The 138,195-nt window shown below is 52.4% G+C and overlaps 6 protein-coding genes across 7 annotated transcripts; 2 read left to right on the top strand and 4 right to left on the bottom strand.

The window, feature by feature from the left end:
* The first annotated feature begins 17,555 nt into the window (after nucleotides 1–17,555).
* On the top strand, nucleotides 17,556–61,026 carry ITPR3 (inositol 1,4,5-trisphosphate receptor type 3). Its single transcript, XM_052815362.1, has 58 exons — nucleotides 17,556–17,989; nucleotides 26,138–26,208; nucleotides 30,186–30,307; nucleotides 33,485–33,571; nucleotides 33,757–33,915; nucleotides 34,048–34,146; nucleotides 34,279–34,362; nucleotides 35,335–35,481; nucleotides 35,851–35,946; nucleotides 37,194–37,244; nucleotides 37,829–37,971; nucleotides 38,153–38,252; nucleotides 38,546–38,706; nucleotides 39,413–39,554; nucleotides 39,801–39,962; nucleotides 40,111–40,283; nucleotides 40,412–40,531; nucleotides 40,694–40,876; nucleotides 40,961–41,212; nucleotides 41,498–41,642; nucleotides 41,809–41,956; nucleotides 42,266–42,462; nucleotides 42,603–42,732; nucleotides 43,018–43,075; nucleotides 43,285–43,450; nucleotides 43,616–43,780; nucleotides 43,989–44,057; nucleotides 44,509–44,634; nucleotides 44,809–44,931; nucleotides 45,118–45,318; nucleotides 45,681–45,932; nucleotides 46,029–46,154; nucleotides 46,469–46,594; nucleotides 46,715–46,835; nucleotides 47,599–47,783; nucleotides 47,921–48,069; nucleotides 48,250–48,358; nucleotides 48,530–48,620; nucleotides 48,856–49,025; nucleotides 49,692–49,866; nucleotides 49,949–50,133; nucleotides 50,486–50,686; nucleotides 51,116–51,226; nucleotides 51,538–51,633; nucleotides 51,895–51,996; nucleotides 52,286–52,372; nucleotides 53,047–53,157; nucleotides 53,673–53,865; nucleotides 54,868–54,993; nucleotides 55,520–55,692; nucleotides 55,806–55,970; nucleotides 56,458–56,650; nucleotides 57,152–57,247; nucleotides 57,692–57,816; nucleotides 58,091–58,256; nucleotides 58,962–59,122; nucleotides 59,647–59,808; nucleotides 60,145–61,026. Exons 1-58 carry the CDS (start codon nucleotides 17,901–17,903, stop codon nucleotides 60,211–60,213), a joined length of 7,995 nt encoding a protein of 2,664 aa, XP_052671322.1. The 5' UTR covers nucleotides 17,556–17,900; the 3' UTR covers nucleotides 60,214–61,026.
* A 1,112-nt stretch (nucleotides 61,027–62,138) lies between these two features.
* LOC128154571 (ubiquinol-cytochrome-c reductase complex assembly factor 2) lies at nucleotides 62,139–65,983 on the bottom strand. The gene is made up of 4 exons (XM_052815404.1): nucleotides 65,769–65,983; nucleotides 63,467–63,541; nucleotides 63,039–63,108; nucleotides 62,139–62,317 (listed from the first exon to the last, which is right to left on the bottom strand). Exons 1-4 carry the CDS (start codon nucleotides 65,904–65,906, stop codon nucleotides 62,223–62,225), a joined length of 378 nt encoding a protein of 125 aa, XP_052671364.1. The 5' UTR covers nucleotides 65,907–65,983; the 3' UTR covers nucleotides 62,139–62,222.
* A 1,287-nt stretch (nucleotides 65,984–67,270) lies between these two features.
* IP6K3 (inositol hexakisphosphate kinase 3) lies at nucleotides 67,271–82,888 on the bottom strand. The gene is made up of 6 exons (XM_052815369.1): nucleotides 82,248–82,888; nucleotides 77,298–77,625; nucleotides 72,121–72,343; nucleotides 70,906–71,078; nucleotides 70,094–70,269; nucleotides 67,271–68,839 (listed from the first exon to the last, which is right to left on the bottom strand). The coding sequence occupies exons 2-6, from the start codon at nucleotides 77,494–77,496 to the stop codon at nucleotides 68,369–68,371; spliced, it is 1,242 nt and encodes a 413-aa protein (XP_052671329.1). The 5' UTR covers nucleotides 77,497–77,625; nucleotides 82,248–82,888; the 3' UTR covers nucleotides 67,271–68,368.
* A 5,932-nt stretch (nucleotides 82,889–88,820) lies between these two features.
* On the bottom strand, nucleotides 88,821–102,040 carry LEMD2 (LEM domain nuclear envelope protein 2). Of its 2 annotated transcripts, none has more exons than XM_052815358.1 (9): nucleotides 100,351–102,040; nucleotides 98,963–99,003; nucleotides 98,175–98,250; nucleotides 96,847–96,923; nucleotides 96,117–96,196; nucleotides 93,605–93,750; nucleotides 92,449–92,550; nucleotides 92,255–92,357; nucleotides 88,821–91,058 (listed from the first exon to the last, which is right to left on the bottom strand). In XM_052815358.1, the coding sequence occupies exons 1-9, from the start codon at nucleotides 101,969–101,971 to the stop codon at nucleotides 90,908–90,910; spliced, it is 2,397 nt and encodes a 798-aa protein (XP_052671318.1). In that variant the 5' UTR covers nucleotides 101,972–102,040; the 3' UTR covers nucleotides 88,821–90,907. The 2 variants fall into 2 exon arrangements, with proteins under 2 accessions (XP_052671318.1, XP_052671319.1); XM_052815359.1 differs by lacking the exon at nucleotides 100,351–102,040 and adding an exon at nucleotides 99,559–100,163.
* A 4,801-nt stretch (nucleotides 102,041–106,841) lies between these two features.
* Nucleotides 106,842–111,019, bottom strand: MLN (motilin). Its single transcript, XM_052815361.1, is given in 4 exon segments — nucleotides 106,842–106,942; nucleotides 107,754–107,862; nucleotides 109,255–109,371; nucleotides 110,903–111,019. Coding segments are annotated over 4 exon segments (351 nt in total). The 3' UTR covers nucleotides 106,842–106,934.
* Nucleotides 111,020–127,502: 16,483 nt separating this feature from the next.
* LOC128154557 (green-sensitive opsin) lies at nucleotides 127,503–133,357 on the top strand. The gene is made up of 5 exons (XM_052815360.1): nucleotides 127,503–128,111; nucleotides 129,981–130,149; nucleotides 131,704–131,869; nucleotides 131,983–132,222; nucleotides 132,435–133,357. Exons 1-5 carry the CDS (start codon nucleotides 127,751–127,753, stop codon nucleotides 132,564–132,566), a joined length of 1,068 nt encoding a protein of 355 aa, XP_052671320.1. The 5' UTR covers nucleotides 127,503–127,750; the 3' UTR covers nucleotides 132,567–133,357.
* Nucleotides 133,358–138,195: the final 4,838 nt, after the last annotated feature.

Here is a 138,195-nt window from a genome sequence, read left to right as displayed (position 1 = left end):
GGGGATTGCCCAGGGAGTCAGACCACTGGGGAGAGTACCCAAGGGCCAGGGTAGAGAGCACTGAAAATTGCCCAGGAGATGCGAGGGGCTGGAGCACTTCAGCCAGCTGCCCGCTGAACTCATTGCCCAGTGTGCCTGGCAATAAGTCCATTTGCTTTGGTGGTACTAGAGGATCTGGACCTGGCATGGTATCCTCTTTCAGACACTCCACTGGGGGCATGTTTGATTGCTGTGCCAAGGACCATATGCAGGAAGGGAGAAGACAGCTCTGGGGAGTCACTGTTTTCTTTGGGCTTGTTTTAAACAGCAGGTGAGGGTGCAGGATCCCCAAAAGCAGAGCTGTCCCAGTGGAACAGGCTCTTCAGTATGAACAGACATCGACGGACTTCACGTAAGGTTGGTGAAAGGACATGGGGCATGGGGCTAAGGCGGTGATCACTCCCGAGAAGGATCTACGTGCAGGCAGATCTAAGTGCCCTCAGGCCTTAGGAAAGGCACAAGGATAGATCAGCATGGGGGATTCTAAAACTGATCCCTGGCACTGCCAAGGCACTGCTGCGTCAGAGGCTGTGGGCTTTCAGGGGTGTCTTTGAAGTTCTTCTCTACCTCAGTGGTCCTTTCCAGCTGAGCAGGGAATGGTCTCAGGGTGCTGCTGGTCAGTGATGGGCAACACATGGTCTAGGGATGTTTGCTGAGACAGGATGGATGGGAGGGAAATAGGGATAGTGGGAAGAGCCAGGCCTTTGGGATTCCCTTCCTGGTCTTCTTACAGACCCCACTGTAACCGTGGTTGTTTAACTGGGGTAACCGGTTACCCACCAGCCCTGGAACAAGCTGTATGCGCAGAATTAATCTTGCTGTCTCTGACAAACCTGTTCTAATAGCTCCTAGACCTCCCTAACACATTGATCTGAAGTAGAATAAGAGTTGCCCCTGCAGACTAGGTCTTCATCCGAGATGAGAGTCAGGTCAGGGATGCTGGTGATTTCCCCAAGTATCTGCAAGACAGCATGAGCAAGCCAGAAGAGGCCATGGATGGAGCAGGATGGGCGTCTCCAATCCAGACAACATAAACAGGGCAGGTTTGCAGCAGAGAAACAAATCTGCAGCAGAGCAGAGACTCCAGCTGCTCGGTCGGGGCTCTGAGAGGCGCTGAGAAAGATGCAGGAGCTGGTAAAGCTGCAGGAAGTAGCTGGGGTGGCGGACGGGTTGGTGGTTTAATAAAGCCGTTCTGCCGGTGCGTGGGTGTGGGGTGTGAATGGTGCAGCACATAGATACAAGACAAATTAGGCCCCCTCTCTGCTGGATGGTGCAGCGCATTAAATCAGCTCTTTGAGAAATGGTCAATATTTTGTTCCAGACAGCGAAGAGGGACTCCAGGGTGCTGTTTTAACAGTAACCTTGGGGAGCTGCCTGAAGCTGTTAAAAACTTGGGTTTTTAATAGATTTCCTTTCTATACGGCATAACCATGCTACAGATCCTGCCGCTGCCTGGCAAAACATGGGAGACAAGAGCCAAATTAACAGTTAGGGCGTGGGAGCCTGGAGACCAGATGTCTGCTGGGTTTTGTCACTCGCACTCCCTATGTGACCCCGGGCCCAGCCTTTTCCCCTGCTTGCCTCAGTTTCCCATCTGTGCCAGGAGACATCTACTCAATTGCATGAAGCGCTCTGAGATCTCTGCATGATAAATTGGCGTGGTGGGGGGAGCGGGGGGAAGAAGAGGTAGAGGTTTTTTTCAAGATCAGCTACTGGAATTAGCGTTACATCAGAATCAAGCTGTTGTACAGAGGCATTTTGTCTTCTCTGACATCATCTTTTTCTTTTTTTTCCGGCTGCAGCCTCACGCTCCGGGAAGCGTGCTGGAGCTGGAAAGCAAAGAGGAGCCTCTTTTGAATGCAGCTGCGAATACACCTGCAACACCGGTTCTCCCTCTCCCGCCTGCAAACCCCTCTGATGTGGTCCTGGTCGAGAGGTGAGCTGCTCCTCTCTCTCCTGCCAAGGATGGGAGCAGAATTCCCCCCCCACCGGCTCCCCCCAGCCCTTCAGCAGAGCTGCGGGAACCTGCTGGAGAGAGAAATTTCCTCGGAGCACCAGATGGCACTCTCCGACTTCCAACCGAGCTGAGCCGAGCCGGGCTAACCCAGTCGGGTGACACAGACACCCGTGGGGGTGTGTGGGGCCACCCTGGCTCCCTGCCCCACGCCTGGGTCCGGGCTGGGGACAGCGGGGGACAGGAGGATGGGGTGCATCGAGGGACCATCTCTGCACGGGCCAAAGAGGTTTTCTATCAGCCTACCGGTTTGGTCACCCCACGCGGCGTGAGTGTCAGGGGTGGGCAGGCTCGTCTCCTGCAAACCCTTGGCAAATCCAGGATTCCAACCCCTGCCCCGGAGCTGCTGGAGCCTGGGTGGCCGTGGGCGGCCGTGGGTGGCACAGTCCGGCTGTGAACCCTGGCCACGATGCCAGCAGCGCGTTACACGCCACCCACGGCTCAGTCCGGCTCACCGCAGCGTTGCTTAACTATCCGGAGGATGTGACTAAGGGAAAGTTGCTCTCTGCTCCCCTTGCTGCTCCAGAGCTGGGCTGCCCACTGCTCCCCAGCGGGAAGGAGCTGGTCCAGCTCGCCTGGCTCCACAGCACCCAACTCAGTGGGATGCGACGGCTCTCCGGGGATGCTGTGCTCCGGAGAGCGTTTGCAACTGTGAAAAGCAATAGCAACCCCCTTGTTGTTCATCAGGTTTTATCCACAGAGTTTCTTCCCGGTTCCCTCCGGGGTTGCTGGGGATGGCAAGGCGCCTTTCGCACTTGGGCAGGGTGGGAGGGTGCAGGCGGTGGCAGTGCCAAGCGCCCGGGGGCCGAGGTCGGAGCATCGATGTCTCAGCTCCCCGCGGAGCACGGCCACTGTGCCAAGACCACGTGTGTCTCCACGCCGAGTTTATCACGGCCGTGCTGTCTCTGGGCTCTGGATGAAGAGAGAATATGAGGCTTCAGGCAAAGCGCTTCTCACATGCACCAGATTTATCAAATTGATTAAAAAAACCCCAACAGATCCAGGGCTTGTTCCTATAATAGCTATTGGAGCATGTTGGACGTTAATCAAACCGTCTGTTTGCCGTGTCCAGAGAAGCCAGCATAAGCCAGCTTGTGTTTTTCAGGCATTGGAAGAGCTGTCAAGCTGTAATCTGTTTAGGACTAAATAATTTATAAATACACCTTCTGATAATGTGGTGTATAAATATGGGAAGAGGGGGGAGGTTCTGTGACTGCCTGTATCTATCAGAGGGCTGATAAATCTGTGTGGGGCTGAGTGTCATCGTACGGGCTCCCGGTAAGAGGAGAGGGAAGGGACTCCCAGACCTTCCTTCTTTTCACCTTTGTCCCCAGCACAGAATTGTTCTGTCCAGACTATTCTCTCCAACTTTGCCCACTGGATTTGCAGTATTTCAAATAACAGAGCTCCCATGTCTTCCCTCTGGGAGGCACACCGTGGTCTCCTGAGTTTTTTTCCTAATCAGGTAAGAAAGCTAACCCATCGTGTCCTGGGTGTGAGTCCTGAAGCACAGGGCTCCTGCGAGCACCCCGAGAAGACTCTCATATCCTTGACACGTCAGCACAGAGAGTGCTCAAGCGTGGCAGCAGACCTCTCTGCTGCTTCTAAGGTCCTGCAGGTCTGTGATGATGTGGCCAAGCAGTCAGTGTCTGGGGTCGATTCCTGGCTGCGAGGACACGATGAGAGTGTTATTCCAATTTGCTGTAGTACTCAGGGTGTCTGTCTCTCTGACATATTTCTTTCTCTAACCGAGGTTTTCTGAGGACAGAGCAGCAGAAACCATTGGCTGCTTTGGGAGAAGCTGGGTACAGCTGGGAGCAAGTGGAGCGGGAACCCCTGGAAAAGGCTGAGGTCAGTTGAGAAGAGAAAAATGCCATCGGTGCACTGACATGGGACATCTCTCTTGGCACCATGTGCCACCACGGTGCACTGTGGCCACAGCTGTATTTCTGCCTCCTCCACCGAGCCATTGTGGGACCACGGGCAAGGCACTTTGGCCAATATGCTTAAAATTGCATAGTGTCAGGTCCATAAATCCATTTTAGAAAAGCTGATGGCTTCTGTAGAAAAAAACCACCACGTTTCGGTTGAGATTATTTATTAAACGAGCCTAGTTTTAAGTCTCCCCTTTGAGAAGACTGGCTCTGCGCTCCCTGCCTCAGTTTCCCCTTTCATACAAGGGGTTGCGTACCAGCTCCTCCCCTCCAAAGCACCTTATGGATCAGTGCCATATTTCTAAATGCCTCTGAAATCCGGGCTGACAAGGGCTCCGGGCAGTACCAGACAACTGGCTACAGAAACGCTCCATCATCGCACGGAGGAAACCTGGGGAGTTTCCAAGCCTGGCTCTGCGAAAGGCAGATCCGTGTGCTGGTTATCGCTCCTCGCTGGTGTGAGACGAGGGCAGCTGAACGCCAGGACGCTCCTCCCGAAAGCAGGGACAGCCCGGGAGAGAGGAAAAAGTGACTTCCTTCGCTCCATGCACAGGAAGAGCATGTCTGGGAGGTGGAGAGAGGGGTGCTGGGGGGGCTGCCTGCCCTCGCTGCCCACCGGGCACGTGTGCGTGGGGGTCACTTCACAGCATCCCATCTTCTCCCTCGTGCAAAGACCAGACGTCTCATCTTGTCTTCAGTACCTGCAGCAGGGAGATGGGAAACTCCCAAATAGTATTGGAAAACGGAGCGTGGAGGCGGTTTCTTTGTCTCATGCCGTGCGGGCCAGGAGTTTTACCAGGTTGTTTGGTTGGTTAATTTTTTTTTCCTCCTTGCTCGGCTTTCTCCGCAGCCGCCTCGCTCTGCAGTGCGTGGGCAGGCGCAGACTTTGAGCATTTAGGAAGGCACCCAGAGTTTAACAGGGATGCTTCTCTGTCTGAACCCATCTGCCATGAGCTCCAGGGTGCGGGTCTGATCCCGAGAGCCCACACAGTAGCTCCTTTCAGCCTCTGAGGGGGTGTCTGCAAACAGATGCCGATTCATAAGCACGGTCTTCACAGGCAGATAAAGGCAGGGGCATGCCTGGCATGGCTCCCGGAGCCGCAGTCGGTAGGGAAATGTTGGTGTCCAGCTTCTCTGAGGCAGTAAATGGGGCTGGAGGCTGGAGGGGTGCAAGCAGCTGGGCGTCAGTGGGGTGTCGGGTCAAGCTTGCTTCATGCTAATGGTTGCAACGTGGCAGCATGGGTCCAGCTCTCGTAGCGAGAGATTCTGGAGGTGTCCAGAGCCCCGTGCCCCAGGGCCCCATGCTGCCCAGTGGCTGCAGGTAATAGAAGAGCCCATTTTGGGGCACGGGGCAGCACCGGGAGCCCCGTCAGGTGATGGGAGCGGGCAGCAGGGCTGGTGGGAGGCAGAGCCGCTCTGCGTCAGCCGCTTCGGTCCCTGAGGTGCATTTTTTTACCTCTCTAGATCCAGCTCCCGGGAGAGGTGGGGAGCAGCCCCCGACAGACCACCCCACGTCGGCAACCCTCCCAGAGAGGTCAACGCTTTGTCTTTGCTTCTCATCCCGGTACTGGGCGGGCTTAGGCTTGTCCCAAAGAGCTCCTCAGCTCCGGCTTTTTCCTCTTCTTTCCCCTATGTTTCTCTTTAATGAACGTACCATGTTTCCCTTTTTGCTTTCCCCTTTCCTGTTCCTTGGGAAGGACCCGTGAGTCTCACCCCCTGGCTGGCACAGCCTGGCTTTAGTTTGAATTTTTTTTTTTTTCAGATTAAGCATTTAGTGTGAGTAAATTGTTCTCACTTCTCCCTCTGATCATTCACTTTCCCTTATTAAACAGTTCTGTGTTGAATTACTTTTTCTCCTTTCCCAACCCTTCTATCCTCCAGCTTTTTCATGTTCTCCACATTAGTTACTCTCTGTGGCTTTTAAGGTTTTTATTTATTAATTTCAGGGTATGAAGAGACAGGTCCCTGCCTCTGTTCCCCACCCACCGCAAAAGGAGCGGTGAGATCGGTTTGGCCAGTGGCGATCTCCATCCCCTGGGGCTAAAGCCAACCTCTTACAGAGGTACCAGAGAGGGGTCGGGGTTGGAGAAGTGCCCCCCTGCCCCTTCCTTTTCCCTTGGGTGCATGGGAGGAGATGCCCCATCCCCACCTCCTCACCTCGTCCCATCCCCTCCGCCCCAAGCCGCTCGGTGCTTGAACCACTGACCTCGGCAGCGGTTCCCAGCCCCGAGCAGCTCATTCACGGCCAGAGCTGCTGGCAGCCCGACTCCTGCTAATCTGGGAATTGTATGCCAGGAAACACACACCCAGCCGACCTGCCGGAGACAAAGCCCGCAGTGTACGCACCAGCTCTCCCCAGGCGTTCCTCTGCACGGCTTGGGGCTATTTCTGAGCGGTCTCCAGCGCGTGAGGCCTCGCTGGTTCCCTCCCCGGACTTGCCCGAGGGTCGGGCACCTGCTTTGGCTGCAGTGTCAGAGCTCGGTCCTCCCACGAGCGGACAGGGCTCCCGGCCTGGCGTGGCATGGGATGGTCTCACAGCCATCTCGTGCTCCTGCCAGTCTCTGGGGCACATCACAAAATGGGGCTGTAGCATCTAAACTCTGCTGGCTAACCCGAAACCATGGCCGTGAAAGAGATGAACTCCCTGATCATCTCTGGGCTGTTTACTCTGGACCCTAACAATGGCAAATTAACCACGGCCATCATTACTTTCTTGCTAGATTGGTTTAGCAGATCTGTCCTGGCAATAGACCCTTCCCATGATGCTTTCCTGGGTACCAAAACTCTCTGTCCTTGACACATCCTTAGAAGCCTTGAGCTCCAAATAGACTTGACTTCTGTGTAAAACGGTCTGAGATTTCCCGAAGAAAAGTGCTATATAAAATGTAGGTATTATTAGCAGTCTCCCTCTGCCAGGTCATATGTCAAACACCAGCACAAGGAGTTGTTAGGAGGAAGGGTTTGCCTTGGCTGAGTAATTTCATAGCAGCTTGTTTCAGGGTTATGTGCACCTCTTTGGGAAGCAGCTGGTGTCGTCTGCTAAATCAGGTCTGGCAGAAGCAGCAGGTCATTTCCACAGCATCCGAGCATCCCTGGTCAGCGTGGTCCTTGTCCCTGTGCTGTTCTCACTGCGTAGGTGGGAAGTGGAGATGCCTACGCTGAGCTGTCCTTGGCGATGTTTGGGGCAGGCCGGTGGAAACGAGCTCGGTGAGTTGTTCTGCTCTACCCTTTGAGGGCAGAGTCGGGCCCGTTGCCTCGACAAGAAGCTGCACGTTCACGTGATGCTCCCACATCCTGCTCGATGTATTTTGAGAAGGTTGTTTACAAACACCGATGTGGTGCTAGGGCGAGCGAGGCTGCTCACAAATCATGTGAGATGATAGAAAAGCCTCTGCAAACCTCATTGTCTTCCCATGCCCTGATAGAAGATGACAATCCAGCGCTGGAGTGCTCTAACTGCTGCGGCTGTTCCGGCTGCGGAGATGGATGGGCCGGTGGGACCGCTTTGGCACTGGGACGCTCAATCCAATTTCCTGCATCGTCCCGTGCTTCGGTGCAACCTTGTTCTGAGATGCATGGTCTTGCTGTGCTTATTCTGCATCTTCAGCAGCACCACGAAGCCCCAGTCGTGGACTCTTTTGTGCAAGATGCTGCACCAACACGGAGTAAAATAAATGGCTGGTGCCTGAAATAACTTCCAGTCTGAGATTTCCAGGTCTCACAAAGCTGTTGTAAAGTTGCATTACAAATGTGAGATACTCAGATATTACAATGATACGAGCCAACATAATAGAATATTTAAAATTAAATATTCATCTGGATCCTCAGCCTGTGGAAGGGATAGAGCTCTCCTGGCTTCTGTGGACTCACACTAATTTATTTTTTATTATGACCCATTTGTATTATGATGGTGGCTGGGAGGTTCTAGGAGATCGCCTCCAGCTTAAGATCCCATTATTTCAGGTGCTCTAAAATCACAGAACAGCTCGACAGTCTGTGCCCCAAATTTGAAACCGCTAAGGATGTAGCCTGGTATTTTTCAAAAAACAAACCTGTTCTCTAACACACACAGCACTTCCTCCGCGCAGGGTGTCTGCACAGGCACGGACCCTTCCCTGGCAGTTCAGACGGGCCTCAAAAGTCCTCTCCTTCTGCTGACGGTATCACGCTGGCCAAGAATGAGATTGTCATTTAATCAACAAAAAGCGCTTACAGCCCCGGTCCAGACGGGAGAAATATTTGCCAAACAAAGACTCTATTTTCAAGGAAATCCTCCGACTTCTGCATTGAATGAGAGAAATGATTCAAGCTCTGGAGGCAAGCGGCCCGAGACAGCGTGGGTAGGAAATTCTCATGTCACGGGCTGAGCGGTTCTGCCTCATCCACAATGGGAGCAAGGGCTACTTTTTCAAGCAGATGTAATTCCTGCTTTACATTCAGGAATGATTTGAATCCCTTTGTGGATGTAGGCTACAGATACACCTATTTTCTGTTTGCACCCATCCATAGCCCTGCCAGAAGGATGCCTTGGGCTTGTGCAATGGGGCAAAGCAGCAGAGAGCCGGGGAAACCCCGGCACGCTGCCGGCAGAGCCCCAGAGCTGCTCCCAGCCGGGACGAGGAGCAACAACTGATGGTTCGACCTCACCACAGAAATCCAATGCGGCATTTCCAGCAAGCGTGTCCTGCACAGGGCCGGGGCCAGCCACTGCAAAGCGGCTGCGTGCTGCTCACACCTCCCTCCCAGCAGCGTTGGGGCATTTTGCTCGCCAGAGCCATGATTTTGATCAAAGGAAACATTAGTCATTGGAGACTTGAGCCTCTGGTGTTAAAATTAAATGCTAGATGTTAAGCTGGCATCCATGATAAAGAAAACTCCGCTCTACCAGCACGAACATGCTTTGTGTCCCAGTTTAAAAGTCCAACGAGGCAATTGCATCTTGCCTCTCTGCGGGCTGTTCGTTAGCTGCACTGAACCAGCATTGCTCCTGGGACAGCCCGGATGGGTTTTCAAGCCATCAGCTGCCCAGTTACAGCTGCCTTTCCTCGGCCCCAGCCGAGATGCTGATGCCTTCAGAAATCGTGGCCCAGCTGCTGCTCTGAATCAGGCAGGAAGGAGCTGCGTCTGCCGCAGCATATAAAAGAGCCTTTGGGTCTGTTGGTGGTATATAAAATGCAATATAATGTTACCTATAATTTTTAAAGCCAGCTCCAGTCCTGCAAATAAAATTCCTCTATGGTTCCTTTTTTCTTTTCTTTAACAGCTATAAACTCTGCCCAACTATTCCTCTTCCCTCTCAGCTGGTGACTGTCTTGGTTTATGGCATCATCAAAACCTCCTGATTGATTTACATGTAAAGTCAGTAAACAGTCGCTCCCACCCTCTCCAGTCCCTTATCCCAGGACTCCGTGGCTGCTGGGTGACTCAGCAGTGTGGAGCACAAGCATGACTAACTCTTCCCTCTACAACAAACAGGGATTTTGGGTCTTTGTTCAATGCATTCCTCTGTGCTGGTGGAAGCTGCCTAACGAACCGCCCTGGCACAGCAGCGTGACTCATCCCAAGGAGGTGCACGCCAATCTCCAGGACGCGAGGATGTCCGGGTTCTCCAGCACCGCTTCTGCACGTATCCTGCTCCGGGAGCTCTGGCCTGACCGATGCACGTGGCCGTGCCGGGCTAGAAGCAGGTAGAGCTGCCAGCTTTCTCCTGCCCTTGCCGTGGCCGGCGCTCCCTTGGTCCCACCCAGCAAGTGTTATTCTCAGAACTGGATGTGGCCGGTGCCTTGAAATCAGATCTTAGGCCGGCTGTTATCAGTCCTTCTGGTGCTGTTTGGGCTGTTTCCTCCCCAGTAGGTTTTGGACCCGCTGCAGGGGTTTGTCGATCGCAAAGTTGATTGCTGCTGGGGTTTGCATCCAGCCTCTCTTCATCCCCCCAGCATGATGAGACAGGCTTGGGAGCGAGGATGTCCCTCACCTGGGACATCCATCACCGTGAGGGTGGAAATGTGTCCGATGAGGCACTGTTACCGTACACCCCATCTTTCCTTTCTCTCTTTGCTGAGCAAATCTCAAGCGGGAAAAAGCCAAGAACCTGATTCTTTGGTCCAGCAACACCCAAGTGTGTGTGGGGAGGTGAGCCCACCCCAGCCCTTTAATTGCAGTGGTGGGTGGGGAGCCTTTAAAGAGGAGGCAGCTGGGGTGGGGGGGGAGATTTCCTTCTGGAAGCTTGGGCTGATGCAGCTCTGGGGGCCGATGGAGTCTGTGGTGCCTGACCACGGCAGGTCCTGCACTGTGAGTACTTATGCTGGTGGGTCTTTGGTAGGCAGCTGGTGCATTTGGGATTTGCTGTACTGGGGCCCATGCAAGAGGGATGTCAGCCTGGAAAGCTGCTCTCCCTGTGCTGGGCTTGTCTGAGAGCAAAGGGAGAGAGGGAGCAGGGAGCTTGCCTGGGGTGAAAGCAAAAATGTGATTTGTAGCCTGGGCTGGTAACTTGTGGGGGTGTCCCTCTATGCCCAGCCCTGGCAGCCGGTCCTGCTCTGTGCTCCTGCTGTGGGTTTTCTGCTGCCCTGGGCTGGGTTTAGCTTTGGCCGTATGCAGCCCCCCTGGTCGGGGCAAGAGCAGAGCCCCCCGCTCCCTGCGCTCGCCTCCCCGCACAGTGCCGATGGCTGGGATCCCCACGCTGAAGGGTACTGAGCCCTGCGTGGGACCTCGCTGTATCGAGCACCTGTGTCCCCCCGTGATGGGGATGCTGTGACCCCAGCAGGGACCCCACCAGCAGCACGGCGAGACCCCGCTTGCAGAGCCAGCCCTTGCCGTGCTGCATGCCCAGAAAGTCTCCCAGCGCCCTGCACTGCAGCCAGTCCCCAATTTGAGGTGACAGCAGGCTGTGCTGGGTGCCCGGGGCACTCCTCACTTGCAGTGCTGGGATGGGGGTACAGCGTGGCGTGGGATCCCCCTGCCATGGGGTGCACAGCTGCCTGCACCGCAGCATCACCCAGCTCGCCCCGAGCATCTCCTTTGATCTCAGAGGCATAACACCCGTGCAGCAGCCTGGCCGCACTCGCAGCGTGTTTCCTTTCATTGTCACATTAAGGGAGCCCATAAAACCGACTGCAAGCGCGGGCTGCGGCGGTCGGGCTCCTGCAGGCAGGGCTGCCTGCATGCTCCTGTTCTCTGCACGCCCTTGCTGGAGGGGAGCAGAGCCTGCTTGTCCCCCCCATCCCTTGGGGACATGACCGGTGTGACGGAGGCGGTGGCCTGGCCCAGACAGGGAGGCAGCTGGTCCTGGCCCTGAGCCACATGGTAACCCAGCCTGTCATTCAGCAGGAAAGCATGTGGTTATCTCAGCGAAGACTGTAATTAGGCTGATTGGCACTAACTTGTCTCAAAAAGCTGGGGAGGAGGGAAGAACCTCAGATCAGCCATTTTATATGAAACTTTGCAGGGAGAAATGGAGGCTGGGGCAGGACAGGTCTGTAGTGGGAAGCCAGCTCCTCTGCGCTCTGTCCCTTCTCCTCTCCGTGACATTCCCACAGGTCCCTGCGCCCTTCAGACCAGACCCACCCCAAGAGGAGCTGGACAGGGTGCAGTACTGCACCCTGTTTAAAGCCAATTCGGCAGAGCATCCCCGTCCCCAGCTTGGAGGCAGCGGGATGGAGCTGGAGCCCGTCCCGTGTCCCAGCAGCGCGTGGAGGTGGGCACCGTGCCCGTCCCGGGCTGTAGCTGGAGAGCATTTTCCGTCCGCTCTCCGATAAGATGTGTTGTTCATTCATCGCTGCGTGTTGACCGCAAGCCAGGCAAGAGGGCCTGCGTGGTCCACTTGGAGGCAGAGGAAATGCTGCTTGGCGTGGTAATCCATCTCCAAAAGAGCTATTGAAAGAAGAGGCTGTGCCGCTGGCTCCTCTGTGCTGGAGCGTGGTTTGCAGTGGATCCCTCCAGATTTCTTCAGGGGCTGAGACACGCTGGTGTGATCTGATTCCAGCAGTGCTCAGGGTCATTCTGGAGCTGCTGGCTGCTCTTGGAAATCTTCCCCTCGATAGGGACTGTGCGAGGAAGTCTAGTCTGGGTCCCTGCCCTGATGCACAGGAGCGAGGAGGGCTTGGGGAAATAACAGGAGGCTTTGCCCAGGATGTAAATTAGTGTGTGCCCTCAGAGATGAGCCAGCAAAGCTCTTAGTGATGCTCTCACATGGGCATGACTGTAGTGGGCAATAAATCAGCTGATTTGGAGCAAAATGGTTGTGCAACTGTGGAGGAGTTTGCATGGTAGCTGCACGCAGGCGATGAGCAAGGTGTGGGGCAGCGGATGGCCAGCAGAGCCAGGGAGGGTTGTGCAATGCAAAATCTCTTGGGAAATGCACCAGAAGGGATGGGAAATGGGGAATGGGGCTCTTCCCTCACCCGTTCTGTCCCTGCTGCTGGCTGCCATCCTGGCCCACGGCGAGGGTACGGCTGGCAGCCCCAGCCCCTGCTCCACCCCACAATTAACCAGTGTTTGCTTATTAGGGAAGCTACAAGCCTGTGCAAACACTTCCATTTGCTTTTCATAAAGTGAACATGGAAAAAAATCATGCCCATGAGGTGTGGCCAGTCCCGGCAGGCCGCTCGTGTGGGTCTGGGTCGTGCTGGGTCTGGGCTCCCAAGGGCCACTTGCCAAGGACCGGGAGTCCCTCCCTGCCCCAAGCACCCGGCCGATTCCCGTGTCACCCGGCCACACTGGTGGCTGTCCCCAGCCCCGCTGTTCTCCAGACATCCACAGCATTTGTCCCAAACTTGGCCCGGTGTCGCTAACAGCAACTGCTAATTGTTCTCTTGTTCTGTACTATATTTAATTCCCCACTATTTTTTTTTCCCCTTTTAATCATAAAAAACCTAAATTTCCCTCGGGGAAGGTTATTGGCTCAAGTGTGGAAATATACCTGCAACTTGCACGGAGCTGAGCCACCGGGGCATTGGCTGTATTTTTAAATCCAAGTACAAAGTGTCTTCGATGCGAGCGTCGCTTAACCCTTCTCGGGGAGGGAGGGTGGGTGGGAGCGGGGGGTCCTTCCCCTCTTCTCAGAGCCTGCTGCTCGCCCTGCCCATCCTCAGGGTGGGATGCACCCATCCTCAGGGTGGGATGCACCCACCCTCGGGCTTGGACACCTGGACAGGAGGGTGGGCAAGGAGCAAGTGTGGGACTGTGGGAATTGCTCTATTTTGCCCTATTTTTCTACAGCGTCTGCCTCTCTGTCTTGCCGGGGTGACACCAGCGTGTGGGCATCCTCCTGTGCACGGTGGAGGTCAGTCCCAGCAGGACCGCGTGTGCACCGGCATCTTCTCCTTCCCAGGCCGTCTCCTGCCACCCCTGCGGGGACGGAGGCTCAGGTTCTCCGAGGTAACCCAGAGCCTCAATACCTTTGAGGATGTGGGCCAAAGTCATCCAGTCTGAGAGCTATTTTGGGGGAGCGCGGCTGCTCCCGGGAGACCGTTCGCACAGCCACAGTCGGAGACGGCCGGGTGTGAGCGGAGGCACAGATGGGACAGGCAGGAGGGAACTGTCCCTCGTCTCTGCTGGTTAATGAAGTCACCCGAGGGGGTTTCAGCTCAGCCCCAGCGGACCTTGGGTCGCCTTTCAAACGGCTGCTGGGGGGAAGGTTTAGGGTTTGGGTTTGCAGCTCAAGCAAAGCAGATTTGGGGTCTAAGATGCACGTAGCATCTTCTGCATCAAAGGAGCAATTTTTTTTCAGTGGTAGTTACTCTGGGCTCTGAAATCCTCACCTAGAAGGAGAAACAAGGTTGAAACAACGCTGGGTTTTTTGATAGCTGTAGCCTGGAGTCAGTCCTGGCTCAACTCTTCTGTTCTCCGTGGGGTGGCTGGGGTGGGAGGATGGCGCAGCAGTGTGAAAGGCACCATACAGAGCCTGGACAGCCTTTGTGTTGCATCCGTAGGCAGCAGCAGGGTCAGGGTGCACCCAGAGCCAGCAAGACGAGGGGGCAAACTTGCTGCCTGGCCTAAGAATCCCCCTCTTATGTGCATCTGTCAGCAAAGCCTTCCTGCTCCCCACTCTGCTCGCGCACAAGGGACCGAGTGTCTCCCTTCCTCCTCCTCGAACAAAGGAGGCTACAGTTTGGTTTTGTGCTTTCTTCTTCCAAGTGGCTTCACCCTTGAGTTCCCGGCCTTGATTTGGGATGCCTGAGGAGACCCATGCAAAAGCCAGATAGGGACCTGACAGGGCACTGGGATGCTGCTTGGGTACCACTAACCCATCTGCTTCCCCAGTCAGCATCCCTGCTTGCCATCCTCTCCATCAGTGATATATTTGCTCCCAAAGCATCTGGACAAACTTAAGCTCCAGTTTGGGTCCTGTCCAGCCCTGGGGGGCTACAATCCCAGCTGACCTGTCAGAGGGTTGTGGCACGGTTGGGAAGCCAACACCATCCCACGTCGAGGAGTGCTCGCTGCTGAGGGCCATAGTGGGAAGGGCATGCAGGTAGGGGGGAGCTTCTGCCAAAGGAGCATCCTGTGGACAGGGCTGAGGGGCCTGGGGGAGGGAGGTGGCCCCACAGTTTGAGCAGTTGCCTGCAAAGGAGCAATTTCAGCATGTGAAAGGAATGTGGCTCTGACCCTGCCAGAGATGGAGGCTGTGACTTAGGGATGGGGATGACTGCTGCTGGACTGACTCACCGGCTGTCTCTCCGCAGCCGCTTCCTCTCCGGGAGGCAGAAACTCCCAGTTTTTATTTATCACGTGGCTTAAAGTAGGGGGTAAGGAAGGAAACACTTATTTTTAACTCCTCTATCTCCCCGGGGCCTGGGGGAGCGAGCACTGGCACAGTGAGGTGGCCGCCCTGCTGCATGTGCCCATGAGCATCCCCATAGCCAGGGTTGCTCACTCACCTGAGGGCTGCAGACTGTTTGCAGCTCCCCATGGTATTTTTGGGTCTGAGCCCATGCACAAAATGTCCCTGCGGGTTGGGAGCAGCCCAGAGACCCTGTGCAGAGTGGGGACATGCAGGGTGGGCAGCGTGGTGGCTCACAGTGGTCGTAGCTGCGTTGAGGGCAGCTGAGAACGACTGAGCCACAGGAGAAATGCATTTTTTTCTTTTTTTTCTCCTAGAAGCCACCTGTCCGTGCTGCTACCTGTGTGTTGGCAAAACTTGGGTGGCAGATGCTGGGGGTCCCTATTTGTGCCCACCACAGGGACAGAGCTGTCGTGACCCAGCTGCTTGACCAGGGAGCTGGAGCTGCTCGTTGCCCTCCCAGGGCTGGAGGATGGGGAGGGTTTCATCCATCCCAGCTCCATCCAGCGAGGATTTGGAGATGTAGCGTCACCATCTGCTGGGTGCAGCATAGGCAGGGGTGCACCCCTGAAACACTTTGGGTTCCCCGTCCTCGACTGAACTGAGCTGGGACATTCAGCCCCGAGTACGGACTGGATGCGGTGTCCACCACCCCGGTGTGGGGAGGGGGCTGCCTTCTGTCGTGGGGTGGGAAGGAGGCTTCAAGAGGCTTTGTCTTGCTGTTCCACATTCTTCTGGGTGGGAGAAACCAGGCCAGATGCCTGTTTGTTTAGTGCAATAGGGTTTTTTTGTACTTCCAGATGATTTTTGTTTAGTGCAATAGGGTTTTTTGCACTTCCAGATGATTTTTATTGCTCAGTGCTCTGCAAACACAAGCCATCCCTGGGGTGGAGGGAGGACGGGTGCATGGCGGGCCCGGTTTGGGCCAGGCTGGGAGAGGTGGTGTCCGGCCCAGCTGTGCCCAGTGAGGCTGGTGGGACCTGTGTGGGCACTGGCATGGGCATGCCATGGTGCCCCTTGGGTGAGATGCCGCTTGTGCCTTTGATCAAAGGGGCTGATCTGTGTGTGAAGTTTTGGTCTTTGATTCCTTGGGGGCTTGGTTTGAGCTCCTGTTGTGAAACCTTCATTTGCTTTTAACAGCAGCAAGTTTTTTTTTCTTATGATCTTCTCTTTTCCCCCTCTGTTGCCCTGAGATAAAGGCTTCTAAATTTGTCCTGTGCTGAAAACGCAGCTAATCCTGATGGACCTGAATTCGCATCTGCCCCGGAGGAATTGCACTAATTTTTTTCCCTTTGTTCTGCCAGGGGACCTGTCCGTTTCCTAGTGGAAAAAAAAAAAATCACTATTTAGGGCAAGGTTTATATTCCTGAAACCCGTGTGTTTGTTTGCGAGAAAAGAGGACAGGAGGGAAATAAATGAGAAAAGCATCATGCTTTTTTTTTTTTTTTTCCCCTTCCAATATTGTTTTTACAGCAGGCAAGTTTTAATTAAAGTGAGGAACTAGGACACTTGCGCTGTCCAGAAGATGCTCTGAGGATGTGGTCCTTTTCCACCAGTGTTATATTGGGAGCCTGGAGCTGCTCGCCCAGCCCTGCAGCGTTGGGTTGACTGTAGAAGGGCTTCTTATGGGCTGCAGGGACCGGGTGGGCTTTGGAGGGATGGGGGGGGGGACTCCTCCTCGCTCACAGCTCCTGGTGGTGATGGGTGGGTTGGGTGCGGCGGTGCTGGGTGAACCCTGTGGCAGTGTCAGGTCGGACAGGGCTGGGGACAGTGGCCGGAGTGTCACCCTGGCTGAGGGGTGCAGGGGGAAAGCTCCTGCGTTGGACAGGGGGAAGGTTTGTGCAGATGCGGCGAGAGGATGGCGAAGCGGGTATCAACTGTGCCGGCTTGGGAGCGGCAAGCTGGCAGGAGCCAGCCGGGCTTCAGGAAGCCGCAAGTGCTCGCCTGGGGTGGAAAAAATCCAGCGAGAGCTGCCTTGTCCTCACCTGGGGCTTTCCCTGCTCCGGGTGGTGCAGGATCTCCGCGTCTGCCCCGCGCTGGCCCAAGGGCAGCTCTTGGGGTGCGGGAGCGGGGATGGGGATGGAGAACTGCGGCTCCTCGTGTCTGGTCCTGCCGCAAAGCGAGGAGGAGGATGGAGCGAAGGGTGAGAGCAGGTCCTGGGGTGGCAGGAGGGGGGGCTGTGTGGGACAGGGGCTGGTTGGAGGAGCTGGGAGCCTCAGTTTCCCTCTGCCACGGGTGGGAGGGTGCAGGGGGCCGGGGGGGAGCAGGTACATCCCAACTGCACGGGTTCCTCGCTTTCGGTGATGGATCCCGAGTGGGGCCGTGCTTGCCTTTGGCTCGCTGTGCCCACCCTTCTGTGTCGGTGCGGGGCGGGGGGGGGGACACACACACACACGACACAAACACCCCGCGACCCCCATCGCTCCCGACAAAGCCGCGGGTGCCTTTTCCCAAGCGGTGGAGCCCCGGCCGAGGAGAACAAGTTGTAAAGACCCCGACGGGGCCGGCTTGGGGGGGGGGGGGGGTGTCCGTCCTGGGGCGCAGGGACCGAGCACCCCGGGGGGGGGGGGGGGAGGCGAGATCCCACCCGTGGGACCCGGGGGCAGTGGGGTGCCCCCCCCCCAAGGCGGGAGGCGGGTAGAGGAGGGTGGGGCCTCTTTTTGGGCATTCCCCCCCCCCCCCGGGGCGGCTCCGGTTCTCCTCCCAGGCCAAAAAATATTTGCATGCTTTTTCGAGCAGGACTTCCTGCTCGCCCTCCATTGGCTGCAGGTAGAAAGCTGGGCAGAGACGGAGACACGGACAGCCGGACAGATCTCATGCAAACCTCTAACTGAGCTTCATCCCCCCCCCATTCCTCCTCCTCCTCCTCCTCCTCCTCCTCCTCCTCCTCCTCCTCCCCACGCCCGCGGCCGCCCGGCTCCCCTGGCTCCCTTCCTGCCCAGCACATGTAAAAGTTGTGCGTGGGGCTCTCGCTGCCGTCCCGCTCCACATTTGCTGCTCGTAGGGAGCCAGGGAAAGCCGGGTTGGGATAAACCCCCACCCCGGAGCAGGGTTTCCCTCGCCCCATGCTGGATTTTGGGGACGGGAAGGTGACTTCGAGAAGAAGCGACGCTGCACCGGTTCGAGGGCAACCATGAATGAGATGTCAAGTTTCCTGCACATCGGGGACATCGTCTCCCTGTACGCCGAGGGCTCCGTCAATGGCTTCATCAGCACTTTGGGGTGAGTGAGATGTTCCCGTGTCTGCCCGCCAGCCAACCCGGTCCTGGGGACGGCCGGCCACCACGGTGGGATGGGATGGGACAGGACAGGACGGGAAGGTGGTGCTGAGCCTCAGCCCGGTGGGAAAAGGGGCCGGAAAGCTCTGGGTGCTGCTGCAAGGATGGGTGCAGGTGCTGGGCAGGGGGAGGCTGCGTGCCTCCGGGCTCTCCTCTGGGTCCAGTCGCTGCCGGGGGTGGGAGGTGGCCCTGGAGGGACCCTGAAGCCCACCCTCTCCAGCAGCCGTGGCCAGAAACTGTTTTTCCTCCTATTAGCATCATAGAATCGTTTAGGTTGGAAAAGACCTTTAAGATCATCGAGTCCAACCGTCAAGAGGCTGGGGGAGATGAAATGGGCTTAAGCAGCGTGAGGGGTTGGTGGCATTAGGAAAGGGTTGTGCGTGTGGCTGAGTGGGATGGTTTGGGCAGCCGGGATCCTTCCTGGGGCACAGCGTGATTAAGTGCTTCCAGCCCTGTCCGGTGTGGCTGGAAGCTGCCATCCCCTGGGAGAGGCAGCGATGGCTCTTGCTGTCCCCAGTCAGGGTCCCACACACCTGGTGGTCAGCGGGAATCGCCGCAGGGTCACCAACACGTGGGTGCCCATGGCCACCGAGTGCTGCTCAGGACTGGGGGGACCAGGGTGCTGCCAGGTCCTGGCTGAGCCAACTCCTTGCAGCCTCCTGGACATGTCAGCATGGGTGAGGGGATATCGCAGCCTGACCTGGGGAGACGAGCGGAGAGCTCGGGGACCCGTCCCTTGTCCCTCCTGTTTCCATGCAAGCCAACGGTGCTGCGAAAGCAGCATCCGGGCAAATCCAGACCAAGACCTTCAGCGATGCCCTTCTCCATCCACTGGCTGCTTGCTCCCGCTGGGAGTGTTTGCCGGGCAGCATGGAGATGCTGTGTCCCCGTGGTGGTGAGGGCTCTAGCAGGGCTGCTGGATGCCCCTGGGCATGGGTAGGTTTTTTCCTTACCCCGAAGCAGGGACCCAAACCTTGCCCACAGCCCCAAGCGGGTGGACGTGGGTCTGTGCCAGCGTGCCTGCCCCATGCTGCGTGTAGGAGAGGCTGAGCTCAGCCAGGAATGCTGACTTGGATGGGATTCCTGGGGCAGGAGCTGCCCGGCTCTATAATCTGTGATGAATGCACTTGCTCCCACATGCCTATGTATAACCGGAGATGTACATACCTTCGCCTACACGTGTTTGCGCACCCAGCGCTGGGCACACGCAGCCTCTGGGTTAATGCCCACCGAAGCCTTCCTCCCAAGTGGCCGCGGGATGCTGCCCAGAAATGGGCTGCTGGGTGCAACTGGGTGCAGACCAGGGCACAAAATCCGTCTGTATGCAACTATACAGTGTTGGGCAGAAGGTCCCTCACGTGCAGGATGCAGGCTGTCTGTGCCCAGCCCTTCCTGGATGGGTGAGAGGACATCCCCATGGTCCTTTTTGGAGAGGTCTCCTTGTAGCTGGCCTGCTCTCCCAGTGCCAGAACCATCCCAAGGCAGGGACTGCAGCCTTGGCAGCTCAGTGCTGAGCACCACTCCAGCCCGTCTGTGAAATCAGGTCTGGAGGAGGCTCCGCTGGGACCCAGCACTGGTTATTAGCCCACACAGCACATCCCAGGGGCTCACCAGGAGCTGAATTAAGAGGTGTTTAGACTCTTTGGAGCTCTGATCCCTTTGCATCTGTGGCCCCCAGCTCCCCCTTTTTGTCGGGTGCTTCTCTAGACTTACTTACAAGCATCTGAAAAGCAGGGCTTGCTTCGAGAGCCTCTTCTCCCAGGCCCCAGCACAGCGTTTGCTGGGCAGCCCCACTTTCCCGGGGTTTTGCTTTTTCCGGGTTTTTTCCTGCCCTCTGAAATTGTTTTCCCTTGTGCCCCATGACCTGGAAGACCCAACCACACCTTAAATCACTCCTGCGATAAGGGACTGGGTTACTCACTGAGAGTGCTTCTCCCTAGCCCTCCTGCCACGGCTTGGGACCTTATTTAGCTTATTTGCAAGGCAAATAGCTCTGCCGGCCCCACGCCGGGTGCTGTGTGCCCAGCTGAGCACCCTGCCAGAAGCGCTCCCTCCATTGTTCTTTGCAGAGAGACTGGTTTTGGCTGTGGGATCGTTGGTCTGCAGTGGGATCCTCTGTTTATACGGGATGATACGGAGTGTCTCCAGGTGCTGGTCAATGTACCCCAATGTGCTGGTGCGGTGACATCCCTGTGCCAGTGTCCCGGCAGGGCAGTGAGCTCTTCCCAGGAGCACTGCTGGGCTCCCCGGAGTATCCTGGCTGATATGGGTGTGAATGTCAACTAAATACCAAGCCGGTGGTGCTTACAGGCGGTGCTGCTGGGATCACGGGCCTCTGTCCACCTGTGCTCGGGATGCACCGCTGGTGGGAGGCACAGCGGCGTTTGGAGTCGCTTACACCAAGCTCCTCCGCAGCCGTGTTTGCAAAACGCCCGGAGAGGCTGAGGAAGGGGAAGGGGGTCTGGTGAGCACGGGGCAGGAGTAGGGTGTGTGCTGGGGATGCTTCCTCCTGCCTGGCTCTGCTGCAGCTCGTGCTTCGCCTTAAACCCATTAACCCCAGTGCTTTGTCACTGGTGTGTCTGGCCCAAAAGCAGTGGGTCTGGGAGCCCTGCTGCTCCCGTGACAGCGTGAAGCCCTGCCCTGGTCTGTGGGGAAATGGGCCAGGAAGGGTCTCGTCCTTCAGAGGGACTGGGTGCCATCGTTTGCAGGAGCTTGCCAGGCTCTTAGCAGCTCTGCCACAAAAGTGGCAGCTTTCCTTTGAGCGCCCGGGTACCTGGCGGTACCTGGGGCTGGACCAGTCACTTGCACGGCACCAGACTTCCCTCATGAGACAGGTGTCCCACGGTCAGGGATGCCTTGAAAAGCAACAAGGAAGCAGCATCAGGTCCCTTATTAACACTAAGTCTTATTTTATTTATTTTATTTTACTTTATTTTACTTTATTTTATTTTACTTTATTTTACTTTATTTTATTTTACTTTATTTTATTTTACTTTATTTTATTTTACTTTATTTTATTTTACTTTATTTTATTTTACTTTACTTTATTTTACTTTATTTTTTGAAGTGCTTTCCTCCTTTTGTACGGGGAACTTGCTGAGGATGGAGGGGTTGGTGGCAGAGGTGGGGGGAGCCCTGCAGCCCCCCAGCTGAGCCTCCTCTGCTCCCAGTCCCCTGAATCCCACTGTCGAAGGCCCCCGGGGCACAAACCCTTCCTCCTGCACACCCTCTCTGCAGTGGGCGTTTGCTTTTAAGGAGGAAAAACATCCCGCTGAAGGGTGGGGAGTACTCCTGGGCGCTCAAGTGCTGGGTTAGGTGGGGGAACACTGAGCCAAAATACCCAAACTAGCTAAAATGCTGAAGACAGCCCAAAAGGAGAAGGTTACTTACAAAGTCCCACGGGAAGGCAGGGTGAGAGCTGGCTGCTGTAAAGCAGCAGCACCCCGAGGTGCTGGGGGAACTGGGGTGAGGGCAGCCACGCTGCGGGTCGCATCCCTTGGCCGTGCTGCTCAGCGCCCTGGGAGCGACGCGGTCCCTTGGGGGAGATGGGGGGACGGGATGGGTGAACTGGAGATGCCAGAAGTGGTTTTGGGGACATGGGAAGGTGCCCGGGAGGACTTTGTGAGATGCAGGGACCCAAGGGTGGTTTGGTCTTGCCTCTTGGCTCGATTCGAGGCTACTCCCGGCTTGGAGTTGGGGAAAGGCTCTGCGAGGCTGCCCAACTTCACCGCTGTGGCTTCGCTGCTGCAAATTAAATGTGTCTGAGGAAATGGCAGCCTGAAACAATTTGGGACAAAAGCAGCCGCCTGGGTCAGGGATGTGGGGTTGGCGCTGAGCAGCAGCTTTGCCTGGGCATGGTACCCCACCACGGGGAGCTTGTATGTGCAGCTGCTTTGCTGCTTAGGGACTATCTCTGGTAACTCCGGGGAGATCTGTGCTTGGGGAGAGGGAACTTTTGGGACTGGGTCTGGGATGGGGGGAACAGCCGCTGACGTGGAGTGCCCTGTGGGGATCATCCAGGCAAAGCAAACCAGCGGCCAAGCAGGGAAAGGAGCTCAGAGACCTTGATTTGGTTCCTGCTCCAGCGTGATGGATGGGGTGATGCTGTGAGCCCTGGGAGACGCCGCTGTCATGAGTGTCCCCATCTTATCTTGTGTCCCTGATAAGCCAGCACTAAATGGCCGGAGCCAGAGAGGAGTAGAAATGCAGTGCAGGTGCCTGTGCTTGCCAGGGGGATGTGCTGCCCCATCACGGCCATCCCGGGGGGGCTCCCAGGACCCACCGGGGTCTCGGGGACCGGCACTGTGGGCTTGCAGAGGGGAAGGGCCGGTGGCAAATGTGCCTGAATGGCAGTTGGCTCTTTAAGGTGAAATAACACCTTTGATAGCTGTAATTTTGATTGCAGGTGGATTTTCAGGGTGGAGCAGTTCAGGGAAACACAGCTGGTTAAAGGGTAACTCCAGCTCTGCCGGGTCAGGACGAACTCGTCTCTGCGGGGAGAAGCATGCGAGGCCAAGAGCAGCTTCCTTCTCCTGGCACCGGGAAAGCAGGAAAAAAGCTGCATTTTTGTGGCTGCCCTGCATTCACTCACTTCATTTTTATTCCTCCCCATGGGCTCAGTGCCCATCCTGCACCCCAAGCTGGAGGGGCTGACCTGGCCCCATGCCCAACGGTGAGCTGTCCTCCTCCTCCTCTTCCTCATCTCCAGGGCTTGGTGGGCTTTGTAATGGGGTGCTCCTGCCTGGGCTGGGGCTCCCCTTCTCCCAGAGCATTCCTTCCCCGTGCACCCCTGGACCATGGCGTGCCGGAGCTCCCTTCGGCATCGGGTGCACCGTGGCCGGGGAAGACTCCCTCCTCTTCCTCAGCCCAGGTTCAGCGTTGCAGGAGCCGTGCCTCCACGTCAGCCCCAGCTGGCCACTGTCCCCAGGGAGGCTCAGGGTGTCCGACCGCCACGGATTGCAGTGCCGGACGAGTTGCTTTTCCCCTGACCTCCAGCGAAGGCTCTGCCTCGCACGAGGCCAAGCGTGCTGGCCCCTGGCCAGGGAATCACTTTGTGCTCCATATTTTAAAGCATGCAGAAAGCCCCGCTGGAACCACGGCGATGACTTGCACGGCTTAAAGCTAAACAGATGCTCACCCGTGCTTTGCTGGGCTGCGGGCAGCAGGCTCATCGATGCGCAGGATCCAGCCCCTCGTGCTCCTTGGGGTTAGTTTGAAAAGGCAAAGCGTGAAGTTTTCATTGGTACATCCAGCCTGCTGCTTCACTCAAGATCTTCCTCCAGGTGCTCGGACACCAACAGCCCGTTTTCTCATTAACACCTGAGAAATGAAAGCCGTGCTCCGCGTGCCCGGCGTCCTCCCCGCAGCTCGGCGCGGCAGCGAGTGCCCGCGCATCCCTGCTGCTCTAATAGCAGAGGGAGCTTCGCTCTGCCCCATCCCGCTGCGGTGATGCCGGTTATTAGTGGAAGCGTGTCTTGGCCGCAGCAGTCACCCAGGTGACTCATGTCCACCCTGTCAGAATCCTTTTATTTCCAGCAATTTTTAACTGAAGAATGTTAGTCCAGAGTATCAGTTTAACAAAAATAACACTTTGCATTCCTGCAGAGCGTGTAATCCTAGGATTAAAGATGCTGAAGCGGCCTTGAGATCATTAACTAATTAAGACTTCCAGCCTAGCAGGTCACTATCCCTAATCCTGCCTGGTGAAGTGGTAACGCGGGGCAGGGGGGAGCGGCAGGTGAATGCTGCAGGCAGAGCTGGTGTGGGTGGGAGGCTCCTGTGCTGTTTACTTTGTCACTGAAAATGGGCCACCCAAGTCAGGTGTTTCCTCGGGGACCCCTAGCCATGACGGTGGAGGATTTTTATTTTTTTAAAGTGCACAGATGAATTAGGCCCTCTGCTTTTGTAGGCACTGGTGAGAGCTGGGCATGTGCCGAGGGTCAGTGCTTTACTCCATGAGCCTGACCCGTGGGTTGGTCAGGGCTCGGCCCTCGGTGGTCTTCACTCCCAGGAGCATCAAAAGTGTTTTCCTCCCTGTCCCCCATCAAAATAATAGTAATAGAAACCAAAACCGCCTACAAGTGGCACCAGGGCTAGGCTGAGGCTTTGCATATCTCCTGTGGCCTGGGACGTGGTACAGTCCCTGTCCGCAGCTGCCTCTGCTCCGCTCTGGTTTTTCCTCTTTTTCCCTGCCCTCCGGAGGCTCCGTGCCCCGCGGGAGTTTGGGAACGTGCCTGACTGCTTCCCTGCTGTCATGGCCCATGGAAAAGGCATTGTGTTTGGGCAGCCCCTGGTCAGGAGCCCAAAACCCCCTGTGCTGCTGACCACGAGTGTTTGCAAAGCCAAGGCAACCCTGTCTGGCGAACAGCTCACCATGTCTTTACTGAAACCTCATGGGGTTTAGTTTTCTTTTTACAATCTGCTGGGTCCTTGCTAATTGTTTTTAAGCTAATGTTGCCACCAAAAGCGTTGGAGAAATTGCTTTTCTCTCTTTATTTGAAATCTAAGGTTAATCTCCCCCAACCCTGGAGCTTTAAAGAGAGCAGGGTGCTGGTGGTGGGGGCAGTGGCAGTGCTGGGTGTTCAGAGCACCCTGCACCTCTGCTGCCAAGGATGCAGCAGCACTGGGGGTCCCCGGGGTCCCAATCCATCAATGTGGAGGCCAAATTCCTCTCTGCCGAGCTATTGAAAGGAATTTTCCCCTCCTCCGCAGTGGCTGGGCTGGGGAAGGAGGCTGGATCTGCGAACGGGAAATCTGTCTCTTTTTGCCAACCCTTTGCAGCACAGCGTGTTCATCTCCAGCAATGTTTTGGCTGTTTGGTTTGCTGGGGGGGTTGAGAGTCCTTTGGGGAGCGGAGGGAGCAGCACAGGCTCCGCCGTGCCCTTTGCTGCCGTGCCACGTGCACGCACCTCATTTCTCCAGGCTGCGTCTTCCCTCCTGTCCCAGGGACAGAGCTGCCCCCATGATGGATGCTCCCTCCCGGGATTCCTGCATCCACTCGTGCACTCACCGGCTGCCTGAATTCAGCCTTCGCAGGTGGGGACACGCTTCTCACTTCCTCACCCGGGGCAGGAGCGTAGGTTCTCTCCCTGCATTGCTTCCCAGGGGCTGGGAGAAAGCGGGCGAGCGGGTACAGCCTGTCTTGCTGGAGCGCCGAGTTCCCTTGAAAGCCTCGTGGGACCGTGCAGACGAGCTCTGGGTGGCCCCGGTGCCACAAGCCCCTCGGGCGATGCTTGTCCCTCTGTGCTTTGGGCGCCGAGCAGAACCCTGTGCCGGGTTATGCTTTGCTGTTCTTGGTAACTTTGAAAAGCAACGTCCCATCCATCCCGAAATCGGCCTTCGCCACCAAAGGCCAAGCCTGCAGGATTTTGCTCAATGCTGGGAAAACAAAGAGGTGGGCAGGGACGAGACACACAGCCCTTTGCATCTGATGGGCAGAGCCAGCACCTCTGATCAGATAATAATTAATAACTGGTTTTCGGGGGCCCCTGCCACCTCCATCTGTAGCGCTTACACTCTCCATGTCCCGGTTTGGGGGAGCTCCCAGCCAGAGAAGGAAAACCATTGAATGAAAGTTGAACTCATCACATTTTTGCCAGATTAACAGTGAAATAACATTGCAGCCAGTGCACCATGCTGGGGTGTGGATCCAGCTCAGCCAGGAGATGGACAAGGCAGGATTCGCTCCAGCGGGACGCGGGCATTGGAGCCTCCCGCATGGGTCACTGAGCAAAGGCCCCGGGAGCGTGGCTGACGCGAAGCATCGTGTTTCTTCACTGCCGATTTGTATCTGCCGCTGTTTGCCCCGAGGGATTGGGATGAAAAACGCACCTGAAAGAAATGGCAGGTGGTGGCGAACAAGGGGCAACGTGTTCGGAGAGTGGCTGCTTGCTCCAGGAGCTGAGCGTTGTCATGCTAAATATTTATAGAGTGCAAATGGGTGGGAAACAGGAGACGCAGCTTTTGATGTTGCTTTGGGCCAGGTGACGGTGGTGCAGTGCTGTGGTTTGTGGCGAAGCCACTCCGCTCGCTGGGGCCCCGCTGTCATCTCGTTGTTGCTGACACCTTGTTCCTGCTTTTTGTCCCCTTGCAGGCTGGTGGATGATCGGTGCGTGGTGGAGCCGGCCGCCGGTGACCTGGACAACCCGCCCAAGAAATTTCGAGGTGAGACTGGGGCCGGGCTGGGGCAGCTCCGTCGCTGCCGTGAGCAGCCTCGGGGACGATGCTGGCCCTGAGCATCCCTGCCAGGGATGGGGACCGAGGTCCCAGCTATCCCAGCTATCCCGGGGCTGGGAGGTACTGCTTGTCTTTTGCAGAGGAGCCCAGAGCATTCATGGACAGCCTCCATCGGCTTGTTTCTGTGGCTTGGCCAAACCACCTACCCTCCTCTGTTTGCCTCTGGGGGCATTTATGCATTTATTGGAACCACCTCCATGGTGGGATGGTCCTTGGGACCCCTTAGTCCAGCCCTAAGCAGCAGGGGTGGCTGGGAACCATCGTCTGCAAAGGTGGGCCTGATCATCCCAAAATGCATCCCTAGGGATGCTGGCAGCTGGGTGTCTACCCACCAGGAGCCAGGGACAGGAGGGGACAGACAGAGGGGCAGTTGCAACAGGCAAACTATTTCAAGGCAAGCCTGTTAGCACGCAGCACTAATTACATCTGCTGTGCTTGGCTGCACCTCAGAGAGAGCTGAGGGATTAAGCCACCCATTTATGAGGCAGGCAGGGCTCAGGGAGAGACGGTAAATCCCGATCTATCCTGGGCCGTCACGTTTTGTGCCGCGTTGTCTCCTCCGGTGCTAGGGGCTGCGCTCCTTATTTCCCACTTGGGCAAGGGGCAGCCCCGGGCAGGAATGGGCAGGAGCAGGCAGCCACGGCCAGGTCCAGGCGGAAAAGGGATGAGTCAGTGGAAGCCGGGGCAGCTCCTGGCCTGTGGAAACAGTCTGGAGAAGCCAGGACGGGCTGCTGGGAAAAGCAGATCGTGCCTCCCGCTTCCCCGATTTGCGAGCCCTGGGGCCGGCCGGTGAGGGGGCCTCAACCTTCGGGGTCCCCAAGGAGCAAACGGCTGCGCCGAGCCCATGGGCTCACATCTCTGCCCTATGCTGCACCTACCTGGGAAATGCTATTTTTGTGCCTGGCTGCCCCATGTGCTCCACACGCTGCCAAATGCAGGGGAAGAGCCGTGTCCCAAAGAGCGTCCCGGTTGGATTTGAGTGCCCGGTGCATGGAGCATATAGCTGGGGAGTGTGCATAGAGCTGTGCTGTACAGTGAGAAATTTCCCCAAACCAGTGATAGCATTGTTGGATTTGGGGATTGGTCTAGGGCAGCCATTCCTTTCATCCCAGCTACTGTAATTTCAGGCCCCTTTTAAAAAAAATCTTTTTAAATATTGGCTCTCCACTCTGCTTTGTGCCTCCACCTTTTTCTCAGGGTGGCTTTAACATCCCACAGCAGGGTGCCCTGCAGGCACCCTTCCCCACGGGGGTCCCACCCCACGTAGCGACCTTCTCTGTGGGAGCCGTTGCCACTAATTTGTACATGGGGCTGATTAACGAGCCATCCGACAGCTCCCCAGAGTCCCACAGCCCTGCACAGCCCGGGGAGCCGTCCCGTTCCCAGACATTGGTGGACTTTCACCTGGGGCTGGATGGGAAGAACTGGAAGCGGCTGCGGGGCGGCCGGTGCAAACCTCATCCCAGCAGCCACACCGTCTCCCTGCCTGGACATGGGCGGGTGTTGAATCTCTTTTGCAGGCAAAGGTCTGGTCTAGACTCAGCCCCGCTCCATGCAAACCCTATCAGGATATCCAGCTGCTTGTTTTAATGGCCGGAAAAGTAGCGGTTTGCCTTCTCGATAGCTATCACCGCGAGGGAGGTAAAAACAACGGGCTGCTGCTGTTTCCCTGCAGCAGCAGCAAGAGGCTTAAGAGGATTTTCATGTGCTGTTGCCGTCCCCATATCCTGTGGCCGGACCCTGCCCTATCCTGCGTTGCGGTGAGCCGCATGCGGGTCGCGCCGGGGCCCGGCTCAGCTTCCCGGTGGGAAAACAGGACCCTTCTCCCAGAGTCAGGTCCAAATGGTTTTCTGGAAATGCCAAAAGGCGAGGGATGCCTGGCTCGCATCGGGGCTCGGCCCTCCGAGAGACGCCTGGCACCTCTCAGTTATTTGCTTTTTTTTGCGATTTCTTTCCCCCCCAAGGTTCTTCCCAGCCCTGCGTTCAGGCACGTCAGGAAAAAAGCAAATAAAGCACTTCAATCCTGCGCTGCACGAGCGCTGCGATGGCTGCGAGGCGAGCAGGCAGCGAGACCCCCGGCCGTGCTGCTGCCCGAAATGCCCCGCTCCCCCCGCTGCGGGTTTGCAGGAGGTTTTCCCTCCGTGGCCGTGCTGGGTCATGGCAGGTCGGCCGAGCATCGCTTTGCTGAATTGCTCTCGCCGGGCAGTGCTGACGTGGGAGATTTCCTCGGCTTCCCTCTTTGCTGCCCGCCATCCGTCTTGCAAAAAATTGTCGGTGCTTAGGCCTGGGTGCCAAAATCTCCGGCTTCCAACACAGACTTTGCTGGAGCCTTTCTGTGTGCAAACGACTTCGTGCCTCAGTTTCCCTCCTTGCAAAACAAGGCTTAGTATTGAGACGAGGATACGAGGCAGCCCCTCCAGGCAGGGCGTGCTTGAAGCCAGGGGTTTGATTCGTACCTATCTCTTAATAGCTATGTTGTTTTTTTTTTTAACTCCCCCCAGTTTCTAGTTGCTACCAGGTCCTTTTGCAACCTAATTAGCAATTTAATGAAAACAATTTAAGGTGCTGCAGGTGGCCCAAGTTGTTTCTGTAGCCCTGCTCAGAGGCAGTGGGAGAAGGCAGCCAGGCATTGCAGCAGCTACGCTCAGTCCCCGATTAAAAGCCCAGCGTCATGGCCTGCTTGGCACGGGATATGCCATTAGCAAATAGACCTGTAAAATGAAATGTGAAACTTGGCCTCTTCCCAGCAGCCCGAGCCGGTGAGAACTGTGCTCTGCGCTTGTTTGTTCGTCACTCCCAGGTAAATAAATACGTGCTTGCCAGCGACTCGGGACCGGGGCCAGAGATGGAAGTGATTTTTTTCTTTTTGTGTCTGAAGTTTCTGGGCTGCTATTTCAGGCGTAATTAGGGCGATCCAGGCTGCAGAGCCCTTCCTGCCCTCACCCCGTGCAGCTTCCAGCCCCAAACGAGGGTTTGGGAGACGTAAGTGCCTCCTTGCCTCCAGACATCTGCTCTTGTGCTTCAATTCCCGAAGCCTGGAACTGGGTGTCCGCACTTTCCGCCCTCCATCCCAGCCACAGCAGCCTGGGGAAAAACAGGGAAATCAGGGCGATCTGCAGAGCATAGATACAGTGCAAGTGTTTGGAGGAGCCGGGATGCAAACCTCTGCCCTTCAGGTCCCCAAAGTGTTTCTTTTAGGACTTGAAATGCAGCTGTTGACATACAGATTTTAGGAGCGGTTGCTTGTAGCTTCCAGCACTGGTAACTGAGGCTCCCCGTGAGCTGTCACGGGAGAACAGCAGTGTGTTTGGAAAACCGGTGTATCCTGATGGCCCGGTCACCGCAGGGCAGCAAATCGTGGTCCTGCTGGCTCCTCGTGTCCGATGGGTAGGGTAACAAGGGAGACATGGAGATGTCTGCTCATGTCCCGGTCTCACGGTTGCCTGTGTCCTGCCGGCTTCCCTCCCTCCCTCCCTCTCTCCCTCCCGGCGAGATCCTCTCCTCCTTTGGTACAGCTGGGCTTCATCAGTACTTTTTCTCCCCCTGAAGTTTTCCTTCCCAAATTGCATGGCCATTTCCGATGGGAACACTTCTAATTGCGAGTCCAAGAAGTGGAGTCACTCCTGGACTCATTATTTACCCTGATTTGAAACTAATCCACTGGCTAATACAAGGTGACATGACCGTCCACCACTCACGGCCGTGTCTCCCTTGGACCCCCAGCAGCAGACGGGGTTGTTGTGGGTTAGGAGGACCATCTCCCAGCGATGCTGCTGGGACAGGAGCAGTGTCCCAGAGGAGCACTCGCTCCTGCCCCTCGGTGACGTTGGCCCAACTGGGGACACACTGGTGGCTGGTGACCACGTGGCTGCTGCAGCCTCACGCTTGCCTTCCTCTCCTCCCAGATTGCCTCTTCAAAGTATGTCCCATGAACCGCTACTCTGCCCAGAAGCAGTACTGGAAAGCCAAGCAAACCAAGCAGGACAAGGAGAAGATCGCGGATGTGGTGCTGCTGCAGAAACTCCAGGTGAGCAGAGTGGACGGTCCCTGTGGGTTGGTGGGATGATGACATCCAAACCTCTCGCTGTGCCAAACCTGGTATGTTTTGCTTCCCAGAAAACAGCCTGCACGGAGGCCAGGACCTGCCCTGGGTTTCGCTGTCCTCAGGGCGTCCCTCTGCTCAGCTCTGTTGTCTCCTGTCCCACCGCCCTCCCTTCACTGTGGACCATTAGCCACAGCCACATTTTCTAGATGAATGGCTCCTGTGGCTGTCAGCTCTTAATTAATCATGGCATACAGTGTCTAATAAGGGGTTGAGATAGGAGCTCTGTAAGGTGCTTTGCGCTGGCATCTGCAGGACTGAGGGTTGTGGTCCCAGATAGATTGGCCCCCAGGGATGCATGCTGCACCCTGGGTTGCCCTTCTTATGCAATGCTCTTATCCGGCCTCCGATGTGAGAGGCAATTCAACTTTGGATCCCGGCACAGGCTCCCGACAGCTCTTTTGCTTTCGTGCCATGCCTGCTCACGTGCTCTTAGTGCAGGGGCGAGCCCTGGGCAGCGTGGCATGGCCACGCTCAGTCCACGCTGTGACAGTGTGGGTGAATATAGCAGCGACCCAGGAGCCACAGATGATTTTATTGCTCCCAGTGCAAGGGTGATGTCCGAGGGAAGACCTGCAGAGAAGGATCCAGGGGACTGAGCAGGCGGAGAGAGGAAGGGAGGGCAGCAATGCTGCTTTTGGGATGAGAGGTGATGTCCACCTGCCTTTCCACCCTTGCCGCTGTGCGCAGCCTTTGCTGTCTCAGTCCTTCCGACGCTCCTTCTGCAGAGGAGCCCATGGCAGAGCGGGCAGAGGTGCTCTGTGAGCGCAGCCCCGCACCCCCCGCAGCACCCAGGGGTGCCTGGCACGGAGGAGGGAGCTGCTGCGGCCAGAACTTGCTCCAAAGGGCTGTGGAAGAGTAAGGCTCCTGTTTACTTCCACGAGGTTTGGAAAAGGCCCATGTTAAACATTGCATAATCGCCTCAGACAGCTGGCGAGGTCCCGAGGATGATTCATAAAACCAAAGCTCAGGAGAGATTCATTAAATCATCTCGTCAGGCTTCAAGTCCAGCCCCACTGGTCCCCCAGTTTTGCCTTTGGGGAGCAAGGTCTGATGCAGTGTCCGGACAGGGCGTCCCGGCTTGGTTTGGAGATGCCGGGACAGGGTCAGTGCCTCCTGCCATGTGCAGCTGTACATGGTCACTGCCGCGTGGAAACACTATTTTCCTGCTCCAGTTAGACTGTAACTTGTAATGTCGACAGCTGTACTGGCCACGACTGGACAGAGAGGCTCATTTCTGAGCCTGATTGATTGCACCTTGGTTAAGATTTGTCTTAAAGAGATTCTGAAATTTCCTTGCTCCTTTCCGCTGCTCCCGGTGTTGCCCTTTTGGCAAATGCTCCTTCGCATCCGGAGCCGAGCACTCGGGAGCCCGGACAGGGAGGAAGCTCTCTGCAAAGCGCTGCCCGTGCTGCCGCAAAGCCCCTGGACATCCTGGCAGGACACTGGACTCCAGGCTGCGATTTATCAGCATCGGCCGCAGGCTGAAAACATCTTCCAACCCACGGAGATAATTTCCTGAAGCAGAAGCAGCCCGGGTCTCAAGCAGACAAACTCTGCCTGGCTGTCCGCAATGCCCACGGTCGCCCTTCTGAGCTTGTGCTCTTGCGCCGTTGTTTTTAAGTGGGTTTAAGGCTCGGTGTTTTCTCTGCTGACTAATTGTAGGTACAGCCAGATGCAGTGCACACATGCCGTGGAGGCTTTCCTCCCGCTCTGCTGACGTCTCCCCATCCTCCCTGCACCATCCCGGGCTGCCCACCCCAGTGTGTGTCCCTGACACCCCATCCTGCCATGGCTTGGGGACAGACCCCGTCCCATCCAAGGGACAGGTTGGGAACATCAGCCCCTGTGGGCTTGCGTGCTTGGGACAGCCAGTTCCCACTCCCGGCCCCACTGGCTTTCAGCAAGGAAGGAGCTCAGATCTGGATGTGGATTTAGGGCAAGCCATGCTGCTGGATCTCTCACTGGAGCCGAGTTGCTCCATAGGGTTGTTAAACTCGCAGCTCCACATCAGTTTGGGATTTCTTGGCAGCAGGTTTGTTTTCCTGATGGCAGCATCCACCACCACGGGGCTCACATCCCCGGGTGGCACCCAGAGCCGCGTGGGGACGGAGGGTTAACTAAAGTGGTGGCAACATTCAAAAGAGCAAAGGGTTTGTACTGCCACACCGTGTGCCAGATGCATTCAAAGCCCCAGCATCACCTGCTGCCCCATCTTCCCAGTGCGGAGTCACGATTCCAGCTGTGTTTCCCAATTCCTCTGCCCTCAAGCGAAAGGGGACGAAAGCAGGATGGGAAAAGGTAGATGCTCTCCCAGCTCCATCCCTCGCCACCGTTTCCCATCCCAGCTGCGGGGGAATACTGGGCTGGTGCTGCCCAGGCTGTGCCTGGGCTGGTGCCGGGGCTGTCGGCGCACCCTCACCATTGCCAGACAGATCTGCTGTGGGAGCAAGTTCCTGCCTTGCTCCACATACGTCGACATCGCTCCTCCGACTGTCAGAGCAACCGCATGGAAAATGTCTGCGGTTTTGGAGAAAGGGGCTGCAAGCAGTGCTGAGTAATCCACTCTTAGGGCATCTTGGCCAGTGGGGACCCATCCTGCTGCATCTGCTGCAGCAGGTCTGGACCTGCAGCCATCTCCGGGCATGGCACCGTGCCTTTTGCTCTTTGGTCTTGGTGCTGCTGGGAGCCCCCGGTCCCCACGGCCCTGCTGCAGTGGGGCTGAGACGGGTGCATTGCCCCAGTCCCTGGCCTGTGCATAGAGTCCCCTTTTGGCACTGCCCTGTAAGACCTGCTGGGGTTTTGGGGGAATTTCAGTGCCATCTTGTCCCTGTCCTAATTTTTAAGTCCTCTGTTTAAAGCTTGAATGGACTTCATATGGCTGCTCAGGGCCACACCGTGGTCCTAGGCTGAGCTCTCGGATGCTGAGGACCATATTGTAGCTCTGGCCCGTGTTGTCTGGGGGACAGAGGGATGCTGATGCTGCATCCCAGCCCGTCTTATCCTCCCCATAGCTGAGGGTGCAGGTGGCCCCTCTGGGGCTTGCTCCTGAGGAGTGAGGAGGGTGCTCCTACACTCAGCTCTTCTCCTTTTGGCATTCAGCATGCAGCCCAGATGGAGCAGAAGCAGAACGAGACGGAGAACAAGAAAGTGCATGGCGACGTGGTGAAATACGGCAGCGTCATACAGGTACGGGCTCGCTCTCCCCTCCTCTGCGCTCAGCCGATGAGTTTTGGGGGAGGATGCACAGATCCAGCACATGCAAGTCAGGCAGCTGCTGGGAAAGGGCTCAGAGGATCACTCCTGGGTATGACCAGCCCTGGGGACCTCGGGGGCTGTACTGTCACAGCTCACGCCGGCGTTTGCCTTTCCAGCTCCTCCACATGAAGAGCAACAAGTACCTGACGGTGAACAAGCGGCTGCCGGCCCTGCTTGAGAAAAACGCCATGCGGGTGACGCTGGATGCCACCGGCAACGAGGGATCCTGGCTTTTCATCCAGCCCTTCTGGAAGCTGAGGAGCAACGGAGACAACGTGAGCGTGGGGCTGAAATGACCCTAAATGAAGATGTGCAGAAAGCGCCGTGCATGCCACCAGCCAGGGCTCGCCTCCCTGCAGGGTGCCCGGTCTCATACTTGCTCCCCGCTTTCTCATTTTGCTTCTCAGGTAGTTGTGGGAGACAAAGTCATCCTGAACCCCGTCAATGCCGGGCAGCCGCTGCACGCCAGCAACTACGAGCTTGCTGACAACGCCGGCTGCAAGGAGGTACGGGGAGGCTGGGCTGGGGCCAGGCTGCCTGTATGGAGTCTGGCTTTTGGGGCTTTCTTGGTTTTTTTCCCTTTTTCTTCCTTTTTTTCCTTGTCCCAGGGATCACGACCTCACTCTCTTGCTCTTCAGGTGAACTCGGTCAATTGTAACACCAGCTGGAAAATCAACCTTTTTATGCAGTTCTGTGACCACATGGAGGAAGTGCTGAAAGGGGTAAGGAAGGAGGTTCAGCCGCCGCCGGCCGCCCGGGACGTGGTGGGCTCTGGGCACCCAGCCCCGGTCCCCTGCAGGGGCAGGACGTGTGAACAGCCATTTGGCTGTGTGACAAGGGTAGAGGAAAGAGATCCTGCCTTGAGGACCTTAATTTCTAGGAGAATTCATCACTTGGAGAACTTAACAGCAAGCTAGAGTTGGATATTTTAGTATCTCCTGGCAGCAGGTACCCAGGGGGGCATGAAATTACCCTCCGCCTTATTGTATTAAATTGGCTCTCAAGGACAATATGAGGCACACGTAGTGCCAGCAGCAGCTTCTAGCTGCGAGGACAATTTTCAGCTGTTTAGCTGTGCAGCAGGGCTGGCTGTTGCCTGGGAAAGGAACTTTCCCTGCAGAGCTATTGTTTGGGGCTGAGGTCCTCCAGGAAGCAGCTGGATGGATATTGATTGTTATGATCTTACAGACCCTCGTCCCCAGGGGCCTCACTTATCCCTGGCTTCCCGCATCCACTGTGTCCTCCTCCCCGGGGCGTTAATGCCTTAAACACACTGGTGAGCAGAGCCTCTGCCCGCTCCAGGAGTGTAAAATGGTGGGTTTGCACCTATTTTACAACCTGGGGAGGGGAAGCAGAGAGAAGTGACTTGCATGAGTAAACAGAATGATGGCATTGCAGAGTGCAGGGTGCCCCGTGCCCATGCAAGGTGCCCTTCCCTGGGCTTAGAGGAGCATTTATGCTGCTAGAGGCAGGTTTTAGCCCAGCTCAGGTAGGTAGGACTGGAAAAGCTGATGGTGTCCTGTGATGCCCAGGCTCCCGTGGTCCTGCCGTGCCGTGGCTGGGAGCTGTGCTCTGCTCTGGACCACGTACACGGGGGATCCCATCACCATGCAGGGTGGGGGGTTGCAGGAGGAGCTACGTCGGTCTGTAGGAGAGCCCCATCCCTGGGTCTCACCGCTGTGTCCCGGTGCCAGGGGGACGTGGTGAGGCTCTTCCACGCTGAGCAGGAGAAGTTTCTCACCTGCGACGAGTACAAAGGCAAGCTGCACGTCTTCCTCCGCACCACCCTGAGACAGTCGGCTACCTCGGCCACCAGCTCCAACGCCCTGTGGGAGGTGGAGGTGAGCGGGGAGGGGATGAAGCGCGTGTCCGTGGGCTTTCGGGGTACCTCCGTGGGTTGCTGCACTTTCATTGGGGGGGTGTTGCTTAGAAGCAGTGGTTATTTCTATACATTTCCACTTCTGGTAGCCCGACTGCCCTGGTGAAAGCCAGTGCAAGGCTTGAGCTCCATGAGAGCGCTGGGAACCGGAGCTGCTGGTGGTTGGGCACCACTGTCTATCTGAGCTCTGCGCACTGAGTATATTTACAGGACGGAGCTCTTATCGCCAGCATGTTTGCCCGGGGTCAGGGGAGGCTGGGAGACGGGAACGGTGTCCCGGTTCCCCACAGCCCCACGTGCCACCGGCTGAGCTCTCCTCTGCTTCTCCCAGGTGGTCCACCACGACCCGTGCCGAGGGGGAGCCGGACACTGGAACGGCTTGTACCGATTCAAGCACCTCGCCACGGGCAACTACCTGGCAGCGGAGGTAAGGGGGCAAGAAAAGGGTCACAGAGACCTGCCCTGCCCTCGAGAGGCTGGTACCATCCCTTATCCCTTGCAAAGGCAGTGCCCACACACCCTTAGACAGAGCAGCGATGCCCAGGATTGCCTCTGGCCCCACTCCAGTTTGCTTTCGGAGCCGTCCTGCCCTGGGCCTTCGTGGCTCCTTCTTGCTTGCAGCAGGCATTGGCACTGGGGCTGGGAGCATCATCATCATTTGCCCATTTGCAGGGCTAGGCTTTCCCCCTGAAATCTCCCACTCTGCAGTGCAGGGATTTGCTTGCCAAAATTGCTGTTCCTAGCTCCCTCCTCTTCTGGCCCAGGGAGGGCAGGATGGGGTGGCCAGGGCTTTCCTCTGTTTGCCTGCTCTGGGCCAAGGGACTGCACCGGCACAACCTCCTGGTAAGATGGAAGCGGGAGAGAATTCATCCTGCTGCATTTAACTCTTCCTGATCAGGTTTTGCCCATCCTCATCCTCTGGTCCACAGCAGCATCCAGGGCTGTCCTTGCCTGGGAAGGGTGTGGGCAAAATCTGGGCCTGGAAACATCATTTGCCAAATTTTTTTGCTCCTGTTTAAGGCCAGCTCAAGGCCTCCTGATAGAGGCACAAAGAGGTTTCCGCACTTAGATAATGTGGTTTGTACGACACAAATGAGCTGCCAGGACCAAGGGAAAGACTGTTACACCCTGCTGCCAGGGGAGCAGGGATGTACCGCGGGGGATCTTGATGCACCGTGTACAAAAGGTGCTCCTTAAGCTGGACAATACAACCCAGGGCAGCCCCCAGGGCCCTTTCCACCACTGGCAGGATGAAAAATAGCAAATACTGGGGCTCTGAAATGGCTGCTTTAAACCAAAAGACACTTGGGTGACATCTTCTGCAGAGGAAAGAAGAACACAGAATGATCCCCATCCCAGGCTGGTGCTGCCCGGCTTGTGTTGCTCACTGAGACCTCAGCCTGGGGCTTCGAGGGATTTACAGCAAGAGCTCGTCTTGCTGCAACGCAGAGCCCTGGGTCTGCTCACCAGGGCTCACCCCGTCCCGCTCCTGGGGGATGGAGCGCTGTGCACCGGCTGTGGGTCACGTCCTCCAGCCCCATCTGGGCAGGTTTCCTCTCTCTGCGATGTGATCGAGGAAGGCAGGAGTAGAGATAACACCCCGTCCTCAGGGTTTTGGAGGGACCGAGTGGGAGGACTGATAGCTGTCTTTCATCTCCCTCTTTAACTTTTCAGGAAAACCCAAGTTATAAAGGAGACGTGGCTGAGCCCAAAGCAGCGCCCACGGTGAGCTGTGTGCAGCATCGCTAGCAGAAATGCTGCTGCCGCTGCCTGAAATCACGCCGTCTCTTAGACTCTGCCTGAAAGCAGGGAAATGCCCCGAAACAGAGCCTGCCGCAGGGACAGTGCCCGTGCCGTGCCGCCGGGTCCCGCTTGGTGCCGAGGCTGTGGCCGGAGGCTGTGCCGCTGCCCAGCAGAGCACCCCTGCGCTGTAGAGTAGCATCCCTATGTCCCGCTTGCGAGAGGACCCTGCCGAAATCTCTTGGAGGGGTCCCAGTGCATGTTGGATCCCCAGGCCACGGGGAAGTGCTGGTAGAAGAGAGATTTGGACTTTCAGGGGGTTTTTCTGTTTGCTGTTGGTGAGATACGGAGAAGGGGTGGCCTCGTAGCTCAGGTGCATCATGCCGCGCTTGTGCTCTTGCAGCCCCTCGTGCGTCTCCGCGCTGCGAGGCTCAGCCCGGCATCCGAGCGAAAGCTTCTGCTCTGAGCGTAGCCGCTGCGTGTCTCCTCCGATGCCGTGTGCGCAGGGAGGCTGGGCTCGGCGGGGCGGCCGCCCCGCGCCGGGCTTAAAGCCGCTTTCCCTGGTGCAGGGGGGCAGCGGCCGTGCCAGCCGCAGGAACACGGGGGAGAAGATCAAATACCGGCTGGTGGCTGTGCCCCACGGCAATGACATCGCCTCCCTCTTTGAGCTGGACCCTACCACGCTGCAGAAGACGGACTCCTTTGTCCCGCGGTACGTAAGCGCGTGCCGCCACAGAGGGATTGAAATAAAGAAGGGAGGCTTAATTGCGTGGTGTGAAACTTTGGCAAGTCTGTTCTTGGGGCGGGGGGAGCTTTGCTGGGCGTCGGGGGGAATGGTAGGTGCTGGCGTGTCCACGTGGGGATCGCTCACCAGGACACCGTGCCATTTGCAGGAACTCCTACGTGAGGCTGCGCCACCTCTGCACCAACACCTGGATCCAGAGCACCAACGTGCCCATTGACATCGATGAGGAGAGGCCCATTCGCCTCATGGTACGGCCCCGCTCCCTCTTCCCATGCGTGGATTTATCCCCTGCACCCCAATAGCTCTTAGCATGCTCCTTCCCACCCAGCAGCCGGGCTTTACCCAGGGACTGAAATACCCTGATGATCCAAAGGAGTGGCTGGACACCAGCCTAGAGCCCATCCCAGTAACCTAGAGCCCACCCCAGTCCTTCCGATGGGGATGAACTGGGTCACTGACTTCACCCGGGTTGGTGGCAGATGGTGGGGACATGCTTGGCATTGCCCTGTCTGTGTGACGCTGCTTCCCCCTTGCTTCCCAGCTGGGCACGTGTCCCACCAAAGAAGACAAAGAAGCTTTCGCCATCGTCTCCGTGCCCGTGTCTGAGATCCGGGACCTGGACTTTGCTAACGACGCCAGCTCGATGCTGGCCAACGTGGTGGAGAAGATGAACGAAGGTTTTCTCAGCCAGAATGACCGGAGGTAAAAAGTCATTTCCCCTGGGAGATGGGGCCCTGCTGGGCTCCTCCAAGGACTCTCCAGCATCGCTGCAGGATGGGGCTCCTGCCTGGGTCTTGGTGCCAGCGCTGTCTTGCTTTCCTGCCCACAACCCAAATCCACGCCTGCTTCTCCCAGGAGTCTGGCGAGGAAACCAGATAACGCCGCAGCCCCGCTCCGGCCCCTCCTTTGCCGCTAGAAAAATATCCGAGGGGCTGAGAGATGGCCCCATGATAGGGGCAGCCGGGTTAGTCACGGTATTATTTTTAGGTGGGTGGGTTCTTGGTGCTTCCTGAGCAAACACAGATTCCCCGTGGGACTGAGCGAGCCGCTTCCGCCCTGCCAGCCCGCCCTGTGCGGGTCCCGCAAAGGTGACTAAGGGGGCAGAGGCGTTAAATGCAAAATACCCAGCATGAATCATAAGCAAGAGCCCCTGGCATTTACCCCGGCACATATAGTTTCCTTAGGAACCATAGCGGCTGTAAAACCTCTTGCTTCAGGGCAGCTATTAACCTCGAGCAGGGAGGGCAGGATCGGCCAGCAGCTTCCCTGGCAGTCTTTTGAGTCCTTGAACGTGGGCTCTTTGGTCTTCCAAAATGTGCCGGCATCATTGCAAGGACCCGAGCCTGAGTGGGCTGCGTGGGGTGGGTGAGCAGCCCCCCCAGCCCACTTGCACCATGCCCCTTTGCAGGTTCGTGATCCAGCTGCTGGAGGACTTGGTGTTTTTTGTCAGCGACGTCCCCAACAATGGCCAGAACGTGCTGGACATCGTGGTGACCAAGCCCAACCGGGAACGGCAGAAGCTGATGCGGGAGCAGAACATCTTGAAGCAGGTGAGTGGCCTTGGGGCCCTGGATCTGAGCAAGGCTGAGGTTCTGCGGAGGTGTCCTGTTCTGCCCAGGACCACGCTGGAGGCCAGGGATCTGGAAAACCCCACGGAGGAGGTGTAGCTGGTCTCCAGCTCATGCCCCAGTGGTGCACCAAGCCCTCCGGGCAAGCACGGCTGCTGTCTAGCCATGCATCATGGGGGTGGTGGTGTGGAGGGGGACACAGCACTTATCATCTCTGCTTTTGGGCAGATCTTTGGGATCCTGAAAGCCCCCTTCAAGGACAAAGGCGGGGAAGGGCCCCTGGTGCGGCTGGAAGAGCTGTCGGACCAGAAAAATGCTCCCTACCAGTACATGTTTCGGCTGTGCTACCGCGTGCTCCGGCACTCCCAGGAGGACTATCGCAAGAACCAGGTGCATGGAGCGGGGGTGACGGGGGGAGCCCCCATCCCGCCACGTGTTGCAAAGCCCTGGGGGGTGCCGAGGTCTCGGCGGGGCAGGGGGGCATTGCCAGACTCCAACACCCAGCCCTGTGCACTCACCACCTCTCTGCCTGCTCCAGGAGCACATTGCCAAGCAGTTTGGCATGATGCAGTCCCAGATCGGCTACGACATCCTCGCTGAGGACACCATCACGGCCCTGCTGCACAACAACCGCAAGCTGCTGGAGAAGCACATCACGAAGACGGAGGTGGAGACCTTCGTCAGCCTGGTGCGCAAGAACCGCGAGCCACGGTGCGTGTCCAGAAAGGCCCCGTCCCAAAGGGCTTTGTGCTGCGTGATGGGTGGGATGTGCCTCGACTAGAGGTGGAGAGAGCTCCCGTGGACCCCCCCTTTCACAGCAAGTTGTCTCTGTTCTGTAGGTTTTTGGACTACCTCTCGGACCTGTGCGTGTCCAACCACATTGCCATCCCTGTCACCCAGGAGCTGATCTGCAAGTGCGTGCTGGACCCAAAGAACAGCGACATCCTCATCAAAACGGAGTGAGTAGCCAAGGGGAGAGGTTGTCCACGTTCAGGGTTTGGTGCCTGGCCTTGCCTTCCACCAGCTCCCGCGGTGCCCTGGTAAAACCCTCGTCACCCCTTGAGGTGCAGCCACTCTCTGCCCACGGGAGCATCTCCAGTTTTACCGCTTTTCTGTCCTAGGCTGAGGCCAGTGAAGGAGATGTCCCAGACCCACGAGTACCTGAGCATTGAGTACTCGGAGGAGGAGGTCTGGCTCACCTGGACGGACAAGAACAACGACCACCATGAGAAAAGCATCCGGCAGCTGGCGCAGGAGGCCCGGGCTGGCAATGCCCATGACGAGAACGTCCTCAGCTACTACAGGTGATGATCCCGCGGCATCTTCTCTCCAGGAGAGGGTGTAAGGGTTGCATGGCCTCACTCCCTCTCCCCCTCATCCCTGGGCAGGTACCAGCTGAAGCTCTTTGCCCGCATGTGCCTGGATCGCCAGTACTTGGCCATCAAGGAGATCTCCCAGCAGCTGGGTGTGGACCTGATCTTCCTCTGCATGGCAGATGAGATGCTGCCCTTCGATCTCCGGGCATCCTTCTGCCACCTCATGTTGCACGTGCATGTGGACAGGGACCCCCAGGAGCTGGTGATGCCCGTGAAGTTTGCACGGCTCTGGACCGAGATCCCCACGGCCATCACGATCAAAGAGTGAGACACATTGGGGCTCGCAGCGGCTTTGAGGGACAGGGCAGGGGGTGGGATGGCAGATGCCATCTAGTGTAGGGACTGGCTTGGCTTTAGCAGGGACTGGGAGGGGGGTATTTGTGGAGTGACTTCAGTAGGTCTCAGCCTTCAGAAGGAAGCGGGCTCCATCAGTCGTGAGCATCGCTTCTGGCCGTGATGGCTCAGCAGCTGCCCGGACAGTGCTCCTTCCAGGCTTGGTGCGAGGATACTCGCTCCCATTCAGCGCACCCCCACCATCTCCCCTCGCAGCTACGACTCCAACCTCAACGTCTCACGTGATGACAAGAAGAACAAGTTTGCCAGCACCATGGAGTTTGTGGAGGACTACCTCAACAACGTGGTGAGCGAGGCGGTGCCCTTCGCCAACGAGGAGAAGAACAAGCTCACCTTTGAGGTGCGAGTCCTGCCGGTGTCACTGGCACGTTGCAGGACGCAACATGGTTTGGCTGCGGCTGCCTCTGCAACGAGGGTGGCTGTGCCGGCATCCCTCTGCTCCACGTTTGTTTCTCCTGCTCAGCCCCAAGCACGGCGAGGTCTGGAGTTGCCTTGTCCTTCCCCAGGTTGTCAGCCTTGCCCACAACCTCATCTACTTCGGCTTCTACAGCTTCAGCGAGCTGCTGCGCCTGACACGGACACTGCTGGGCATCATCGACTGTGTCCAAAACCCCCAGCTGATGATGCAGGCCGTCTACAATGACGAGGTGACGGGTGAGTCCCTGCTCCATAACCAGGCATGGTCCTGCACGAAGGTGTTTTCCATGGTCTGCCCAGTGCTTTCCAGTTTTGGCTGCGAGAAAACAAGCCGCTGATTTGCTGACATGGAAGCTTTGGCTGGATCTGTACTGAGAGACCGGACGTGTTGAGCATTTGGCCATGCCAGAGAACTGGCCGGTCCCTCCTACTTGTTCTCTGATTAATATCTACAGCGTTTTCCAGTCTAAGTGGGTCCTTCCATTGCCCCTCTGCCACCTCCCTTTCCATCTGCATTAACTCTGCCCACTGTGGCTGCCTCTGTAGGGAAGAACGTGCGGAGGTCAATCCAGGGCGTTGGGCAGATGATGTCCACCATGGTGCTGAGCAGAAAACAGTCTATCTTCAGCCCCCCGAGCCTCAGTGCCGGGTCTGCCCCGGAGCAAGTGGACAGAGGGAGGAGCATTGAGAACGAGAACATTGTCGTGATGGAGACCAAGCTGAAGATCCTGGAGATCTTGCAGGTTGGAGCCGGTGGGGATGGAGGAGCACTGTGGAGCCGTGGGTGGGACCCGTGGGATGGGGTGGTGTGGGGAAGACATGGTTTTCTGACGGCTGGCATGAAGAAGGCACTCATTTTTGCTTTCTTCTTCACTGCTGGCAGTTCATCCTGAACGTGCGGCTGGACTACAGGATTTCCTACCTGCTTTCTGTCTTCAAGAAGGAGTTTGTGGAAGTCTACCCCATGCAGGACAGTGCAGCTGATGGGACGGCTCCAGCCTTTGACTCCACAAGTAACTCTTCCACTTTGCTCCTGGTACACCTTCAACTCAGCAAACCCCACAGGCTGGGGACACACAGGCAGTGGAGGTGACAGCTCCAGAAGCTCTCCACCCGCCGCTGCTGCTGGCAGGGAGCGTGGGGGGGATCGGAGTTTGTGCAGATGGGGTGAGGTGTCCTGTGTCCATCATGGATGCTCGGAGCAGAGGCCAGGGAGCTGGGCTGGTTCCTGCGGGTTTCTGCCAACGCACGGGGATCACGCTGGCCGCCCCTTTCATCTCCCTGTCCTCTCCCTTCAGCTGCAGCCATGAACCTGGACCGGATCGGCGAGCACGCAGAAGCCATGTTCGGTGTGGGGTGAGTCCTTGCCCCCTCCGGTGCGTAGTTAGCCTGGCCATAGGGCTCTTCCTCTCCTGTCCATACTCCTGAGGCTGAAAGCTGCAGGTGATGAGGAAGATGAGGCTCTAAAGGCTAATGCAGCTGTCCCCATCAGCCCCGAGGGGTGACTGAGTGCACGCAAGCTCCCATGTGGCTGCTAACACCAAGTGCTTTCATCCCGGCTTCAGGAAGACGAGCAGCATGTTAGAGGTGGATGACGAGGGAGGGAGGATGTTTCTGCGGGTGCTGATCCACCTGACAATGCACGACTACCCGCCGCTCATCTCCGGCTCCCTGCAACTCCTCTTCAAGCACTTCAGCCAGAGGCAGGAGGTCTTGCACACCTTCAAACAGGTAACCCTGGTGGGATGCTGCTCTGGAGCACCTCTAAGCCCACGCTTGGCTGTGGGTGCAGGACATGGGATGAGTCCTGGCCCCTTTGCTTGGGAGGGAGGTCTGGGAGAGGAGAGGAATGGGGTTCGTGCCCCAAACTGGAGACCCCTGGAAATGTTGCGGCAGGTTCAGCTCCTGATCTCAGCCCAGGATGTCGAGAACTACAAGGTGATCAAGTCGGAGCTGGACAAACTCCGCACCATGGTGGAGAAATCGGAGCTCTGGGTGGACAAGAAGGGCAGCAGCAAAGGGGACAGCACGGTGGATGGGAACAAGAAGGAGAAGAAAGAGGTGAGAGCTCTGAGCAAGACCCTGGGAACCGGGCTGGGAGAAGAGTGGGAGGCAGAGGTGCAGCTCGCTTCAATCTAACGCCTCTCAATGGGCCGTGCACCCCTCTCCCTGGAAGAGGAGGGTCAGGGAGGGTCCTGCGGGGTGTAGTTATGCCCGAGGCTCTGGAGAAGTGCAGTGGGACCCTGGTGCTGTTTCTGTCCCCTTGCAGCATGCTGCCGACGAAGAGGTCATTGCTCCGGGAGAGAAGAGCAGCGAGAACTATCAGATAGTCAAGGGGGTAAGTGAGACCGAATTCTGTCCCCAGGGCTGTTCCTGGAGGCACGGACAGCGATGTCTGCCTGGCCTGGGCTCGTACGGGTGCACCAGCAAGAAGGAAAGGGTGAAATCATGGGGGGGGATTTCCAAGCACTCCTGTGGCTCAGTAGAAACAAGTCCAAGCCAGAGCTTGTTCCTGCCAGCTCGGCGCAAAGAGGAGCCCTGTTACATCCCCAGGGTTCGCGAGTGAGCCTGGCACTGAGGGGACTGGAGGGGAGGGAGTTGGTGACGGGTACGAGAGCTCTCTGCATGGCACTGCAAGGAGGGATTCTGAGGGGGCTGCCAAGATTTGCGAGTGATGCAGGGAGCACCGGGGTTTATGGAGAGCACATCTGGATTGCAGGCAAGCCCCCAGTGCTGGTGGCCATCCTGATGGGCTTAAATCCCCTCTGCCATGGTCCTTCTCTCCCCAGATCCTGGAGCGGCTGAATAAGATGTGCGGGGTCGGAGAGCAAGTGCGCAAGAAGCAGCAGCGCCTTCTGAAGAACATGGATGCTCACAAAGTGATGCTGGATCTGCTGCAGATCCCTTATGAGAAGGTAGGTGGGCAGAAGCTGGCAGGTCCTGAAGTGCCTAGGGCAAGGGGTGGGGGATGCAGGGACCCCCCTGCATGGCTGGGTCCTGCAGCTGAGCAGGGCAGGAGGGGCAGCAGCCCGCTGCTGCTCTCCATCCCTTGCCAACTCCGGGTATTTCTCTTCTCTGCCCTTCATCAGGGTGATGCCAAGATGATGGAGATCCTGAAATTCACCCACCAGTTCCTGCAGAAGTTTTGTGCCGGCAATCAGGAAAACCAGGCCCTGCTGCACAAACACCTCAACCTGTTCCTGACCCCAGGGGTAAGGAGAGGGGACCGAAGGGTGGTCGCAGGCAGCAGCACTGGGAGAGACTTCAGTACCGCCCCTGGGGCTGAGAGCAAGAGTTACAAAAGCCAGGAGAGGACCCCAGGAGAGGAAGGCTCAGGGCAGGAGGGGAGGCTGTTCCTCACAGTCTGCTGGCCTCACTCTGCTCCCCTGGTCCCACAGCTTCTGGAGGCTGAGACGATGCAGCACATCTTCCTCAACAACTACCAGCTCTGCTCAGAGATCAACGAGACGGTGCCACAGCACTTCATCCACTGCGTGGCCACCCACGGCCGCCACGTGCAGTACCTCGACTTCCTGCACACCATCATCAAGGCCGAGGGCAAGTACGTCAAGAAGTGCCAGGACATGATCATGACCGAGGTGAGCACCTCTTCCCCCAGCCCATGGGGCATGAGCGTGGGGTGTAGCAGGGCATGGCTCCTGGGAGGTGTACGGTTGGCTTCTTCCTTGAGGAAGAGCCTTCCCGACCATGCTGGCTTCTCCCTGGAGTAGGAAAGATCTCCAGGAACTCAGTGCAAGTTCCAAGAGCCAAGAACTGTTTTGGAGTCCCACAAGCTGTGATTTTTTGATTGCACGGCAAATGCCTGGTTTTCCCTGTAAACGCACAAGCCCTTCACCGGCTGCCGCCTCTCATCGCTCAGCTGCAGAGGACACCATTTTCTGCCTTGTGAGGTTTCTGACTCTCCTCCTCGGGAGCAGTGACCACTTACCCTTCCCTGCAGCTCACCAATGCCGGGGATGATGTGGTGGTTTTCTACAACGACAAGGCTTCACTGGCCACCCTTCTGGAGATGATGACAGCGGCCAGGGATGGGGTGGAGGAGAACAGCCCGCTGATGTACCACATCTCACTGGTGGACCTGCTGGCTGCCTGCGCAGAGGGCAAGAACGTCTACACAGAGATCAAGTGCACGTCCCTGCTGCCCTTGGAGGACGTGGTGCGGGTGGTGACACATGAGGATTGCATCACGGAGGTACGGGGTGCCCAGCGAGGAGGGTACCAGTGGTTTTTGCACTGATTGCCTTCTCCTGACGGTGCCTGTGCCCTCCATCCCCGCCTTCCCTGGCAGGTGAAGATGGCCTACGTGAACTTTGTCAACCACTGCTATGTGGACACGGAGGTGGAGATGAAGGAGATCTACACCAGCAACCACATTTGGACTCTCTTTGAGAACTTTACCCTGGACATGGCCTGGGTGCGTGGGGAGGGTTGGGTGGGAGGGACACAGCAGCAATAGCTGCTGCATCGGCTGGGGACAGGCTGGTGTCACAGGCTCCCTTGAAGCCTGGGGAGCCGGTCGTGGGGCATGGGCACCATGGGGACTTGCGTAGCAGCCACACCGCAGGCTGGGGAGCAGTCAGGGCTCTCTGGTGTAGACCCAGGAGCTGTGTCACCAGCCACGTCCCTTGGCTCAGCAAGGTCCTAGCAGCGCTGCATGCCAGCAGCGTCCGGCCAAGACGCATGCTCGCCTCATCCTGGTACCATCAGCATCCTCCCTTCTCCTCACAGATGTGCAAGAAGCGAGAGAAACGCCTGCCAGACCCTACACTGGAGAAGTACGTGCTGACGGTGGTGCTGGACACCATCAATGCGTTCTTCAGCTCCCCCTTCTCAGAGAACAGCACCTCGCTGCAGGTAATGAGGTGCTGCATGGCCAAGCTTTGGCCAGGGAAGGAAAGGGGCTCACTGAGGCACCCCAAAGCAAGGTCTGGACACACCTTGCACTGATACATACCTGCCTGCTTTCTCCTGCAGACCCACCAGACCATCGTGGTGCAGCTTCTCCAGTCCACCATGAGGCTGCTGGAGTGCCCCTGGCTGCAGCAGCAGCACAAGAGCTCGGTGGAAGCCTGCATCCGCACGCTGGCCATGGTCGGTAAGGAGCCGCGCCAGAGCGATGCTCCGTTCCCCACCGACCAGGAGGATGCAGCCACCCTTGGCTGCCTCTGCTCCGGCAGCAAGCAAGAGCCATTGTCCCTACTGCGGGTCTTGGCAGGGTGCCCTGACGAGAGGCTGCCAGCCAGGAACGGGGAGGTTTGGCTCCGGGCTGTGCTTTTTCTGAGCTACATCTCCGGATGCAACCAGGGTGGCATGGGGATAACTGAAGCCTGGGCTTGGCTGGGAGATCCCTGGTGTGTCCCTGCTGGTGAAGGGCCTGGAAACAAAGCCAGCATTTATGGTGGTTTTCCCTCGCCAGGACTTTGCCCTCAGCCTGCTTGTGGCTGCCTGGCTCAGGACAAGCGTTGATAGCACTGAGTCACTGTGTGGAAAGGATTGCTCGGTGGTTAGACACTGGGTGGGGATTTCCCTTTGTAATTCGAGGCAGGGTGCTTCTTACAACATCTCCATGCCGGGCTTTCCCAACCAAAAACTGGATGTGGTGCCTCTTTCCATCCTGTGTTGGGCTGGGGGGGGCTGTGGGCAATGTTGTGCTGCAATGGGGAGGGATGGATGGAAATACTCCACCACTCCACCCCTCTCTAGCCTGGAGGAGTTTACTCTCGTATTTAACCCAAATCTTCTCTGCTGCAAATGATGAGCTGGTGAAGGGGTGCCCAGCCCAAGGCAGTGTGGTAGGACCTAGCCGATGGGGTGAGCTGGGTCGTGGCTGTCCCCAACCCTGGCTCCATCTCCTGCAGCCAAGAGCCGCTCCATCGCGCTGCCCATGGACCTGGATGCCCACGTCAGCTCCCTGCTCAACAGCAGCTCCACCAGCACTGTGCAGAGGAACACGTCCAGCTACAAGACGGCCACACGGACCTTCCCCCGCGTCTCCACCACCCCCAACCAGTGGGACTACAAGAACATCATAGAGAAGCTGCAGGTACGGGGCAAGGGGGGAGGTGGTGGCATGGATCAGTGCATGATAGCAAGAAGGTGTTGGTGTTGCAGGGGTCCCTCTCCCGTGCTCGTGTCTCCTAGGCATGCACTGACCCTAAAGGTGTGTGCTGTGACTTGTAGGACATCATCAACGCCCTGGAGGATCGCTTGAAACCACTGGTGGAGGCTGAGCTGTCTGTCCTAGTGGATGTCCTCCACCGGCCAGAGCTGCTTTTCATGGAGGGGACGGAGGCATTTCAGCGATGCGAGAGCGGAGGTTTCCTGTCCAAGTGAGGATGCTTTGCAATTACCCAGGGATTGCTGGGAGTTCTGGGAAGGGCTGGTGACCTTCATCCTTTGTGGGTTGTGCATCTCGGTGCGTGCCTGCAGCCTGGAGGGATGTTGGGGACGGTTCCCTCAGGGACCCCCTTGTCCCTCTCGGTTGTGTGACGGTGGCTTTGCTGTGCCAGGCTGGTGCAGCACACCAAGGACCTCATGGAAACGGAGGAGAAGCTTTGCATCAAGGTGCTGAGGACGCTGCAGCAGATGCTGGTGAAGAGGAACAAATATGGCGAGAGGGTGAGCACCATGGTCCCATAGCATGTCCTCAGCCCTGCTCCTTGTCTGTGCAGCCCCCGCTTCCCAGGCTGGCAGTGCCCTCCCCGCTGCAGCCCAAAGGTGCTCAGCCTCGTTCCGCTCTAGCGCTGACCCTGGCTTTGGGAGATTCGTGACGTTTATTTGTCTTGGCAGGGCAACCTGCTGCGGAAAATGCTCCTGAACAATTACCTGCAGAACAAGAAGTCCAGCTCCAAAGGGGAAATCGTGGATGCTGCTGGGGGAGGTGAGTGCCCCTCTCCTGTGCCTTCCCTGTCTCTCTGCGCTGCTCTCACACACCTCGAATTCCCGGCTCCCGAGCCGTGATGGGATCAGGTCTGTAGCTGGTTGCCATGCCCCCACCTCCGTGGGAGTAAAGGATTTGGGGTGTTGAAGGGATGGGACTGAGATGCTCCTGGCAGTGATTTATTTATTCTCCTGCACTACCACAGCATCACATCCATCCGTGTCCTCCCACGCAGGCCAAGACCAGGACTGGTCCGCTATCGCTGCTGTCCAGTGCCGGCTGGACCGAGAAGGGGCCACCAAGTTGGTGGCTGACCTCATCATGAACACCAAGAACGAGAAGATCTTCCAAGAGAGCATCCTGCTTGCCATCCGGCTGCTGGACGGAGGCAACACCGAGATCCAGGTGCTGAGCCCCGGCTGTACGTTGGGCACCAGTCCCAGGGGGACTGGGCAGCCACGATTTCATGTGTGCAGTGTAACCGTCCCAGCACTTAGAAGATGTGGGTTGGCCCCTGGGCAGCAGGCTTTGCCAAAATACTGTTTGGTTGCATGCGTTTGCTGGCTGTCCAGAGGAGGAACTGCAGAAATCTGTCTGGTTTTGAGTTTTCCAGCTCCATGACTGGGTCAAGCTCGAGGGCTGGATGCTGCAAAAGGGGCAGGTTGTTGCAGGTTGTTTCTGGAGTAATGCTGATGCCCTCTGCCGGGTATTGCTAAAATGGCTCAGGGCTGCAGCTCTTGGGTGATAACTCGTTGAAACCTTTATCCCAGGGAAGCCAAAAACTTGTACATGCAAAAACCAGTAGGGTTCCAGGCCTGGAGCTGCTGTAATCACTGCTTGCTCTGTTCCTAACCCTGCTTAGGGTAAGGGAGAGCACAGCAGTAGGGGATGATCCATCCCCGTAAATCCAAGAGGACTGTGATGTCCAGGGCTGTTGCATGGAAATAACCTGGTGAGCAGGTTTATCTCGGACAAGGTCTTGAGTGCTGGAGGCTACCAAATCAGAGGGGCAGGCAGGGACAGTTTGGACCCCGTGGTGGAGACTTGAAGGGCTGTCCTCCCTCCTCCCAGAAATCCTTTTACAACCTTATGACGAGCGACAAGAAGTCTGAGAAGTTCTTCAAAGTTTTGCACGACCGGATGAAGAAGGCGCAGCAGGAGACCAAGTCTACAGTGTCTGTGAACATGAGTGACATCGGGAACAAGCCTCGTGAGGACAAAGACGAGCCTGACCCTGGCACCAAAGGTATGGGGCCGTGTCCCCTTGGTAGGGCCAATGTCTGACTTGTTGGATAGCCTGATGCTAACGAGGTTGGATTGCCCTCTAGGACGAGGAGACACCTTCCTGATGCCTGGCACCCCCTCCCGATTCCCGATGGCCATAGGGTTTCGGAAGGGCCATGACACTGGGGAGCAGGGACAGAACAACGAAATGGGGGTGACGGTCCTGATCATGGAGCCCATCCTGCGGTTCCTGCAACTGCTCTGTGAGAACCACAACCGAGACCTGCAGGTTGGTTATGGGTGGGGGTCAGGACAGAGGCCATGGGACTGAGGTGTGGGAAAAGCTGGGCTCTGCCCCAATTTGATCCAGAAAGCCATTGCACCAGCCACTCTGTGCCTCAGTTTCCCCATCTGTAAATGCACCATCCCTTATGGATAACTTTTGGTGGTGTGGAAGGAGCCGTTCACAGCACGACTGTGTCCGTGGGACTGAGTGCTGCTCTCAGAGGTCTGTACGTTACACGCCCCAGCCCAATTCTCCATCGACCTGTAGCTGGAGGGGATGTCAGGAGGGGGATCAGGACTGCCCCCCCAACAAAGTGATGCCGCTCAGCCCCGTAACTGCAGATTTTGCTCGACAGAACTTCCTCCGGTGCCAGAACAACAAGACCAACTACAACCTGGTGTGCGAGACACTGCAGTTCCTCGACATCATGTGCGGCAGCACCACGGGGGGGCTGGGGCTGCTGGGTCTCTACATCAACGAGTACAATGTGGCCCTCATCACCCAGACCCTGGAAACCCTGACCGAGTACTGCCAAGGGCCCTGCCACGAGAACCAGGTCTGGGGGTATCCCTGCAGGTCTGGGTCATTCCCGACATGCCTGGGGCATTCCACCGCTGGTCAGGGATGCCAAAGGGAGGATTTGGGGGAGATGCGTGGGAAAGCAGCAGGGACAGGGCCAGCTTTTGGTTTCAGGGTGTGAACAGGAGTAGAACATGGGCAGCAGAGGATGTAGGGTGCACAGGGATGCTGCACAAGTTAGGAGCTACTGCTTGGCTAGATAATATGGTGATGTAAATGGGGGTTAAATAATATAGTGGTGCAAACGGTGCCCTTTCCAGGGAGGCAGGGGGGTTGGGGCTCCCAAGGTAATCAGGCAGAGTCGGCGCTGCAGGCAGGGCACCGTTCTGGACCTGGGCTGCGTTGGAGGGTGAAGCTGGGAGGACCGGCAGCATCCGTGGGATAACACATCGCGTTGCTCCCCCAGAGCTGCATCGTGACCCACGAATCCAATGGGATCGACATCATCACAGCCCTCATCCTTAATGACATCAGCCCCCTCTGCAAGTACCGGATGGACCTGGTCCTGCAGCTGAAGGTGGGCAGAGCCTCGGGTTAGGACGGTGGCATGCGTGCGTGCATCACTGCGGGGGCTTGCTGGCATGGCCGTGGGCTGTGCTGTGGGGTGAGGTGGCTGCTGTAGTGGGGACTGTGCACGTGTCGGGTCCTCGAGTGTGAGAGCGTGTGGGCTTGGTGGGACAGGGCTGGTGCATCTCCACCGTGTGAGGCTCAGCTATCTTTAGCACGGGGGAGTTACAGCTGACCAGGGCAAGGGGGGTTTCCATCCTCTCCAAAGCCCTGGGCAGCGGCAGGGCACAGCTCCCCTCAGCAAGGGCTTCTCCTCCCCAGGACAATGCCTCCAAGCTCCTCTTGGCCCTCATGGAGAGCAGACACGACAGCGAAAACGCCGAGCGGATCCTCATCAGCCTCCGCCCGCAGGAACTGGTAAGGGCTGACAGTGAAACACTCCCAGCCTTGCCCCACTGGGCCCCCAGCCTTCCCCCTGTCCCATTGCTAGACCTCTTCTGCCTGCAGGTCCTGATGCAGTTTCTGGTTTGCAATCCAATAACCATCTTGTCTGCCCTGCTGCTGGTCACCGCCTTCTGCACAAGCATCCTCTGGTTCTCCCAGAGCCATTCGTGGCCAGAGGAGGAAAATGGGGCAAAGAGATGGGGAGAAGCTCACTATCCCTCTGCTGCCTTCCAGGTCGACGTGATTAAGAAGGCCTATCTGCAGGAGGAGGAGTGTGAAAATGCCGAGGTTTCTCCCCGCGAAGTCGGCCACAACATTTATATACTGGCGCTGCAGGTACTGAGCTGTGACAGCAGGGACCCTGCCAGGCTGGGCTCCCCATGCTGTGCTGGGCTCCCACTCACTGATTTGCACATTTTTCTCTATATTTATTTACATTTCCTCCAGCCAGGCTGGCCTCCTTAGGGAGGCATGGCTGGGAAACGTGCTTTCGGCTCCTGTGAAAAGCCAGCCCCCAGGCTTGCCAGCCGTCCCGCTCCCCTGTGCACCCTGTGTCCCGCTCCCGTGTTCACCGGTGGCTGCTTGCCAGTCTGTGCTCACCCGGCTATTGCTGTCCCTCTTCCAGCTGTCCCGACACAACAAGTCTCTGCAGCAGCTCCTGAAGCCGGTGAAACGAATCCAGGAGGAGGAAGAGGAGGGCATCTCGTCCATGGTACGGAGGGGCCTCGGGAATGGAGGCAGTGTGCCCCGACCCTGACCGGAGACTGCAAAGAGCTGCTTCTCCCACCCTTGCTGAGTCACCCTGGGTTTTGTCGTTTAAGATTTGAAGGGTTTTGGTATTCCCCAGGGGGACTAGAGAAAGAAAGACATATCAGTGCGCTTGTAGCCCAAACTACAAGCCCAATGGTATGTGCACCTTTTATGACCAAGCAGCGGAGAGCTGTATTTGCGGGGCTCCCCAAGGAAGGCTCAGCCATAGGGTGATGTCCACCTTGTCACAGGGACAGGCTGGTGGCCCTGATGGGGTCCTGCTGGTACTCGCTTCCCTTCAGAAAAGGAAGGGCTGAGTCCTTTGCTGTCATTTCTTGCCTATGTACCTTAGATGCCAAATGAGATTCAGCAGTAATATGATTTCCCCGGGGTTTTATGGGCATTGATTTGTAATTTGTGGATTAGCAGCATTTGGATGTAATTATTGCAGGGAATTGAATGTCTGTCACCTCAGGGAGGACTCGTACCCCTTTAGGAAGCTTTAATTCATTTGCTTTTCCCTGAAACCTCATCAGCTTTGGTAGCTTTTGAGGAAAGCTGTTGTCAGTGCAGAGTTAGACCTGACTCTCCCGGCTGAGGCCACTCTCATCCTCTCTCCCTCTCCTTGCATCCCAGCTCAGCCTAAATAACAAGCAGCTGACGCAGATGCTGAAGTCGACGGCCCCGGTCCAAGAAGAAGAGGAGGACCCGCTGGCGTATTACGAGAAACACACGTCCCAAATTGAGGCAAGACCTGGTAGCTGTTGGGTTGCCATTATGCACATGGTCGGTGAATCCCACGTGTGCTCCAGCTACCTCGTGCCTGGTTATTTTGCACTAGGAGCCTTCCCATCCCTGTGCCGGCAAGGAGCAGACGGGCCTTTTGCTTTGCAGAGAGCTGGAGGCGTTAGCAGAGCCCATGAGGAGCGAGCTGAGGGAACGAGCTGCCCGCCGTACCTTTCCTTTTTCTCCCAGCAGTGGCGGGGATGCAGCCGATTCAGCAGCCCCATCCTTGCTTGTCGGCATGGATCTCCTTGCAGATGGGCCAGCAAGTGTTCACGCGCTCTCAGCTTTCCTCCAGCACAGCCAGGGCTGCCTTTTCTGGGTCGATTTGCAGTGTTATAGACAAGTGGCCGGTGATATTTGGATCCCGGTGGAGTGGGAGGGAGGAGGGGAAGGCACAGCTGGGTCTAGGAAAGGAAACCGAAGCCTGGCAGGGGCAGGATCTGACGGCACCCTCCCCTTCACCCTGCTTCCTGCAGATTGTGCGCCTGGACCGAAGCATGGAGCAGATAATCTTCCCAGTGCCTGGCATCTGCGAGTTCCTCACCAAAGAGACCAAGTACCGGCTCTTCACCACCACGGAGCAGGACGAGCAGGGCAGCAAAGTCAGTGATTTCTTCGACCAGTCGTCCTTCCTCCACAACGAGATGGAATGGCAGAAGAAACTGCGCAGTAAGAGCAAACCAGAACTTCCCTTCGGGCTCCCCCCGGCCAGCACGGGCACTTCCAATACCCCCTGTCGTGAAACTGGGAAGCAGCCCTGCTTTGAAAAAGGGCTGCAAACCCTGGCAGCAGCTTGGCAATCACATCTCTGAGCTCCTTGTGCCCCTTGCTCTTTAGCGCACAACACACTTGGCAGTTTGCAGGGAGTGGAGGTTAATCAAGATCCCAGGGATGTACTTCCTCCATGCCTGTTAGTGCAGTTCCTCGGTAGTCTGAAATGCATTTTACAGCACATTCCCTGGGATTACACCCACAGGTGTTTTCCCCTGGAACGGCCTCTCTTCATTTGTTTTCAGGTGCCTTCTCCAAAGCCAGGATCTAGCAGCTACATATGGGAAATAAAACTTGTTTCTCTGCACCCTGCAGAGCTGCTTAGGTGCTTTCAGGGCTGCATCGGGACAGAAATCCTGGCTTAAAATAACAGGAGCTCAATAAGGAGTCACACTATAAATACTGCGAGGCAGCTAAGGAGTAGTGTAGCAGCTCTGAAAACACTTGCAGATCCAGTCAAAACTATCTTAGGAATTCGTCAGGAAACAAGTTTCCAGTATGGATGGGAAATTGCTGGCTGGGTCTCCTCTGGGACCGAGCACCAGCGCTGAAAACACAAAGACACTGTTGTTTTGAAGGATGTGAGCGGTGAGGCTGTAGGAGATGGGAGATGAGGAGGGTGAGGAGGAGAATGGAGCTGATCTGATTCCAAGGTGCCAGAGCAGGTCAAAGGGCAGAGAAGCCAAGAAATGTGAGCAGTAACATTTTGAACGTGCACGCCTGTTTCAGCAGAGGATGAGGGTGCTTTTATTACCATTTTGAAGAAAGTGGGAGACAAGGGCCCCCTCTGGGCCCGCTAACTGTACTGAGCTGAGCCCTTTGGATGTCTGGGAGGACAAAGCCTTCCCCAGTTGGCACAAGGTTGGCTGAGATTTGTGTGTCTGCCTCCTCTCCCTCCAGGCATGCCGCTGATGTACTGGTTCTCCCGCAGAATGACACTCTGGGGAAGCATTTCCTTCAACCTGGCTGTCTTCATCAACATAATCATTGCTTTCTTCTACCCCTATGTTGAAGCCACTTCCATGGGTAAGTGCCCCAGCACCTGCTGTTCCTCGAGGTGGAAGAAAAAAAGGGACCTTCATATGCAGGAAAACCGGTCCCCTTACCTGTACTCCCCCCACCCTCAGTCACCTTGTGACTTCTAAATCCCCAAGTCCTTTCTGCTGGTCAAAGGAAGGGATTGAGTCAAGATTTCAGTTGCCAGCCCTCCCGCTCCTTCCTTCTTAGGGAGAAGTCTCTTCTCCCTGGGCTGCGCGTTCCGTGTTCATAAAATGGGGGAAGCAATGACAGAATACGTACCCAGCTGTCAGGCAAAGCCTCCACCATTTACAGTGGTTTTGAGATCTTGGCTAAAAGGTGTTAGAAAAACGTATCAGTAAGAACCATCTTAGTCAATACTAGTCTTTGCAGTCAAGCATAATTTCTCTCTTTCTACCCTCTGATAATCAGCACATTAGTTTTTCTGGACAGTCAGGACAGCAGCGCAGTGTCCGACTGGCAGCAAGCATTTAATCTCATGCCATTTAATTGCTGTGGGGTCTTCTCTTCCCAGGAGTGCTGGATTCCCCACTGATCTCACTGCTCTTCTGGATTCTGATCTGCTTCTCCATCATGGCCCTGTTCACTAAGCGCTACGGTGTCAGACCGCTCCTCGTGGCACTGATCTTGCGATCGATTTATTACTTGGGGATTGGACTCACTCTGAACATACTGGGAGCTCTCAATGTAAGTTCTCCATGTGCTGGAAAAATAGTGTAGCAGCCCATGACACAGGCGGCTGTTCTGCATTCATAAAGTGCAGCAAACCCCACTCCCTCCCATTTCTGGTTGTTCCCCAGTTGACCAACAAGATTGTGTTTGTGGTGAGCTTCGTGGGCAATCGTGGGACCTTTATCCGAGGCTACAGGGCCATGATCATGGATGTGGAATTTCTTTACCATGTTGGCTACATCCTGACGAGCGTCCTGGGACTCTTTGTGCACGAACTCTTCTACAGCATCCTGGTACTATAAATGCAAATGTTTGGGGCACGGAGGTAGCCTGTCTGCCCTGTTAGAAGCTAGAAGGTTCCTGTGACACCTTCCAGGGGCTGATTGATAACAGCAGCGAGAACAATTCACTGTGCTCTAATCTTTGTGTAGGCTGATCTTTCTGCCTTCTGACAGTATCTGTTACTGTCTCTCTCCTGGTCTTCTGCTATCTCTCTCTTTCTAATCTCTACTGTGTACTTTATCTGGGTCAGCTGGGAGACAACGTGAGCTAGTGAGGGCAGAGGCAGGGTGCATGTGTCCTATTCTTGGCTCTCCTGCATAAGTCACTTCATTCTTCTCTGCTTCCCTACAGTAAGCTGGGAAACTTAAATGCTTTATGTGAAAGTTAGTCAAGGTCTGCTGAGTGATCCAAGATCTCAGGATAAAAGGGGATGTAGGTAGGCCAGGCATTATCAAGAAAAACACCCCGCAGCATTTCTTTGCTCCTGGGTCCTTTCAGCTGTTTGACTTGATCTACCGTGAGGAGACCTTGTTTAATGTCATCAAAAGCGTGACGCGGAATGGGCGCTCCATCCTGCTGACAGCCCTCCTGGCTCTCATCCTCGTCTACCTCTTCTCCATTGTGGGCTTCCTGTTCCTGAAGGATGACTTCATCCTGGAGGTGGACCGGCTGCCGGACAGCAAAGCCAAAGGTTGTTCAGCTCTTGCCCTCGTTGGCTGCGGTGCTTGGGCTAGAGAGGGGCCAGACGGAACGTGGGTCCCCTTCTGCAGCTGGACCATTGCATGAGACCCTGCTCCCTCCCCGCTGCAAAAGCATGCACGTGTCTCCGTGTGTGTGCACGCGTCATGGGTTGTATACCCTTGGCGCAAACTCCTGGTAGCACTGGTTTTGGGGTTAGCAAAGACAGCTGCCTGTGCCGACTTAGGGACCTTGTGCTGCAGAGAGCAGGGTTTTGGGGCTAGGAGTGATTGCAGAGAAGGGGTTGGACAGCTACAAATGAAGTTTTAGCACTGTAGAGGTCTCACTGAAACTTGAGCAAAAGAAAAGGCTAGGAGAATGTAAAGCAACTTTTGTTTTCAAGAAGCTTGACAGCTACAAAAAGAGGCAGTTGAAAAGCACCCGTGACAGCAGTGAAGAGCTTTACTAAAGCAAGCTGATGCTCTGACAAGGCTGCGGTCTCTTTTACTTGCAGATGACCCCTTGGGGATGCAAAGGAACATGGAGACCTTCATGGAATCATGCAGCGGTGACAAAATTAGCTGCTCTGCTGTGCCCACTGCCTTGGAAGGTAAGTGTGCTCATTAGAAAGGTTGACTCTGTTAGTGGCAGAGTAGGTTGGCTGCCTGGTTTGTCAGCGAGCTCAGAAAAATCCTAGCTTTTCAAAGATGGAAAGAAGCAACCCACTTTCTGGCACATATTAGGCAAGAGGCCTGCAAATTTTGCACTGACCCTGGCATAAAAAATGAAGTAGATTCAATTTAGTCATAAAGAAAGTGGGAGCTTCAGGAGCACTCAGCCAAACACCTCCACGGCAAGAAGCAAGCTGGAGGAGCGGCTGGGAAGTTGCTGGCTGGGAGATCCACAACAAGCACCTGCTCCCGGGAGATTTGCCACTGCATCACTGCAGCAAGAATCATCCCCGCAGCTCTGGCTTCTTTGTAATGGTCTGGTACTTAATCCCTGTCTATGCTCTGCGGTTTTTTTGCTTTTATTTCCCCCTCTGGTACTCTAGAAACAGACGCTGACCAGTGGGAACGCGCCTGTGACACGCTGCTCATGTGCATCGTCACTGTCCTGAACCATGGCCTGAGGAACGGAGGGGGCGTGGGTGACATTCTGCGGAAGCCATCGAAGGACGTGAGTTTGGGCAGCACGCAGGGACCCCTTTCTTCTGCTAAGTCCTGCTGTGTTTACTGCTGTGCAGCTGCCCTCCCTCCCTGGGAACTGTGACACCTCCAGCTCTATCCCCCACACTGTCCTCCAGTGCTTTCCTCCTCTCTTCCCTTATCACACCCTTTATTCCTCCTCACCCGGTACCCTCAGCCCATGGCCCGTTTAACGAGGCAGCATGGTTGGAGTGGCTAGAGGAGAGGTGTGCAAGACGCACATTTATCCCCTTCATCCATTACAGGAGTCCTTGTTCCCTGCTCGGGTTGTCTACGACCTCCTCTTCTTTTTTATTGTCATTATTATCGTCCTTAACCTCATCTTTGGGGTCATCATCGACACTTTTGCTGATCTGAGGAGCGAGAAGCAAAAGAAGGAAGAGATACTGAAGACCACCTGTTTCATATGTGGTGAGTTCTGGGACCTCAGTGTACAGGAATTGCCTCAGAGCTCTTCCTCTCTTCTGAGGTTGAGGGAAGGAAAGAAGTTTCAGCTGGTTTCTGGTTTTCGTTTGGTTCACAGCAAAACTTAAAATCTGTTCACTGATGGGTCACTGCAGCGTGAGGAGGCTTAAATAAGGATACAAACTGAGAGGGGAAATTATCTGTATTGTTCCTCACCTTCTGTTAATGAGGTGTTAAACTAAAATGCCACATTGTGGGGTTCTTGTCGCTGTGCATCTATCACTCAGCCAGTGGAAAAAAAGCACCACGTTATTAAGGAAACAAAATACAGAAAACGTTCTGGAATGCTTTCAGTCATCGGAAGGCATCCAAAAAAAGGGGGAAAAACCCACTAAGTCTAACTGCTGTTTTCTTAAAAGATCCACTGGGTGCATTTTATGCTTTTAGATACAGAGGCAGGAAGCATAGCTAGTAGTACTTTAAATACAAGCCATCTGAATATACAACTGCGTTATTATTTCCCCCATTTTGGATGCTTGTTGTGTGCTAAATGCCAACTAATTATTAAAAGCACTTCTTGAAAGTCACACCTGGGAGAGGATGCAATTATCTGTACTTCCTTTCACATTCATTTGCTTGCTCACTTCTTACCTTCTCCTCCCCTCCCCATCTCCTCCCTCCACCTTCTCTGTTCTTGACTGCCTTTCCCAGGACTTGAAAGGGACAAGTTTGACAACAAGACAGTGTCCTTTGAGGAACATATTAAATATGAGCACAACATGTGGAACTACTTGTATTTCATCGTGCTGGTGCGAGTGAAGAACAAGACGGACTACACGGGGCCAGAGAGTTACGTGGCACAGATGATAAAGGTACGTGTCTTCTCAGGGTAGCTCTTTCACTACTGCAACCTGCCTACCCCGGGGAAATATTTGAGAACAATGGGCTTGCCAAAGAAAAACAGTTTTGAGAAGGAGCTTTTGGAAAATATTTAATAATATTGTTGTGCCTTGGTTCATTCTTAGCTGGTTATTTCCACTTAGCAATCTCAGCCAACAACACATTGTCTATTTGATGTTTTGTACTGTGTATTTAAGGATTGAACCAAGGGCAGAACCAAGCAGTAGAGAGTGTGACTTCAAGGTGATTTCAAGGCAAGAAGGGAGGGAGGGGAGATTTAGAAAAGAGAAACTTCTGAACTCAAGCCCAGAAGGCTGTAAGAAAAAAACTAGAACCGTTCGTTCGTGGAAAACTCGCAAAGATACAGACAAGACAAGCCTTTGAGAGTTTCTTTAATCTCTAAGCATAGGCAGGCTTCCTGTGAAATCCTACCAGGTCCGTTCCCTCCTCTTCACCCCCCTCTCCCTCTTCCCATTCTCCATGGTCACCTTTCCAGAACAAGAACCTTGACTGGTTCCCCCGGATGCGAGCCATGTCACTGGTCAGCAATGAAGGGGAAGGGGAACAGAATGAGATCCGAAACCTTCAAGACAAACTCAATACCACGATGAAGCTGGTGTCCCATCTCACCTCCCAGCTGAATGAGCTGAAGGAACAGGTACTAAACACTTTTAAAAATAGGAACACTTGAGGAACACCTGACTGTAGAAACCCGCTGTCCTTGCCAAAATAGACACCGATTGCAAGGAACAGGAGGCAGAACCAGCTCAAGCCAGTACAACTTCAGATACAAAGCAAAGGGCTCCTGCAGCTCTTTCTGGGGAGGGTGGGGACACTTGGGACATGTGCTTTCTGATACAGCTAGAGTCCAACTCCCAGGGTTTTCTGGCAGATGCTTAAAGCAGCCTAGTCAGTCACACACTTGAAGCGCATGTTAGTGAATAGAAAGAAGGCCTGATTTCCTACCTCACTTGTGTCCTTGTTTGAACTCTAGATGACAGAGCAACGGAAGCGCAGACAAAGGATGGGGTTTGTGGACGTCCAGAATACCATGAACCACTAAGACACAGAAGAAGCATCGGCTTCGCCTGCTGAGGGACTACACATATGTATCAGCTAACGAGGCTGCTTATTTCTGGGTTCCACGCATGGATGTCACTGTCAGAGAAAGACGGACCATGCGGAAGGGCTTCACAGCCAACATTTTCCTTAGAGTGCTTGTAAGCAATTCAGGAACCAGGGACTGGCCAGGATTCCTCACAATACCTGGACCCACACTGTACTCTAATGCCCTTGTAGGAAGATAAATTATACAGGACTTTTATTCCTCATTGCAATAACTCTTTATTTTGCAAATGCGGAGGGAGGGTTGTATCTTTATCTCCATGCGCTACATTCTGATGGCCTCTCCCTCAGGTGTAGTGTAACTAGCTATAGGGCTGCAATATTTAACTTATTCCAAGAGTGGCACTAGTACATGTGGATCTTTGCAAACCAGCCATCGTATTTGCTGTGCCTGCTCCATGCTGATCCCTCTCCATTTAAAGAATTCTGTTCATCACTGTGGTGCAGTAAAGAGGAGCTAAACTCAAGGAGACGGATTTGTTAATTTAACTCACCAGATGAGGATGAGTATCCAAGCTCGTACTAGTGTGAACTAGTCTTTTGCCTTCTGTGGACCAAGAATATGTGGGCAGGAGTAGTAGGAAACTGCAGGTTTACAGGAGTTCACTGTGAAGGGGTGTCCTGTGTTTTAGTTTCATCTCTGGTGTAATGTTTTACTTTTTTTTTGTTATTGTTGTTACTTAAGAACTGAAGTGTAAATTGCCTTAACTAAATTAAATACAAAATCATGTTATAATAAAAACTTAAATGGTAAAGAAAGGTCCCTTCCTGTGCACTCTGGTATGTAATGGGGCCATTATAAATGAAAATACAGAACAACCCAAGGACCTGAAGCCAAACCACAGCTGTATTACCCAAGGTACTCCACAACTCAATACTCTCGGCTCCAGATGTTAAATGTTAAAATGTAGTACGATGCTCCAGTCAGAAAATGAAGAAGAATGCTACCATGAAGAACTACCTTGAACACCAGCCTTGTTTTCTGAAGCTTTGGATGAGAGCCTGCTGCAAAGTTTCAAATTCTTTCACTACTTGCCAGGAAAACACTGTTCAAATACATAAAAAGGAGCAGCTGTTGGTGCTGCCCGGAGCCAAGCAGAGTCCTGGCATAGCTGTGTTCTAGACACTCATCCTTCCGAAGCCAAGCAGTGCTGCAGCCACCCCAACTGCAGTCCTGTGCCTGTGCCTCCCAAGAATAGACACTGATGCAAGCATTAAAGCTTTAAAAAGGAATAAAAATAGGCCATATAGCAATGGACTAATTACACCTGAAATTTGTTTATGGCCCTATATACCAACCTGTCATTAAAACCTATCTTTATCCCTCAAAATGCAGTAACCCATACAGAACCTTCTCTCACACAGAGGGAAATCTGCATATAGCTACCTCGACCAGCAACACACCACTGCAACATTTGATTGAATTCTCAAACTCTTACACTGCTCCGCTGTCACCATGGTAAACAGTCACCCTCGGTCCTCTCCTGTGTCTTCTCAAAAGGAAAATAAATGTGACGACTAAAGTTATCCCTCCCTCAATTTCACTGTTACCAGTGCTAACACAGAGAAACACAAGCGTACCTACATTTTCACATCATCACTACTGTTATCTTCAGAAGCAAATTTAAAGCTAACATGGTTGCACCTACTTGCTCTGTGCATCTCCTGGTTGTTCCATTTCTCGCAATAGAAAGGATCAGGTCCTAACATCACAAAAGTTCTTTCCTCTGCACTACATTGCTCCAATATGGTTTCAGCACAGATGTGTTAAGCTATCTATCTCCTAGATTTTCAGGAAAAAAACCAGAGGGGGCACTAAATATGAAGGGTGTAAGGTGCGGGTCTGAAGAAAAATGCTGTTGCTAAGAGGAATAAATGGTTTTATTCATCATGGCAACATACAGTGCTTTAGGAATATATACAGCGGAGAATCTGGGAGTTAGCCTATCACTTCGAGTCCTCCTCAGGTTTCTTGGCATAAAACTTCTCTCGCAGTTTTCTCCATGTCCCTTTTTTCATGTCTTCCATCTGTTTCAGAACGTCTGCAAAAGGAGGGGAGAGAGAGATGGGGAAAGAGGAAGAAAAGCAGAAGAGCAAAGGAATGAAAGCCCTCTTATAACAGCTTTGCTTTATATATATTTTCCTTTTTTGACTTTTCATCTTAACGAATTTCTATGTCAGGGCCTGAGGCAAGTTTGTTTTCCCTTCCAATCAATTGTGCGGGGAGTCCCTTACCACTAACAACTAATATTCACTTTCCATGCACTGCAATCAAAGTTAGGAACTGGAGCAGAACAAAACTGTGCTAGCTTCCTACACTGCACTTCATAAAGGATCTGGCTGAGAGTACTTCTGCATCGTGGTGCCCTGTCTTCTCTCAAAGTCTAATACAAAAGAAGAAATACTGAAGGGAATTTGAACATGGTGAAACAGAAGCTGAGATACATTTCAGAATGACGTAGCAAATGTGCATTTCTTCCACATAGCTCCTGCTATCTGATCTCAAAGAGCCCTTGCAAACCCTTTGCTGTTCCCACCCAGTGCAAAATACAATCAACTTTTTGCCCTGATAGATTACTGAAGATCTCCTCAATTATTCCTGAACTTACTCCTCATTAAACATCCAATATACTTGCACAGCAGTCCCGTTCTGTCCTTTAGTCACAGGTGTTTAGTAGAAGGGATGCAGTGAACACCACAAAGACTAGAACGTACTTTATCTCCTGCACTGACTTATTCTTAAATCAAGCACAGTAATAGTACCTGTTGCTAGTATCATCTTGCAATCTTCTACTGTCACTCCAGTGAAGCTTGTGTCTTTCAGGCGTGGATACTTCACAAGCGAGCAAGTAGGTGAGAGAAGGAGAGAGGAAAAAAAGATGTTACTTGTAGTGCATTAAAAAAAGGTAAAAACATCACCATATGGTAGAGTCTGAGCTCATTTTCAGTCAGGCTCTAAGAATTCTCTTCATCCATACCAAGAACTATCATCTGCATTGTTCACATGTGTCACAGAGGCCAAGATGACTGCAGCTTTCCTGGAGTGACCAAAAGCGCCAGGTAGTGCTGCATCCACCTGACCACTCACTTGTCTGTTCAACATTCCCAGAAACCCTGCTGGACGAGGCAGCAAACTGCAGTAGGTGGTGACACCCCCTAAAAGAGGGATGATGGCTAATGCCAAAGCTCACCTTGTTTTTGTAGTAGTTGGTGTGGATTCTGACTAAGCTCTCATACATTTGGTCACAGGTCTCAGGGTCAGCAATCTGGAAAGAGATAAAAGTATTACACAAGTCCTACTTTAAACCTGATAGCAAAACCCACCTCGTTTCAAGGCTTGTGAGAAGGACAGTCAAGGAGCAGCTTAGGTGACTTCTCAGCGCAATGCAGGATGCTGGTGACCCCTGCTATGCTGCTCCAGAATGCAGACCATTTTCTTTCCCCTCCACTTCTCACCAGCTTGGCCTACAAGACTGAGGCATGTGACTTCCAGAACGGACCTTAAACTCTGCTCTAAAAGATCTGACAGATCAACTGTGAATATACAGTTAATGAGAATACTGCTGGACATTTTTCTTTGCACCTTTATTGGCCAGTGCTATGAAATCTGTGAGACTTCTTGCTCACAGGCCAGTTTTGCCACCTGTTTCATTCTAAAGCATCAAATAAGACAACATACTAGGATGGAAGTTAGAAAATCCCGGTGCAGGCTAAAAATAGTTTATAATTGATTGGGGAAAAGCAGCATGAAAGACACTGAACAGCTTGTGAAGGGTAAGTGGATTTCTATTTCGGTCTAGTAAGTTGCAAAGACCTTGCTAATACCTAAACCTCTGTTAGGTGCCTTGGACAGGTGCATCTGCCTTGCAGAGCCATCTATTTAGCAGCATGGATGGCACATCATCTTGGTTTTCTATTTTACAATGGGGGCCAACTCAACCAGAACGCTGCATTGCTGCTCGATGACATCAAACATAAAAGATTAAAATGGATACACGAATAAGAATAGTATCAACAGAAACATGTCAGCATAAAATGACACAGCTCATCTGTCCTTGGGACACTTGGCACAAGTTCAGTGCAACGCGGGTAATGCCTCCTCTGTGCAAACTAGGAAAACTAAGGAAAGGCTCTCCTTATTCAGTAGGTAATGGCTGCTGCAGGAGAGAGGATATAGGGACAGACAGTCAAGAGTAAGCACCAACACACTGCAGGAGATCTTCAGCTTAACATATCTTGCAGCCACATTTCAAATGACCCCGTTAATGTTTTAAATGTTTTAGTAATGATAGCAGAAATAGCTATTAAGTGGGTAGCAGAAACAGTATTTCCCCCCACCCCCCACCCCCTGTAAAATCAGCATATGTTATTCCATGTGAATAAAACAGACATTAGACTCATAAAGTATCCTTTATGGTTCTAGTTCTTTTCTCAGACATTCCTCCTGCTGTCTGCCAGTACATTTCCCTTTGCTGTATTAAGCCTTTATACATACAAATTGACATCAGCGCTGCAGGCATCAATTTAGATTTTCAAGATGAGTGGCAGCTTTGGGATGTTGTAGCCAATTGGTGCAGCATATTCAGCTGTCTCGAGCATATGAAAAAGCAATAAGCACTTTCTGAAATGTCTGCTGCAGACTGTTCTGGTGACCAATATAGAATTAGGTGCTTATAATGGCCCCTTGAAGTAGAAAATGCATATGTGGAACACAGTTTTTATGCTAAGAAAGGGCACATTCACATTCCACAGCACCACCTCCAAGCCTGTAAAGGTCTGCAGCCCAAGTCAAACATTAGCTTCTCTAATTTATAGCAGCACCAAAGCCTAAACTCCAACACAATTACAACTGTAGCCAGAATACAGTTTTATAACTGCTGCATCCTAACAGCGCCAGGCAATGTTGCATTCCACTATGTACTCCACAGTGCATCGCGCTATCATCCTATCATTATGGTGAGAAAAACACACTTAATTAACTCGATTCCAGCACGGTGCTGACAAATTCACAATGCTTTGTATCCTGCTCCCATAACCATGGGAATGGGGTTCTCCAAAGCACACAGTGCAAACGGTGCAAGAACTGGCTATAAACCACAGCTCGTTCTATGTGAGGAACAAGCAACGCGGCTGACTGGGGCTTGTGTTTCACAGACGAGCAGACGGTTGAGACACCGGCCTGTCCTGGGCCCTGAGGGAGGCTCGGCGGGGTCCCGAGCAGACCCGAGGGCAACTCGTTTCACAGCGGAGCCCCGCAGGCAGAACCTTCTCCTCAACCGCAACCGAGCGAGCTCGGAGGCGAGGGGCGCTACGGGAGGAACCCCGTATCAGCACCGAACTCCTGAGGGTTGAGCCCAAAAACCGTTAAACCGTATCCCACCCCCCGCAGCCGGAGGCCGGGAGAGAAGAGGCGCCTGCGCGGCCCAGGCCCCGCCTCGCCGCCCCCACCCCGAACAGGCCGCCGCCGCCGGGGAGCCCCCTCCCCGCCCTCACCTGCGTGTTCTCTCCCTCACGGAAGGCCTGCGCCACCCGCTGCCTCAGGAAGACGCCCAGATCCCGCTGCCGCTTCGTCTCCTCCACCGGCCACTCCTCACAGAGCTTCAGGAACCGCCGGTACCTCGTAGCCGCCATCGCTACCGGCGGGGCCGGCCATGAAGGGAATCACGTGACCTACGGCAAGCGAGAAGGGGGTGTCAGGCGGCGTTGCGCATGCGCGGGGCCGTCCCCGGCGGGCGGGAGCGGTGGGTGCCCCTCAGCGCTGTCCCCCGGGGGGCAGCACCCAAAAGAAGGGCTGGGGGGGTCCCAGAAGGCTGCCCCATCCACCTCCTCGCCCCGCTCCCGGGGTTAGTCTCGGTGAGGACTGGGAGAACTACCAGGCCAGGCCCTCCCCAGGCCCAGGCCGCTAAAGGGGCGGGGGTCGAGGCCTAGGGAGCAAGGCCGCTCTTCCTGAGCGCTCCGAGGACCACCCCCGGTGGGCTCACAGGCTGCCCTCTTGTTTGTGAGAGGCAGCTCATGAGTTAGCCTGGCTTTGCCGCGTTTATTTGCTAGGTTGCTGCCTACGCTGCCAAGCGTCCCGCTTTGCGCCGCTGGCAAAGGGATCTTGCTCCTGCGGTGTGGCAGATGCCCGGGCCAGGCAGCCAGTGGTGTGTAACAGCTACCTTCATGCTTGGTGTCTGACTGTTTTAAAACCTAGAAAGTCTGCTTATTTTTCCCCTTCTCTACGTGGAGCGCATAAAGTTGTACGCTGGCTCAGAGCTCCTCCTCTCGGCAGGCAAATGGTTAAATAATTGATAATCACATGCTCATATATAAGGGGTGAAAAGGAAGGGAGCGAGCTGCTTTCTGTCACTATTCAAGCAACAGGTTGCCATTTTCTTTCCAGGAGCAACAGCATGCAGCCAAGGGGGGTGTTTGGCTCTGCTGAGGAGGGGGTCTGGCTGCTGGTGTCATGCTTTGAGCCTTCTTCATCCTTCCCCACTTTCAGACCTGACATCCCGGCGCATGCAATCCCGCAAGAGGCTCAGCAGTGATGCAGGTGCTGAGGTGGGTCTGGATAAACCCCATCAGCAGAGCAGGTAACAGCCACAATTAGCACTGATCACAGGACCACGGTGCAGGCGTGTGAGCCAGGACAAGTGATGACTCAATCCTTTCACTATTGAAGCGGAGTGTTTGTGGCTTTTTTTATAGTCCTCTGAGTTTGTGGGCAAGAAATAATGCAACCCTGTGAACAATATCCAGTGAATAATGAGGTCTTCCCAGATGGACTTTAGGCCAAGTAAAATAATGCAGCTGGGCCAGATGACTTAAATTTTCCGGCTATAAATTGTAGCAATTCACCAGCTGTATGCAATAAAATACAAGTGAAGAAGTCTCCCTTGAGATCTGGTGTTTAAACCTGTGGAAATAACAACTCTCTTCAAAACATACAGCCCTAAACAAAAGATAATGTAAGTTAAGGATGCTGTGGAAGTGAAAAAGAGATAGACAACAGGTGAGAGTTACTTAGACAATTTTATTTATATCCCCACTCCCCAGTAATGGGGTTCTGTAGCTCTGTTCCTTGTGTAAGGACTTCTCTTTCAGGTTTCCCACACCATGCAGGAAGGAATTATGTTTGTTCCATAATAATAAAATCTGTCCGCAAAAGCTGTAAACATTATTTTGAGTCTTTTGTTATTATCTCCTTCAAACACACACACAATATTTGTATCAAAGAATTTCTAGGTGACCTTTAATGTTTAGTCCCTGACTCAATCTCAGACTTTTTTTTTTCTTTTTTTTTTTCTTTTTTTAAGCAAAAATACCTCGACGTGAACGTTATTTGTGACTGGTATCTGACAGAATCATCGCTTTCCCATACTTCCAGCCCCTACGGAGCCCCTTGCTTAGAAGGTTTCTGAAACATGCCCTGTTATAATCCCACAGGGATATTAAACCTTTGCGAGGTCCAGTTCTTGGTCTGAGGTCCCCCTGCTTTTATACCTTAAGCAGCACAGAACCTCTGGAGCATCTCATACGCCTGTGTTTCAACACCCGCGCTGTACGGAGAACACCTGACCATCTTGCAGCGCTGGGTGTGTGGAGTGTGAATGTCAGGGTGTGCATTTTTCTCTCCCGCTGTGTCTTTTTTTTCAGCTCGTAGCGTTGAGCATGAGTTGAAAGTAACGCTGCAATCTGTTGAGACCTGCCAGCTCATTTTAATAGTCTCACTCAAATGCACAATATCTCCTTAGCCTGCTTGGTTTCGTGAGCGTAGAGGTGAGCAGGTCCTATTTTATCATTAAGACTCCTTCAAGTAATGCTTTCTTTTGGCTCACAAATAAATCAAGGACAGCAGTAAAACAAGAAAGGAAAATAAATCTTCTGATTGATTGCAGGCAGAACAGATTCTTTCAGCTCTTTGCTTTTTACGCTTGAGTTCAGTAATGGCACGTAGCGTTTTTTGCACTTTCCTAGCAAGCTGTCCATGCTCTCATTCCAAACCGTGCACGTGACATCCAGCAGCTGCGAGGGTCCCATACAGCTGACCCAATGCGGTACTTTTCAGGGCTATCGGTCACTAGTAAATCCAGGCTATTTCACAGAATTTGTCATTTTCCTTCTGAGATATTCTGAAGGATTTTGATGAGATTCTCCAGGCCAAAAATATAGCCGTGGTCTGGCCCGTCATAAGTGGTGTGATTGCATTTGGAGCCTTTAAAAGTGGTGTGGGCAAAGTCTATCATCCGGACATCAACTCTGGAGGGATTAGGGCCGTGTGACGTGGTGCAGTTTGTTTTTTGGAAGTGAAGGTGATTATCCAAGGGTGCCGTGTTCTCCTTGTGCTCCTGTCCATCATAAATGATGAGAAGTGAGCTGGAGTAGAACCTGTAAGAGCTTTGCTTCCTAATGACAGAAAGCAGAGCTTTTAGCCGCAGGATGATGGGCTCCAGGAGATCTGTTCGGAGGTGGTTACCGTTGCACAGGAACTGGTGCAAGGTTTGCCTGAATCCCTCAGGTGAGAGTTTCCTTCCGTAATACTTATCTTTGCAGAGAAAATGGCCAGTGTCCGCTTGGTAAACCTTGAGGCAAGAGAGCAACAATCCAGATTCAGTTGTTCAGTTTTCCCAAAGCTCTAGATTTCCCCCTAATCTAAAAAGTTCAGAGCCAAGCTGAGGAATGGGATACAGCTCCTCTGGAGTCTAGCAATATCTGGGAATGCTGGCAATGTACTGCAGGCTTCTCGCTGAATCCCACCTCCTGTCTTTTCTGGAGATTTAAACTATTCAATTTAAACCACTAGTGCAGATTCTTGTTGTACTGCTATAAATTACCCCTTTGTGAAACCCAAATAGCTGTAAGTCATAGCCGCGTCACTAGTGATTTACAGCATTTTCCCTCCGGCTATGGTAGGAGTGTGCAGTAGTACAGGAATACCCCAGCTTTGTACCTTCTCGCAATATGTAATGCATGGGTAGCAATAATCTTGTTTTCTTAAACACAGAGAGACAAGATGTAGACAGAAATTTGTATGTGAGGCTCTGGTAACACTGAGTAAGAAATGAGGGAGTGAATTTAGAATTAGCTCACACGCCAGTTGTAATTTAAAGGATAATCTGCTCAACAGAAGGATGTCGGAGACCAGAAAGGGACACAGGGTTTGACACCGAGTGTTTTTGCTGCTATATATGTGCTTTATAATCATCATTCTCATAATTATCCTGCAGGCACAGCAGAACAACATTTTGAAACCCGCTTGAGAAGTGTGAGTGAAACAAATGCGTGGTTTCGGTTTCTAGGAGGAAGGGCAGCGATTTTGAGCAAAAGGAACCATAATATTTAGCACAAAATAAACCCCTCGCTCTTACGGCGACAGGATGAGATAGCTCTGCGAAGGCAGGAGTGGGGCAACGGGATGCTTTTTTGTTTTTCTTTTTTGTGCAGCAGCCAAGAGCTGAGCATGAGAGGGTCATCTGTGTTCATGTACAGGCAGATTCTCAGCTGGGGTAAACTGGTTCCGGCTGCTCATACTGGTGGCAGTGGTGTGGGGTGATGCTTATGCAGCCACCACTTGTGAAAGCAGCCAAATCTCCAGAAGTCAAAGAGGGGTACGGGGAAAGGGTTACCCTATCTGTGCCATGTTCTACATCCTAAGCATCCTCTCCTGTTTGAGGACAGGACATACAGCAGGGGGGCCAGTTCTTCCAGCCTATATTTGGTGGGAGGTAAGAATAAAACTGCTTCAATTTACACCAACAAAGAGTCCTTTTAGATTTCCTGCTTGGTTTCAAGCCATGTGTTGGGCAAACACCAAAAGGACCGAGGCTTCATCTTACCTGCATCCCACAGATGCGAACGCCCAGAGACGCAGAGGTGCTTTGTTCACACTTCTTGATGTGCCGGGCTTTCTTCTCCTCCGAGGCATCATCGCCATGCTGCCGGGTTCCCATCTTTAAGTCCAGGATGCAGGGATAGTTGTATTTTGATACCACATTTTCGAGCAATAGAAACTCTGAACATGAGTTAAGGGAAACCCAATACTTTTAAATTCTAATTGAAAGAGGTCTTAAATCAGAGCAACTGCTGACGCTCTCCGTAATAGCTCACAACTGTAATGAGACTTTCTGAGCCAATTTTACCAACATGTCATTGCTATAGGCCCCTTGCTGCCAATTTCAGTTAATTTACTGTAGTACAGTCCTACCAATTAAAGCACCAACAGCTCTGTTCTCTAGTGACACGATAGCCCTGGGCTGTCAATCCGACACCTTGCCTCAGTGCTGTACTCACTCCAGTGGGTGTGGGGGAAGTTGTTAAACTGTATTACTCACATGACTGGTGGGTAATGAAGTGTAATAGGAAAATAAAAGGCGAGGCAGCTGCTAATTCCTATATAGTTGTGTTTTTAAATGTATGCCAAGGGGATCCTTGACTTATGCTGAATACCCTTTATGGGAAGTGGTTTTTTTTCTTTTTCTTGTTTTTCTTTTTATTAACAGTGTGAGAAGATAACAGGGCAACTATATTCTGTATTTTCCCAGAGACTGGGCAGGGGAGGGATGCATACCCCTGCAATAAAACATACACTGATTACAAGCTGTTACTTGTAGCCAAGACTATGCTGGAGGGGAGAGAGGAAAAAGGATACGATGAAGTTTGTTCTCATTATGCTTGGAGGACATGCGGTTCAGGTGCTGCCTGTGACAGTGCAGTCCCCAGGGGTTGTAGCTGTTTCTTTCTGGCTGGTTTCCATTTGCATCTTCCAAAAGTGAATCTGTGCGGTACTGAAGGTCTGTCCTCAATAGCATCTTCCCCGGGCAGCTAGACAAAACACACAAAAGTACGTGTTTGGTTTATAAGCTCCAGGAGAGAATATTCTCTCCTCTCCTCTTTTGTAGAGCCTCAAACTTGATAAGGTAAATTTTCAGGGACTCTCAAAGGAAACATATTCATCATGTCCAACCTGCGGAGATCCTTTGTTACTCCGTAAAAGTAATTTTCAGAAAACCAGCTATTGCTGGGTGCCAATATTTTCTTTCATTCTAATTTCAAAGTGTGCTTGACTCCTACGAAAAGCGCTGTTCATAGCACCAATGACCAGGAATGTCTATTTATCTACCTAACGGGCACAACACAGGCAAATTGTCCAACAATAGGAATGATTCTCAATTTAGAGGGACTGGCTTCGAGAAGGGGAGGGAAGGAGCGATGAGATTTGTTCTCCTTGGAGGGTCATTCCTTGGTCTCGCTCATCCAAAAACCGTAACTCCCATCACGCCGAGGGCAGCAGTTTCACGGTAGCAATATTGCACCCTTCAGTCATAGCTGACCTAGGTCTTTTCTGAACCAGTTGAGATGAAAGATGTCGTGCGGAAAGCCTCTGCAAGCCCTAAGGTCGCGGTGTGCTTGCAAGCACCGCAATGCCTTTCAGAGACGGCTCTCCCCTGGGACGAGGACAGGATCGAACCACCTCGAGGCTGCTACTTCTGGCTGGTTACCAGCAGAAGGGCATTACGTGCTGTGTGCTTGATGGCTGTTCTCATGGGACCTCTCCTCCTTTTGGAGCATGCTGCGCTCCGAGGAAACAGGTTTAAAGCAGAGTTTGAGGCACATATTTGAGCAACAGCATCTCAGCGGCAGCCAAAGCTGCCCCGCTCCATCCATAAGCCGGGGAAGAGATGAACCATGAAGCCACCAGGCTGGGCTTTGCTTTTCTTCAGCTTGGCTGGGCATTGCTTTTGGCTTTTTTGCCTTAAACCAGGAGTTGTGCAACCAAAACCATCCCAGTTAGACCGTGCCCAAAGCGGCAGGCGAGGACCAGGAGGAGATTGCAGGGAGCATCCCACCCAGGACAGACCCTCACCTGTCTTTGAAGGTCTTGGTGACCTGCGTGTGACTCCACTTGACGAGTGTGTGCTCGCTGCCGGTGCCGGTGCTGGCAGCCCACTTGCATTTGTGCCATATCGTCACCGAGGAGTCGCCGATGGCGTTATCCAGCCGGCCGCAGCTCTCCGTCTGCAGGTTGGGGCTGGCGATCAGGGTCAGGTTGCCGAGGCTGTCCTTTTTGAGGTGCACGGAAACGATGCCTGGACAAAAAGGGGGAAAACCAAATGAGAATGAGATTCACCTGGGGGTTACCATACAGGCTTGGCCACCATCTGCACCAACCTGAGGTGGTCCAGCCTTCCTGAAAGGGCTGGTGCTTAGCAGGACAGCTGCCTCCTCATACTTCGGTGGCCTCTCACACTGATCCCACTCTGATTTGAGGCCCAATAAGTGCCAATAAATAGTCTGAGACCCTGGAAAACAGCCTCAGGCTTTTCTAATGTTCTGTCCTCTCAAGGCTTGGCTTGAAACCTGCCTCCTCTGAATATCATGTTCCTTCGTCCTCCATCCCTCCGCTCTCTGCTATACCACAAGTGACCCAGCAAAGACCCCCGCGTTGGACCGGGAGCTCCTGGCTTATTTATGACAAAGGATTTAGGTATCACTTTTTAAGACAGGGCAAGGTTGGAAATGCTTTTCATTGGCAGGAAGCAATGGGAGGGTTGGGGACAAGGAATTTTCCAAAGACAACCAGCATGCCAACTGCTTCCTTTAATTGGAAAGCCCCCATGAGCAAGGGCAGAGGCATGGGCATGGGCTGGCAGCGCTGCCCGCATACGTGATGCCCATACATTGTCATGGTCGTATCCTTCCCCAAGCACCAAAGCCCAGCACCCAAACAGCCCACGCGGGGACCAGACCCTCACATGTCCGGTGTTCACACACGAGGGGCAACGGGACCGTGACAGGAGATTACTCCTTTCCACCCTAAGTGCTTAAAACATCATTGTGTATTTTAGCATTGTAATTTTCCCTGACTCTAACAGGAATCGCAGGGCTCAAATGCCATTCAGCCCATCACATGTTTAACCCAGTCTCAGCCCATCCCTGGCATGGGGACGGCTGCCTCCGCAGTCTCAAATGACAGAGCAGGAATGGCCGTGGCTGGCATAGCAGACGGCTCTGACCTTTCTGGGAAAGGCTGATAACCACAGTCCCGCTCCTGCAGCCCTCTGTCAGGCCTGTCTGAGCCTCTCATGGCAGCAGAAGCATTTTTAGAGCATCGCCCTTTGGGCCTCCGAGGGGATGCCAGCCACGTGAGTCGTACCCTGCTGCTTTCAAGACTAGCTGCAGTAAGGCAGGTCCAAAAGAGGACGGGCAAGGCTGTTGGACCAGCAAAACTCATCACTGGAAAGAGCCCCCGTTAGCAACACGTGGAGCTGGATTTTATCCAACTTCCCCAGGGTATCCTCACTTGGTCTGTTGGGCACTGCGGGGAGATGCATTTCGGCAGCTTTACAAACAAGGGAGCTCTGTTCTCCCAAGTAAATCTGCCGAAGCAAATAAATATGCAAACTCCCTTCTCTCCATTTAAAGTGAGATTATAGTAAGTAAACACAGACACAAGGATTTGCCCTCTCTCTCTGCGCAGAGTCCTGCCTGCTTGAGTTTTGCTGACTGGGGGAGGTTTTCACTGCCTGAATTGCAGGAGCCCTGTGTGACTGCAGTCACTGGCCACCTCCGTTAGACTCGGGGTGCCCATTCCTCCCCAGGTCCTGCACCCCAAAACCCTGCAGCTCCAGCTGTAGTCAGATGCGCTTCCCTCCTGCCCTCTGTACAGCCCCTCTGCTCAGGTAGCACAACCATTTCTGTTCGCTTTTGCTGTAAAATCAGCATTAATCCGAACAGTGTGCCATGACAGGCTCAGTTAAATCAGCTAATTTTGCACTGAAATGGGGGAGGAATATACACAGGCTGCTCTGCCAAGGGAGCTGGGGGGCTGGAAACCTTAATTAGGGGGTAAGTAATATTTTTAGCTATCTATCTCAGTCCTTTGCTCATGGTGATGGTGAGCACAGGGAGCTCTGTCTTCCTCAGGCTCCAACATTACCCACCTGATCTTTGACTGAGTCCCATTCGTAAAAAATCCATATTACAGATACCTGAGAGCAAGCAAAATTCCTACCAGCTCAGATGCCTGCTTTGAATTTTCAAGGGAAGTAGGCAGGAAAAAAAGCCAGTGTATCTTTTGCCTAAATCAAAGCCTTTTTATTTTTAAAAAGTCACTGTGAGGCGAATGGAGTCCTCGATTCCAAATCTAGCACTATGCCTCAGTTATGGCGCTATAGCAGCCTGTAACCTTAAAAACTGTCCCAGTTACATATCTGCAAGTCAATGGAGCTGTGCTGATTTACATAGTGCTGACAATCTGGCCCTAAAAATGTTATATATAGCATGAAACTAAGAGTTCTTAAGTATCTTACATTAATATGAAAATTAATGGGGAGATTTTCAAAGGCAAGAATGAGCAGTTAAATTGCAAGGGAATGTGATCCTCTCACTCCTTCCTGTTGAAAACTCTGTCTTCAAAAACCTACGTCTCAGCCTGAAAAATACATTTGTTTCTTGGTGTGCTTCCATACGGGTTTTGTGTATGTCCTGCAAGTGACCTACGTATGCAAAACAAATCTATAACGCATGGCTACTGACCTTCTCTTTTATTGCACCAAGAAAACATCTATCTGGTAGCAAAGGTGTATTTAGGTACTTGTCTTTGCTGGCCTTTTAGTGTCACCAAAGCCACAATGCCTCTCCTGTCCAGCACCAGCGAGGCAGCCAGTGGGTATTTATGGGTGCTGTCACCATGCTGTGGCATCCCAGTGATCCTCAGGAGCATTTTGCTATGTCGCTCTACCCTCATGGATTTATTTTTAAATTTACAAGTGCATTTATTTACTGCTGCGGGCAATAGGAACCTGAGCAGAACTGGGCTTGAAAACAAGTCCAGCATCCCCTTGCAAGCTCAGCTCGGGGCAGGCAGAGGTTTGCAAGGGGCTGGTGGGGAAAAGCCGGTCCCAAGGACACCAACCTGCCTGAAATGGTTAAGCGAGCGGTAGACATTTTTTAAGCAGCCGACTCGGTGTTAGATTGAATGATGACATTTGATCAACGTTGCACATAATGTCATCATTACATAATGGTCCCCGAGCCGCCCCCCGGCAGCCTAAGAATAGAGATGAGGAACACAGACACGTGTGAACGGGTGATGAAGACCTCAGGATTATTCCCCCTGATGCTCATCCCCCCCATCACCCTCGTGGGAAAATGTTCCACCTCTAATTTGCCTGGCATTCAGGGCTGGGACAGTTATAATCAGAGTAAAAAATGTGTGTGTGCCCAATGCCAAATTGGAAAAGAATTGCTATTTAATTACCCCTCATCGCAAAACTCACTGGGACTTGTAACAGAAGAGAAAAGGAAGACAAAAAGGTATTAATAACCGGGCCACCCCTGAACTGATAAGCTGGGCCTGCTTAACATCTTTATTAGAGAGACAGAGCAGGGCCCAGCTCTCCAGCACTGAACCCTGGCCCCGGCTAAAGAAAATTGCTTAGAGGAAGACTTGTTTTCATTCTTAAGCATCTTCTTAATATTGTCCCATAAATCTGCAGAGGCCCCTGACTTTCTGGGAAAGGGAGAGATTGGATTGGAAGCACATCGAAATCGTGGCTGACACTTTGAGCTCTTTTCTGTAACGCTGAAGGACCAAAAGATATTTTAAGTTTTTACACGACAGCTGAGCTTCTCGCTTCTCACAAAAATCCAGGGTCATGAGCTTTACGAGCAGCACAAGTCTGGCAGTAAAAGCAGAAATAGTGAGGGAATAAGAAAGGGAGAGAGGGAGGATGTCTTAAAAAAGTACTAGGACCCCCCCCCAGACACCAAGTGCTGCTTTTCAGTAGCTAAGCTGAGAAATTCAGCTGGGAAAGTGGTTCAGGGCAAGGAGAGTTAGGGACAGGGGAGGTGTTTGAAGGGGGGACCAGGCAGTGATGGGGGGCACAAAGCAGAAGGGCAGGCAGGAGGTTCTTCCCTGTCCTGGGAAGGTTTCACTTGTGGCAGGACAGCTCCCTGGATTTGATTTTTAAGAAGTTAAGTGGTCTGTACCTCTGGTTTCCCCGGGACCAGTGCTCACAGGAGCGCTGGGGGGAGCAGGGCTTGGCTAAGGTGGAGCACCCAACAAAGGTGATGCTTGGGCTGTTTTTTGCCCTGGGCTGTTTTTTCGGGCTCGATATTTCATGGTGGCCCCAAGGATCTCTCCCCCAGCTCGTGCTAGTGCCAGCCCTGACCCTTTCCTTGCCCTCACCGACTTCTCGGCTTCTGACACAGACATTCACCTCCTTTAAAACCAAGGCCTGGAGCAAGGGGGCCACGCACGTGGGGCAAAGGCACCCTTAGCTCTGCTCCTGGTACAGAAAACCTTTCTTATCAGGGGATGTTAATTCAAAGCTCTGCTGAACAGAGCACATAATGTGTCAGATCTTGGGAACCCTCTTTTGAACAAGACTCTCCTAGTCCCTGCTTTCCTGCACCTATTCAGCGTCGCCATTCGCATGCCATCAGACCAGCTTATCTGGGGCCACGATGTGCAAAATCCTCAAAGCAAACACTGTTGGGAAACCTCATCCTATTCCTGCCCCCTTTTCTGTGTTTTTTCTGTGTTTATTCTCTCTGTCCTGCTCCTGCGCTGCCCAGGCTCTTGACTGCCTGGGAGAATATCGTGTTCATGTGCTCAGCCTCCGTCTTCTCATGCCTGTCCCCCTCAAGAACAGACAAATTTCGGCCCTATTTGACATAACGGGACTCCCCAGTGTTACCAAAGCCGACCATGGCAGCAAGGGGATGGGCAGAGAGGAGGATGTCCTGGTGCCATCAGCCAGCTCTCAACCCTTATTAGACATCAGAGAGTCCCCCCAGTCACAGACACCCAGGAAACCCTCCCAGTCTCACAGACCTGCTCCTGCGCACACTCTCACCCGGGAAGCATCCTTGCTCAGCAAAACCTGCGCTAGTGATGGGGCTCCACAGCTCAGACCCAGCCCGACCGAGCCAGCCGGTACCTCCCGCGCTGCCACCAGTCCCCTTATCCCAATCTCAGGACTAATCCTCGCGACAACACTTCCAGCCCTTAGCTCCTTCCCCAGCATCATCCCTTACCTTTGTACTGGGGCGTGAACTGCCTCATGGCCAAGGGCAGCGCCTCGTAGAAGCTCAGCTCCTGCGAAACCAAGGGCTTGCAGACCGTGTGCTCGTCGTACTTCATCATGCTCATATGGCCGCCCACCTGATGGACAAAGGGCTCCAGGAGGACGGCGGTCCTGCTCTCGCTGGCGTTCAGGGGGCTCTGTCCCACCATGGTGCTGGGTGAAAGGCGGAGGGGGGGGCTTGCTCCCCTTTAGTAGCAGCGAAGGGGGATCGGAAGAGGAGTTTGGGACATAGTGCGCCGGGCCAGTTAACACCCACTGCGGGTTTTCAGCGATGGTATCTGCAAAACAGAGGGTATCGGGGAGTGTGAGAAAGGGGGACGAGCCACCGCAAAGCCACCATCTGCGCCGGCATCCCGGCAGGGCTGGGAGCACAGCCTGGCCTCGCACTGCCCGCCGCAGCCGGGGCCGGGCATGGAGGGAGCAGCCGGGTGGGATGAGATCTTTAAGTGCCCAGGGGCTGGCACTGTCCAGAAAAGACCCAATTTAGACCTGTTGGGTGCAAAAGAAACAGAGGGGAATGATCGAGAAGAGCTATCGAGTTAATGCGGCGGCCTTGTCAAAGCAGCTGGATCAGGGCATTCCTTGGACCGGTAATGTCAGGTTATTAATACGCTGTATTAATGACACCCCTTGCTGTGAAACAGCCCCAGTTTGCCTTACAAGACAGCGTTAACGATGGTCTTAGTCCTTCCCAAGCTAGGACATTCCTTGCAAAGGAGATTTATTAATAAAGCCTCTGCAAGCTCACGTCCCTGGGCGGTCCCTCGCCTCTTAACACTGCTGATGGGGTTAGCAACATTTTCTGCACCTTCTAAAGAAACCTCAGTTTGTGACGTTCCCTGTCATTTAACACCAGAGCGTTAGCAGGAGCGTTTCCTCCACTGTGCTAACACGTGGCATGAGGACATGTCAAACCAGCACCGAGATGGTTCGCACCCAAGCGCTGGCTCCCCTGAGCTCTCCAGCCCTGCTCTCTGCTACAGCCCGAAGGAGCATCCAGCAAGAGATCCGTTCCCGATTCTAGTCCCTGAGAGAAATTCCTCCTTAATTTTGACAGCAACAAGCCCTGGCTTTAAAACAGTAAGGCAGGAAAAGCATGGACACGGACCACATCTGTGCCATACTGCCTCAGCAGCAGCACCCTGGCTTCTTTTGAAAGCACCCAGCAACACCCACTCCTTCACTTTATTCTTTGCAAGAAGCCCATGGATGGCTCTTGCTCTGGTGGACATCGGGCAGGGGAATCCCATAACCACTGAGGAAGACAAAAAGGCAGCTGAGCTAATATTTACACTGGAGAAGCAGTCTGGCTTCATACTACTGAGGCAGTAAAAGCAGAGGAAGACACTCCAGACCCCAAACTAAAAGGGATGGGGAAAAAATAAAATCATCATTTTGAGGACTGGTCCATGTTCCAGCAGCCCTCAAAAAGGGGTGAGCAGAGCCCTCGTTTCCCTGCCCCGTTAGCACGGGTGACTTTCTCCTTGTTCCTCCAGCTTCAGCATAGCTTGGGGAGTTTTGCATCCTACTTTTGCTAGCAAAACCCCAGTGCAGTAGATAATAACGTCTTTGGAAGATCTGTTTCTCTCTAGCAAAGCCCCCGGGATGTGTTGCGGGGTGAGTGACACCACCTCTGCCAACCCCAAGCCTTGCTGGGGCCGGGGCAGCACCATCACCCCCTCCTTAACCAGGAGACACAGAATAGCAGAGGGATGGTGGTACCTCCCTGCTCATGCCAGGAATAAACCTGGAGTTTCCCATCGCGGGCAGCCAGCTGCCAGGCTGCTCCGGGGTCTCTGCAAGCAGGGCAAGGCTCAGCCTTTCCTCCAGAGCCAGCACTTGGAGCCCGACCTGGGAGCTTTAACCACTGAAATGCAGCGTATTCCTCATCCTGCAACAAAGAGCCAAAGCTCTGCTGCTTAAATTTCCCCTTCACGCTCCTCCTGCTGCAATTAAACCACCAAGCAAACAAGCACTCAGCTCAGGTGCCCATTTTGTTTTTTGCCTGGAGGAGTGGGATGACGTGGGTTGAAGGCAAAAAAGGACGAGAAGAAACACTCCTACCTTCAAAGCACACGGAGCAACTCCTTTACCTTCCCCCAAGGTGTTTGGTTTTTCCCCCCCCATTTTTCTATTCTTTCGTCACCACACACTTTGGAGAGGAATTTCTACTCTACAATTATCAGCCCTTACCGGTGCGAAGGGAACAAAGCCAGGCCACTTAAACAAATGCTTTACAGCCAGGGAAGAAAGCAGCTCTTCAGAGCTTTTCTAGAAGTTAATAAAAGCATTTAGCATTTTGTTAAGTTGCGGCAACTCTTAAAGAGGATTTCTCCCTTGAAAGCTGTAGGTTTGTTGTGGTTTTTTAAATTTTTCCCTCCTCCCCTCCTTAAAAAAAAAGGAGAAAAGCAAAAAGCGAGCAGATTTGTCATAACACCTCTTTGGAGCAGAGCATGCAACATGACTTCAGTCCAGAATTTATTGCTTCAGAGACAGTCCAAGGCTGAAACTCAGCTGACATAACACACAATTCTGGCAACCTTGGCTTTGCGAAGAGAGTTGGAGGAAAAAAACCCACAATTTGATAAGGCTCTTATTGTTTTCTCTTAAGCAAAACTTGGAGCAAGATTTGCAGTAAGAGAAAGGGGCTCTTTTCATTTAGTTTTTGTTCTGAAGCAGCTTGTCCGTTCGGAGCAGATAAATGTTACCACAAACACTTACTGAGCTGCTCTGAGCTACTCTGAAACAAGACACTCTTAAAATAAATCACTTCTGCTGGCTCAAGTTATCGCGAATGCCAAAAGATATTTACGTCACTAAAAATACACGGAATTACAGATAAATCTGTATCCTCGAAAACAAAACCAGAAACCTTGAATATTCTTCCCCTAGCTAAAAAAAAAAAAAAAAAAAAAGCAACCCAGGCACTGCAGATGAAGATGAGTCAGAAAGTATTGGGGAAGGAAAATACAGAGAGCTCCCCTCTCCAGAAAAAGAAACCAAGATACTTTAAAACATCTGCCTCTCCCTGGCTCTTCTCCCCGGTGACTGTCAGAACACACCACCTTCCCTTCCAGTGCATCGCAGCAGCAGCGCTGGCCTGAGCCAGACTTTATTTTCTAACGATCGTATATGTGTAACGAGGACCTGCCAGGCTGATCGGCACCGGCCAGGTCACGGCTCTGCCGGCAGCACAAGCCAGGGCTTGGGGGGGCACTGATTGCCGGGTACCGTTACCCACTGCCCTGCTCTCATTTAGGGCCAAATGTCAAAAGAGTCTGAGCTGAACAGGTTGTTTATTCCCAACTCTAAGCACAGCCAAAAGAAATCAAGCAGATTAAATTCTCTAATCTTTAATTAGTGCCTACTCCATCCTGTCCCAAGCAGAACCGTTGCGGCTCTGAGTCTGACATGGGGGCAGAACGCAGACAGCCCAGCCCTAGGAGAAAGCCCATGCCTCGTAAATGCCTGGAGTCCTCTTAGCAGAAATACTTTGGGATATTAAAAGGCAAAATCACTTTAAATACAAGTGGTCTGTCAGCATGGGACCACATTCTTAGGTCTTACATATTGTGGTCAGCACGTTCCCCTCTGGGGGACCCAGCTCTCCGGAGCATCCCAAAGCACCGTGCTGCAAAATTGGGTTTCAAGCACTGCAGGGAGCTGCTAATTTTTTTTTTTTTCTTCATTAAAAGGCGAGAAAAGAACATAGCTGTTAACTTGAAGAGATGTGTATATCCACAGCTCTTGGTACGGCAGCTGACCTGGAACCAAAGCCAGCTCCTGCACCAAGCACCAGCCCAGCCCAAGAGCGAGGTGTGGGTGTGTTTTGCAAAGCCCCGTTGCCCCATTTCCCTTCAGTCTTTGGCCTCGAGCCTCCAGAATCCACAACGCCTTTCCATAAGAAAAATCCTACCAGTTCCAGCTCAGCACCCATCCCAGCACAGCTCGAAGCAGACTCGGGCTGTTTGCACAGGCAGGCAAGCGGCTGCAACCCTCAATGAACCTTCAGGTCTGCCTTTCCTGCTCTTCCCTCGACTACAGCCAAAGTCAGAAATAGTTGCAGGGCAGCACCATGCTGGGAGCGAAAAGCTCAGGTCTCGGCAAGAAATCCAGCTCTAACCAACCTGCCATAAATCCTTATGTGCAGAAACCCTCAGCTCTTTTATCTTATGTTTCCTTTCCCGAAAGAAAATGATGTTCGTAAAGTTGATGACTGGTCCCCACGTCCCTCATGAAGAAGATGCAAAGATTCAGTTTGCTGCACTGATGGATTTATTTGGCTGCTTTGCGGGAAGCAGCAGGATCTATGGGGAAGGATAGAAGTCGCATTATCTTGGGCTGGCAGGGTGCTGACAGCCCCCTGCCCACCCCCCAGGGCTGGCATGGGCATTGGGAGATGGTGTGGGGCAGCAGCGGGGCTGGCGAGGGCTGGGCTTCCCGGTGGGATGCGGGAACGTGCCTTGGGACCGGGGTAGCAAGCTTGGGGCTGCCAGCAGCGCCGCAGGATGGGGGGACACGGTGCCACCACACCCTGCAGGAAAGGGCACGGGTCCCCTCGTCCCCCTGCCTGATTTCTGCCTTTCACACCACCAAACACCATCTGCCCTTTTGCTGAGCGTCCCCACGCTTTCCAGCAACGCCACGAGCACAACAGAGAACCAAAAACCACCAGGCTCATTTTTTGCAAACCCCGTGTTGCTCCAGAGGTTCACACCAACCCCCCAGGTGCCGGCTGTCCCTCTCGCTCCCGTTCCTTCCCGCAAGCCACGGCTGTGCTCGGAGCCTTCCTAATAATATCCCACCCGCTCTCCAAAATCCAGTGCTTGTTCATCCTGCCTGTATTCATCCTGCCCTGGAAGGCAGCTGGTGCTGATGCAGAAGCCACCCTGGACCTCACCTGCTGGGTTTATGTGGCCAGCCCGGGCTCAGCGGCGAGTGTGGGCTCAGGGTGCTGCACGGGCTGGGTTTCTTGCTGCTTCTCGGTGTGGTTCAAGTACGAGAAATGACGGAGCTGGGGGAGCCTGCGGACATTTGGGCCATCACCTGACTGCTGCCGCCGGTGTTGGCAAGCGCCTGGTATGTCCAGCTGACAGCTGAGCTTTAACGGGGGGAGAAACACCCTTGGGTGTTAAAGGAAAACAAAGCCGCGTGTGCGAGAGGGTTGAGGATGAAGGGAGAAGGGGCCAGCCATGTGGTAGGCTTTCCAGAAAACGTGGCCATGTTCCAGCCCCCTTGTGCAATAGTCTGTCCAGAAAAACAACTGTTGCTTTTTTCCAGCCTGTTTTCCACCGTACCACCTGCAAAAGCCCCCCCAACCCAGCTCAGCCCCACCGGTGTTTATCACCTCCCTGTGGGAGAGGACAGGGGGATGGCAGTGGGAGCGGGATGGACACCGGCTTCCCGGAGCTCCAAGCAAAGAAACCCATCGGCTCTTTGCTCCCTGCGTGGGGGGAACGTGCTGGGGTGATGCAGGGGAGGACAGGGCAGAGGGGCTGCCGTTGCTGGAAGGAGGTGGCAAGAGGAGCTGGGATGCTGTGGGACAGAACTGGCAAAGAAAAGTTATTTATGGCAATGGGGGGCAAGGCATGGGGCAAGGCATGAGGCGAGACCAGGGTTTGCCCGAAGCTGGGCAGCAGGGGAGTGGATCAGGGAGCAGAGCCCGCAGCCACCCAGCCCGGACCCTGCCAACAGCCTCGTGCAGGGAAAACCAACACCCCGGTGCTTTGGGACCGGTGCGGGGAATGGAAAAGTCCCAGGGAGCTTCCTGCCAGGGCCGAATTGTCTCCTCCAGCGAGTCAAGGACAGCCCGTGCCCCCCTCCACCCGCTTCTGGGCATCCTCTCCAGCGTTTGCCGAGGGCAGGCGTGCTCCGGACACGCCGCACCAGCCCACGCATCCCAGGAAGACAGGACCCATATATTATTTAGGGGATCCAGGCATCCCCCAGGACAAGAGGGGGTGGTTCCCACTCTCATCCCCCCATCCCAGGAGACCCAGACCAGTCCCCAGTGATAACTTCAGGACATTAGCAAAGCAGAGTCCGTGACTGGGGCCCCACGGGCTGCAATAGGAAAGGTGCTGGGAGGGCTTTGCAGCAAAACGGCAGGAGGTTGGGAAGAAAATCTCCTTGTTGAGATAACGATTGATGGATGTGGTAATTCTCGCTAACTGGAGGGGAGAGAACAGGCTCATGAAGACCAGAGGGATCGAACTGATGGTGGGAGGCAGAGGCCAAGATAAAAGACAAGGATGAAACAAAGACCCTGATTCCTGAGCCCTGACTTCACTCTGCTTTATGCTGGAAAGTGCTTTTTTTTTTTTTTTTTTTTTTAAAAAGCTTGGTTTCTGAAGGGAAAAAAGCTGATGTGGGTGCTCTGCAAGGCCAGCCGTGCTGCATTCCCTGTCAACAACTTCTGAACCCATTGGCCAATCTCAGCAAAATGCAACAGAAGTCTCAAAAACTCAGGGTATAAATTCCCCTAAGGTACCTTGCTGCCTTCCAGCAACGGGGTGAAACGTCCCCAGCCACAATTTGTCTCTGCTCAGCATCACCTGCGCAATGACGGCCCTGGAGCAGCTGGAGGCCAGAGCAGAGGACAGACTGGGAGTAAAAAACACAGGGCTGGGGGAGACTGAGCGACTTTTCCAGCCAGGGTGCCTTGCTCGGCCGTGGGGAACACGTTCCCCTCCTCCTCCTCTGCACCATGTCATCCCTGACTGCATCCCCTTGGCCGAACAGCTGAGCTATAGGTTATCCTTAAACATCGCTGCTGTGGGGTTGTGGAGAACTCGCACTTGATAAGGTATCCCTGGTGAGAGACGGAGGTTTTCAGTTTAAGAGGCAGCAGAGCGAGGAGGAGCGAGCCCAGACCTGGGGCTTTGGTCACAGCTGGGGATGCCGGTGCAGACCCAGACCCGGCTGCTGCCTTCTCCATCCCACCTGGGCTGTGGTCCCTGCTAGGCTTATCACCAAACCTCCTGGCTCTTCTGGGACAGGGGTACCGGTGACAGCCCAGAGCTGTCCCACGGCTGAAGCACCTCTTGCCTTTCAGCAAGCCGGGGGCGATCGCTGCAGGCACCAGCTGGTTCTCCTGTGTGTCTGGAAAGGGATCAGCATCGTAGGACGATGGTCTGTGGGCCACTGCTCAGCATCACGGACCGTCCCAGCAGCAGGAACATGCTGGTTCCCAGAATCTGCTTCTCCCTTCTCCTGTCCCCCAAGTGGGGCTGGTCTTGGTGTTTCCTCCTCCTTTTCCAGGACGGATGGGGCAGAACAGGTCTCCAAGCCAGCTCACCTTCACTGTGCCCACCACGAGGGTGGCACAGGCAAGCAGTCCTGACACCCCTTACTCTGTCCTTCACGCGCTATAGCGCATTGCTCCAAAAGCCCCTGAAAAGAGAAGCCAAGCCAGTGTGCAATCCCCAAACACGTCAGGCTTTAAATCTAATCATTATTGAGCTGGTAGGAGGGGGCCAGGCCCATGCTGGGGGGGGTGGTGTCCCTTGGGCTCAGTGAGAGGCAGGACCGAGCACCCAGGTTTGCCCTGTGGCCCCAAGGAGCCCAGCACGGGTGTCCGGCTGCTGCGGCACATCACCGGTGCACACCTTTCTCCTTTGCAGAAGCCCATCCTGCTGGATATCATATGTATTTTTAATGCATGTGTTAATTGAAGCAATCTCATTTTTATGTCGGGCGTATTGCCGGGCCAGGAGACATGTCCTTTGCAGTTATCGCTCCATTAAAACAAGCACACGGAGAATGCCCAAGCCAGAGCCCGTGAGCGGCTGCGGGGTCCCCGCGCAGGCAGCCGGGCTGATTGCCGCTGCCGAGCAGCCACAGAGCCGCAGAGGCAATTACTCAGCCTCTTGTAAAAAGCAGAGCACTCTGAGAGCAACCCTGTCTCATATTAAAACTATGCTAATTAGGAACTAATTACGGGCACAAAGATATTATTACCCTTGGCCAGCCTGCAGGCTGCAGCCTCGGTCCTGACTCCAAACCTCTTCCAGCCCGGCACGGACTCGGGGCAGGGTGGGCACGCTGTCATTAAAAAAAGTGGAGGCCAAGCCTCGAGTGAGCCAGGACTGCCAGGTCCCCAGCTCCCGGGTAACCTCAGCACCACCGAGCCTCATCCTGACATGACCTGTGCGGGGCCCTTCTCATATTAAAGGACTAAATTTATATCTGCAGGAGAACTGGAATATAACTGTGTGACTGAGGATTGCCTTGGACATTGAAGAAAAACAACAAAAACTGCCGAAGACATGCAGGGAGCTGGCACCGACCCCGTTGTGCTGCGTCCATCCTTTCCCCTCCTGCACAGACACCTACAGTGCAGGTTTTTCCCCTTCCCACCTCCAAAGGCTTTGGACCATCCTTATGTCTTTGCTGTTTTATTCTCCGTTCTCTCCCCAGGCAGGCAGCGGTGCCAGACGGGACCTGCAGCCATCGCACGGTGACACCAGGACAGCCACCCCCCAGGCCAGGCTGGGTCACTCTCTTGCCCCAAGCCAGCCCCGGGGCTGGAAATGCCCTTCATGCTGCTGATGGGTGCTGGAGCCTCACCCGCCAGCTGGCAAACACAAGTAACCCCTTGTCGAGGTGTCCTTGCTGCTGGTGGCACCTTTGGGAGCCCAGCTGGGGGCAAAGCAGGAGCTGCTTTCCCGGAGGGAGTATGGGGATCCCCCCAGGACCCATTTCTGAGCTGTTTTACATGGGAGTGGCTCAGCTGCACCCTGCAAGCCCAGCCCTGCTCCCAGCCCCCCCGCCAGCAGCTCCTCCCCACCCTAGGGTGTTTTCCTCCGCTGTTGCTGTTTGGATCCCGAGAGCTGTTTTGGAGCCGGGATGTAAACACGGAATCTGGCCCTACAGCAGGTCGCTGCGAAGTGACACAGGGCAGGCGGTCTCCTCTGCCAGAGTGGAGATCAGTGGAGGCTCCGGTGTCCTCCTGCCACCCGAGAACACGTCCCCGGGCAGCCGCTGCTCTGCCGGGGAAGGGGGAGCATGGGGGGCTCCCACGGCGCAGAGCCCACGCTCTGCTCCTGGGTGAGACAAGCTCAAAGCCGAGCAAGGTTTCCACAACCCACTGGGGTTCTCCTCATTTTGGAGAGCCAATTCAAAGCCACCCGTGGGCTTTGCATCAGATCTCACCAGCCTTACAGAAGCGTTCCTACAAAAATAACGTGCTACTCTGAGGTTAGCACAGGGGTCTGGTCCCTTTGTGGGTGTCTGCTCTGCAGCTGCTGGCAGCCCTCTGTGGGGTAGGGAGGTGCAGACAGGACTCACACCTCGCTCTCTGCTGTAGCGAGGGTCCATTTATTAACGTGCACAAAAACCTTTTGCATCACCTACCCGGAGGCTGTTCTTTAAAGGTTGAATGAAGTCACGGTGGAAATCCCAGGGCAGGCATTGGGGAGTGATTGCTTCGGACAGGGGCTGTGCCGGAGGGAGACGCCTTCGGGCAGGACTCGCTGGCCGTGCTTTTTCTTCTCCGGTTCACGTTGATCTTTCCAGGAGAACTGGCACAGAGCCCTGACTCTGCGCCCCATAAATAAGGCACAGCATCAGCTGTCATGTCAGCAGGAGACAAAACATTTAATGTGAAAGGCTTTAAATGGAAGCAGGAAATGAAAAGATAAAGGGCAAATTTTATTTTAGATTCCTTGTTGGTACATATTTTCCTTTCTGACAGTAAGGGGATGCGATGGCTTTATCAGACCACTGTTGCGAGAATTTATTTATAGAAACTTAATACTTTGCAAGAAAGTGGGAGGGGGATGTTAGCAACTCCGGTTGAGCGAATGCAAGTTGTAAGGGGAGCAGGGCAGGGGGATGAAGAACCCAGCTATTCCGTCTTCTTTGAATGGACCTGGGGTTCTGGGAAAACTGCTAGTACCACAGAAATTATCAATACAGTTTGTACAGAGCAAGCAGGAGCTTGGCAGTCAGGGTGGCATGAAACTAGTCTTCTCTGCTCTCAAGATAGCACATGAAAGAAGGGACACAGGGGGAAGACTATCACAGAAAACATCATGGCAGCTTGGTTGAAAGCAAACATCCTCTGGCACATGTAATTACACCAAACTGAAGACTATTTCCTTACCTTGAATATATATCAGCTGTAACTTAGCAACCTACACTGGGTAAAAGCATCTGAACAGGAGTGCAGGTTCAGAGGAGAGATTTAGCCTTGCATTCCCTTTTGTTCCCATACCTTAGCACCAACTCAATGCCAAAGAGGAAGTAGCCAGCTCCCACCAACTTCCACGGCAGCCACGGAGCCAACCTCCTTCTGTGCTGGTGGAAATCTCCCCCTTTGTCACCCAGACCTACGTTATGAAATTAATTAAACATTTCTCTAACCAAACCCGAGTGAGTCAACCATGTCCACTGAAGTTACACAACGATGATTCACGTACTACTCGTGCCGTTTCAGGAGTAGACTTTGAAGAAGTTGAGACTCGCAGTAGCACATATTCTGAGTCACTGACACTCAGGTGAGAGAGGAATTGAAAACGCTCAAGGAAACGAACCGTAAAGTCAAGTCAGACTTGTCATCAAGACGTGCTTATGTGTCTTCTACTCACCAGGCAACCTTGGAAGCCTTGGGGATCTGGTAAATAGGCTAAGACTTGGCTTCTTACCTTTTTCCATGACCCATATCCCCCTGTTTTACAGAGCTTTGTAATAGCCTTGCTTAAAGCGTATTAACCCTTGGGACGCAAGGGGGGAGGCGATGTGTCCAGGACAAGCAACAGCCTGGGAGCAAGGGCAGGAAGGGACATCCATCCCACTCCAGCACCGTATCCAACACTTCCCTCATTACTTCCCAGTCTTCCTATACCATCACCTGGCACTTCACATTGCGTCCCAAAAAACAGGCGAGCTAACCACAGCCTGAGGATGCCACAACACAAAGGATCAGCAGCTTGGACCAGAGTCAAGATTTTCTGCAGCAGCTGTTGACTTCAGACACCCAACGTGCGAGGAATCTGCCTTTCAGAGAACGAGTGCAAAACACATGAAGCTTGAGGCACCCTCATTCACTTACCACAGACTTATTGCACCATCCCATTCCCTGCTTTAAATAACTGCTTTATTATGGGCCACAGGAATACTGATCCACCTGCTAAACTAATATTTACAGTTTCACAACCCTCCAACCCATCAATCTCTACAAAATGCAGCTAAACAAGCTAACTGCTTTTCATACACACCTCTGCTTAATGCCAACTATTCCCAAAACAGATTTAATTTGCAACCAAACACTTCAGACTGCTGGCTATTGCGCCAACATCACCGAGCGTCACAAGGATCCACGTTGTCTCATTAGGCTGTCATGCAATTCCCATGCCATCTTCGGTCTTATTCTTAGAAACTGTGAGCTCTCCGGAGCAGGATCTATTTGATCTGCCTGAGCGAAAGCGCTTGGAACAATCTGTGACTCCTCAATAAAAATAAAGGTAACAAATTATTTGTAATAAATTTATTTTATATATTGATTTACAGAGCTAAACTGAACATATAAACAGCACCAAGCCAGTGAAACTTATTCTACAAAAACAAGTTCAATACAAAAAAGATTGCTTCAATGCCTGACTCTTCACTTCTGGATTTGGATGGTTAAAAAAAGCTAACCCAAACCCCACAAATATTTTAAAAATGCTTAAGAATGTAGGCACCGGTGTTTGCAAAAATTCCTACTGCAGCAGTGACGATCTCGTTACAACATTTTAGAAGAATCAAGGCTGCCTTCACTTTATCCCCTATTTTATTAACAGTGGAAGAAGCTGGTCATTGTCTTGAAGACAGCCGTTGAGTCTCCTCTTCCGTTCAAATGCCCTACCCTTGCAACCAAAAAGAAAATACAGGGTAAGAGTCAACTCCACGCAGGGTATTTCCCATTTAATGGGAAAGACCTCCCCATGTTTTGTTCCTGGAGAAATCTGCTCTCTCCACTCGTTTTAGTTGATGACCACCAGCAGGAGGTATGCAAAGAGTCTCTGCAGTCCTTCCGCAGCAGCCTGCGGGGTACATAGGTGGAAAACCCCACCAAAGCCAGCAGTGGGGCAGAGAAGTGCAGACTTCATACCAGGAGGTGAGCAGGGACTAGCAGAAGGAACCAACCTTATATGTGGCATCACCAGCCTGCAAAGCAGGGAGCACGGCTTCGGCAGCGATCGTAAGCTAACCCAGAGCCTGAAGAGGAAGTTCTCCGTGCATCCAGCGTCAGAGGTGAATGAAAGCATTCACACTGTACCCATGATGCTAAGGAGAACAACATCCACTGGTTACCCGGGTTCAGATCAATGCTGGCTTCTTTCTGCAGGTTTTACTAGCTTATGCCAGAAATGAATTTGGTCCCTGCTGTCTGAGGGGTGAGCCGGACGGCTGTTTTACAATATTGGGAAGAGCAGATCAGCAGTATCTCTGCCTAGCCTAAACTGCCACACACTGGTGCTATTTTCTTTGAAACAAACACTCATTTGCTGGACATAAAAAGAAACTTAAGTAACCAAATTATTATAGATACAAAATACAATGCCTGTAGCACAAACAGAGGATTCATCGCTGCTCCTTATACCTATTGTGAGGCTGCAGGAACATTGACTTGGCAATCCCTGTACTGACACTCCACGCGTGGTACATCTCTGCTCTGACATACAGCACACACATTGCAGCTGCCCAGGTTAAACATGTACATTCAGCCCTAATAGCCTTTCCAAAGCTGCTCTTTAATAGCCCATGAAGCAGTCCCTTTGGCTGTAGCCACAAGAAAGCGCTTTCTGAAGCTTCCTAGATACTTTATTTTCCACCCAAATTCCCCCCCACCCCCCAGAAATCATAAAGCACAGAGACTGCAGACTTAGAAGTTATAACAGGGTCACAACCACTCCTCCATCCTACTCAACCCAGCCCAAACGACCAAGGCACGTCAGACTGCCCTCCCTCTAGGACTACCTTCACCTGCCTTCTCCTCCTCTCCCCCATTTTTAAAGGGTGAAGCCGACACAAACATTTTCCTCGCTAGGAAGCAGCAAGTGCTTTCATCAATGTTTTTGTACAGATAAAAACAAATTCTAACAAAATGCATCTTAACTGCCACCCTAATGTTTCCATGGGAAATGTTAATCTTCTTCAAACACATTCCCTGATGGACGTTGCCACCAGTTGGCCTTTGCAGAATTGAGGTCAAATTTTAAATACCTAAGCTTTGTCAGAGAGATCCTAAATCCCTCGATATTAGGTATGCTTTTTTTTTTTTTTCCTTTTTAAAAAGTTGTTCTAGGTTTGCTTCTCTACGGAAGCCAGATATCTGCTGGAAGGCTAACTTTGGTGCAATTCTAGCTTCCCACCAGCTCAAGCCCATCTTCTTTCCAAGCCAACATTATTGCCCTGAAGTTTTGTGCGTGAAGATTTTCAGAAAGAAGAGCAAACAGATACGCGCAATCCCCAAGCCTAGGAGATTAGGACCATGACCTGCTCTTTCCCACCACCAGAGAAGGGACCGTCCCCTTGCAGAGGTCCATATCAACAGTTGCTCAACTTCGCTCCTCCTCAGTGCTCTGAATCTGAGACGTAAGAAGGTTGAGTCCATCTCCACACAAGCATATCTTCTCCTGCTACTCTGTGCGACTCTGTCTGAATCCGTGACTCATTTGAAGCCAGAAAGTCCACAGCTCTCTCCCAGACCCGCTTCATTTTTTTTCTGCAAGAAACAGCAAGAAACAGAAAATAAATTAGAATCGTATCCTCACTGTGCCTTCCTGCTTACAGCAATTGTGGCTGCTGATCAAGCTACTGCTAGCTGCCTCCTGTTCCCTGTGCAGACAGTAAAGGAGATTAAACCAGAATTCTGGTTGAGAAGCGATTTTAGGCCAGGACATGAAAACAGAGGTCCTGCCTGGGCGGGGGCAGGGGCTGAGGGGAGGGAAGAAGAGACCCTCTGTCAGTACCAGTAATAGATGACTGCCCTGAATTTCAAGCTCAATTTGTATTGCAAAGGGACTCGATTAGCAAATTGCCCTCACCCTTCCTGCATGCAGAGAGGTCTCAGACCAGGAAGGGCAAACTGAAGTTCACTCCAGTTTTGAATCAGTGTCTAGTAATTCTGGGCACCACACACACAGAGATGGGTTTGAAACAGCTGAAATTACCACCAGTAGGAAAGGAGTTTTGGGACTCATAAAGAGTGTGGATGTTTAAGACTTTGCAGCACACGTAGCGTTCTGTGCCATAGCAACATTTAACCAAAACACAAGAAACACTCCTGCAGAGATGGAGCAAGTGGCACATAAACCACCGAGAACCAGGCTGCAGCCCTCTGGCCCCACCACCCAGGAAGCAACTATCTCGAGCACAATTCCTTTTTGAAAAAGCACCAAAACCAGCCATCTCACTTTATCTCCCTTTCAAGCTGCCCAACTCGAACTGGTAACTTTCCAGGCAGCAACATACACAACCACTTCAGAAGAGCCTCCCAATACCCTATTCAACTCATGGGAAGGTTTGTTCTGAAAAGCACAGCACCTGTCGGGAGGATAAGGTACGATGGCTGAGAAAGAGGATAGCATCCTACACACATTAGATGAAGGAGAGAAAATCAGATGCTCCATGCCCAAGCAAAACAAAATCCAATTACTGTTTGATAGAACAATGACAATACACCTGTGTGACTGCACAAAATATCAGCCCCGGGACTGTCACATTAATCTGCAGCAGGTTAAGACACAGCCTGAGTTATGTCAAAATCCTTTATAAACTGAAAGGCCAGACACACTCTTCTTGCAGTCCAGCTTCCCATCAATTGTCTGCTCATGGTCTGTTGCCCCGTAACTGCATTTTTTAGCTGTGCTGAATAACATCATGCTGACAGCTCTCCTTAATGAATAAAATTCAGCTCACCTGCTTTGAGGAGGGATGAGGCTGTCCCGAACGTGGAAAATGCCAACATAGGGGTAACGCTCCAAATTCCGTTCCCATTCCTTATAGTGGTCCTGGACAACAGCTGAAGGGCAGGAAGACAAACCAGTGAGAGACCTCAACACTGTAGAGAGGAGAACAGGGCTACTTGCATTTACAGAGCTACTGGATTCTACCTATGATCTTCTTCACCATTTCATACATGGCTTGTTCTTCTTCCTCCATCTTCCGCCAGCGATACCTAAGGAAGATTAGGATCCCCCAAAGAGTTACCAGACCTAGAAGAATAAAAACAAATGGAATTCAATAACTGACAGACATGTACTTGCTGGATGCTAGCAGTTTTATTTCTGACGCTGCCTCTCCCCAGAGGCAGCTTTCACTCCCTGCTACCCAGGCCTGCTTGGAACTGAATCCAAGCAATTCATTTTGTTCACTAGTGCAGCTGCGCCCCACAGAAACCTTGGTACTGACAACATCTGCAGCAGAAGAGCACACGTGGATGTGGGAAGAGGTGGTCGGAAGGCCTTGTCACAGAGGTTTTTTTCCCCCAGCACCAGAAACCTCAGCACAACCACAGGGCTTCAATTCTCTAAGTCCCAGAGCTATCTCTTTGCTAGAGGCCTCCCCCACAATAATCACTTAGGAAGACTGTCAAGCTTCACTGCTCCAAAGATAGCTGCTTGATAAGGAAATAAAGCCTGGGGCTCCAGCACCAGCCCAAAATGCAGGAGATCTATATTGAAGGTTTAGCATTGACAAATGCCCCCATTACGACATGAGCTAACTTTAGTATCTCAGTCTCTACAATAAACATAACTATCCCCTTTCACCCCCACCTTGTCTGGCTAGATTATAAACTCTTCTACTCAACACTCATCTCTCGTTATCACCTCGCTCAGTAAGACCTCTGTCTCAGCTGGGGCATGACAGACTATTCCAATAAAACCTCTAACACTGAAATGCTACAAGTCATTATTAAAGAGGCTAGAAGACTTTGCAGCTTAGTGTAAGAACAGAAAGAAAAACCGAATCTTTTAGGTAGGTTAACACACTTATTTTGCAGACCATAGTAATGGGTACTTGAGGAATACCCAGAGAGCTAATCAGCTTGCTGATTTAAAGTACGTGTTAAGCACTTACAGCACAAGAGCAGGTCTACAGGTCTCCCTCTGCTGCCAGAACAAAGGTTAATTAGAAATTAACTCATCAGCAGATTTATTTCACCTCTGTTAGTAATTTCATATGTCTGGGAGAACATGTGCGCCCGCACAAGTTCATCTCTACAGCTAGCAAGGGGAGAGAGGCTGATTACTAACACCAACGACTTACACCAGAAAAACAGGAAAAGGTTCATAATGGCAGTGACCACTGCCCGACGGAAACGGCAGCCGAGCCCCATCTGAGGATGGGCTGATTCGAGACAGAACACTTCCTCCACTTTGGTAACTGGTTCCGAAAGGTCTCTGCCTTTCAACCTGATGGGAAGAGGCAGAAAATCTTCACTGAAGAGAGCAGACACTCCAACTGCAGTCTTTAATCAAGACAGGGAGAACAAACAGACTGCGGATGCAGTAACTCGTTCTGTACACCACATAGAAAATACACCAACATCCTTGCAGCTCCTCTTTCCAGAACATTTTGGGACTGGCTGCTTAGCAAGGAATAGATATGGCTTTAGAAAAGGCAGCAGGGCTGGAACTCCCACTGGTAAACTGAAGTCTCCCTCTGCAGACTCTTTGACAGCACCTCTCGGCGTGCAGAAGATTAAACTTTAAATTGGATTCCCACCTCCCAGCACAGAGAAATGGAAATGTTTACTGAGTCACTCATCAGCAATTGCAGAGAGAGCAGTTGAGGGAGACTGTGAATGTCTGTGGAGGTTGTGCTGTTTTCCTCAGTACAGATGAGCATAAACAGTTTAGCTAGAAAAGTGACAACGCATCAACTGTATCTGCAGTGAGAACAGACACACCCTCGGAAAGCATTCATGGCAAAATCGATAACACATCCTCCTGCAAAATCACTTCTACACACCTGCTGTGCTATCCGATATGCTTTTAACTCACTTCTTTATATACAGATCTACCCTGATGTGGTTTCCTTATTAGATACTCTTAGCCAACAGGCATCAAGTAATCCAAGTGAGAGCCATCAGATTCAGAGCAATTGGAGTAAAGGGGATTTTATTTTTTTAAGCTACTAATTCATTCTATGTTTGCAATGAATAACCTGTTAGACAAAGATGTTTTCTGAATTTACTAGTGCACAGCTCGCAAACTGCTGACAGCTTGTATTTGGTTACTGGATTCTACAGTAGCTGGAGACACACTGTTGTCTCCCACCCCCTTGTCTTATTTACAATCCAAATTGTAATTCCATGAAAGTATTTAAAATATGCAGCAGAATCATCCAGTACAGAGCTCATTTTCAGCTATTCCTCTCAGACTAGCACCTAGAAAAATAATCTCATGTAGCATTTGCTAAAAATGCCACCCGCAGGTTTTTAAGCATGCTGAACACTCATTCTGCACGCTACGCAGACTTCATGAAAGTTGATCCTTTCGGCCAACAGCCGGCAGAGTTGCTAATTATGAAAATAAAAAAATGGGAGTGTATTGTATCACACGGCTCATGACATGAGCAGTACTCCTGTATAAAAATATGAATTTGAAAACTCTGGATCCCAGTGCACCTACAAATTCAAACGTGCCACTAAGGAAACTATGTCCTGTCCTGGGAATTTGCCACACATCAGTAATCAAAGCAGTAGTCACTGTCTGATCCTTAGATCACAGCAGCAGCTGCAGAAATTTTTTAGAGAAAAATTGAGCAGTGGGAATTCATACAAGCTATGCCCACGAACTCCAGCATTACTACTGTTACAATTCATTTAATCAGAGATACATTTAGCAACGTTAAAATGCAAACAAATGTTAGACTTCAGAGTTAACACAGACTGGAGGCAGCCCACACTTCCCGGAGGAAGATAATGATGTCTGCAGACTCTGGATAACAGTCTTCCATTAGGTTATGGCCTGAATGTTGTATTTTTTACCTGAAAAAACTAGTATTTCTGTTATTTCTCATACACTGAAGAGACTGCTAGGCAAGAAAGCCAAGAGAAAAAAGCCCCACCGATGACTGACCAACACCTAACATAGTCAGTCAGACCATTCATTTTAACATGTACTGTGTGTTCTGCCAGAAAGACAACTGACACTAAAGAAAAGATACCATTCAACAATCCACTTTTCTCTTCTCCTCATCTGGACTTGCTCCAAAGGATCCCAAAGCATGGGTGATGTTACCTACTGAACAGGGTGCTTTGCTGTCCAATAAACCTTTTGGTCAAGGGATGCAGCTCCACACAATACTGAAGCTCTGTCTACAGTAACAGTACTGAAGAAAAGGTATCTTGGGAAAAGCAAGTACATGGGCAAGTTTAAGAAGAGTACTGTAGTCGCAAGACCATGGGCAGGACACCAGGAATACCGATTCTAAACCTTGCACGAACCACGACACAACCCTCGATAGCCATAAGCAGCCCTGACCTCAGATTTACACCTCATCTGCAAGATGGCACATTTGTGAACACAATGTCCCCTAGCGCAAAGGCTGGGAAACAGACTCCCAAGGAATGAGCTCAGTTGCCAATTTTTGCTGCAGGGCTGTACTTTTCATTTGGAAGCTTGCCCAGCAAGCACTGACAAAGCCAATCCCAGATTATCTTCTGAAATCTAAAGAGGTATGGGAGCTTTTAGGGCACACCACAGAGGATGTCAAATTACATATCAGCCAACACCGAGAAACGGTAACTTTGACACAGTGGGCTTCCACTTACCATATTCCTAAATCCTTGTTACTGTTTAGTATCCAGTGCAGGGCAGCTTCAAACTTCTGTGGGGAACTACCAGTTATATTCTGTTCAGAAGAATCCATAAGAAGGTTAGTTCTCCATTCATTTACAATACTGAATAACATTATTTCATTACAGTAGTGGGAGAACTCATTCGATGCTGTCTGTCCCAAGGTTAATTCTTATCATGATTCTGCAAACTGGAGGAAGGAGAACTAAATCCGAAGGTCTGTCTGGACTAAAGTCTTCTGACTATGGTAGATGATGCATGAAGCACTCTGTGAAATAACACTGTCCCAGACTGTTAAGACTAACCACTAAATACAACATAATCTTACTGGCAGTTTACCATGAAAGAAATGGAATGCTAGATCAAAACAGTCTGTCTTCTGACACTTTGGGGTATAGCAAAATCCTTCTTCTGCCCAGCCCTCAATCCAGGGAAATTTCTGGTTTCAGAAGACTGATGACTATGGTGAAACAACAAACCATTAAGTTAGATTTACAGGGGCTGAATCAGAGATGTAGGAGAAGATTATTTTCAAAAGAACTGCTGAGAACAGGACTGGCCAAAGGGGAAGTTAGAGATACGGGAAAGAATCAAAACAGGATGAGGAAGTAAAACAGATGGTGAATTGCTTTAGTATCTATTATTTATTGCCTTATAAGAGGCTAAGCACTATGTTATAACAATAGCTGTTCACAGCCTACTCACCACCACGTGATCCCTCGCTTCACTAACCCAAATGCATTTGCTTTTTAGATTCTCGGGGTTTCCGCATTCAAAATTACCTGTTAAAAGTAAAACAGAAATAATGTTTTGAAAAAAGCCCTTGAACAGTTCAGAAATACACTGAACTGTCTGGAAATGCTATCCTTTAAAATCGGCTATAGCTCTGGGCAAAATGATTTCAAGGTAAGATTGATAGTGTAGGCAGATAAGATTATGACTATTAATAAAATGCTCAGCCACTGCATATAGGTTGGATAAGGGCAATCAAACCTCATGCTTCAGTATGGGAGCTACTCAACACAGAATGAGGGTAAAAAAATGCTGTTTCTCCCCCTTGCAGAGTACATAACCACCTCTCTGACCTCACAGCCTGCAGAGGGGCTCCTTCCATCAGGTATCAAACACTGCAGTGCTAGAGTTAATGATCAGCATTCAAAATGCTTCTAAGGAGCCTAAATCGCATCTCTACCTTCCACCCAGGCAGAGAAATGCTGGCGAGGAACTAGATCTTCTAAATCTTGCTTCACAAAGTTGACTAAACAAGTGCGCTAAGAGACTACGCAAAACTGGTGGAAATTCTGCAAGTGCCGAAGTCTGATTTGAAAAGATTTAGAAATTCTGTGAAGCTTAAGTATCTAAAGGCTTCAGCCTTGTTGAGATCTGAAATTCAGAAAATGGAACTTAAGCATTTTTACCAATTAACACTGTTATACCTCTTGCTGAACAAGTTTCTACTCATACACTGAATTTCTAGCAGCCTTCTCCAACACAAAATACTAGTTAGGGACCAGATTTGCTCATATATAGTAGAGACTGGCTGAACTACTGTGCTTGGTTAGCTCCTCAGCTAAGAGAGCCTGTCTTACTCTGTACTGAGAAAGAGAGGCACTCACATAATCAGCTGCCACATTTCAGCAGAGAGCTGGCAATTTCTTAAGTCCCTTTATTTGTACGAACACATCAGCTTATGCTTACTGGCTCTGAGTGTCTTGAAGACAATTTCAAGATGCTGGTAGAAAAGAACGATAAAACTGAATATTTCTACCTCAAATTCCCAATATATCAAGTGCAAATAAGGACCACTCCACAGGAGCACAGTGATATGAGTGCATTAGCTAAGCACTATTCAGAATAAAAATAAACACATCTTTTCCTATTTTTCTATTACCTGACTTTCTCAGAGCTCTTCAAGTGGAACTGACTGTTCCATAAACCCCTCTGTTCAAACTGAGGTTAAAAATGTCCAGACAGCTGGGAGAGGCAGTTTGCTGAATGCTCGTAAGTGTTTTATAATGACAACTGGAACTTACCAGCTTGTATGGACAAGTAGTTATACAACTCGTGCAGCACGTTCATTATTATGTCCTTCTGTTTAGCTCGACAGAACTGAAAGTCAGAAACAGGTAACAAACACGAATAGAGTGGCAGCAACAGGACAGTGGTCAGACTAGCTAAAAATACCAAAACAAAATACTAGTAGTGGGGTTTGGCTCAGTCATGCACCACTAGTTCAAATTAAACACACCTGCAGCAAAGACCTACAGTTTCCGAGTCAAAAGCGAGCTAGCGCATCCTCTGAAATTGCCACCAACTCCCCCAGCCCATAGCCTAGATTGCACCACCAGACCTCCCCTCTGACAAACCATAGATGGATTCTTTGCCTCCAGAACGTCACAGGAGATTAAGCATAACTCTGAGTCCAATACAAAATTTTCTCTCTCCTAATAGTATATTATGATAAAAGAAATAGGGCTGTACAAACACTTTATGATGGAGTTCAGGGAATTAGTTGGATTAAATCTTGTATGGTTAAAGCTGAACACAGCTTTACTGCAAACCAGTATCACTGCTGTTACAACTATTGAAGAAATTGATTCACATAATTGGGAATCTAAATTTTTATCTTTGGAGTCTCATATACAGTCCTAATTTAATCTGGCCCATTAATTCCAACTCATCAAATCACATTTTTTCTGTAAAACAATAGAACTGATAATTTTACAGTGATACTGATATTAGTGGAATTTACCTAGTATAATTACTCTTCTGTGAGAATCCCCTATCCACAGTACTTGAAGATAAATAAATATATGCTTACATCATCCGTTCTTTTGTCACAATCCACAGGCAAGAGATTAACTATGAGAGAGAAGAGGAGGGCAAGTTAGCTGGCTGCAAAACATGAGCTTTGATCAAGAAAGTAATTACCTATTTTAAAAAAAGGTTCTACTTTAAAGCCCGATTCTGCTATTCTTAATCTTACTCTACACAGTACCTTGCTATGCAAATAGCGCATTCAAAGCACTGCTTTGGTAGGCAGCACTGAAAGCAAAACAAATAAAACAGATGCAAATGATGAACCCTGTTCAGCTGGAAAGTAAAAACTGGGGTCTGAATGTTTTAATAGCTCATTTTAAGTAGATGTTTCATGCTCCTCTACTACCTACTGCTTTGCACTGATCTTTTACAATCTAGTAATGCCTTTCGCTGCACGCCATGGTCACCTGAAATATCACGGTGATAACAGGGATTTAAATCAAGCCTCCTCAAGGCAAAAGAAGAGGATTTATTTTAGTTGGAGCTGTTAGCTCTGCAGATTATGGCCTCTGGTTTAACAGACCCCTCCTGCCCCAACAATTGGATATACACTGGCCACCAGTCCACCATGCAGTACTTTCTAGCAATCTTAATTACCTGAGAATTTAAAGACTTTCCAGCTGTGATGCAAGATTTCCTGCTTCAAAATACTATTGGTTTTGAAATATCTAACCAAGTTGTAAAGGGTGCATCAGAAATTTACTGACATTGGACAGTTTTATTCTGACTTTGAGAAAGCAGGAAACAGCTTTCCCAGCCCATGCAAAGTGCACAAACACCTACAGGCACAGTGTGCCAAGTTTCAGGACTTGCACCTTCCCAACCACATCCCAAACCCCTTCTTCCTTCAGTTCAAAGCCATGAAGTGACAATATTTCCATCTACTCTAGCTGGGGAACTCTGCTTTAAAAACCGGGTGACGGGGAAGCCCCTTTTCACTTCTCAATGAAGCTTTGCCACACTTGAAGTGCTGAAGTACCAGTTCAACAACTGTACTTCTCACGTGGCCAAGATAAAGGCCACAGAGGGCTGTGCTCTCCAGAAGCTAACATTAAAAATACACAACGGGCAATTACACAGACATTATGTTACACAATGGGCACTCATAAAATACATCCTTGGCCTAGCAGGAATGTCACTCTCCATAAAACCCATGGTTTTGAAGAACCGAAGGCCGAACTCATTTGAAAAAAAGCACACACTTGACTTACTTTCCATGACTAACAACGTTCCCATGGGCAAGGGGAGATGGAAATGGGGACAGAAGCAGAGATGTCAAGTTATGGCAATGAGAATGATAAATGCGATGGCGATGGAAATAATAAAGGGAAGGCAGAAAAGAAAGGTGAAGAATAAAGTCTAAAAACAGGATTAAACCAGTGCACGTACAGTTCTCCTCTCTCCTGTCAAGCCAGCCTGACCCAATCATCTTCACCGCGAGGATGCCCAGAAAAATCAGCAGCAGCACAAAGCTGGCGAAGCAAAGGAACTGGGAGAGATAGTATTCAAGGCCTTTGCCCTTTCCTTCCATCTGCTGCTTGGGGGCTGACCGCAACAAGTGAGTGCGGGAGGTTATTCCCTGTCCTGCCCCTGACGCTTCCCACCAGCTCCCTGAGGCCACCCCTGCATCACTCGTAGCCCTCCATGGGAACCGCCGGATCAATCCCCCTCCCCGGCTACCAGGGTTCAGATCCCTGTCTGCCTCCTTCCGAACACTGGAAGCCAAGTCCTCTTTCCCTCTCCCAAACTGGTGACTCAAAGCCCCAGGTCCTGCCGAGGTGCCCCAGTGGGTGCTGGGTGTCACCTCGCCTTCCCGCCTCCACAAGCTGTTAGAGAAGAGCCCCTTCCTTTCCCCTGCTGTCTCCCACTGAGCTCGGGAGCTCTGCCCCCCAATTCCTCCTCCCGACATGCCCCAATGGCTCCTGGACTTTAGACCCTCAGTCTCATCGCTGGAAAGGGGTTTGGAGCTGAGCCCCCCACTCCTGCCTGTGGAGGTACCCCATGGGGACGTGGAACTCAGGCCCCCAGCCCCATCAAGGGATGTCCCTGACCCAGCCCTGATGCCGAGCCCCCCACTTCTCTCTACAGATGGGCTCCACTGGGATGTGGAGTTTGACCCCGAAAACCTGTCCAGTGACGGCCTCAACCCAGTGCTGAGCCCCCCACTTCTCTCTGTTGACATGCCCCACTGCAACGAGGAGCCTGAGCCCCGAAACCCATCCAGGGATGGCTCCGACCCAGCGCTCAGCTCCTCACTTCTCTCTGTAAACGTGCTCCATTGGGACGCGGAGCTTGGCCCCCGAAACCCATCCAGGGACGCCCCCAGCCCAGTGCTAAGCCCCCTGCTTCTCTCCGCAGACATGTCCCACTGAGACATGGGGCTCAGCCCCCCAGACCTATCCAGGCATGGCTTCGACCCAGCCCCAAGCCCCCCACTTCTCTCTATAGACGTATCCCACTGAGAGGGGGGGCTCGGCCCCCCAAACCCACCCAGGGATGCCCCCAGCCCGGCCCCGGCCCCCCCACTTCTCTCCACAGACGCCCCCCACTGCGCCGAGGGGCTCAGCCCCCCAAAGCTGTCCCGGGACAGGCCTCCCTCAGCCCTGGAGCCGAGTCCTCTGCTCCGGCCCGGGGGGGACCCCCGGGAGTCCCCCCAAGACAGCCCGCCACCCTCCCCAGACGTCCCCCAGCGGGACGCGGGCGGTTGCACCCCTTCCTCCTCCTCCTCCTCTTCCTCCTCCTCCTCCTCCTCACTGTCGCGGGCGGCCCCGACGGGGCTGAGGTTGAAGCCGGAGCGCTGCCGTGAGGGCGAGGCCTGCTGCGGCCTGGCGGGGGTGCGGGCCGGGCTCGGCGGCGCGCCGCGGCCCCTGCGCTTGGCCGCCGCCACCTCGGCCCGCAGGCAGCCCAGCTTCTTGACGTAGACCTTGCGGGTGGTGGCGGTGATGGGCCCCGGCCGGTAACCGAGCGCTATCAGCTCCCTCCGGAGCTCCGCGTCTGTCAGCTCCGCCATAGCCGCGGCGCTGACAACAGGCCCCACCGGAAGCGCTCTGCGAGTAGGGAAGCGCGGCCGCCATCTTGGGAAGGGCCCGCCGCACCGCCCCCCCGCCCTCGGGCGGCCATCTTGGGAAGGGCAAATGAGGGGTTCATGCGGCCGCCTCTGTCCGCACGGCCGGCGCCATGTTGATAAGGGAGGCAGGGACTGAGCGCCATATTGAGAAGGTCGGAGGAAAGCGCTGCTTCCCGGATACCGCTCCCGCCATCTTGTGAAGGCAGGGTTGCTGGTTCCGCCATGTTGGGGAGGTCGGGGGCCCTCTCAGAGAAAGAACGGTCCCGGGCGGGAGCTGTTGCTCATCTCTGGAGAGGGGAAAGGGTGGAGAAATGGAGAAAGCGAAGGGCAAAAGCAGCCTTAGCATCTGGGGCCGGCCAGTGTCAGCGCTTCGTCACTCTGGGGGACCCTGCTCATGAGCAAACAGGGAGCTTGAGCACCTCTCACCTCACTCTGAACAAGCTACACTGATGTTTTAACACTTTTAGGGACATCTATGAGGAGAAAGAAGTGTCTTTCCCAGCCACCTGCCACCCCCCACACACGTTTGCCTCATACCTCTCATCGCTGCCAAGTTACAGTCGTTTAACTGGCACCCATCAAGCGGGCTGGAGCTTTGCCACCGCTTTCAGCAGGATCAGGATCTGGGTCCTCGGGATATTTGCCGGGGAAGGAGGTTCCTTGCATACTTTGCAGCCTAAAAAGGCAAAACCAAGCATCGACTTGAAAATTTATTTTGGCAAGGCAGTGATGTACAATAATTGCTTTTTCCTGCTGCCGCCTATAAAGAAAGTAATGAAAGTGGCTGAAATACTGTGGTGTAATATCAGAATTTAATTAAAGATAATGAAAAAGTAGTGATGAATGCATGCGGGCTGTCTGTGCATCGCCGTTTTTATGATCGACGCATGATACCGGAGTGGTGGAAACTTGGCGGTCCCTCAGGAGCGGGACCTGCAGCAAGTGGGAGATGGAAGGGGCTCCGGGTGAGCTCAGCACGGACACCCACCGCTTGCTGCCGTGAGGCTGGGGATGCTAAACTGTGCCTCTGCGACATAAAAACTTCTTCAGGGATACCCCTCCTCTCACGCTCACTTTGCTGCCGTGCCCTTCTTGTTTAGGGCACCAGAGAAATCTTGCCTCGCTCTTCCTGATTTATGCAAGAAAGCAGCAACAAGATGCTGAGATTTGTTAATCTGATTAGCAACAACAAATACATACTTAGTAGAGGCCAGGGAGCCCATTAAAAGAGCATACTCCGTTCCGATGGGAAGTGTCAATGTGCTAAGCCAAGCCCCCCCTGCTCACTAACAGGAATGCACACCTGACAGCTAATAATTTGGAGCGGTGTCTAATATAAATACAGAATTAGAATATCCCCTTAGTACACAGCTTCTCTAAGCTCGTAGCTTTCAATCTGGAGAAGCTCTGCCTAGACATGCAGATGCATGCTGGCATCTAAGCCTGAGCTGATACAAGCCCATGAATTAAGTGAACTCCTCTTGCTTTGGAGAAAAAGGACAATAGCAAGAAAACTAAAACTATCCTTTCAACTTCTTGTGTTTCTGGAGGTCAGGAAAGTTACACTAGGACAGAGTTTGGCCCAGCAGCCTCATTGCATGTCCTTTGGAGTGGAGAACATGGGAGTGCTGCTCGAGAACTGGAGGGCTGGGGAAAAGCTGTGATTCCTCTGAAAAAGGGAAGTTGGCAGCGCCTATGCTCAGCAGGAACAGATGCCTGTTCTCTGTGGAGAGAAATCCACAACCCCTCTCACTTCCTCCCTAGCAAGACAACCCTCGGGAGCATCCCTGCCTTCCCTGGAAGATATCTGGACACCACGGAGAAGGCAGCAGAAGACAGCCCTCTGTCTCTTAGACGTGACAGAGCCTATATGCCCACGGACAATCACCTATTTGTTCCCACCACCTTGCCCGCAGTGCCAATGATGAGGCTGATGGTGGATTTTCTGCCTTTTGCAGCCCCACAGCTCTGGGCAGCAGCAAAGGCTGCCGGGGTGAGCACAGGCCTGCTGATGCTGCAGATGGGCTGTGATGCTCAGAGATGCTCGACAGTGAAAAGCCAGTTTCCCAGCCCACGGTGTAGCTCTCAAATATCTTGGCTGTAAATATCCTGAGCTGGATGTGGGAAGATGGGACAGCGAGGAGGGGGCAGCCTCCACCTTCCCTGCTAGCCCAGAAGCTGCCTTAGGCCTGCTGGCAGTGACTCAGATATCGAATGGCAAGAGCAGGCGTGCCGTGCCGTCTGCTTCTCCTCTTGAAGTAGCAAGACGGGACTGGTGTAAGCAGAGGGGTAGAAATAGATCTGCACCATCTTCATAAGGCGCCTGAAGAGAGGAGCGTGCTGCACCCCAAAAAGCATGGGCAGCAGATGAACCCTTCTACCCCTAATTGAGGGGCTGCTGAAAAAAACCCGACATCCCACACCCCTCTTCTTATCCCATGGCATTTGGACGACAGTCCTGCATATGTCACCAGGGGAAGTGTCAAATCTTACTTGGGAGCCGACTGTGCCAATTTAACACCCTGTCACTCACAGCCACAGCACAGGTGTGACCCAAGAACACCGCTTCTCATCCTCCCGATCATATGTCATGTCCTCAGCCTGCCATGCTTCTTATTAGGTTAGAAAGTCAGTGCTGATTTCATTCTTTTCTCTCCTCCTTCTCTTCCTTTCCCTGCCTCTTTCCCCCAACCGTTTGGCTGCTTATCCTGCCACAAAACTCTTGTTTGGTTTCTGGAGCTGCAAGATCTTCCTACCTGCTTGCAGGCATGGACTCAGGTGCTGCTGGCTGCTAAAGCAGCCTTCCAGGGCACTGTGGATACAGATCCGTCCTGCAACTTGGAGACCATTTTGCTTCTTAACAAGAGATATAGCCCTGACAGTGGGAGTCATGCCTGGGAGGATGGTTGGAGTCCATCCATCTTCTCCTTCCAGCAGAAGAATATCTGCTTCTTTCCCACTATTCAAGCCCCTGTGGCTGGAAGGAATTTAATTCCAAAAGCTGAAGGCCCCCTTGCATTTTGGTGCCTGTTTGGACAGCTCAGTTATTGCTGCAGGACAGGACACGGCGTTCATATGGTTACTGTCAGAACCAGCCATACGTCCCTGAACTCATTTATAGCTGGGTCAACTGGGAAGAGCCATTGGCACAACCAAGGATGGGGGTAAAAGCAGACCTTTGCCGCTGCAGCTTGTCTGGGCCAAAATGTAAGAGCAAAGGGAGATACCCTAGCAAAGTCACATTGGTGGATCTCCTTATGGAAGTCTCTGCAGCATCAGCCCCACCATCACCATGGTGGGAAATGGTCCAGGAAGCAAATCCAAGAGGCTCATGTTCACTTTCTTTCTTGCTATCATTGGGCAACATTCCTTCCTAGATGGCACAGGGTGGAAAAACCACTTGTGTGAAAGAGCTGGGCAAGAGGGGTTGCTATAGAGACAGCTCTGACCTGCAGTGGAGCTTATGTAGGTTTTTAGGAGCAGTCTGCCCCTCAAGGGGAAACTCTCCTTGTTTTCCTATGGCAGTGCAAATTTAAACCTGGGGTAAAGGTTTGGGTCTTTCAGAAGGAATGAGTCAACAGTGCTCCCTTTGAAGTAAACAGCCTTGTCTCTGATCTCGCTGAACACCGGTGTAAATGTGGTGCAGCTCCTCCAGTGATTGCCGTGCTGGATCTCCCATGGATATCACTCCACTGCAGACTCATTTGCACTGGCTGAGCTCCTACCCCAGCAACACATGCAGTTGCTTTCACTTTCAGCCTAATGGAATGTATTATTCTCTATCTTCCAACCGCTCAGACTCATTTATAGTGATTTTATAGCTCAACCTGCCTCAGCAATAATCCCTGCAACCTTTAAGTTGCACTGAGCTGATCAGTCCATGGGCTAGGAGTGTGCCTTTGAATCAAATGTTAAAGCTGGAATCTACTCCGTGCTGGATGTTGCATTATACATTGGGAGATTTCTTTTCTGCTAAGGGATGGCTTGCAGCAGAGAGCATACTGAGGAGTGTTGTTCTAGCACAAACACAGCTATTTAAATGAGCCACAGTGAGAACAGAATTTGTGTTAGGTTGGGAGGATAAAATTGGATTGAAATTGGATATATTCACATACATACCATTGATCTCATCTGTCCTTACTTTACATATGTTGGATTTCCTGCTGCCAATACAGAGGAGCAGCTCTAAAATAAGCCGAAGGTATGTAAATGGAGAGCAGTATGTTCAAGTGGAATTATGATTTCACCTCTAGGTTTGTTTGAGATGCAGAAATAAGGCCAGAGCTCTGCGTTGCTTCACACACACTGTGCTGGTTCGCACCATAGCTATGGGAGAGGTGCTCCTCACAATGATATTCAGATATATATCACCTGGGTGAGTAAGAAGGGGTTAAGAGCACAGGTAGGAACTGCAAATCAGGGCTCCTGCTTTCCCCTAGCAGTGTGGGAGAGAGTGCCCTCCCGTGTCCAGAGTGTGGAGCCTGGTTAGGGACACCCAGGTCCCCCACCCAACACTCCTCACCCTACACTTGTGTCAACCAGTTTGGCTAGGAGGTCCGGTAAATATTTGCCTCAGTTTCCCACATTGCCAAAAGGGAGGGCTAAAATTTATTAGTCCACAAAGATTAATTACTCAGGCTTTGCCATGTGCTTTGCACTTCCCAGAAGGACGGTGATGTTCTCTAGAACTGGAAACCCTCCCTCTCTTCTTTCCCACACTTGCGGCTTGCCATCTGTCTGAGAGGCATGCAGAAAAGAAGACACAAATCCTCCATTTAATTATACTGCGCATTTTATTATCTCACCTCAGATTTTGTTGTTAATCTCTTTTACAGATTTCATTTACATAAGTGGAGTCTTTTAGCTTTAGCAAGTTACATCGCTTTCTTTTCTGATTCTGCAGATATCAGTCAGCTGAAAAGAAAAGAGAGGAAAGAATAAGTGTCCTTAAATTTGTCATTCAGTCTTTCCTAGGCTTTATATATTGTTTCCTCCTCCTCAGCTCCCCAACTAAAAAGCTAGAAGGCAAACTGAAGTCAGCACAGCCAAGACAGAATAACAACTCCCACAGGGATAGAGGGGACCTTCTTTGGAACGTTTAAGCCCAGGTAAGACAAAGGTCCAGAGATAACTCTAGTGAGACCCATTCTACCATCCCTCAAGTCTGCAAGCAGGAATAGCTGCATAACACACTGCCTCTGGATATTTTCTTTTGCAATTCCCATACACTAAGAGCAAAGTCCAGGACTGGATTTGTTAGCACTCAACACCTCGAATTGCAGCTAATTCTAGCTGTAATTAAGTGTTAGTGTTAAGCCCCTGTGCAGGGAGCAAGGTGTTCATGTCTGACTGCAGGTGGTGAGCTGCCTCGCAGGTGTAGCTTGCGTTATAAGCTCTGTTGGAAATTGCACCCTGAAGGCTGAGGACTTTTTGGGAGGAGGAGTAGGGAAGTGGGAAGCAGCGCCAAGGAGAGCTGCTGGGAAGTGTTGCAATGCTGCTAACAGTCAATATCAGCTCTAGGGCACAGACAGCACCCTAGGAGAGTGAATAACCTTCCCAGCAGAAGTGTGTACATGAGAGCTGGTGGGGTATCTGAGGACTCTGTAAAGTGAGCAAACATGACACAAAAGCCCTTCTGAGGAATATAAATATCTCTGTGATGATGAGCTGGTGAGAGGAGGGAAAGGCAGAATTCCCAAGGCAGAAATCAACCTCCTGACCGTACCGTCTGGGGTGTCCTGTAACGTCTCTGCTAGCAGTTTCTCCAGGACATCTTGGTATTTTTCCAGATGCCTTGGGGTGAGCCACATCCCAGCTCTGACAGGAACAGCTAGCTGTGGAGGAAGCCAGAAAAGTCAGAAGGAGAAGATGAGGAGAGCAGAGGGAGGCAGGTTGGGGTGCTTTGACCCCACTTTGCTCAAGTCAGTAGAGGGCCTAGGGCTGATTTGAAGGGAAGAGGATGATCTTTATATGGGTAAAAGCAACATTTTGAAGTCATTGTAATCTTGTGCTGTTAAGAATGCCAAAGTTTTCATGCATTGGATCATCTATGGGCTGACTCAGAAACACAGATAAAGGTACCTCCTGGCAACAGAGACTGTAAAGAAGAAAATTGCTGAACCTTATAACCCTCCACTACCTCACGCCTTTACCCTTCAGCTTTACCGATGCTGGTGAAGCACCCTGCCTTATAGTAAAGACTGAGGATGAGACATCGTCCTGCCTCCAGACTGACTGACTGAGCCAGCTGTGGCTCAGATGCACTTGAAGTAAATAGAGCTGTTCCGGTCATGGCTGGAGGCACAGGAGGGCTTGTGGTTGCAGCGGGGAGGGTGTTAGACACTGGGATGTGCCAGTTATTTAATGCTTTGAACTGTGAATCCTTGCTGTTTAAATCCTATTATTGATCATTGGTGCACCACGTTTGCGAGAGCACTTGCACATTAACCTGCATCTTGGCAAATTCCAGTCTAGCTAGTCCCGCTGCCCATCCTGCTCAGCCTCTCCCGCAGTTTGGGGTGGACCTACACACTCCTTTTGCTGGCAGAGGGAATGGCTGAGCTCACTGCAGGAACGGCTGCACAGACAGGGCAAAGAATTCCTTGTATTCAGGTGGAAAAGCACAATTTTCAGACTTGGCTAACCAGGTAAGCATGCCTTTGAGGGCTTAGACTGGCACTCAAATCCCTAAAATTGGCAATTTTCTGCTCTGTATACAGACTTTGGGGAGGTGTGGCTGTATGGGCCCAAGTTTATAAATAAGGTCTTGCCAGTGCAGAAGACTGTGAGATCAGAGGTGACACCGGGCAGCTAATCTGGAGCTGGGTGAAAAAGTGACAAGTTAAACCAGAACTGAAGCAGAGCTGCAAATTCCTGCTTTGCAGTTGGCTGGTGTTCACTGAATGGCAAAGACAGACCTCATGTTGTTTCCATCTTCCTAAGGGAGAAGCCAGGTGGGTCTGAGGGGTGACCAGGCTGTTGAATGTCCAAGATAATTTGTAGGGTGGAGGTAAAACCCTTCTCTGATGCAACCTTGCTCAGTTGCCTGGCTGGGCTGGCAGGAAACGGGTAGTGTTCCTTTATATTGACTGTGAGCTCCCTGATAACAGCCACTGTCTTCTCAAGCAGCACCACCAAACACTCCTCAGTGTGCTGTGGGCTGTCTCTTGGGCTACTTGTCCCCCTGTGTGTCCTCGTGGGCTCCTTAGTTGTATGGTTCAACGTACCTGGATGGTCTTGACCTTGTTGACATCCGTACCGGATTGCTCAGAGAAGCCTTCCTCTTAGAGCTGCTGCAGTGAGGTCAGGGATTTCTTCTGCCCTCCTTTGTTCCTCTCCTTTTCCTGCAACTTTACAGTAGAGAGGAAATGGGGCAGTGGTGCTGGGAGCAGCATCCTGCGGGTACCAAACCTGCTCTGCACCATATCAACAGTGTGATGCCCAGCAGCCAAGAGCCAGCGGAGCTGGGCACAAAACCAAAGGGACTGGAGGTCTAACCGCTGCCTGGAACCAATGTGGCATCCTTCCCCAGGGCCACAGCTCACTGGAAAGGGACCCATCAGCTGTGGCCAGCGTGGCCTTGAGGACTGTAATTCTGACATGCAGCAGAGGCTGCAATGTTGGGTGTAAGGTTGGGTTACAGGATTGCATGTAAAGATCTGTAGCAAACATGACACTCCTAGGCGACTACTTTGATCTGTGCAAGATAACACTGTCAGCAGGATGTGGTAGCCAAGTATGCTGACCTTACAGAGCTATTCCAGAGGCCTGGTCCTGGTGCTGTCCTGTAGCAGTGGCAATGAAGTTTAATGAAAGCCTGCACAGCCTCAGTGCAAATGGAGAGCTCTGTACAGACGTTACATGTTTTACCAGCCTTTCTTGCAGGTCTCTAAGGTCAGTGCTTTCCCATGGGGCTAAACTTGGCTTCAGGACCCTCCCTTTCTTCCCAGGCCAAAGAGAAAAGCCAAAGTTGCTTTGGGATATGACAAACACGACAGGACATGTAAAATGCAGTGAAGGCTGTGGTCAGTGTCAAACTGCCTGCTTGCTGTGCACTTCCTTTGGTTTGAATGTGTGCTCAGAGGAGGAAAGGCAGCCTTTCGAAGACTGATTTCACCCACGTACATCTAGGAGACCCTCAATCACTAGCACATACATAGCTACAAGGGTTGTGATGTATGAACAACCAATCTGGAGACTGTGCGTGGGTCCCCATCATCTTCCTCAAGGAGGCTGAAGGATGACTGTACTCCCCACAAAAAGCAATTGCTATCCAGTGAGCAGATAGGTGTTGGAAACAAGATTTCTCCCCAGTATCAATGGGTTGTTTCATGCGGGGGAAGCTCACTTCGGCTGTGTTTAGGAAGACGCAGTCTCTGAGGCTGCCTGCCTGACACCTTTCAACAGTATTAGTTTCACATCAAAAGAAAAAACATTCTCCTCTCTGCACATCCCAGAGGTGACAACCATCTGGAGGATGGTTAATTATTCGTTACAACAAAAAGACCCATCAGTATGGTGATGGGAGGCTGCAGCTACTCTATAAAAATTACAGCCACTAGCATGGAAGAAAGAAAAACAAGACCCACTAGCTGCAGATGATAACCCACACAGGTCTTTAGTTCTTATGTAAAGGAGTTCAGGCTCTTCCTTTCTAGTCTCACATCTTGAAAGTTGTCTCTGCCCTCTCCCACAGCCCTTAACTTTGGGACAAGTGAAGGACTGCCAGTATTATAGTATCTCCTATTTGAACAGAAGGGGCAGATGATGGGAATGACAGTGGCACAGTGTGCACTGACAGAGCTTGGGGGATGAGGGAGGAAGAAACACCTTTCCTGGTTTATTCAGGGCTCCAGCCCCTGTCTTAGGGGTTACCTGCATTTTCTGGAAGTCACTTTTGGTGAAAAAGGGCACGAAGCCTTCGGTCTGTTCAGCCAACATGGACACCACATACACCAAGAGCAAACTGGCCACCACCTTCTTTGAAACCATCGTGAGAGTCTGAATGACACAGGAAAGAAGATACCAGTGTGATAATAGATGGGCCATTTGACAAGAAACTCCTTTGGCTTTTGATCAGCTGCAATCAAATTTATCCACCAGCTAACTAGAGGTATATTTACTCTTTCAGTTGCTCCTGAGCTGAGAAAAGAAGTGTCTTGACTGACAATTCTCCTCTCAAACCTTTTTCTGTAATTCTCCTCTCCTCTCTTGAGCAACATCTCCAGAGACTTCAAGCCCAACCCTTCAGTACTGCTAAAAACTCCTTCTGTTCTGCAAGCTTTAGCCCCCTAGCTGTCCTGGTTTAAGACCCGCACACATCCAGAGCAAAACGCTCCCATCAATCCCACTGACAGCAAGGGAGACGGAGTGATGCTGTAAGAGAGAAAAACCTTAAGACAGCTGTTTTGATAAATTTTGTTTTCATATTCCTCACCCCTGAAAACCTTCCTTGATGGACTGAATCTTTTAATAAGCCTCACTGGGTCCAAGAGAGCTGGGAAGGGCATTTGCCAGCCCAGTTCCATAAAAGCCTAGTATAAAGGGCTTTAAAAACTACCTTCTGAAGTGATTTAACAGCGACTTCACGTCAGAAGAGGACTTACATAAACATTAAATGTTCTCTTTAAATATTAAAATATTCTCTCTGGATAAATTTAATGAAGTCTGGTCCCACTTACTCTTAACTACTCTACCTGATTGGAGCCTGATCCTTAATTAGTTTCAGAAACCTCTTGGTTTGGATGTTATTGAAAAGACATTGTTAGGTCAAATTTGACCCTTAAATTAGATTTCCCATAAATATCAGCTAGTATTGAACTGAAGGCCAGTGGAAGTTAATAAATATTCCCTTTCCGTAGCACTTGCCAATCACATCCCTCCGCTGTGTGCCAGGCCAGCTGCGTGATGGTGAGCAAAGGAGGCTGTAGCTTCTTTCCTCTCCCTTGGCGCTGCTTAGGGCAGCTCAGGTGCCATCTCCCCCCTGCCCACCCACGCTGGGTCATCAAAGCTATCAACTGCACCGGGACATCGCCCTGAGCGACCCAAGCAGATGTGCTGCAGTGATCAAAAGAGGATTTCTCAGGCCCTCCCCTTGTAATACAACATGTTGATATGCATATGTGCTGATAACATGGTGTTATCTCAGTAGCGTCAATCTTTTGTGCCTCTTCATTTGTTCTATTACTGCAATAAAATACTGCCATATACAAAGAAATAAACCCAGTTACCTCTTTCATCTCTTATTGACTACCCCTTTGTGAATTGATCCACTCCCCCTTCCCCCGGAGAACGCCCCCCCGCCCATTACTCCAGTCAAAAAAATGCCATTTCTGAATGTCCCTTCCTTATTTTGTAAGCAGGACATGTCTTTCAGACCTGACATCTCTAGCTCAATGCCTCTCCAGGCAGATATGTACTTTGTTGTTAGTGAATTTGCTTCCCAGCTATAAAGAGAAAGCACAAAGCAGGAGGATCCCAAGATCAGCATCAGCACAACAAAGTACTGCAGTTGCATGGGGCTGGGTGCAGCATTGCCCAGCTCTGCTTGTGCCTGCGTAAAATGGGGTGAAATGCCAGTTTGGGGGCAGGAGTGAACATCCACATGGTACTGGTGTGTGCACAGTGACAAGACAGTACGTTTATCTACCGAGCTGTCTTCCAAAAAAATCAAATCATTACTGTCAATAGGAACTCTCTGTGACTCATTTTCTGTCTGTTCAAAGCAGCTCCCTGAGTGCAGAGGGCACCCAGAGCTCCCTGCTCCTCTGCAGCATGCTTCAGTGTCTGCTGGGTGCTCACGACAAGCAGGGAGGCAGGAACTGGGGGAATCGATGCTCTATGATGGAGGATAAGCAGAAAGTACCTTTCCCCTTGTTTAAGCATTGATTTTGTTTCCTCTTTTGTCAGAGCTCTCTGTGCTGAACCCAACACATGCTGGTAACACCAGCACCTATCGGAGCACCCATGAAGTGCCCACCCCACTGAGCTTGCAAATGGGAGCAGAGACCAAGCACCTACCTGACAAGCGCAGCCACAGGATGGTGGAGGTCAGATCTCTTCTTGCTCCTGTTCATGCCTGGATGCTCCTGCTGGCTTTCCCACCCTTTATATACGTGTAAGGGCACCGGTGTGCAATCACTTACCTGCACGGGTGCCCACAGTTCCAGCAGAGCTAACGAACAGCTACCTGGTGTGCATTGAAATGAGTTTGCTAGACAGGGAACGTTGTTATCTGCATTGGATTTTTAGGAGTTTCTTGGTTCCAGGAAGATCACCTTTCCTCCCTCCCCAGGCTTCTGTCTTTAGGCTGGCAGCTGTTCTCAGTGGGTACCACAGTGGGCTAGGGGATCTCTGCCTCAGTTTCCCCATCTATAAGATGGAGAAATTCCTCTCTCCCAGCTTGTCTGTTTAGCTTATGAGCCCTCCAGGATAAAGCATTTCTGATGTAAGTGTACCAGTGGTAAAATGATGCCTGTGTCTTAATTATATTTCTACTGTAATGTGGACAAATCATGATAATAACAAACAATGTTGCCACAAAATAAGCATAATGCAGAATGAATTTTGACCCACCAGCATTACAAAAAGCCGTGGTCCTCATGGGGGACTTCAACCACACCGGTATCTGTTGGAGGGACAACGCAGCAGGGCATAAGCAATCCAGGAGGTTCCTGGAATGTGTTGATGATAACTTCCTTCTCCAAGTGATAGAGGAGCCATCGAGGAGAGGTGCTATTGCTGGACCTTGTTCTCACCAACAAGGAGGGGCTGGTGGGGAATGTGAAGCTCAAGGGCAGCCTTGGCTGCGGTGACCATGAAATGGTGGAGTTCAAGATCCTTAGGGCAGCGAGGAGGGTGCGCAGCAAGCTCACTACCCTGCGCTTCAGGAGAGCAGACTTTGGCCTCTTCAGGGATCTGCTTGGTAGAGTACCATGGGAAAAAGCCCTGGAGGGAAGAGGGGCCCAAGAAAGCTGGTTAATATTCAAGGATCACCCCCTCCAAGCTCAGGAGCGATACATCCCAACAAAGAGGAAGTCAGGCAAAAACACCAGGAGGCCTGCATGGATGAACAAGGAGTTTCTGGGCAAACTCAAACACAAAACGGAAGCCTACAGAGGTTGGAAGCAGGGACAGGTAGCTTGGGATGGATACAGAGAAACTGTCTGAGCAGCCAGGGATCAGGTTAGGAAAGCTAAAGCTCTGATAGAATTAAATCTGGCCAGGGATGTCAAGGGCAGCAAGAAAAGCTTCCATAGGTACATCAGTGGTAAAAGGAAGACTAGGGAAAATGTGGGCCCTCTCTGGAAGGAAACAGGAGACCTGGTTATCTGGGCTATGGAGAAGGCTGAGGTACTCAATGACTTTTTTGCCTCAAGTCTTCACCAGCAAGTGCTCCAGCAACACCACCCAAGTCACAGAAGGCAAAGGCAGGAACTGGGAGAATGAAGAACTGCCTACTGTAGAAGAAGATCAGGTTCGAGACCATCTAAGGAACCTGAAGGTGCAGAAATCCATGGGACCTGATGAGATGCATCCATCCATGGGTCTTGAGGGAAGTGGTGGATGAAGTGGCTAAGCCACTATACATCATATCTGAGAAGTCGTGGCAGTCCAGGGAAGTTCACACTGACTGGAAAAGGGGAAACATAACCCCCATTTTTAAAAAGGGAAAAAAGGAAGACTTGGGGAACTACAGGCCAGTCAGTCTCACCTCTGTGCCTGGCAAGATCATGGAGCAGATCCTCCTGGAAATTACAGTAGAGCACATGGAGAATAAGGAGGTGATTGGTGACATTGCTTCACTAAGGGCAAATTGTGCCTGACAAACTTGGTGGCCTTCTACAATGGGGTTACAACGTTGGTGGATAAGGGAAGAGCAACAAACATCACCTACCTGGATTTGTGCAAAGCGTTTGACACTGTCCCGCATGACATCCTTGTCTCTAAATTGGAGAAAAATGGATTTGACAGATGGACTGCTTGGTGGATAAGGAATTGGCTGGATGGTCGCACTCAACGAGTTGTGGTCAACGGCTTGATGTCCCAAGTGGAGACCAGTGATGAGTGGCATTCCTCAGGGGTTGGTATTGGGACCGGTGCTGTTTAACATCTTTGTCGGTGACGTGGACAGTGGGATTGAGTGCACCTTCAGGAGTTCTGCTGACGACGCCCAGCTGTGTGGTGAGGTTGACACGCTGAAGGGAAGGGATGCCATCCAGAGGGACCTTGACAAGCTTGAGAGGCGGGCCCATGCGAACCTCATGAAGTTCAACAAGGCCAAGTACAAGGTCCTGCACATGAGTTGGGGCAATCCCAAGCACAAATACAGGCTGGGCAGAGAATGGTCTGAGAGCAGCCCTGAGGAGGAGAACTTGGGAGTGTTGGTTGACAAGAAGCTCAACATGATCCAGCAATGTATGTGTGCAGCCCAGAAAGCCAGCTGTATCCTGGGCTGCATTAAAAGAAGCGTGACCAGCAGGTCGAGGGAGCTGATTCTCCCCCTCTACTCCCCTCTTGTGAGACCCCACGTGCAGTACTGCATTCAGCTCTCAGGCCCCCAACATAAGAAGGACATAGATGTTTTGGAGCGAGCCCAGAGGAGGGCCACAAAGGTCATCAGAGGGCTGGAGCACCTCTCCTATGAAGACAGGCTGAGAGAGTTGGGGTTGCTCAGCCTGGAGCAGAGAAGGCTCCAGGGAGGCCTTACAGCAGCCTGCCAGTACCTAAAGGGGGCCTGCAGGAAAGCCAGGGAGGGACATTTTACAAGGGCATGTAGTGATAGGACAAGGGGTAATGCCTTTAAACTGAAAGAGGGTAGATTTAGATTAAGTGTAAGGAAGAAATTCTTCACTGTGAGGGTGGTGAGGCACTGGAACAGGTTGCCCAGAGAAGTTGTGGATGCCCCATCCATGGCAGTGTTCAAGGCCAGGTTGAATGGGACTTTGAGCAACCTCGTCTAGTGGAAGGTGTCCCTGCCCATGGCAGGGGGGGTTGGAACTAGATGATCTTTAGTGCCCCTTCCAAGCCAAACCATTCTATGATTCCATGAAAAAGAATAGATTTAAGGTAATAAATCCCTTGGGCAGGATCTAGAGCTAAATATTAAAATAATAAATAAAACTATACATGCTAAATCTATCACCAAAGAGCTTTATAAACTAGGCAGACAAGTGGGGAGATATCAGAGCAGTCCAGGGGATTTATCTGTCCATTTTGAGTCTTCGTGTGGCCCCTTTTACCATCATAACTGAGCACCTCACAGTCCTGGACACACTGACCCCCCTCACGGACACAAAACCACGCACTGACATCTCTCTCCAGACAAATGAGGTGCAGAGAGCAAGTGACTTGTGTAAGATCTCATCTTTGCTCTTCCAAGACCATCAGACAGGCACTGATGCCGGAGGGTTTGGGATCAGGCCAGAAATGTCCTGATGCTTCTCACAGATGGGTGGCTACGCGCGAGGAAACCTGAGAGCAACGAGGTGAGATGCAAGAGGAAAAAATGAGTTTGAGAAGCAATGAAATCCTCCTGCATCAAATGGCTTTATGGGGTATTATAGCAGGGGTGTGTGGCAGCATTCCTGCCTGACTGATTGAAAGCTAAGCACTGGCAGTATTTGCTGGAGACAAGGGGGAAAGAGCTGTTGCCCAAGCCTGTAAAGTGACTTTTCTCACCTAGCTCCATTGCAGCTAGTCAATACAACATGTACACACTGTGCCACATGCTGGTCCTCACAAGGAACTTGCTGCTGTCACTACAGTCAATAACGCTCAATTTGGACTAAACCCTTCCTTAAAAAATGTGGCAGTCACTAAGATGCTTCCCAGATCCCTGTGCATTTACTGCAGCTTATCACCAGGCAATGAAGCGGTCCTAGCTATAAAACTTCCAGAGAGGTCAACATAGTTTTTCTCCCTGGAACCATGCGTATGTGTGTTGATGAAAAGGACATTACACGATAGGTTAATTTTTTTTTCCCCCTCCTTTTGCTAAAGAATTTGTGCAAAGCCCATTGACACTGGTTCTCATTTTAATTGACTTTTCCAGTATTTTTTGCATGGTTATGATGGATGCAGCCAACGAGTCAGCAGATGGTGTTGGGAAGTGACAAATTAATTACCAAGAAAGGTCACTTTTTCAAAGCACTAAACTTTCCCATGTCTTGTCCCCTTTTACCTCAAAAATGTGGCTGGCTGGCAGGTTTCCCATCCATCTGCGACGAAGCTTTCTGCATTGGGAAGGACAACCTTTAAAATAAAAAGGGAAGATGAAAATTAATCATATCTGTATTAGCTGAATGCTGTCTGCCAGGCTCACCTCTTAATTATGCAAGAGTACTCAAAAATGAACGGAAACAGAGAGCTGAAAATAGGGGACCTGACTCCAAGACTTCGTCGGTAGAAGCACCAGAGTGGGTGGGAGCAACAGGCACCTTTTTGCTGTAGGTTTGTCCAGTCCATAAAAGCAGCTTTTGGCATGTCGTCATTGCCAATGCAAAATGAGGATAAATGAAAATAAAAATCACAGCTGGAAATCTCACCCCCTAGCATTATAATGCAAAAAATCCATCCTGCTGCAGTCCCTGTAACAATTTGCAATCTGTAGGCCCCCTGAAACTCTCCTGGTTTATGAAGCAAAATTGCAGCAGAGGTTAGAAGCTTAACAAAAATATGATGTACAAAATGGAGTTGCTTGCAGTTCTTCTCATACCTAAAGTTAAACGTTTGCCATAATTGGAGTAATTTTAACAGGAAACTGGCAGTAGTAGTAAAGTCCATTAAACCATGTATCAATTGCAATGTCAAGGAATCAAGGGAAAAATGAGCTCCCTGTGCCAGCGACACTGAGCATTTGTCTCCATGTCCTGTACTTTTCCCTCCAAGTCACTCTGTGCTCGGGGTATTTTGGCAAGTGGGTTGCATAAAAAACAGGAGATAGAAGCCAATATGAGTCTGAAGCTGAGTTTCAGCCCTAGGCTAACGCAGCAGGTGGAGAGCACGCGGGGAGAGTGTGAAGGACTGAAATCCTGCACTGCCGCTCTGCCTGACTCTTGGTCAGGCATTGGAGTGTCCCCCAGCAAAGCTTGCAATTTTGGGGTGACCATCAGAGCCATAGCACTAGCCCTGACAGCCACGGTGGGCCAAATCACCCTCTATTCCCTCATATCTGACAATCTCCTTGGATGGGGTTGGCATATATGAGAAGGGAGGACACGGCTTTGTGCACGTCCAGTTTGCTCTCACAGCCCCAGCGGACCCACAGCAGCCATCAGGCTTGGAAAAAACGCGTCCCTCAGCCCCAGTTCCCCTTCCCGTTGCTCATGGGAATATCTATCTCACCCTGCTCGCTTTAAATTATTTTTGCTTGGAGTCAGATGGGTCAAAAACCTGGCGCATGCTCTGCTGAATTGAACATCTGCAGTCACACAGCTGAAGTTGACATGGGTAAGGAGTTCATTTTAGGCTCCCTGCTTTGGAAGTAGGAGCAGAAAGCTCTTTCTCACAGCCCAGGCACCATCCTCCAGCTGCTGTCTCTGCATGGACACGTTACAGATTTAGCAGGCGCTGCTGTCTGTGGCTGCTGAACGCTTCTAATGAATAAAGCACTAGTGGCAAATTTTAATGCAGTTTTCAAAATATTAACACTAGATAAATATTTGAAGAATCACAGGCTTAAAACACATGCTAATTTGCAGCATAAATATTTTAAGGGTGCAGACTTCCCCCTCCCGTCCCCATGCTTGCCTGGCACCCACTTCAATTTCTCCCCACTGCTCAGCGGTGTAATTCACGGTAATTCGCGGCTGCGCAGCCAGGCTGGGTGAGAATCAATAGTAAGGATTTAACTCCTGCTGACTCCCAAAACCAGTTCATTCTCGTTCTAGCAGCAAATAATGATCTCTTAGATTAATGGGGAATTTGCCTTGTCCTGTTTCTCTCTCCTCCCACTCTGCCTGGTTCCTACAGCCAACCCAGAGACAGGAGGCTCTTCTTGCTGACAGCAGTGAGCTGTGGATAAGGTACAGGTCAGACATGGGGAAGGAGGTGAAGGTTTGGATGTGCAGCAGAGGGTAGGGAGCATCTCACCACTCGCCTTTCAGAGGCAGCGATCTCAGTGTTACCTGCAAACGCAATGCTCTGTAGCTCTTCAGTACCAACATCTCCAAGAGACCCCAGATGGAGCAGCATCTTTGCAGAAGACCTATCTCCAGCAGGATTACACTGATTTACATCTTCAGCAACTCACTGAGCTCCTCTGGGTCTGCAACACACCTGCAAGAGCTTCCCACAGGCATTTAAAGCCTGACAAATGAGTGCTGCACCCTGTAACGCCAAAGCCTCTCTGGAAACCAGGCCTGAGGTGACCTGAAGTAGACACCCTGAAATTGGGGACACCTGGAAATTCTGCCTGCTGCCACAGTTTCTCGATGGAAGGACAAAAGAAAGAGGAAATCATGTTTCTGGACACAGCCTGGATGGATTTAGCTTCTCTACCAGTGGTGGAGGAGACAGGCACTGGCCAAAATGTCCTATTCCAGAACAATTGTCTTCCTTTGGAATTTAAATAAATAAATAAATAAATCCCCCTTTTTAATAAAACGGATTTCTGTGCTTATAAAAACTTTCTAGTCTCTCAAACAAGGAAAAAAATAAACAAGAGAAAAATGTTTCCTTGCTTTGTATTTTCTTCATTTTTGGTCACTCCTTTGCCATTCTCTCCCCAATCTGGAACAAGTGAAGAGAGAAAGGAGAGGAGGTGAGAAAACAAGATGGGATGCATCTCATCTGTTTCCATTTTGGTTTTCAAATCCAAACCACCGGGTTTTCACTTGAAGGCTCAGGAATATTTTTAGGAATAGTAGAAAAATGCAGTTTCACGCGCAGTGAGGGGCTGTGGCTGGCTCATCCCTTGCAGACGGCTCCTCTCCCTTCGCACCCCACCGCCCTGACCTCCTGGGATGCTGCAGACGCAGGGCTTGGCTGGTGGTGACCCAGGGGCAGGCAAGGTGCCACAGCCGGCGATGGGAGACCCTGCCTGCATCTGATAATCCGAGTCCTGGGCTGAGGCTCTGAGGCAAGGAAATTACTTAGCATTTCAGAAAAGGAGCTCTCTACCCCACTCACAGGGAATATTTATTAGACTTGATGAGAGAGCAATTTAGCCTTTACACACACCAGGCACCCACTGACCTTTTATTTTCTTATTACCTCCTTTTACCCCCCCTACTGTTCCCATATCAAACAACAATATATCAGGTTAAGCATAGCAAGACGAAACACTAAGGCACCAAGAAGTGCGTTAAATCGCTGCTTTGCAGGGCCGCTTGCACTGTCAAATCAGCAGGAGGATGATGTATGATATTCTTGCTCACACATGGGATGCAGAATTCAGTCCTGTGGTCACCGTTGCAGATGAAGTTTGCAGGTAAGCCCCGTTCGCTGCAGAAGGCAGCGGTTGTTTTGCTGAGAAGGAAAGGGGAGGTAAGAGCAGTCAGGATCCAACCACCAGCATTTGCAGTTGTTGTCCATGGAGATTATCTGTCCATGGGAGAACTGTAGCAGGAAAAGGCATTGCTGTGCTCAATGCTGCCAGCTCCCAAGAGATTTCCTGATACAGTGGTCTGGATTATGCTGGATGCCCAAGATTTATCAGTGCTTTCAATGGAGAGTCGCCCTTCTCATTCCAGAAACCCTCAGCAGTTAATAGCAGTTTATCTGCAACAGGGGAGAAGAGTTTGCTGCTGCTTTATCTCCTTTCAGGCTTTCAAGGCACCAATTCATTCTGCAAGGCAACAAGGAAACAGGGTCAGATACCTTCAGGGCGAAAAAAGAGACAGCGCACATGGCAAGTCAATGTGCTCACTAGTGAGTGTTTCTCATGGGAGAAACCTGGTCATCAGTGAAACAGTGGCATATCCATCCCAGGTGGGACATGGGGCCGGGAAAACCAAATGGAAAACTCTGACAACAGCAGAAGGATCTGCAGAGTCATTTGGGGCTGTCCAGCCAAGTCTGATTCCAGCACAGGACTCAAATTTCATAAAATTCCTATTTAATCCATGGATATTTTTCTTAGGTGATGAATAGCAACCTCAGTGAAAGCCTCTCAACCACAAAAGGCTTTAGAGAGCTAAACAACAAAGATTGGGAATTAAGGAGAATAAATATTAATGAAAGAAGTGGAAAAATCAACCATTTTTCCAGACCATCCTGCCATTGCTTTGCTCACCTGCGTGGGGCTGTTGCATTTACCTTTTCTCTTGTGCCATGCGGGGTGTAGGAGCTCCTGGGCAGGACCACGTGCTCAGAGGGTTCGTGCAGAGATGCAACTGCTGCATGAGCAATGCAGAGGCTGGAGGGAGCACACGTTGTATGTGGAGAGGAAAAAGAGGCAGCAAACGGGAAGGGAGCAGGAACTGCAAAAGAAAAGGGTTGTTGTATTGACGTGGGATTCAATGTGCAATAGGAATCAGTGCAAACCCCTCCACTGGTTTCAGTGGCTGCAGGTCAAGAACGAAGCAGCACAGCCCAGAGCCAGCATCGTTATGTAAAGGGATGGGGAGAAGCCTGGGGTGGGCTGGATGGAAGAAATGAATCCAATTACAGGATGAAGGGCAAAGGGAGAGAAAGGACACGTTTGGTCTGGAGCAAATCCCTAGAAGGTTTTAGAGCAGGGACAGCAAGAAGCAGACAAAAATGAATTGCGGTACAGGACACCCAGCCACCACCAAGAGGAACAGGGGCTTCAAAATGGGGCAAAAGACAGGGGATAGGGCTATTCAGCTGGCTGAGAGTATGGCCAGGGCAGCATTGTGAGGGATTCTTCCCTGGACACCCAAAGTACCACCACGACATGGCTTTTCTGGGAGCTGGAACACCAGGTTGGCTGTTCATGGTCCCATAGGGACATTGAAGCAAGGAGCCAGCCCAGCCAGGCACCAGGGAGCAGCCCCACTGGAAAGCAGAAAACAAGCAAGAAAACCCCAAATTTCCTCTGTACTCTTTCCCAAAAGATTATAATCCAGCTGGCCGTGTCACAGCAGTCTCCAGGCTTCCACAGAGAAAACCAAGGGCTCCACACTAGAAACGAAAAGAAATTGACCCAGTTATGACAAAACGAAACAGCATGTTTAAAGCATCGCTGCAGAGGGCTACAAACATCCACAATAAGGCCCTCAGGAATAACAGGGTTCAACTTCAAATGAGATTTACAAATTAAAAATAAAAGAGCTGGATTATTTCTATTTGCCTAAACCCCCTTTTCTGACTGCTCAGCCATTCTCAAAGCTGGGCCACGGCAGGGGCTGCTGGACGCTGCAGAACAAAGGTGGTGGTACTATACTCTTGCATCCCTCTGGAATTAAATGAAAGCCTTTCTTTTGCCTCTCCGATTTTGCAGTTAAGCACCTGCCACTACTTGGGCAAAGCAGAGCTTGGAGAGAAGAGCTGGACATAGATCCCTGACTCCCAGCTCTCCCTGTTAACTCCTGCCTAACACCTACTTGGCTCAAATAGCCCATAAACCGGAACAAAATCCAGCAAGGGATTGACTGCAGTTTGCAAGACAGGAAGATCTCACAGGAGCAGACAGCTTCTTCTCACTTGCATCGGCCATCACCCTCATCAGAGGATGGCTTGCTCCCTTGCACAGCTGCTAACATACAGAGAAGTGTGCCTGTGCTGCTTGGATTTGCGGGGCTGTGCTGGCTGCTTGTCCCGTGGTGCTGCGTGGCTGGTGAGACTGTCTTGCAAACCTGCCTACTCTGCTACAGCCCTGGTTTATCACCTAGTTAGAAGTGTTGACAGCACCACACGGAGCGGTGCAGGTTCACAGCTGAGCCAGGATTGCTCAGCTCCTTGGCAAGAAAATGACAGGTCCCAAAGACTTTCTATCTCTCCAAGGAAATCCTACAGTGATTGTAGAGATGTTACCTGGATCAACAGCAGGAGCAACAGCCTAGGAGGTGACAGGGGCCTGCTTGCTTGCAAATACCATGCACATGAGATGAGGTTGGCAGTGGAGAAGCTCTCCCCACTTTTCAGCTGCCTTCTGGCTCTGGTGTATCCACCCCCTGCGAGGCTGTGCTGGTGGGGAGAGCCTGGAGGAGGAGTTGTGAAGGGGAACCTGCACGGAAAACAGGAGGTGGGGTTCCTCCTGCCCAAACCTTGTGGGCGCAGCCTTTTGGGTAGCTATGAGCAAGGCAGGAGACAGGCGTCTGTGCACCCTTATTTTTGGGGACAGAAGCAAGGACATAGTACAAAGAACCTCCCTCTGCACCACCAGATCCTTGTCCTGGATGGACACAACCGTGCAAGCCCAGAGTTGCAGCAGGCAGCCAGCCCCAGCATTGTGGATGCCGGCAGAGGGCACGGCTGCCTCCTCGGAGCCGCCAGCCATGGCCGAGTTAATCCCTGCTGGGGGAGGAACGGGCCCACCGAACCAAATTGCAAATACATCTGTGCCCTCCTTCTCCCTGCCACACATTTAAATCTATTTGATCCACTCTAATGGATTGATCTACAAGTTTGTGCACACACATCCTGCTTTGGACGGGGCAGCTGGCAGCGCCTCGCCCATCACGACCTGTCAGCTCCACTCAGCCTCACCTCCGCCGGGGAACGAATCCAATTACAGGATAAAGGGTTTTCTTCCCCTCCATATGGTCTCTATAGCACTCCAGCTTTATCTTTCTTTAACCCGTTTCCTGGTGAGGGAGCTCACAAGCCCGGCGTAAGCGGCTCAGCGCAGCGGCCACGCGTGGCTGCTATCTGATATGGGGAAACGAGGTCTTCCCAGGGCAGCTGGGGTACCGGGAGGCACCGCAATATTTGCACCTTCCTCCCTCTTCTCCTGCCCACCAGGGAGGAACAAGCCCCTCCAGAAGGGAGATTCAGGGCAGCACGTTACAAAACCAGCCAAAAGCACAAAAGCGAGCTCAGCACTGTTTTGCATTCAGCATCGGTGCTCATGGCCAAGGTTTAAGGTCCTGTGCATTAGTCCATCACCAGAATTTAGGCACAGATGTTTGCTTCATGACTGATTTCTACTGCTTTTGTGTTTCTCTACACCTTACTCTGCAAGTCATTCCCTGTGTGCCCTTGGGCAAGTCGCTCCTGTGCCTTTGCCCAAGCAGCAACGATGTGCCTTGCACAGGGATGGGGAGAGGCACCCCAAAGGGCTCCCAGCTGCTACCGCTCCGGGAAACCCACCTCCCCCGGCACATCCACGTGGTTTGCTCTGCCTGTTGCTCGAGCCCAGTGAACCGACTGTATCAGCTCAGTGCAAGTTAGTTATTTGATTATAATTATCATTTCTTGCTTTACACAGGACACGAAAGCCCAGAGCAGCTCAGGGCTCCGTCACGCAATGTGCTGACAAACAATGAATAAGAGACAATCTCATCTCAAAGAGCTTAGCAAAGCAGAAAAAAGCCTGCAAGAAGGAAGAAACCCCTTCTTTTTCCTAAGGACAAACACAAAGAAAGCAAGCCTCTCCTCTCGCATTAAACAGGGCCTGAATTTTGCTATCGCCTTCTTTGTTGTAGAGTCAGCACAGAAGACAATTGAGAGCTCTCTGGGAGAGAGCCTATAAAGTTCCCCTGCTAAGAGACACCAAATTAAAGGCATCACTTTCCATTTCTGTGACAGAGACAAAGAGGGAACTGAGGTTGCATTCAGGACACGTCGTGGAGGCACCAGCTATCCTCTCCGGTGTCATTTTCCTACGCTGAGTTTATGCGAGGCCTTCAGCATCGCTCCGGCTGTCACTGACCTGCAGAGAGCTCTAAATCCACCAGCCTCGAGGTCGACTGAAACAGTGGCCTCAGCTCACAGGGGGAGAAAGCTGAGTCCATGAGGACAGCTGGGAAGGGACAGCCCCCTGTTAGCACAACAGAGGTGACTCGGGCTTACCTGCTCCATATTCAGCTCCCAAAAAGGGGAAAGGTCCTGGTCCAGATCTAGTTGAAGGTCAGGTGAAAGTCCTCTTGGTCCAGTTGTTGGCAGTTCTTGGTATGAAAGGTTTCTGGGTACCACATATGAAGCCGAATCTGCACCATACCTTAGCTGAAAGAGTGGAGGGAGTCCACTGATCCAGGAGAAAAACTCTGTGGAAAAAATACCACTGATCCTTTCCCCCACCACCCAAAACAAACTGTTATTTCACTTCTTCTCCCCACAGCTGTGCTTCGTTTGTACAACTCTGTACTCTTTAGAAGACGGAACACCACAAAGATGTGGCAAAAGTCTCACAGAGATGGGAGGTGAAAATTACTTTCTGGGAGATGAAAATTAACTTTCCCATGAGATAACTGTGTTTGTATACAAAACCTTGGAGAAGCACCAAAGCTTTCAGATGCTGCTGGCACTGACAGCAAGGTCCAAGTCTTTTGAAGGTGGACCATCATAGTGAAATCTTTTAGCTGAAAAGAGTTGCTTTCTGCCATGGAAGCTGGGAGGAACACACTGGAATTGAGATGCACATCTGTTTATGTGTATTAGCGTTTCTGGGTTCTTCTTTAATATTCAACTAATTCTGCAAAAATGTTCCCAACTTTTGTACATCCAGAAGCCTGACTATGGCCAGGAGAGGCATGAAATACCTCCAGGGAAAGCTTTATGAGAAGTAAGGCCATGGGATTTCTCCACAAGAAACTCTTCCCCTCAAGGAAGACCTAGACTGGGAATTTCATGACTGGTAGATACACAGGACATGCAGTGAGATACTTCTGAGAGGCACAGACATCCCATGGGGAGTCCTTGTCCCAGGGCACCCGAGGCTGATGTGACCCACTTACTCTCACCATGTCCTAGTTCTGCTCCTCTTGGATCTCTGCAGACAGATCAGCAGGTCAGCAATTAGGACATCATTCATCCCACCCACACCCTTTAGCCTTCCGCTCCTGTCATCTAGCTCTGAGACACTCCAGTCTTGCAGAAGATCTCATTCATCCAGCAAGACAGCACTAACTTTTTCCATCCACCTTGTCTTGGCAGAGGGCAGTGGTGAGAAAGAGGCTAACAGATTACCGCATTAACAGATCAGGGCCATTAACGCCACCAGATGTCAGAGATTAATGGAAGAGCTTCACTAAGGCGCCTTAGGCAGGACTCCTGGAGAAGGAGCTCCCATGACCCAGAAGGAAGAAATGGGGAAAGAGCTTGGATAAGATGGAGCATTGGTGCTCCAGGCTGACACCAACCCTGCTGAGAAGGGTTTCACAGTCTCATGTGTGCTGGGATGGGGATCCCATGCCCCATAATGAGTGCTAGGAGACTGGGAGAAGCTTCTTTCCATCCTGCTTGCTCTCCCAATGTGGCTACAGGCTGGTGCTGGTCTCTCTGCACTGTCTCTGGAGGGAATTCAGGACATCAGCATTGCTGAGGCTTTACCTTCCCTCCCCAGGGGCACTCAGGTGCTGCTTCTCCAGCAAGTAGTGGCACTTGGTCAGGCTGGTTTTAGAGCTGTGGTTAAGGACCCTCCCTAAACCCCGCCAATCCTTGCAAAGATGCAACCCAGATTGGTGTCCCACTTGCTGGGATGGGGAGGAGGCTCAGGTGGGAAATGACCACCAGCAGCTCCCTGGGAGACGGGGAATCGCGGGGCTGATTGTGCCACATCCATCCCTGCTGGATGGTGTACTCCCTTGCCAGAAATCCTTGGAGGATCAGCTGAATAACATATATCCTTTAGCCCAGAGAGGAGGAAAGGCAGAGGAGGAAATTCAGTCTTTTGCACTCTAGCACAACCAGGGTGCATGATTCAGGGCGTAATACAGACCTGCCCCCAAAATGCTGTGTTTACCAAGATTGCAGCCTTTGGGATGGGAAGCAGTTTCCCCTCCTACCTTTACCCAGCTCTGTGCACAGAGATGACCCTTGGCCACGTTAGCAGAGCCTGGTTTTGCTCTGTGATGGGGACATGTATCCATATTGAACCAAGCACCCAAAGCACAGAGCAGCCAAACAGCCAGCGCTGAGCCAACTGCTCAGACCTGCAGAGCTCAGTCCAGTCTTCCCCTAGTGATGTCACCAAGGTCAGTGGGGCAGATCTGGGCACTCCCCAATTCCCAAACACTCCCATGGAGTCCTTCAGCCACCCAGGGACACCCCAAAGGCTGTGACCCGCTGTGGACCCGACCACGGACCCATTTCCCCATCAATCGCCCAAAGCAGCCGCTCTCCAACTCACCACCACTCCTCCTGCCTTTGCCCCTCTTCCAAAGTGCTCCCTACCCCATCCCTTCCTCCTCCCAACTCCTTAAACAATATTAAACACTTAATGGCAATTAATACGCTTTAATGCAGGTTTTGGGGCCAACTGGCTGCTTAGAGGGTGCTTAAACCATCAACCCCTCTCAATCCCGTTGCCCTTGTCATACAAAGTTAGCCGAGCCCCTAATCCAGCCTCCCCCCGCGCTCCCTCGAGGAGGCCGAAGGGTATAAAACCTCCCCTGGCACGCGGGCACCGCCAGCCCTTGAGGCGGAGCGGGGGCAGCGCACCACCTCCCGTCCCCTCGGGATTTACTGTTGTTCTTATTAATTAATTCTTTTTTTTGAGGGGGGAGGATCTTTTAGTTGGGTATTTTTCAACATTGGGGGGTGGGGCTTCCTTTTTTTTTTTTTAATTGGGGTTGAAGCAAAATTAATTACAAAACCAGAGCATTTGATTTTTAAAAAAACCCTTAAAAGCAAAGCAGCTGCCATAACATTGGCAGGATGAATGGGACGGAAGGTATTAATTTTTACGTGCCTATGTCCAACAAGACAGGGGTGGTGCGAAGCCCCTTCGAGTACCCCCAGTACTACCTAGCCGAGCCCTGGAAATACCGCGTTGTGTGTTGCTACATCTTCTTCCTCATCTCCACCGGTTTGCCCATCAACCTCCTCACCCTCCTGGTCACCTTCAAACACAAGAAGCTCCGGCAGCCGCTCAACTACATCTTGGTCAACTTGGCGGTGGCTGACCTCTTCATGGCCTGTTTTGGCTTCACGGTCACCTTCTACACTGCCTGGAATGGCTACTTCGTCTTCGGCCCCATCGGCTGTGCCGTGGAGGGCTTCTTCGCCACGCTAGGAGGTAAGGGCTGCGCGGTGGGAGCTTGGGTCTAAGGGCCAGGCTTGGCAGTGGGCGATCTTGCTTCTTCAGGGCTTTAGGAGCCCAGTTCCACCCCTTCATCATCCTATCGGAATGGTTGCAATGCCTGCAGCATCCCTTCCATGCAGACAGCCATCTCCCACACCGCTGCGGTGTCGCAGCTCGTTGCATGGGGCAGAGCTCGCCATGCAAGGCGCTGCTTCCCTGCGGCTTAAAGATGGGGATAAAGAGAGAGATTTATGCAAGTTTGATCTCGATGCCAAGAAGCACCCATCGCACAACTAGCAGGGCAGCTGCAAGGAAATGAACGCCAGGAAGGGATCCTTGTTTGCAGGATCAAGCCTGGGGTCATCTGGCCACGCTGCCCAGCGTGCATGCAAGGGGTCTCACACTGAAGTTGCACGGTTAGCAGAGACCTGCTGGGGATGATCACACCATGTCCTTGAATCAATGTCAGTCATCTTTGCCAAAAGCCTTTTCCTGGGAAAACGTGAAGCGTTTGGGAGGGTTCAGGGAGAGAAGAGACATCCTTTGGGAGAGAGACCACTCTGGAGAGGGACCTCGCAAAAGGGGTACGGGCATGGAGAGAAAAAGTTCAAGACAAGGAGAGGGGTCACAGCTGATCTAGGGGCAAAAGGAAGATGTGGCAGCTCTTAACCAGAAGAGCAGAGCAGCAGCATGGAGGGGAAGGAGGATTCAGGGTTGCACAGAGCTAGGGAAACCAGGCCCAGGCTTTGCAGCAATTGCTCAGCTCTTGTCCCAGTTGCACCCAATTTGGGTGCCCTTGGGAGCTTCCTTATTTCATTTCTCAGGGAGATGAGAGCCGCTAACACTTCGCCCTGCAGAAAGCCCCCGTGCAAAACAGGGAAAATTCATTTTGCACCCCGTGCCCACGCAGCCAGCCAGGCCCACACAACACCTCGTGATGGATCTGACAACTGCTAATCCTTGCTGCAGACATCCATAACCACTGCGAGGACTTCACTTCTTTTCCCCTAAATGGGGCAATTTCCCACAATGATGCTGATTTAAAAAAAAAAAAAAAAATTAAAAAAAATTGATATTCTGGAAGGCAAAAGCAAAGCTAAATGTCCTGATCCAAGCCAAGGACAGGCTTGGTCTTGCAGACAGAAGATCATATGGGTCTGCACCATTTCTGATCAAGTGAGCCTGTGGGCTTTCAGGCAGCATTATTTGCCCTTCCAATGGTTGTATCTAGTAAAGAAGAAAGAGGCTCCTGTTCACAGGGAAGAAAGTTTGATGGGAAGCAGTCACTGTGCGAGCCGCAGGTCTCCAGTGAATCCTAGCACAGGGTGTAGTTATCAGCAGATTATCACAGCTGGGGGCATTAGCAGGCTTACAGCACCAACTAAACGCTCCCAATCCCCTGAAGTTTAATTATCCCTTATAAATACATGTGCACGCATGCCCACCCACACAGCCTCCCCCGTACACCTCCCCCTGATCTAGCATTGGCGGAAGACTCCTGAAATACACATTTAAAGGCATCAACAGGTTTGGACACATCTGGTATCTTTACCAGAAATTGTGCTTCCTCGCGCCCAGGTGGAATTCACCCCCTTGATTTTTAGATTATTAAAACCCCCATGATGGTTCCCCTTCTCCATCACCAGCATCCCTCTGTGGCACAGATGCTCCGCTCCCAGACCTTTTGCACGTTATGGCCAGGAGATTCTCAGTTATTAAGTAGGATGCTGGTTAACCCTTGCTCATCCAACTCCTCAGTTCCCTCTGCTCTTTGCTGCAACCATGAGACCACGAAGGGAAGAGATCAAGCCCAGAGAAGCTCTTACCACCACCATACGCTCTCTCTTTCTCTCCATCCCGCAGGCCAAGTTGCCCTGTGGTCCCTGGTCGTCTTGGCCATAGAGCGCTACATCGTCGTCTGCAAACCCATGGGAAATTTCCGCTTCTCCGCAACCCATGCCATGATGGGCATCGCTTTTACCTGGATAATGGCCTTTTCCTGTGCCGCTCCACCCCTCTTTGGCTGGTCCAGGTGAGTCAAAGGATGCTCAGCAGCAGCCCCAGCTGCTGTGCAAACACCCCAGTGGGAAAGGACACGAAACTCCAGCTGAGAGAGGCAATGGGGCGAGTCAGAACAGAAATGGGACCTCAGCTGTCAGTCTCACGACGGTTTGGTGTCCCCTAGCCAGAGGCAGCCACAGGCTCAGCATTTCCAGCTACAATAGTCCTTTATGTTCTGCAGAGAAAGAGGGGCTTCGATAGGCACGGCTCGTCTCACCCGTGCTGTGAAGAGCCCATTTCTCTCTGCAGACCATAAAGAGCATTTAGACGACCAGGCCAGCAGGCAAGGCTGCTCAGGGGAGGCAAACCTGGCCTTACTGATGTGCCGTCACCCCAGCATTGCTCCTGGGAGCCCTGCAGCACCTTTCCCAGCACCCCTGCCCCACTCTCGCCGTGAGCCCATCTGTCCTGCCTCTGACACCGCAGCACATTTCGGCTCCCCGCAACAAATGCCCTGCTCGGACACAGCAGCCCCTCAGTCCCCTTCCCTGCTCCAGCCTTGCTGCTCCTGAGCACCGACCAGCACGGTGCAGCCAGCTGCAGCCACACGCTGCAACTCACCTCTGTGTGGAGCAAGGGACAGAGCCTGAGGGGTGAGGGAGTGAAGGCTCAGGATTCAGGGGTGAAAACAGAAGCAATGCTGGCTGCTCAAGCCACAGGCTACTCGCTAGGCTACAGTGAATGTGCCCTCCAGGCAGCTGAAGCCCATCTCTGGCTCTTGCACGCACCCGCACCCCTGGGCAGGAGCCAATGCAGCAGCCAAAGGCCACCCGGCGCATAAGGGAGGAGGCTGAGGAGATGGAGGTCATTTCTCTAAAGCTGCAGCTCCGGCCCCTCCTGACACCCCACTGCAGAGCTGCCCTGTGGGGTCATAGCAAGCCCCTACCAGCCCTTTGGACACATGCAGGAGGTGGCTTTGGGGCAGCAAAGTCCCTTTACCATCCACCTGCAATGAGGCATAGCCAGATGGTCCCTGTCTAGCCTTGAATTGGGATCCCTGCCCAGGCAGCTGGTCCTTGGCTCCGAAGCAGACCTGAGCTGCATTCCTTTGAGCCAGCCCCCCTGCAGACACAGGCTGTGCATCCCTTCACCCCGTGTAGCAGCGTGGACAAAACCCTCAAGAGCTTGGACCCACCAAGCTGGTGGCTCTCATCCCCACTCGGCATCCCTCCATCCGCAGCGGGAGAGCAGGTGGCTCCCAGCAGGCAAGTGCTCAGCCACGTAGGAAGGAAATAAATAGCCCATTCCCCGTGGGAGGGAGCGAGTGTCACAACAAACCGATGCTACGCGCCCAAGTGCAATATGTCGGCACGGCTTGTGCCGGCCCCGAAGGAGCCGTGCGCTGCAGAGCCAGCGAGGCCGGGTGCTTGGGGTGCGGAGGAGAAGCCAGGGAGGAGCTCACCCAAAACACACATGCCACTCTTCGAGCATCCCCCATCCTTTGAGAATTCGGTCCCTAGGTTGAGCCCCTCCTGTTGCCCCCAGGGAGGGTCCTGGTGAAGATCCTAACCTTTCTCACTGGCAGATACATGCCGGAGGGGATGCAGTGTTCCTGCGGCCCCGACTACTACACCCACAACCCTGACTACCACAATGAGTCCTACGTCCTCTACATGTTCGTCATCCACTTCATCATCCCGGTCGTGGTCATTTTCTTCTCCTATGGGCGTCTCATTTGCAAAGTCCGAGAGGTAACGTTGGGAGGGGATGAACGGGGACAGGGTGGGCAGCTCAGGCAAGGGAGGGGAGATGGTCCGGGCGTGGAAAGCTGCGGGGTGCCCCTCACCACCCGCCCTGCCCGCAGGCAGCTGCCCAGCAGCAGGAGTCAGCCACGACCCAGAAGGCCGAGAAGGAGGTGACGCGGATGGTGATCCTCATGGTGCTGGGGTTTATGCTGGCCTGGACGCCCTACGCCGTGGTGGCATTCTGGATCTTCACCAACAAGGGAGCGGACTTCACCGCCACGCTCATGTCAGTGCCTGCCTTCTTCTCCAAGAGCTCCTCCCTCTACAACCCCATCATCTACGTCCTCATGAACAAGCAGGTGAGATGCCCCACGTCATGCAGGGTGAGCCTCTGCCCTTGGCTTACCAGCACGTCTGGGGTCACCACAGGCACCTTGCTCTTTCCCAGAAGTGGGTGAATCTCAGCCTGGCAGGACCAGCAAGCTCAGGGGCTGTTGGGGGCTCTTGGTCCCGCAGCACAGCCCTGCTGGCCCCCCGATACCATCGTTTTCCATTTTTCTCCCCCCTTCAGTTCCGTAATTGCATGATCACCACAATCTGCTGCGGCAAGAACCCCTTTGGAGATGAAGACGCCTCCTCTGCCGTATCCCAGAGCAAGACCGAGGTCTCATCCGTCTCTTCCAGCCAAGTATCACCTGCATAGACCATGGACAGTTTGAACTGGGGTGACCTGCCGAGCTCGGGGACCAAGACAGACACCCACACACCCACAGTCTCATTTCACGCAGTCACTCCCTTGTGCACCGACACCTTCCCCTGCACAAGCAGTTCGCTGTGCACATACTGCAGTAGCTTCCCCCCCCATGTGCAGACCCCCAGCCCCAGGCACGCTCACTGGGACACCCCTGCACCCACTGGTGCAAACACAGCACTCTAAACTCTTCCACACTGACACAGCCCCTTGCAGGGGAGCCCAGGACCCTTCCCCAGCTCCCAGGAGCTGGTCAGCTTTTGGGGACCTGTCCCAAGCACCAGCAAAACCCCCTGCTTTGTTCACATCACATTAAAAGGCCAGCGGCCAGTGCGAAACCCCAAACTGGAATATTTTCCTCCCTTCTGCCCTGAAACGCGCTCCCTGCTAGCATCCCCTTTCCCTGGCGCTCAAGGGAGTGTCGCAGAAGCATTGAGCCCTCATTTGCAAAAATTGAGTATACTGAGAAAGCACCATTGCAAAAACCCCAGAAGCATGAACCTGTGGCTGGAGCGGTCCCAGCTGCCCCTTGCCAGCACCCGAGCCTGGGGCTCGCCAGAGCTGTGCACCCCGCTGCCAGCACAGCCGATGGAAATCAATACCCATAGTCTTTATAATTCAATATAACAGATGGAGCTGTGAGCGGGCTTTGCTTCAAGCCTGACTCCCTGTATCCCCAAGACAACATTGTAGATATATTTTTTTGTCTTGGAACCTGTAAATATTTGCTCACATACTTTGAAGTCTCTATCTTTCTCAGCCCTTCCCATTCTCCTCCTCCTCCTGACTCCAAGGCAGAGAAACCGTCTTTCACCTTCGCTCCTGCTGGCCAGACACGCACAGCCAACCTTGGAGGGTGGGACAGGTACCCGAGCGCTTTCCTGTACATATTTTATAAATAATATCGTGTCAGCACAAGGACTTCTACACTCAAGAAGTAGGGATTAAAAAATAAGAAATAAACAGAAGCAGCACAGAGAAAAATACAGATGCTCAGTCCTTGTCCTTTTTCTTGCGCTGCGTTGACAAGATGCTGGTGTCCAGCCGAGAAAATGCAATGCTGCTGTTGGAGACACAAGCCTGGAGCTGTCCTGAAAGCCATGGGAAGGGGGATCTGTGGGTTAGACCAGCCCAGATCACAGAGGGGAGAGCAGTGACCATCCCCAGCAAGGTGACAGCTCTGTTATCTGGAGCATCAAAGGGGTTTAGAGGCAAAAAGAGACACAGACAGTGCACAGTGCAGCAGATGCTTGTGCCATGGCCCTCGCTGTCCACCCTACCACCAGCCATTATTTTTTGGTCCTTTAATATTTAAGCATCCCCCACGTAGCCTTAAATAAAGCTTCAGCAGAGAGCTTTTTGCAGAGTTCAAGTTCCCCTCCCCGCGGGGCCCTTCGAGTCAGCGTCATTAAGGAATTGGCAGAGTCAGGGAAAAATTGTTCCCTGTGTCAGTGAATTTGTTACCGAGCCGGCTGGAGCGCAATCCGGAGCGCATTTGTTGCCGGGGCTCTCGCCCTCTGCCACCCTCCCCGTTCAGCACACACACGTGTCCCCTCTCAGGCATTTTTCCTCCTTTTTTGGTCCAAGGTAACAAAAAAACCAGGGGGATCCCCAAGGCTTGCCCCTGGGATGGGAACGCAGGAACAGAAACCACCTTTTGCTCCAAACCACCAGCACAGCCGTACCCTGGGGAGGGGGGGAAGGATACCGCCCTCAGCCCCAGCTCTCCGGGCACCCTCCTGCACCACTGCGCCTGCATCCATCCGAATTTGGGGCTCCTGGCCAGGGCCCGATGCTGGGGTCACCGCAGGAACAGGTCTCGGCACCACTCCTGCACCGACAGCTACACTGAATAATTCATGGCCCGCTCTCCCAGGTCTCGGGAGCCTCCTTTCCTTCGCCTACAAAGCAACAAGCCCATTTCCTTTTGTTCTTTGAAGCGAGGGAGAAGCAGAGGAGCGGAGGCACCGGGGCTTTTTTATAGTGAGTGATTGAACACGCCGCGTGCGAAGGAGGCCTCCTCGGCATTGCTTATCTCACCCCCTAGACTTTTGAGTGCAATATATTACGGGAACGCAACCCTCCATAACCACGCGCCCTGAAGAGAGCACGGTGCCTGGCTGCGTATCCCCCCCCACTTTTTTCTTTTTTTAAATGCTGCAGTTATAGTTGAGGGCTGCTTGCCTTTTGCTTCCATGCCGCAACGCTGGAAGAATTCACAACGATGTAGCAGACCCTGGAGGGCGATAACAGCAGCCCGTGACCCCAACAGGGAACTCCGGAGAGCCGGGGAGCACCTCGGAGCAGGCTGAGGCTTTGCAGCCGGATTTCCCATGGGCGCAAGAGAGATGGAGCAGAATGCCCCGGCCCCGCGGTGCCATGGCTGGGCAGCGGCAGAAGCCGGCAGCGATGCCTTCTGGCCCACCCCACCTGCGCTCAGCAGCCAGCTGCCTCGCCAGATGTGTCACCCCCCCGTGACACCGCAGCGGACCAGCGAGCGCCGTTTGCAAAGCCGGTGGAGGTCACGAGCACCCGGCCTGCCCTTGCAGCCCCGGGGATGCTTTGTAGAGGGAATTTTCTCCAGCAGAATAGTTTTACCTCCTTGGTGCACCTACCCCGCTGCAAGGAGCCTTCTTGAGGTGGATATTGCCTGGACCGGCTGTGTGCGTGCGGTGACCCAAGCGCGGCTGGCTGGTGATGCTCTCAAAGCGCAGGCAGCTTGAAATCAGACAGATTGAAGTCCTCCACGGTGCAAAGGAGGAGCTGCTTTATCCGGGGCGGAGGCTGCAGATGGGAATAAAAAGATAAACCCGTCCTAAGAGAGCAACCCCACTGCTGCTGCCTCCAGCCCCTCTCTATCCGAGGTGGTCCCGCAGCGGCAGCTGATGACGATGCTCACCTCTACTTGAACAAATCCCTGCAAAAAATTAAAGCCTCCAAGTTGCATCACTGGTTTCTCCAAAACCGTAGGGATAGGGGAAGAGTGCAGCAGCCAGGCAATCTGCAGCCAAAAGCTGAAACCTCATCCAGCCTTCATCGATTCAACCTTTCAGTAGCAGAACCCATCTCATCAAAGGGGTTTTCCTTTTTTGTCCACCCATCCTTGTTTTAAACACTGTGCTTTGGAGGTGTGAAGTCATAATTTTCTTGCAACTGCCCGCCAGGCCATGCTCCCCTCGTTTTTCAAATCCAGGGGCTTTTAAAGATGTTCTTTATCGATCCAACACTTATTTATATGCGAACAATAGGAGAAGATGGTTAGTTCAGTTATTAAATTTAGAGAGCTGACAAAAGCAATCAGAAGATATATCACTTAATAAGAGATTAAGAGGGAAACAGCAGGAGCCCAGATTTCTGACCCAGTGTTTCAGATTGTTTTATACGTGTATATCTATGTATTTTTACTGCTCAGATGGCAACATAATAAAATGATACAATTGTGCGCTTTGCCCACAGGGTTTTATCACTAATTGATTTTGCAACAGCTCATCTAATCTCAATTCCAAAAGCTTTTGTGTGGGCTGCATCAAAGGGGACTATCGTGTCTAGGGGCATCTATCTCCTGGCAGAGGGAAACCCAGGCCTGGGGGGCTGCAGCCAAACCGGGGAGCACGATGGGCACAGGGGCTCGGTCCCACCATCCTCAGCGAGGCAGAGCCTGGGCACCAGCCACTCGCCACCCTTGGCATGAGGAAGTCATGCCCAGCCTCTTCCTCAGCTCAGCCTGCGACGTTTGCATGCCCCAACCAAAACTGCCAGGGGCTCAGACCTCGTGGCAAACTGAGCTGGCTGAGGAGCCATGCGGGATTCAGCCTGTCCCCATCCCAGAGAGCTGGTGGCACATGTCACTCCTCATCCTCTCTGCTGGGACCATGGCATGCTGTCGCTGCTGCTGGTGCAAGTAAATCAGTATTTCCCATGATTTGGAAAGGCAGACAAATGGGAACCTGATTTCAAGATTTCTTAACTCATTTTCACACAGTTAAGCTTTAATCCATCTTCATTATGTTTTCTTTTCACTAAAGCTCCTCATATTACAAGGACAAGACATCCAGTGACAATTATTGTTCTTTAAAATTTGATGAACTTCATATGCAGATCAGATCTCGGCACGGCAGACCTCTTGGCATATCTATGAAATAACCATTTGGTTAAATAACCTGGGGCAGGAGCTACCCTTTAGGACCCTTGGACAACCCAAACCTTTCCCATACGGGAAATACCCATGTGCACCAGCCCCAAGGAGCTGGGAGATCCCCAAACCCAGCCCCAAGGTCCCACCCTTGAAAAATCATTCAGGAGTTCTTTCCACTTTTCCATAAATACATTGATATTTTCAGGCACTGCTTGCAATCAGGAAGAATCATTCCAGCATCACTCATTCATAGCAGATAATTGCACACAGAGCAGGTACCATCACCTTCTCTGCTGTTGGCCTGAAGTTGCTCAGAACCCCCCCGCTGCTACCACCTAAATTCACATGCAATTGAGGAAAGCAGCCAGACTTTGCCAGGAAACTGTGACAGTTGGAAATTCAGGCCCAAAGGGCATTTCAGTGTCTAACTCTTATCCCCACTGCAGCTGGGATTGCTCCTCCTTACCCAAGTATTGCCATCATCTGTTTTAGGAAAACTGCAGTAATTGGCTCAATTCATTTTAAATCAGTTATCATTTGTGCAAGCAGCAGTCAGGGGAAAAGCAGCTTGTAGTTAATAACATCCCTAATTTGGAGACATCCGCAGGGACGAGGAGGGAGATCTCAGCAAGGGGCCGTTCTTTGGTCCTTGCCCCACAGTGGCTGCAGCTGCAGGGCGCAGACTGAGATCCTGCACCAAAACACGGGGACAGGCACGGGGCGTGAGGCTGCGAGGTTTGAGACAGGGTCCTGGCCCGGTGCCATGCCGTACAGCACTCATCCTGCCCTGGGGCTGATCCCCTTCAGGCTGGGACACTGCTTTCTGGGGTTTCTCCTGGGACAGGTTTATCACATCTGAGCGCAGAAGCAGCAGCCGGGATGCCGGAGGGTCTGGCTCTGTCTATTTGTCTCTGCCAAAGGAAAAACATCTCCTTGTCCGGCCACGCCAGCAGCTCTGGAAACAACAAGATTAAGATTAAAAAACTCCCTTCTTCCCCCTGTGCCATCACACTCATAGGGCTTGGGGGTCCAAATCCCACCCCAGCCCCTCTCCGGGGTGCATAGACCCTGGTACCATGGGGAGAAGCTGCCCCTCACGGGCAAAGCTGTTGGGGTTAAAGCTTGGGAGAGGCCAAGATTTCCCCCTGCCAGTGCCAGCGGCACGTTGCACAGCCCCAACAGCCTCTCCTCCACGAGGCTGAACCCAGGGAGACCCAGGCAGTGTTTGCACCTCCCAGGAAGGTGCACAAGCACCCACATTTGTGTCATTTCCCAGCATGGACATCCCCTGCCTGTGCAAAGGCTCTCCAAATCCATCACCGCTGCCTGTGTCACGTTAGCAGCAATAAAAAGATTCAAACAGCAATTCCTTACTTTTATGAACAAATGGCCCTGGATGGATGATTCAGGCAGCATTCAATTCCCCAGCAAGAAAGTGTCAGCAAA

This window comes from Harpia harpyja, chromosome 19, assembly GCF_026419915.1.
Source record: "Harpia harpyja isolate bHarHar1 chromosome 19, bHarHar1 primary haplotype, whole genome shotgun sequence".
Classification (NCBI taxonomy): Eukaryota; Metazoa; Chordata; class Aves; order Accipitriformes; family Accipitridae; genus Harpia; species Harpia harpyja.
The sequence above is the reverse complement of the archived record's forward strand: the minus strand, read 5'-3'. Positions and strand labels throughout refer to the sequence as shown.

What these genes read in the sequence shown, in the direction of transcription:
- ITPR3 (XM_052815362.1), top strand. Translation starts at nt 17,901, where the DNA reads ATGAATGAGATGTCAAGTTTCCTGCACATCGGGGACATCGTCTCCCTG. An exon ending in ACTATCAGATAGTCAAGGGG is followed by an intron (nt 44,058 to 44,508) that starts GTAAGTGAGACC and finishes TTCTCTCCCCAG; the next exon opens with ATCCTGGAGCGGCTGAATAA. An exon ending in GCCGGACAGCAAAGCCAAAG is followed by an intron (nt 56,651 to 57,151) that starts GTTGTTCAGCTC and finishes TTTTACTTGCAG; the next exon opens with ATGACCCCTTGGGGATGCAA.
- LOC128154571 (XM_052815404.1), bottom strand. Translation starts at nt 65,906, where the DNA reads ATGGCGGCTACGAGGTACCGGCGGTTCCTGAAGCTCTGTGAGGAGTGG. An exon ending in GTGAGGGAGAGAACACGCAG is followed by an intron (nt 63,542 to 65,768) that starts GTGAGGGCGGGG and finishes ATCTCTTTCCAG; the next exon opens with ATTGCTGACCCTGAGACCTG. An exon ending in CAAGATGATACTAGCAACAG is followed by an intron (nt 62,318 to 63,038) that starts GTACTATTACTG and finishes CTCCTTTTGCAG; the next exon opens with ACGTTCTGAAACAGATGGAA.
- IP6K3 (XM_052815369.1), bottom strand. Translation starts at nt 77,496, where the DNA reads ATGGTGGGACAGAGCCCCCTGAACGCCAGCGAGAGCAGGACCGCCGTC. An exon ending in GTTCACGCCCCAGTACAAAG is followed by an intron (nt 72,344 to 77,297) that starts GTAAGGGATGAT and finishes CTTTTTGTCCAG; the next exon opens with GCATCGTTTCCGTGCACCTC. An exon ending in ACCAAGACCTTCAAAGACAG is followed by an intron (nt 71,079 to 72,120) that starts GTGAGGGTCTGT and finishes TGTTTTGTCTAG; the next exon opens with CTGCCCGGGGAAGATGCTAT.
- LEMD2 (XM_052815358.1), bottom strand. Translation starts at nt 101,971, where the DNA reads ATGGCGGAGCTGACAGACGCGGAGCTCCGGAGGGAGCTGATAGCGCTC. An exon ending in CTACTTGTCCATACAAGCTG is followed by an intron (nt 96,924 to 98,174) that starts GTAAGTTCCAGT and finishes TACTTTTAACAG; the next exon opens with GTAATTTTGAATGCGGAAAC. An exon ending in CCTTTTCCTGTTTTTCTGGT is followed by an intron (nt 92,551 to 93,604) that starts GTAAGTCGTTGG and finishes TTATTCTTCTAG; the next exon opens with GTCTGGTAACTCTTTGGGGG.
- LOC128154557 (XM_052815360.1), top strand. Translation starts at nt 127,751, where the DNA reads ATGAATGGGACGGAAGGTATTAATTTTTACGTGCCTATGTCCAACAAG. An exon ending in CTTCTTCGCCACGCTAGGAG is followed by an intron (nt 128,112 to 129,980) that starts GTAAGGGCTGCG and finishes TCCATCCCGCAG; the next exon opens with GCCAAGTTGCCCTGTGGTCC. An exon ending in ACGTCCTCATGAACAAGCAG is followed by an intron (nt 132,223 to 132,434) that starts GTGAGATGCCCC and finishes TCCCCCCTTCAG; the next exon opens with TTCCGTAATTGCATGATCAC.